At 42.9% G+C, this 144,179-nt stretch overlaps 1 protein-coding gene across 2 annotated transcripts; it reads right to left on the bottom strand.

The window, feature by feature from the left end:
* Nucleotides 1–42,705: 42,705 nt before the first annotated feature.
* On the bottom strand, nt 42,706–97,423 carry DCUN1D4 (defective in cullin neddylation 1 domain containing 4). 2 transcript variants are annotated; one of them, XM_056557917.1, is made up of 11 exons: nt 97,270–97,423; nt 67,501–67,571; nt 67,125–67,164; nt 64,795–64,909; nt 63,394–63,485; nt 56,698–56,768; nt 51,335–51,426; nt 50,112–50,220; nt 48,353–48,457; nt 46,012–46,114; nt 42,706–43,322 (listed from the first exon to the last, which is right to left on the bottom strand). In XM_056557917.1, the coding sequence occupies exons 1-11, from the start codon at nt 97,394–97,396 to the stop codon at nt 43,267–43,269; spliced, it is 981 nt and encodes a 326-aa protein (XP_056413892.1). In that variant the 5' UTR covers nt 97,397–97,423; the 3' UTR covers nt 42,706–43,266. The 2 variants fall into 2 exon arrangements, with proteins under 2 accessions (XP_056413892.1, XP_056413900.1); XM_056557925.1 differs by having other exon boundaries at nt 97,360–97,378.
* Nucleotides 97,424–144,179: the final 46,756 nt, after the last annotated feature.

Raw genomic sequence — 144,179 nt, 5'->3', positions numbered from 1 at the left:
TCAGTTTTTCATCTAAAACCTGAAACGGGAACCGTATTACAAAAATGTGGTGTGAATGCAGCCTTAGAGTGCATTCACATCACAGTTTGTGTATACGGTTTAGGGATATTAAAATAGTGCTAAAACCATATGAAACTGTATACACACATGGTTTTATATGGTTCTCATTGACTACAATACTATAAAAAAAAAAAAAAAACATATACTGTAAATATACGGTTTTGAAACAGTTGACAAAACCATTACAATTTGTTTGTGTCTTGTTTGGCAAAAAAAAAATGACTGGACCGTAATTGTGCCAAATCGTACAAAACCGTTCACTTCTTAGTATGGTTTTTCAATGCAAGTCTATGTATACAGAAACAAATACTGCTCGATACAGTTTTATAATAGAAAACATTATACAGTTGCATATACATAAATTGTGGGGTGAATGCACCCTAACACTTCTGCCCAAACCTCTACACATCTATGCTTACTTCTGGTTCTGACAAAACCACACTCCTTGTGGATGAATCCCCCCAGGGATAACACTGACTGAAGACCCCCTTATGATTATAAACCTTAAAGGGGTTATCCAGGAAAAAACTTTTTTTTATATATATCAACTGGCTCCAGAAAGTTAAACAGATTTGTAAATCACTTCTATTAAAAAATCTTAATCCTTTCAGTACTTATGAGCTTCTGAAGTTAAGGTTGTTCTGTTCAGTTTAGAAGAGGTTTGCTATGGGGATTTGCTTCTAAACTGGGCGGTTCCCGAGACACGTGTCATCAGAGAGCACTTAGACAGAAAAGAACAACCTTAACTTCAGAAGCTGAAAGGATTAAGATTTTTTAATAGAAGTAATTTGCAAATCTGTTTAACTTTCTGGAGCCAGTTGATATATATATATATATATATAAAAAAGTTTTTTTCCTGGATAACCCCTTTAACCTTTATTGTATTAATTAAAAATAGTTATAGTGCTCAATGGCCACTAGATGGCAGTGGTGTATTAAAATTACGACTACTGTGTTCAATAATGTCCCAGCAATGAAAATTCTTTGTGTCTGAATTACAGACTACTATATAATAGAATGCTGGATGATTTTTCATATACTGTCTCTCTCACAGACTAGTATTGCCAGCAGTCTATTTATATTTTAGAACAATGACACAGTGTCAAGCTAAAAGTGCTAAAAAGGAGGATAAGCACTTTTATATCGACACTGTGACATTGTTCTAAAATATAAATAGACTGCTGGCAATACTAGTCTGTGAGAGAGACAGTATATGAAAAATCATCCAGCATTCTATTAAATAGTAGTCTGTATTAGGCTGCATGCACACCACGTTTTTGCTATATAGTTCCCGTATACGGTTTCAAGTTAAAAACCATACGGAACCGTATAGAAAACCGTATGCATTGACTTAACATTGTAAACCGTATGTCAAACACATCATCCGGTTTAGTCTGTTTTGCGTCTTATACCCGTACCCAAAACCGTAGTCCACCACGTTTTTTTGGTTCGGGTAAAAAAACGTATACATTTTTTTTTTGTATGTGCGTACAGTTCCATGCGGTTTTCACCATACGGTTTTTGACCTTGCACAGTTTTTTGTCTTGGAATTTCAATCAAACAAGTGAAACTTTATTCAAAATGGAGTGAAAAGTTAAAAACTTATACGTTTTTTTCTTAAAAAACTGATGCAACCGGACATCATTTTTCAAACTGTATACGGTTTTTAACCATATACGGGATGAAATTTGTACACACATTTTGATACAGTTTAGTCCAGTTTTGAGGAATCCGTTTTTCATCAAAAACCTGATACGGGAACTGTATTGCAAAAACGTGGTGTGAATGCAGCCCAATACAGACTACTATATACAGACACAAAGAATTTTCATTTCCGGAACATTAATAAACACAGTAGTGGTCATTTTAATACACCACTGCCATCTAGTGGCCATTGAGCACTATAACTATTTTTAATTAATAAAATAAAGGTTACGTTTTAAATTCATAAGGGGGTCTTTAGTCAGGGTTATCCCTGAGGGGATTCATCCCCAAGGAGTGTGGTTTTGTTGGTAGTTGGCCCTGGGACCCCCTGGGGACATTTTGGTATGTATGATATCCTTTTGGTTCTAAACATTCAGGATAAAACTTGGTTGTTCAGAAGAATGTATGGGTCAACCGTATAGCCTTTTAATAAAAGGCACAGGAAAATATTTGTCACAACATATCCCAGCGTCATATCTGGTTAAAAAAAAGTCATGTCATTGGGGGACATGTATCATTATTTGTGTATGGTAGAAGCAGTTTACCCCTTTTCCCGAATTCTAATTTATGTGCAGAAGCGCTAAATTTATCAATCAAGCGCAATGAGCTTCATAAATTGCGGGTAAATATAGAAATCTCCTCAATCCACTCTTTGGAAAATAGAATCGATGATTTAGATCATCTTGCTACGTTAAGTCCAAGATGGCTTATATTTGCGCAAAAAAGCAGCTCTTGCGGCAACATTTTTGGTGTAAAGGTAAAGTATGCAGTTAATAAATCCATGCGTACTATAGATGTCACTCCAAGGTACCCTGATTCAGCCACATCTGGAGGACATGCTCTACCAAAACGTGCGCAAAAAAAATGCGCAATAAAAGGGCTTGCGCAAAATTTTGCGGAAAAAAATACACACAAAACAGGGGTAAAATCTTTGATACATGTCCCCCACTGAGTGCAAGGCACATGCCAGTACTTGTGTATGTCTACAAGATATGGATGATATGTGACAATATCCATAACAGCAGATAATACCCATTTCTCTAACAACTTCTCACTATGAAATTGTGGGGAGGTCACACCCTATCTTTAGAAAAAAACCTTTTTTTCATTTTCCTAATATTCTTCATTTAAAAAAAAATAGTGCTATAGATGTGAAAAAAATGGTTTAAAAAATAAAAAAACAGCCATTAGTGGTCTGTCTCTATAATTTTTCAAACGAATCCTGGTATTCACGTCCTTTTGGTCCTAACAACAAGATATTTGGACCTGGGGGAGTAGTTATCTCCCTGCTGCACCTCGGAGATCCAAAAAGCTTTTGCATTTGATCAGTATTTCAATACACACAGACAAGCAATACAAGGTATTTAACATATAAAATAATGCACATTATTATGCATAGAAGGCTTGGGGGGACATTACTACACTGACTTGAGCATTTTATTCATTTTTTCTTAATAATGACAGTAACGCTTTACCAGAACCATGTACTAGCTTTAAAAACAGAAACCTTACTTTTTCCTTAGATTGATGTATTGGCACTTTCATAATCGCTAAATATACACAGCTACTTCAAGGATTAAAAGGGTACTCCGCCCCTAGACATCTTATCCCCTATCCAAAGGATAGCAGATAAGATGTCTGATCGCGGGCGGTCCAGTCGCTGGGACCCCGCGCGATCTCTGGGCTGGCACAGTGGCATTCTGAACAAGTAGGCTTGAAGCTTCCAATTTCGTGATGTCATGCCACGCCCCCTCCATTCATGTCTATCGGAGGGGGCGTGACCGGTAGTATACAGCCGTCATGCCTCCTCCCATAGACATTAATTGGGGTGGTGTGACAGCTGTGGTCGTCCATCAAAGAAAAAGAAATGGGCTCAGCTGTAATCATTTGAATTGGGTGCCACCAAGTAAGTCAATTGTATATCAGATTGAAAAAACTAGGAAAAGTAGACACACTAAACAACGGTGCACACCAAAAATTACAAAAAGTAGATATTACAAAAAATCATTATTAAAAATACATAGGCTAGACATACATTTATAAACACTTACCACAGATAGAGCTTGCAAAAAAAAAATAATAATAATAATTAAAAAGAAAGAAACCCTGACTGAAATCCCAATATATATACACAGAATGAATAAATACAGTATGCTTGTGGACAAAAAAGTGCTTCATTTCAAATGAATCAGATCAATATTGCAATATCCCATATATGATGTAACTTAATAAAGATAATCCATAGCATAAAAGCAGTATATACAAAACCCCCACTATAATGGAAATAGGACCAGATCCGAAAGCATAGATATATATAAATACCGGGCAGACGCCCCCCTAAACCCCGCGCGTTCTGTCGCCTGTGGACAACTTCCTCAGGGGTGCTATGGTCGTCCGTCATCCGGCACGGAGCAGAGTTCGCTCCATTCCCTGAATGACTGGGGTGCCAGCCTGGAGATCGTATAGGATGTATAGGGGCGGAGTACCTCTTTAAGGATGATGCCTGAACAACATTACCATTAAGGTGCATAAGTGATATAGAAGGGAATGGAAAAGAGGACAAAAACATCACAAAAATGACTGATATTTTATTAGATGTTTGTCAGGCATAATTAATCTAATATAAAAGATGAGCCTTTTAAAGTCAATAATGTATGTTATTTATTTGAATTTTTCAGGTTTTAAGGCTTAGTAACAATGCATTGGTCAGCATTACTCCGCTGGTCTTTCTGTACGGTCACATTTTGAGGGCGGACATTGATTTATCCTACAATCGCTGGGCTTGTGACTGTAGGATTCTGCCTTTGAAGCAATTATTTACATCTCTGCCTGTGGGGATTAAGAAGGAGTGGAATATCACATGCAATACACCTTCTTCAAGGGCCGGAGTTCATCTGTTTTCCATAGACCATATTAATGGATCCTGTAAATTACCTGCGGACAAAGATATCTACGCAAGAAAGATTGTAGTTAGAAAAAGGGAAAATACACATTTGCCTTGTAACCTCACAAACAAAACAGGTATGTATTTAAAATGACATTACGTTACATAAAATTGTATGCCATTTATACAATGGTATTTATTGCGTATAAAACAATAGTAATATGAATTGATATATCATCCTGTTATACTGTATATTCCTATCTGCATAAATATTGGTATAATGTATGGGACATTTTTCTGGAAAAATCTCTGGTTAACCAGGCATTTCCTTTGCAGTGGCCACGCAGTATCACATGGTAGACACTTAGATAAATGGCAATTAATGTAGAGCAAGGATGGCTCTAACATGTGAGGGTTGGTTCGCTGATCTGGCTCATAGAGGGGGGTTTCCAAGAGACAGACAACCCTCTCTGATGGTCATATGTAGAGATGAGCGAAGTTACAGTAATTCGATTCGTCACAAACTTCTCGGCTCGGCAGTTGATGACTTTATCCTGCATAAATTAGTTCAGCTTTCAAGTGCTCCGGTGGGCTGGAGACTCTTTCCTAGGACCGTATCCACCTTTTCCAGCCCACCGGAGCACCACCTGAAAGCTGAACTAATTTATGCAGGAGAAAGTCATTAACTGCCTCTTTAGTCATTTGCATACGAACATACGAACAGGGTTGTTTTTATTTTTCCACTGACAAAGTTGTATTAGACCTTTTTTTTTTTTTTTTGCAGGACAAGTTGTACTTTTCATTTGGCGTACTTTATTTGGTATTGGGCAAATTTGTGGGCAATGATTTTTTCAGAGTTCACGGTAAATCTGACATATTATATCGGTCAGTACGATTCCAATGATAGGGTTTTTTTTTTTACTTTTTTTATTTTAAAAATGGAAAAAGGGGGGGGTGATTAAATTTTTTATTTAGATGGCTTACATAGATTACTATAATGCTATTGCATTACATTGATCTATGCTATCTGTGCCTGATTACTAAGAGCTGCCAAAGGCAGCCTTCAGCAATCACAGAGCCAGGGAAGCCCGATGAGCAGAGGTAAGGCCTCAGGCTTCCCTAGCCACCCATTGTCGCAGGGGGCCGATGGGACGACTAGACACCAGGGAATAGCAGCATTTAATGTTTAAATGCCGTGATCTGTATAGATTACGGTATTCAGCCAGTTAAATGACAGACATCACAGTGATCTCCGATGTCCTCATTACCAGCAGATGTCAGCTGCTGATAGCAGTGGGCATCTCCCGGTTGTGACGCAGAACCTGAGGGTCCGCATCATGTCCACTCACCTGACCCATGAGGTACATGTATGTCATGGGTCTGGAAGGGCTTAAGTAACATTTTTGCTCACTTCTAAATGCTAAGATTAAGAGGAGAATGAGTAGTGTATTATATAAAATACTAGTCAAGCATGTCACAGGTAATTGAAAGAAAAGGCTCCTCAATGTCCTAAAAGTAAAATTGTGTGATAGACATTATTTATGTGCTTTTGTTTTGCAGGACTTAAGAAAGCATTTTGGTGGACACCACAAGGTATCATCTCAGGAGAACCCTCAGTATCAAGCCACTACATTGACACAATGAATAACTTAATACTAACAGAGCCTGACCGTTCACATGATGGCCTGTATATCTGCATTGATGACATAGAAAGGATTGCGTATCAGGTATATATCCAGATAGATGCAGGAAAAATGTTAATAAGGAGGCCACGTGATACCCAACTACTGAATGCCAGAATACGAACAGATGACGACTTTGCACGAGCAGTTGCCCTCTCTGTAGTCATCACTTTTTTCTGTGCCTTTTTACTCGGTGTATTCCTTAGACCTTGCTTGGAATGGCTTTGGAGGAAGCTATGCAAATCCAAAGACTCAAAAAAGAAGACCTCAACTGAGGAATATGACAATGAAGGGTTTTCTGAGGAAAATGTATCCAGGAGAGACACTTCAAATGGTCAAGGAAGTGGTTTACCAGTTCATGTGTCTAAAGACAACTCTTCTAGTGAAACAGATTTTGAAGAACAAAACAGTTCTAAATATGAGAACATCACATATAATGAAAGAGAAATCTACTATAAAGAAGAGCACTGTAATCTGGATACTCAGGTCCCTACACATAGTGAATTTGTGGAGGACAAAAGTAAAAATGCATATATTACAGGGAATTCACACTCAACCAAGAGAGTAACATGGGCAAGCAATGTCCAGAATAGTCCTAAAGTTAACCTTAAACATCTAATTTCATTGTTAAAACCTATTAATATCATAGTACCAGAAACCCAAATTGAGAATACAGATTATCATGATCAAAGCATCACTGAGAGGAAACTAGAACATGGTTATTTGGATACTGTTATTCCCAAGAAGAATAGAGGAAGTTTTTCAGACAGCACTATATCTGACGAATTAGAGTTTTGGGATGCAGATGATCTGCTTTCAGATGAAGATATTATAGTAAAAAATGTGTCTACACAGCAAGTAGGATCTACAAGTAATGGACATGTTATTCATACAGTAAACCTCCGACATGTCATGTCTTTATTGAAACCTATTAACTTTATTGTTCCAGGAGCTACAAATCCTGAAACGGTTGCAAACCATCATGAAGGTCTCACAGATAGTTCTTATCAGTTCAAAGACATTCCCCAAGACTTATATGAGAGTAGTTTGTCCGATGATGGGTCAAGTAGCTCTGTTGAAGATCACAGCTCAGAAGAAGATTCTACACCCAAAGAAAATGATAGCCCTAAAGTCAATATTAAACATGTGATGTCTCTGGTGAAACCTATTAATATAGTCATTCCAGAGTTTACACATTGTGACATAGTGAAGAGTCCTAAACAGAAGCAATTTTTTCCTATTGTTTTACCAAGTTATCCTGAATACACCATGGAATATAATGAAAATCAAGACATTAAAGTATCTGAAGCTTCTCAGAATCTGCCTACTAAGGATACTATAAGCAAAAAGCCATTTTATGAAAGTAGCTCATCTGACTATGAGAATGATTATTCAAATTCCTCCATTATACCCAATACAAATAGAGAAGTTAAGCAGACATTTTATGACAGCAGTTCATCTGAGGATGGATCAGCAGATAAAAGAAGCATAAAAGATTCTGTTTTACTTACAACAAAACAAGAAACATGGAGAACAAAAGCGACTGATATTTCTACAGTAAACCTCAAAGAAATAATGACATTAATAAAACCTATTAATATCATAGTTCCAGGACCTTCAATAGGTGATCTAGTTAACATAACTGCACATAAGCCATTTGACCCAAGTAGTGTATCTAGATATCCTCAGCATGAAATGGAAGCAATAGATAATATGCATTACCAAGATGACAAGGATGAGGATTCAGCTGGTTCATCATATCATAGCAGTTCATCAGATGATGGCTCCATTGATTTTGACGATAGTTTTAATGAGGTAGTTACATTGAATTCTGCTATGCTCTTAACAATGCAAGCATCACAGAAAACCAACGCTGATGCTAGCCCAACAGTAAACCTTCAACAAGTCATTTCTCTACTCAAACCTATAAACATTGTAGCTCCAAAGTCTCCAGTGAGTGACTTTGAAAGAAATATTTTACAGGGAACCTTTTACCAATCTGTAATACCAAGTCAACCAGAAAGAATGGAAGAAAGAGATAATCCTTACAATCATTATCCAGATATGAACCAATCATCCATTAGACCAACATACATGGAAGGTAATAAAACATCTTCTGACAGCAGTTCTTCAGAAGATGAATCAAAAAAGGATGAGAAGCATCACCGTTCAGATACAGGAAATATAATTCCTCCTCTTTTGCTTCCAAAACAAGGAATATGGCCAAAAGAGGAAATTATTACTACAGTGAACCTTAAACATGTTATGTCTCTTGTAAAACCTATTAATATTACAATTCCTGAACCTACTGTTAGGGTTCCAGAAAAGACACCTTCACTAATACACTTTATCCCAACCAGTGTACCAAGATATCCAGAGCACAGAAAAGATGGTAATCTGCATTATTATGACAGCAGTTCATCAGATGATGGGTTAGAATTTGACTACAATGACAGTTCAGATGAGGAGGTTAAAATGTATCCAGGTCCACCTCTAATAAAGCCAACATCATGGACAAACAACACTGATGCTTGGCCCACAGTAAACCTTCAGCAAAGCATTGCTCTTATAAAACCCATTAATATAATAGCTCCAACGATGGAAAACTTTATGGAAGACAGAGATAGTCTTCTTTACCAACCTCAAGAACTTGGAGTTCAGTCATCTGATCTAATAAATGAACACAGGCTTGAATCATCCACAAGATCAACAAATGATATGGAAGGTAAGCAGTCATCTTCTGACAGCAGTTCATCCGAGGAAGAGGAGGATCGCAGTTCAGATGAAAGGAGTCATCCTGTTTGGATTACAACACAAGAAACTTGGTCAAAGCAACAAAATGACAGCTCTACAGTGAACCTTAAACATGTAATGTCTCTTATAAAACCTATCAATATCACATTCCCAGAACCTACAAAGATTGATATAGTAAAGAGTCCTTTACAAGCACAGTTTTTCCCAGGAAGTATATCTAGATATCCAGAGCCAAGTATGGAATATCTGTATTATGAGCAAGATATGAAATTATCCGAAGAACCAGAAAACAAGCCATACAATGAAGACCAGAGGTCCAATAAAAGTCCTACTCCCCCCATAAGTCATGGAGAAGGAAAGAATACATTTTATGACAGCAGCTCCTCAGATGATACTGTAGAGGCCAGTTCAGATGAAGAGGTTAAAATGATTCCTGATTTTCTGCCAACAAAGCCAGCATCATGGACAAGCACAAGTGATGCTAGGCCAACCGTGAACCTTCATGAAGTCATGTCTCTCCTAAAACCTATTAGCATTAAAGCACCAAACTTTGACAACAGAATAGAAGAAAGAGATAATCTTCTTAAACATCCTCAAGAATTTGGAGATGAGTCACTAGATCCCAAATATGAACACAGTTTTCTATCATCCACAAGACCAACAAATGATATGGAAGGTAAGCAGTCATTGTCTGACAGTAGTTCATCAGAGGAGGATGAGGAGGATTACAGTTCAGATGAGGGAAGTACAATTTCTTCTGTTTTGCTTACAAAACAAGAAACATTGGAAACACAAGAAAACGTTATCCCAACAGTGAATCTTAAACACCTAATGTCTCTACTAAAACCTATTGATATCACATTCCAAGAATCTACCAAGATTCATCTAGTGAAGATTCCTTCACAAACACAGATTTTACCTGGCAGTATATCTGAATATCAAGAGCCAAGAATGGAAGACACAGACACAATGTATTACTATCCAAATATGAACCTACCTGGAGAACCAGAAAATAAGCCATACAATAAAGACTATAGCTCAGATGAAAGTCTTACTCTCCCCATAAATGGAGAGGAAAAGAAGACATCTTATGATAGCAGTTCATCTGATGATACTATAGAGGCCAGTTCAGATGAGGATGTTACAGTGAATTCTGGCTTGTTTGTAACAAGGCAGCCATCATGGACAAACAAAGGAAATGAAATTCTTAAAGTAAATCTTCGACAATTCATTTCTCTGTTAAAACCCATAAACATCATTGCTCCAAACTATACAGTAACTCAACCAGTTGGAAGTCCTTCACAAGAACAGTTTTTCCAACCTGGTAGTATTAACTATGAAGATCCTTTACCATCCCCTCTACTCAGAAATGATAGTAAAAGTAAGCAGACTTATTATAACAGCAGTTCATCAGAAGAAGATTCAAAGGATGACCACACATCAGAAGAAAGTATCAAGAATTCTGATTTATTTATACCAAACCAGACCATGTGGGCACCCAATGAAAATACAAGCCCAACTGTGAACTTTAGACATTCAATGTCTCTAGTAAGACCTATTAGTATCATAGTCCCAGAATACTCTACAAGTGAGATATTCACAAACCCTTCAAACAAGCAGTTTTTTCAAAGTGTTATACCAAGACAACAAGAATACGAAATTGAAGCTATCCAACCTAGACCAATCGATCAATCACATGGTGCAAGCAATGGAACCCCTAAAACCCTTTCCAGTCCAGCAGAATATAAGGAAAGTATGCACAAATTGTATGACAGCAGCTCATCAGATGATGAATCAGAGAAGGATCATAGCTTAGATGAAGGAGGAGCAATGTATTCTTATTTGCCTACACCAAACCCAGCAACATGGACAAGTAAGAATGTTGAGAGGCCTTCAGTTAACCTTAAACAGGTAATGTCCTTGCTAAAACCAATTCATATTGTATTACCAGAGCCAGCGACTGATCTGAAGATATACTATCCGCATGGTCATCAGTATAGTGAACAGTATGGAGGAATTCAAAATCAATCAAAAGCAAATTATGAAAAATATTATTCTGATATTCTCACCAGAGCCACAACTCATAAAGGGTATAAAGAGATACTTTATGACAGCAGTTCATCTGATAATTGTTCAGATAAGGAAGGAGAAAAATGTTCAGATGAGGATCGTAGGATAAATTCTGATTTACTTGTAACAATGAATGATACAGGGGCAAGCACAGAAAACATCAGTCCAAATGTGGACCTCAAATCACTAATGTCCCTGGTGAATCCGATTAACATCAAAGCACCCGATAGCACAGTGACTGAAGCACTAAGACGTTTTAAGGAAAAGTATAATGTCCAAGTACGTGAGTATCAAACAGTAAACAAGCTACAGAATACGACATTGAAAGATCCTTCGATAGAGAAATTAAACACTTCCAAGACAATCGTAGACGAGATATCCAAGCCTTTTGTCTATGAGATAGATCAGGCTTCAGATGACAGCAAAGAAAATACAAAGCTGTTGACATGGGAATATGAGACAAATTCTAACCCTAAAGTGAACCTTAAACATAACATGTCTCTTCTAAAACCTATTAATATCATAACCCCAGATTCCACTTCCACAGTGGACATGAAGAGTCCTGCACAGAAATATATTTTTAACACGTATCAGACAGAAGATAGAATAGAAAATACAGACACATACTATCCCTACCAAAGACATCAAGACAACAGATTTTATACAGACAATTCTAGCAAAAAAAAACATAAGGCAAGTTTAAAAGGCCTCAACAGTTCTAACCCAGAAGTAGCCGATACATTCTACCACAGGTCTTCTGAGGATGAGTCAAGTGAGATGTCATACAAAGGTAATATAATAAATGCCGCTCTTCTTACACCAAACCAGGAAACTTCAGAAAACAGTAATAACACAAGCCCCAAACTTAATCTCAGACATGCAATATCACTATTAAAACCCATTAACATTGTCGTTCCAGACTCTACATTGACTGATACAGTAGAGAATCCTGCAAAAGTATTACTAGGAGATCGACTGTCACATAATACTATTTCTGAATATTACACAGACACCATCAATGATAGTTCATCAGATGAAGGTTCATTCTTTAGCTTCAGTCAATCCAACTCATTATCAGATGACTCTGAGAGGATTGATATTGCCAGAGATGATGCGGTTGGCCTCATGGATATTCGGTCAAGTAAGAGAAAAAAAGAAATGCACAGAGGTAAGACTTCATTACCAAGAGAAGAAAATGGTAATGCATCACCTGGTACAAGAAAAGGTGGGAAACACAGAACAGTTAACCTCAATCTAAACGTGGCCCAAAGAGATGAAGACCTTAAAGACTTTGCAGGTGGTGTATATAAACCAAATAAAGCTAAAGATGTTCTTCATTGGTTAAACACTAAAACAAGTGATGAACTAAACAACGAATTTCCAACCCAAAAAAACCTTCCGACGCAAACATCTGAGCAAGAACGTGTTTTTGACCTGAACGCACATGAAAGGACTATCATTAAAAAAGTGACCATGACCATGTCAAAGTATGAATTTCAGGCATCTGGGAACAAGACTTATCTCATACCTGATTTTGGTGAAACAAATACTGATGCAGATTTACTAGATTTGGACAAAAATGACTCATTACCTCAACTGGATGGTAAAATAGAGAAGGTGGTTTCATCCACAGTGGACCATTCTATGCCAAAGCATCAAGGGAGTTACTTTACAAATAGGAAGAAGGTTTTTCATGCATTTTCTGAATCCTTGAACAATTAACAAATCAAGTTATCAAATCTAAAAAGATGTAATATTAGATTTTATTTCATATGTAGATTGTAAAGTAACAAATAATATTCTCCATTATTAGTATGGTTGCCCAGGTGAGATAAAACATAAAATAAAAAATGGATGCAGAATGGGTAAAAATATGTAATCAAAAAAATAGTACTCACCTCATGGTCTGTGTTTATAAAACTAATTTAGAATATTCTTAAAGGGGTATTCCAGGCAAAACCTTTTTTTTATATATATCAACTGGCTCCGGAAAGTTAAACAGATTTGTAAATTACTTCTATTAAAAAAAATCATAATCCTTCCAATAGTTATTAGCTTCTGAAGTTTTCTGTCTAACTGCTCAATGATGATGTCACGTCCCGGGAGCTGTGCATGATGGGAGAATATCCCCATAGGAACTGCACAGCTCCCGGGACGTGAGTCATCAGAGAGCAGTTAGACAGAAAACAACAACTCAACTTCAGAAGCTAATAACTATTGGAAGGATTAAGATTTTTTAATAGAAGTAATTTACAAATCTGTTTAACTTTCCAGAGCCAGTTGATATATAAAAAAAAGTTTTGGCCTGGAATACCCCTTTAATATTCACAATTTTAGTCGCTTAGTATACATAAAGCAGCTCGGCATGGTCAAATCTATGAGGTTATTATTAAGTAAATTACATCCAAATAAATGTATGCATGAGCCCAAGCATATATATCATAGAGAGAGGCTATGCAGCAGGTTTGCGTTTCTTTGCTGTTATTTTTTGAGAAATGTGACCCAACTTGGTTGTTTTTATGCTCTTTGCTACTGGCCAAAACATGTGAAGAATTCCCCTCTGTTGAAGAACTGTATTGTCAGCAAACAAAACTGGCCTCAAGGTCATGAAAAATCAATGGTGTACAATCAGACGTGAAATACGATCAGACGTGATAATTGTCGTAAATTCTTGCATTTGTCATCAATACACTTTACAGCGCTTTACTTTTAAGTTTATACATATAAACATACAAAAACAAATTGTAGCAAATAAGGATAAAAAATAAAAAATCTGCAGCTGCAATGGGTTTTTGTAGGTTATATATGTGGTAGTTGCGTGTACAGATTTATTTTAAGTACAACTAGCCAGGATAGAATACATAAGTACTTGTATGTGTAATTATTTACATGCATGGTACCTTATGCATGTTCGGGGTATCTCGGTATAGCGGTAGGTTAATGTATATCAATTACCCACATTGGGTCCATTGACTGAATTTGGTACATTTCTGAGCATGTAAGTGTACCTCAGGTATGTCCTACAAATATAACTGTATACGTTCAGAAATGCTGACGTATATCCTGAACGTAAGGCCAAACCCTTTTACACATAAAAATAAAGCAACATCGCATCTGATTTAAAAAAAAAAAGTTTGTAATCCTACAAAGTGAATGTAGAAGCCCTATATATTTAAAATATATTTGAGTCCACCACTGGCAATCCTGTTAAGGACTTACAAGATTTACATAAGAATATTTAGGGAATATCTGTATGTACTAAACAACCAAAGATCAAACTGAGGGTGTATTCACACTACGTTTGGGCAAGATGGTTGTCAGATTCCGGCTGCCCGCAAGGGAACTTAAAAACTGCCCGCTGCTGTATCCCTGTCAGACCCGCGCTGCACTCCATTCATTTGAATGAGCCTAACAGATTTAGATTCCGGTCAGCTCATTTTTTTTTAACTGTATTCGGTTTTGTTGCCAGACTAAAAACCGCAGTCTGCCCTGGTTTTTAGTCTGGCAATAAAACTACTATGGTTTAAAAATGAGACAACTGGGGTCACTATCTGACTCTGTTCTAGCAGCACAATAATGTGGATTAGCATGAAGTACCCCCATAGGGAGGGCCCTTTTGGCTGACAGAATTCTAAATTCGCTCACCAGAGAGCTGTGTCCTTTGAGAATCAAAAGTTCAAAAAATAATGCAAGCTTCAGTACTGCAATAGAATTCTATACAAACAGCATGAGACTTCATTCTGCCGCGGATCCTCAGGTCAACGAACTCCAGCTTATGTTGTAGTACGCAGCCTGAAGACACCACCCAGCCGCCAATGTCAAGTTTTTTTGGGTCACAATTATGCCACATCTTAAAATGTTGTGTCTCCTGCATCTCCTTCAGTGGGCCTGTCTAGCATTTCATCAGTCTGGGCGCCTCCTCTTTTTTCGACTAATAGCATCTGGACACATCCCATGTTACTTTGTGGCGTGGACATGATCACTCACTGAGGGAGTGGCATATTTCCCTGACCCGAAGCAACCCATGAGATGCATACGGACACTGAGGGAGGCGGAAGCCATAGTGGCCATATGGGTATATAAGCGAGGAGTACACAGAATATTACCCTCTGGGGAAGACACAAAAACATGCGTTTGAGGTCTCAGCACATCACTGGTCTCTTGCAATATGGGTGAAGTGATGGATCTATGTGATCATCTACCTCAGTACTTATGTAAGAGACAGTTTGTAGCACTATGGTTGTTATTTCCCAGTGGGAGTGACTTGATTAGTATCTCTCTATATACATCACATGAGGAAGCATCTACTGGTGTATGTATTTTATATTATATGTAATTTTGCCACTGTGCCTTATATATTTCATTGTGCTGATATACCGGATATATGGTTACTTGTTGTTTGTAAACTAGATTTTAATAAAGATATACCTTTTTATAACATTTCAGTGGTTGTCTGATCACTTAATCCTCCTATATATAATCTGTTTTGCAGTCTCTCCACATAGTTATGGCATTGAATTGATGATGATGTCTACAAATATATAGAATGATGCTTAATGACAGGTTGAGGCATAGGTATATATGTGAAGTAGAACTTTTTGTTAGAATTAGACCTAGAGTGTGCCCCCATTTTGAGTATAACAGAGAGCCCACTAGATTCTAAGAGGGGCTGGTTGTGCTGATCATCGTGTTGTGTCTGAGATAAGTGCCCACTTTTGCTCGTAAGGGATTCATTGATCAAAATTGTGTTTGACAAAGTTCTGTACCTGGGAAAATCCTTAACAATACCCTCAACTTGTCCAAGTTAGGAAGTCGGCAAGCATTGAATTTTATTCAACCCATGTGCAAGCATTCTTGTTGGAATTACACCTGACTGCAGCTGAGAGCCCAATAGATTCTACCAGGGGTTTGGTTTATATCCAGGTTGTCATGTTAAGCAAATCAGCCAGAAAATCGTCTGTCAAGACAGAAAAAAACATAGGATGGGAGGGTCCCCGACAACAATGTATGGGGGAGGTTAATTAATGTTAAATTAAGGGGATTCTGACAGCAGAGTCACCCACACTAACCTGAATATACAGGTAGATAATACAGGTGACCCTATTTCTAACACTTTTTACACCACAAAAATTGGTGCAGTCATTCAGGAGATGTGTGTCAGGTTGCTAATGAGTTAATTCCTTGTTTTGCATAATGGAGATGGCCAAAGCAGTTTGAGCAACACTTTCTCTGGCCGCTCCAACTGATGTCCCTTCCCCTGTCAGGCAGTGAGAATAAAAAAACAATGATTATTCATGACAGGGGTGGTCACATCGGCCCGGGTGGGCGGAGGAAGCATTACTCATACTGCGGTGGCCGCCTCCAATTCACAGAACAAGGAATTACATATCAACAACAGAAAATATCTCCTGAACGGCTGCACTGATTTTTGCTCGGTAAGCAGTGTTAGACACAGGGTCATATACACTATCTACCAGTATATTGCCCCTTAAGGACTCAGCGTTTTCCAGTTTTTGCATTTTTGTTTTTGTCTCCTTACCTTTTAAAAATCATAACCCTTTCAGTTTTCCACCTAAAAATCCATATTATGGCTTATTTTTTGCGCCACCAATTCTACTTTGCAGTGACAATAGTCATTTTACCCAAAAATCCATGGCGAAATGGAAAAAAAATCATTGAAGAAATTGTAACTTTTGGGGGCTTCTGTTTCTACGCAGTGCATTTTTTTGTAAAAATTACCCCTTCTCTTTATTCTGTAGGTCCATACGATTAAAATGATACCCTACTTACATAGGTTTGATTTTGTCGTACTTCTGGAAAAATCATAACTACATGCAGGAAAATTTATATGTTTAAAAATGTCCTCTTCTGACCCCTATAACTTTTTAATTTTTTCCGCGTACAGGGCGGTTTAAGGGCTAATTTTTTGCGCTGTAATCTGAAGTTTTTAATCGGTAGCATTTTTGTTTTGATCTGACTTTTTGATTGCTTTTTATTCATTTTTTTATAGTATAAAAAGTGACCAAAATATGCTATTTTGGACTTTGGAATTTTTTTTACGTGTAAACTATATATTTTATAGTTCGGACATTTACCAACGCGGCGATACCACATATCTTTATTTTTATGTACAATGTTTGTTTTTTTTTATGGGGAAAGGGGGGTGATTCAAACTTTTATTAGGGAAGGGGTTAAATCACATTTATTAACACTTTTTTTTAACTTTTTTTTTTGCAGAGTTATAGCTCCCATAGGGGGCTATAACACTGCACACACTGGTCTTTAACACTGATCACTGGCATGTATTAACATGCCATTGATCAGTGTAATCGGCGCTTGACTGCTCCTGCCTGGATCTCAGGCACTGAGCAGTCATTTGCCGATCGGACACCGAGGAGGCAGGTAGGGATCCTCCTGGTGTCCTGTAAGCTGTTCAGGATGCCGCAATTTCATTGTGGTGGTCCCGAACGGCCCGACTGAACTGCCGGGATACTTTCAGTTTCACTTCAGACGCAGTGGTCAACTTTGATCGTCACGTCTGAAGGGTTAATACAGGGCATCACCGCAATCGGTGATGTCCTGTATTATCCGCGGGTCCTGGCTGTTGATGGCCGCCAGGACGACCCGATATGACGCGGGGTCACCGCATGACCCCGCGTTATATCGCGGGAGGCGACACAGGACATCAATATACGTCCTGCGTCCTGCGTCGTAAAGTTAGTGTACATGAGCCTGCTGTCAGATTCCCTTTAATTTAAAATTAATCTGTCCTACTAGTTCACATGGCCAGAATTACCCCACTCTTGTGCTGTTAGTTAGCATGTAAGGGAGGCAAGTGTTAAAGTTCCTAGTAGCTCAACCACTGGGAAAATGAAGCATTGCACAGTACCCAATAAAATCAATGGGCTGACCACGTAATGTCCTATAGAGCAAGCAATGAGCATTGCAGCTGCTCTGGCTAATAGATTAGCGTCCTGAATTAGGGATTTGATTTTCTAAACTAGACAATTTAGGGTATGTTCACACCTGCAAGATCTACAGAGATTTCCCCGCTGTGGGTTTGAGTAGTGGCAGATATTCCACAGCAGAGAATCTGCAGCAGACTTCACTAATCTATGTAATCTGCTGCGCATTTCTCCGGAGAACCGCCATGGCTCAAACCTGTAGCAGAAAACACGCTGTAGAAATTAAGTGTGAACATAGCCTCAAAGTGCTGTACAGCAAAAACAAGTTAAATACCAAACCTAAATTTAATTAGTGATCTGTCAGTTCATTCTACTGTTCTACGTTCTGAGTGTTCCAATTCCCTGATAAAGTCTGATATAAAATAGTCCAGAGTCTTGTTCCAGGCTTCTTGTTCGGAAAGCAGTATGATTTTTACAAGACGAAATTAATCGATGGCCGATTCATTAGATTAGGGTTTGGTAAATATTTCTGTGGATTCACTCAACTCTACTAATGTATAGGGCCTGGATTACAGAGTAGGGCCCACATGGGATGTGCCCCCCCCCCCCCCCCCCCCTTTGCGCCCAGGTTCATTTTGGTTGGAATGGTTTAACATTATTAATAAAGTTTGGTTAATCTTTCTAGTTCTTTTTCAGATGCAGCTGTTGCCGGGCAGATTCTAAGCAACATCTGGAAGATGCGGTTGCTGGGCAGATTATCCCATGCCACAAATATTGGTATTACCTGATTGGTGTTTGAATTTATGTGTAGACCCACTGTTATATATTCCACAGCTGGAGGAAGCGGCCTTGCCAGCACTTAGGAGCAGCTGCTGCATGGGTTAATCCCCCTCCTGTGAGGGGGGGGGGGGTGGAGCAAGGTGTATCAACTGTTGCTGCTAATATTACTTTCCCTCTGAATGTGGTTAATCAGCCTTTGCACAGGGCTGAGCATACTGGTTTAATTAATAATTAGTTTTCTACGGTTAACTCTTTACAGTTTGGGGAGCAAAGGGTTAATAATGATGTTGTGGTTGGTCCTTCTGTTACTTCTCAGCTTCTAAAGCCTGTTCCTGAAGTGTGTTTTAAGGAAGCATTGACTTGTGACATGTCACCATTGGGTTTTCATTTAGCTCCCAGTGTCAAGGATAACATTTGGAAAGGGCAATATATTGATATTTTTACTCTATTACCCTCTGTTAAGGAACTGGTTAGATCTGATAAAAAAAGAAGAGAAGGAGGAAGAGCGTAAGCGGTCTCCCCTTCCTCGCTCTTTTTATAACTGGTTGCTATACCCAGACTGTCTGAAAGCTGAGTTTTTAATTGACGGGTTTCACCCATGGTTTTTATGTTCCTACTTTCAAAGGTGAGGGTTGTAGTTGGGTTGAGAATTTAGCTTCAGTTCGCATGGACAAGCAGGTGGTGAGGGACAAAATACAGAAGGAGATTGTAGAGGGCATATGGGGCCTTTCCCTTCCCCTTCTTTTACTAATTTCCATTTGTCACCTTTGGGCTTAGTACCTAAGAAAGAGCCAGGTGAGTTCCGCCTCATTCATCACCTTTCCTAAGGATGGGGCGTTGAATGATGAGGTTGACACAAAATGTATTTGCAGTTGAATACACCTCTTTTGATTCGGCATTGGCTATCATCCAGTAGGTGGGTTCTGGGGGCCTTTCTGGCAAAGGCTGATATCAAATCCACTTTCCGGTTGCTAACTGTGTGTGAATCAGGTTACAATGCTTTGGGCTTTCAATTTGAGGGGTCCTTTTATTTTGATAAAGCTTTACCTATGGGGTTTTCTCTTTCCTGTTTCTATTTTGAATCCTTTTCTACCTTTCTTGAGTGGGTTGTTTTTTTGTGTCCGTCAGGTGAAGTACTGCATTATTTAGATGATTTTTTGTTTATAGCCCAGGAGTGCTTCTACTTGTTTTGAGCTGCTGAGTCCATTTACTAATATGGCTGATCAGTTGGTGTTCCTTTAGCTAAGGATAAGACTGTTTTGCCATGTCAATGTTTGGAGTTTTTGGGCATTAATATTGATACTATTGATATGTGCTGTTCTTTGCCCAAAGAAAAAGTGGATTCTATGCTTCAGCTTATTTCCAGTATGTTAGGGAGGAAAAAAAAGTGCAGTTGAAAGAGTTAGAGTTTACTTGGAATGTTTGCCTTTGCAGCTAAGGTTATCCCCATGGGGAGAGTGTTGTGTAAACGCCTGTATATGGCCACCAGGGGGCTTAAATCCCCCAGGTGCCATATCCGTTTGGAGCGCCATTTGAAAGAAGATCTGTTATTGTGGTCAAAATTTTTGTTGTTTTTTAACCCCTTAACCCCTTAAGGACCCAGCCATTTTACACCTTAGGACCCGGCCATTTTTTGCACATCTGACCACTGTCATTTTAAACATTAATAACTCTGGAATGCTTTTAGTTATCATTCTGATTCCGAGATTGTTTTTTCGTGACATTTTCTACTTTAACTTAGTGGTAAAAATTTTTGGTAACTTGCATCCTTTCTTGGTGAAAAATCCCAAAATTTGATGAAAAATTTGAAAATTTTGCATTTTTCTAACTTTGAAGCTCTCTGCTTGTAATGAAAATGGATATTCCAAATATTATTTTATTTTATTCACATATACAATATGTCAACTTTATATTTGCATCATAAAATAGACGAGTTTTTACTTTTGGAAGACATCAGAGGGCTTCAAAGTTCAGCAGCAATTTTCCAATTTTTCACAAAATTTCCAAAATCACAATTTTTCAGGGACCAGTTCAGGTTTGAAGTGTATTTGAAGGGTCTTCATCTTACAAATACCCCACAAATGACCCCATTATAAAAACTGCACCCCCCAAAGTATTCAAAATGACATTCAGTCAGCATTTTAACCCTTTATGTGTTTCACAGGAATAGCAGCAAAGTGAAGGAGAAAATTCACAGTCTTCATTTTTTTACACTCGCATGTTCTTTGAGACCTAATTTTTGGAATTTTTACAAGGGGTAAAAGGAGAAAATGTATACTTATATTTGTAGCCCAATTTCTCTCGAGTAAGCACATACCTCATATGTCTATGTAAAGTGTTCGGCGGGTGCAGTAGAGGGCTCAGAAGGGAAGGAGCGACAAGGGGATTTTGGAGCGTACGTTTTTCTGAAATGGTTTTTGGGGGGCATGTTGCATTTAGGAAGCCCCTATGGTGCCAGAACAGGAAAAAAAAAACACATGGCATACCATTTTGAAAACTAAAGGAATAAAGTGAGCCTTAATACCCCACAGGTGTTTCACGACTTTTGCATATGTAAAAAAAAATTCAAAAAATTTCAATAAAATGTGTGTTTCCCCCCAAATTTCAAATTTTTGCAAGGGTTAATAGCAGAAAATACCCCCCAAAATTTGTAACCCCATCTCTTATGAGTATGGAGGTACCCCATAAGTTGACATGAAGTGCACTATGGGCGAACTACAATGCTCAGAAGAGAAGGAGTCATATTTGGCTTTTTGAGAGCAAATTTTGCTCGGGGGCATGTCGCATTTAGGAAGCCCCTATGGTGCCAGGACAGCAAAATATACCCACATGCCATACCATTTTGGAAACTAGACCCCTTGAGGAACGTAACAAGGAATAAAGTGAGCCTTAATATCCCACAGGGGTTTCACGACTTTTGCATACGTAAAAAAAAAAAAAATTTTTCACTAAAATGTGTGTTTCCCCCCCAAATTTCACATTTTTGCAAGGGTTAATAGCAGAAAATACCCCCCAAAATTTGTAACCCCATCTCTTCCGAGTATGGAGGTACCCCATAAGTTGACCTGAAGCGCACTACGGGCGAACTACAATGCTCAGAAGAGGAGTCATATTTGGCTTTTTGAGAGCAAATTTTGCTTGGGGGGCTTGTCGCATTTAGGAAGCCCCAATGGTGCCAGAACAGCAAAATAACCCCCACATGGTATACCATTTTGGAAACTAGACCCCTTGAGGAACGTAACAAGGGGTACAGTGAGCATTTACCTCCCACTGGTGTCTGTCAGATCTTTGGAACAGTGGGCTGTACAAATTTTTTTATTTGCGCAGCCCACTGTTCCAAAGATCTGTCAGACACCAGTGGGGTGTAAATTCTCACTGCACCCCTCATTACATTCCGTGAGGGGTGTAGTTTCCGAAATGGGGTCACATGTGTTTTTTTTTTTTTTTTTGCGTTTGTCAAAACCGCTGTAACAATCAGCCACCCCTGTGCAAATCACCTCAAATGTACATGGTGCACTCTCCCTTCTGAGCCTTGTTGTGCGCCCCCAGAGCACTTTGCGCCCACATATGGGGTATCTCCGTAGTCGGGTGAAGTTGCATTACAAATTTTGGGGGGCTTTTTTCCCTTTAACCTCTTGTCAAAATGAAAGTATAGGGCAACACCAGCATGTTAGTGTAAAAAATTTATTTTTTTACACTAACATGCTGATGTAGACCCCAACTTCACCTTTTCATAAGGGGTGAAAGGAGAAAAAGCCCCCCAAAATTTGTAAGGCAATTTCTTCCGAGTACGGCGATACCCCATATGTGACTCTAAACTGTTGCCTTGAAATACGACAGGGCTCCAAAGTGAGAGCGCCTTGCGCATTTGAAGCCTGAATTAGGGATTTGCATAGGGGTGGACATAGGGGTATTCTACGCCAGTGATTCCCAAACAGGGTGCCTCCAGCTGTTACAAAACTCCCAGCATGCTTGGACAGTCAACGGCTGTCCGGCAATACTGGGAGTTGTTGTTTTGCAACAGCTGAAGGCTCCATTTTGAAAACAGTGGCGTACCAGACGTTTTTCATTTTTATTGGGGAGGGGGGCTGTGTAGGGGTATGTGTATATGTAGTGTTTTTTACTTTTTATTTTATTTTGTGTTAGTGTAGTGTAGTGTTTTTAGGGTACAGTCACACAGGCAGGGGGGGTTACAGCGATTTTCCCGCTGCGAGTTTGAGCTGCCGCGCAAAATTTGCTGCATTGCAAACTTGCAGCCTGATACTCACTGTAAGCCCCTGCCCATGTGAATGTACCCTGTACATTCACAGGGGGGGGGGACCTCCAGCTGTTGCAAAACTACAACTCCCAGCATGCACAGTCTATCAGTGCATGCTGGTAGTTATAGTTTTGCAACAGCTGGAGGCACACGGGTTGGGAAACACTGAGTTAGGAAACAGACAATGTTTCCCAACCAGTGTGCCTCCTGTTGTTGCAAAACCACAACTCTCAAACATTCTCAGGCATGCTGGGAGTAGTAGTTCGGCAACATCTTTAGAGCCAGATGTTGCCGAACTACAACTCCCAGCATGCTTGGAGTTGTAGTTTGCAACATCTGGAGGACTACAGTTTGTAGACCACTAATACAGTGGTTCCCAATCTGTGCCCTTCCAGATGTTGCAAAACTACAACTCCCAGTATGCCAAAACTGTCCAGGCATGCTGGGAGTTGTAGTTCTGCAACATCTGAAGGGCCAGATGTTACAGAACTACAACTCCCAGCATGCCTGGACAGTAAGGGCATGCTGAGAATGTGTAGTTTTGCAACATCTGGAAGGGCACAGTGGTCTCCAAACTGTGGACTTCCAGATGTTGCAAAACTGCAACTCCCAGCATGCCCAGATGCCAAGGGCTGTCTGGGCATGCTGGGAGTTGTAGTATATAGGGTCCCAATACAGCAATGCATGTCGCTTTACGGCGACGTGCATTGCTGTAAAGGGCCCGACCGCGGCTGAAAATCTACTCACCTGTCGCCGCCGCCATCTTCCTCGCCGGCATCCGGGTCTTCAGGGATGAGGTAAGTACCGGGGCCGGTCCCCAGCACTCCCCCGTCCCCCGCCGCGTCCTCTGGTCTTCCTCCCGTCCTCTCCGGACTTCCAGGAGCCGGGCAGGATGGGAGGAAGTAACCGCCCCCCCCCCCCTGCGATTGGTCGGTTAACTAACCGACGGATCGCAGGGGATCGGAGGAGGGGGCAGGCTTGCCACCTCGCTCCTATACTCCAGCATGGTCCTGGCTGTCTGTGACAGCCGGGATCATGCGAAATTACCGGGCGGTCGGGTCCCAGAGACCCGATCAGCCCGGTATCGCCGCAGATCGCAAGGGCGATTTCCCTTGCGATTTGCGGCGATCGCCGACATGGGGGGCCTACATGGCCTCCCTCGGCGTTTGCCCTGGATCCCTGCGGAAGGATTTCAGCAGGGATCCGCTTCCGATCTCCGCCGGGTGAGCGGCGGAGACCAGGAAAATACATGACGTATGCATACGTCATGGGTCCTTAAGACCCAGGGTGTGATGACGTATGCATACGTCATGGGTCTTGAAGAGGTTAAGGACTGGGGTTTTTTCCGTTTTTGCATTTTCGTTTTTTGCTCCTTGCCTTTAAAAAATCATAACTCTTTAAATTTTGCACCTAAAAATCCATATGATTGCTTATTTTTGCGCCACCAATTCTACTTTGTAATGACGTCAGTCATTTTGCCCAAAAATCTACGGTGAAACGGAAAAAAAAATCATTGTGCGACAAAATTGAAAAAAATAACGCCGTTTTGTAACTTTTGGGTGCTTCCGTTTCTATGTATTAAATTTTTTGGTAAAAATGACACCTTATCTTTATTCTGTAGGTCCATACGATTAAAATGATACCCTACTTATATAGGTTTGATTTTGTCGCACTTCTGGAAAAAATCATAACTATATGCAGGAAAATTAATACGTTTAAAATTGTCATCTTCTGACCCCTATAACTTTTTTATTTTTCCGTATATGGGGCGGTATGAGGGCTCATTTTTTGCGCCGTGATCTTAAGTTTTTAACGGTACCATTTTTGCATTGATAGGACTTATTGATATTTTTAAATGATATAAAAAGTGACCAAAAATGCACTATTTTGGACTTTGGAATTTTTTTGCGCGTACGCCATTGACCGAGTGGTTTAATTAACGATATATTTTTATAATTCGGACATTTCCGCACGCGGTGATACCATATATGTTTATTTTTATTTACACTGTGTTTTTTTTTTTTATGGGAAAAGGGGGGTGATTCAAACTTTTAATAGGGGAGGGGTTAAATGATCTTTATTCACTTTTTTTTTCCACTTTTTTTTTGCAGTGTTATAGGTCCCATAGGGACCTATAACACTGCACACACTGATCTTTATCATTGATCACTGGTTTCTCATAGGAAACCAGTGATCGATGATTCTGCCGCTTGACTGCTCATGCCTGGATCTCAGGCACTGAGCAGTCATTCGGCGATCGGACAGCGAGGAGGCAGGTAGGGACCCTCCCGCTGTCCTATAAGCTGTTCGGGATGCCGCGGCTATCCCGAACAGCCCACTGAGCTAACCGGCAGTTTTTACTTTAACTTTTAGCCGCGTGGCTCAGCTCTGAGCATGCGGCTAAAGGGTTAATAGCGGGTTAATAGCGCGGGTTATTAGCGGCGGGTCCCGGCTTCACTATGACGCCGGGCCCGCCGTGATATGATGCGGGGTTACCGTGTAACCCCGCGTTATATCACGGGAGCAGAACCCAGGACGTACCGGGACGTCCTTGGTCCTTAAGGGGTTAATGGTGCTTCTATTTGGCAGGAGGATTTCGGTTCTTTGGGCTTATTTATGGATTCTGCGGGTTCTTTAGGTTTTGGGGCATATTTCCACACTGGTGTGCTGAACCTTGGCTGGTGGTTGTTTCCAGTCCTGGTTTCTTTAGTCATTTGGGATTCTCATTTTTCTAATAAACGTATGTTGGTTCATACTGATAATAGAGGTGTCGTTTTTGCTGTCAATTGCTTATCTTCTAAATATGTTCCGGTTATCAAACTTCTTCGCCATTTAGTATTAATTTGTTTGAAATGTAATATTTGGTTGAAAGCTGTTCACATTACTGGTGTTTCTAACTCTGTTGCTGATGCCTTGTCTTGTGCTCAGTTCCACAGGTTTTTCCTGTTGGCCCCAGAGGCAGATCAGGTGGGTTGTCCTTGCCCCTCCCATTTGTGGGACTTGGTGATGGATTAGTGCAGAGGTGTTTACAGCAGTCCGTGTCTGCCAAGACTTGGCAATCTTACTGTAAGTCTTGGGCATCCTGGTGTGAATTTTGCTCGGAGGAGGGCGTTACACTTCAGATGTTGATATTTCTTTGCGGTTTTTGTCTAAATTGGTTGTCCAGAGGTTTATCTTTTAGTTCTGTTTCTAACATGCTAGCTGGGATATTGTTTTTTTCAAAAATGGTTGAGTGTGCATCCTATTAATTCGTCCTTTCTGGTCAAACAGCTGATGAAAGGCTATCGAATGTCATCCGCCAGGAAGGATGTTAGGATCCAGGTTGATTTTAGCTTGGTGCGGGGGATATTGGCTGCTCTGTATGTGTTGACTCTTACGAGACTCTTCTTTTTCAGTCTATTTTTTCTATAGCTTTCTTTAGAGTGTTTAGGGTGGGTGAGATAACATCACCAAGGAAGTCTCCTCCTTCCCCGCTGTTATTCTATGATGTTTTGGTGCTTCCAGCAGGTTTGAAGTTTGTCATACTTTTCCAAAACTGATCCGTTAGGTAGAGGTCAGTCTGTTTTTATCAACCGCTTGTCTCAATGTTTTTTCTGTCCTGTGGCCCTGGTGGAGCAGTACCTTTCTATCCACCCTTCTGGTTTTCCTTCTTTCTTTATACATCTTTCTGGTCTTCCTGTTACTACCTTCCAATTTTATTTTATTTTACCTAAATGTAAGTTGTTGGGTTTGGGGGTCACAAAAAATAAGTCCTCATTCCTTTCGTATCGGTGCTGCTACTGAAGCGGTATTGGCAGGATTAGATTAGAAAACTATTTGTTCTTTGGGTAGATGGTCTTTTGACCATTTTAAAATTTAGGTTCGCCCCGACTTATTATTAAAACGTTGATGTGTTGTTTTACATGTGCTCCGAAGATTGTCTGGATCATCGGACACTCTTTTATACACTGGGCCCGTCAGAGGGCCCTGGTGAGGCCTTATTCACTAAATTTGGGTTTGGATCCGGAGTTGTTTTGTATTTTTTGGGGTGGGTCTAGGGGCCTAGTGTGGTCTCAACTTCAGGCGTTTTGTTTTGCTAGAATGGCCATTGTCCAGCCCCAGACATTTTGATTATTCATTTGGGAGGTAACGACATTGGCTTTGTTTCGAGAGTTTAAAGCATTATTTCTGACTTTCCAGGTGTCTTTTCCCAAGTGTATTCTGTGTTTTTCGGAAAATATTCCTAGGCTGCACTGGTCTTCTCTCCAGCTCCGATTCATGGACCGCATTAGGAAGCGTCTGAAACGGGGGATGCAGAAGTTTTTACCATCTCTGGGTGGGTTTTCCTTCAGTCACCTGGAGCTGGAGGGATTTTGTCCGGGTTTGTTCCGTGCCGACGGGGTGCACCTCAGTAAAATAGGTCAGGATATTTTTAATATGGGGCTTCAAGATATTATTGAGAAGGCTGAGGCTGTTAGGGGTCATGTCTCAGTGCCTTAGGCATGCTGTGGCAGTCACCCAGCTAATGCTTGGTGGACAATTCTTCTTCTCTGGTGGTTTATTTATTTTATTCAGTGATTAAAGGTTATTTTGGTTTTAATGTTTTTTCTGATTGGTTTAAAATCAGTGGTTATAAATACTTAATAAAGACCGTGGCCATTTTATTCCAACTTTGGTGTCTGTGTGTTTTATTTATTATAGTTTTATGGGGCGCTTGGTGGGTGGGCTTACATTCCCATGTATAGGGTCTGGATTACAGAGTAGGGCCCACATGGGATGTGCCCACCCCCCTTTGCGCCCAGGTTCATTTTGGATGGAATGGTTTAACATTATTAATAAAGTAGCTGTTGCCGGGCAGATTCCAAGCAACATCTGGAAGATGCGGTTGCTGGGTAGATTATCCCATGCCACAAATATTGGTATTACCTGATTGGTGTATGAATTTATGTGTGAACCCACTGTTATATATTCCACAGCTGGAGGAAGTGGGGTTCATTCTTCTCCACATCAGCCCACAGTTCAGCTCTCCATCCCCCCCTCCCCCCGAATTTTTTATTTTCATGCCACGGTCTTTGTTGAAGTATGGCAGTCACCCCATTAATGCTGGGCGGACAATTATTCTTCTCTGGTGGTTTATTTATTTTATTCAGTTATTAAAGGTTATTTTGTTTTATGGTTTTTCTGATTGGTTTAAAAAACAATGGTTATAAATACTTAAAGACCGTGGCCATTTTATTCCAACTTTGGTGTCTGTGTTTTATTTATTATAGTTTTATGGGGCGCTTGGTGGGTGGGCTTACATTCCTATGATGAAACTCAGGAAGGGAGGAGGGATTATGCCGGCACTGCTGCTGTTCGGTTTACAGCTGTAGGACTATGGGGCCAAGCCGCGCTTGTCAGCGGTAACTCCACTACACACTATCCCAGCTGGGGGTGCTCAGTCTATACAGGTGATGACAAGGTAACAACTTAGAACAAAAGAAAGTAGACGGCACTCACCAGGAATCTGGAAGCCTTATTTCTTCATATTCGTAGTCACGGGCAGGTCAGGGGGTCAGCGGTGGGCAGGGGGTGTGTCCGGAATGTTTCGTGCAATTGACGGACTTCCTCAGCCAACGCTGACATCCTCTTCCCCACCAGTGCTTTTATACACCAGTGAGCAAGTTGTCATAGCAACATAACTCTGATAAAATCAATACAAAAGTGAAACCATTAAAAACAATGAATGATAAAAAGCATTGATCTACAGGAACTGACTTAAATCGTATCGGTCATTCAGACCCAAAGGACCGAGGGCGCCCAGTTGGAGTATCCAGCGGGCTTCCCTCTGCATTGGAGAACTCCAATATGAATAGTACAGTAGCTTCAGCTATACGGAGAGCATGGTACATTATTCTAGCCGATCCAGATTTAAGTGACAGAGCTAGTGAGGGACCTCTTATCATCCATAGAAAAAATCCTACATTCGGTGATAAATTGAAATCGGCCGCACGCCACAAAGTAGAAAGTAGGAATTGGTTAAGCACACTTACCCCTTATTATGGGAATCACCCATGTGGCAGCTGCTCACTGTGCCGCCACCACATAAGCGGTAGAAACATCAAAGTAGGTGGTCAGGTGTGCACGGTGAGGCAGCTAATCACATGTCGGACCACTTTTGTGGTCTATGTTTTATTCTGTCCGTGTGACCGCTTCTATGTGGGCAAGACCATCCGCCAGCTCAGGATTCGGATTTGTGAACACCTCTACTCCTTGAGAACTGGCAAGGGTGTGCCAAGATGGATTGCCCACATGGAGGAGGCACATGGTTCAGACTGTAAAGGTGTGCGATTTGCTGGTCTTGAGAGAGTTAAGGTGCCAGAGTTTGGGGGAGACCGACATAATCTCCTATTGCAGAGAGAAGCCCGCTGGATACTCCAACTGGGCGCCCTCGGTCCTTTGGGTCTGAATGACCGATACGATTTAAGTCCTTTCCTGTAGATCAATGCTTTTTATCATTCATTGTTTTTAATGGTTTCACTTTTGTATTGATTTTATTAGAGTTGTTATGTTGCTATGACAACTTGCTCACTGGTGTATAAAAGCACTGGCGGGGAAGAGGATGTCAGCGTTGGCTGAGGAAGTGCGTCATATGCACGAAACGTGCCGGACATGCCCCCTGCCCACCACTGACCCCCTGACCTGCCCATGACTCCGAATATGAAGAAAGATTCCTGGTGAGTGCTGTCTACTTTCTTCTGTTCTACGTTGTAACATTCCCATGATCCATAGCATGTAAACCCCAGTATGCTACATTTGTATTTGAAAGGTCAGGAGTTAATGGCTTTTGCATACAAACCACACAAGAACAGAATTCACAAATATAGTTTATTTGTGGGCACAATGGAACAGTTTTGGAAACAGAACAAAAGCTGCCAATATGTCAGACAGCAAAACAGTATTTGAGTCACATGGTCCATCATGTATACTCAATGAAGGATACTCAACACAGAAGCATGGGACTGGTTTCTACAGTAACAATGTAGCAGCTTTGGAAAAACTGGTTATATAGAATTATAAAAATCAACCAACATTTTGGTTCCATTTCAGACAGCTTTGCAGGTAGAAAAAAAAATGCCATATTTACACCGGAAACACATTCTGTTATAAGGCTAAAGTACTTCTAAGGCGTGTGAGGGTATTGTAGCAGCTATTGGGATAACAAGGATAGGGAGGGAGTCAGGGTAATCTTCAAATGGTTATTTATTTATAAAGTGTTCTTTTAACACAGTAACCGACTGCAACAAAGAGCATGCAAGACAAGTAATATACCCTGTAAAAAAGGCCTGAATGAAATTTAAATGTGAAGATGTATATGCTATTGGGCCACTGCCACTAAAACGGTATAAGTAGTTGTCACCCGATGTCTGTTACTTATCACAGACAAAGAGAACTCGAACAGATAATTCACATAAGAGTATAACGTTTCACTTCAACACAAGGGGAAAGGACCAATTCGACCAAGTTTCTCACTCCATACTGTCTCTCTCTCTAGTGTTTTATGGAGCAGCAGTGTACATGCTCAACCTTTGCTCCATGCAACTCAACACCACAAGCTGATTGGGGTTCCTGACCTAATGATTGTCCAATGCCAGTGATCTAACATTTACTGCCTATGTACTCGGAGAACCTAGCAGAAAGTGAGGACACTAGGAAAGCACTCTCCTCAACATATAGATGAAACTTTGGTCCCTGATATGTACTGAAAAAGACACTGATGACTGTGTAACAATATACTGTAGTTATTGGGTGTACACTTTAGACAGAGGCTGTTGAGGTAGCTGCACCTGCACCAGTCGATCCAGTAAGGTATTTACTAAAGTAATATATTTGCTCCAGTGTTCAGGCATGCAGGCTTGTATGCAGACACACTAAAGATAAAGTCTAACAGCTTAAGGTCTTGATGTCTGGACAAGAGCTGAAATTGTTGACAGGAGACCCCGTAGAAGTTGTGCCAATGTAACAAGTTCTCATACAGTACAGCTTGAATGAAAAGACACTATGAGTGTTAACCGTAGTAAACAGGCAGGGCAATGGCAACCATACATTTTTTTGATAACCTAAAGCTGGTCAAAAATATTAAGTAAATGCTGGCCAGAAACCAGACTGGTCCCTGATGGAAGGCAGAAGAGGGATCTGCTGGGTTGTATCTCTCTTCTGATATGAACAAGTTTGACCAACAGTAAGGGTAAGTTCACACTACGAAATTTCCGTCAGAAATTCCGATGCAGCAAAATCCGAATGCTGGTAATGGGATTCCGCTGCACAGTGCATACTACGGAATTTTAGATTTTCAGTTGCTGAAATTCAACCTCAAAAAGAATCAACTTGGTCAGTCTTTAGGTGGAATTTGCGCCGAAGACATTGCTGTCTATGAGGATGGCAATGTCTGCATGGCACAGAACCAAGTTATTCAGTCGGCAATTCAGTGATTCAGAGCCTCCGGCGCTTTGTAAATGTGACCCTAGTCTAAGGGTATGTGCACACAATGTATAAATCTTTATGGAATCTGCAGCGGAAACACAAGGCATTTCATCTGATTTCTGCTGTGCATTTGCAGCGTGTTTAACTGTAGATTCACCTAAGGTTTTGGATGCGGGTTAGCCCTATTCAATGAGGCTAACATACCTCAAGGCTACATGGCATGGAATTTGCATGTATTCCATGCCAAAAAAGTAACACCACTTTTTCTTTTTTTTAGCAACGCAATATTTGCATGGTATGAAAGTATTGTAAACTTAAGAAACCTCTTAGAAAAGGGTTGCAGGGCAACATCTACTGTAGTTTACCCATCACAAGGACATTGGTAGACGCCGTAAGATGACAAGTATCTGAAGAGACACACAATAGACCAGAGAGACAAGGCTCAGTCACATATACATTCAGCAACACCAAAAAATTAGAGAAAAGGTAAAAAACATGTTTTTTTTGTTAATAATCAGATGTCACTATACTTTAAAAACTAGTCATGTCTATTATTTCCATTATACACCTTAGGAATATATAACTAATAAAAAAAATCTTCCTATAAAGTGAAGGGAGCAGCACCACACCTACTGTCAATACAAGAAAATATGTACGTGAACATGGAAACAAAGTACAGTTGTTGCATCTCAGATGGAGATAAAGGCTGTCTATATGAAGGAGATATGTCCACATACATGTGCTTTGGACATATCCCATTCATAGATCTCACCGATAACTGGTATTACAATGAGATGAGTTGTTGACAGCCATACTGAGAATTTTAGAGAATAGAAATCTAGGGATTTGATGGACTTAACACTACCAGGCATTCTCAGAACATTTCCTTAATTCAAAACCAGGTTCAAACATTTGCCAAAAAACCCAATGTACAGAAATACACTAAATATTAGGGATTGTCCGATATTGCTTTTTTAGAGCCGATACCGATAACCTGTGAACTTTCAGGCCGATAACTTATACCGATATTCCCCCCTTGTAGACAGCAGGGCCCATCCCCTTGTAGACAGCAGCCCCCCTACTCCTCTTGTAGACAGCTCACCTGCGGCTGTCCTTGGGTGTTGCCGCTCCGCTGTCCCGTCCTCCTGATCGCATCATGGCGTCCTATGGAGGAGCATGTGACATACACGTCATTGTTTCCTCCGTAGCGTTAAGCTGGGCGCAGGGGAGGAGGAGTAACAAGTGTGTCACATGCTCCTCCATAGGACGCCATAGTGCGATCGGGAGAACGGGACAGCGGAGCTGGGCCGCACAGCAGCCTGCATCGGGGGCGCACGCGCTGGACACATCGGCAAGGTTAGATGCCGATACCTTAAAAAATCGTGAATATCGGCCGATAATATCGGCCAATCCAATAATCGGTCGATCCCTAATAAATATAGCAATGAGATCACTATGGGGGAGATTTATCAAAACCTGGGCAAAGTAAAAGTTGCTCAGTTGCCCATAGCAACCAATCAGATCGCTTCTTTCATTTTCCAGAGGCCTTGTTAAAAATAAAAGCAGCAAGCTGATTGGTTGCTATGGGCAACTGGGACACGTTTCCTCTGGACATGTTTTGATAAATCTCCCCCTGTGTTTGTAGAGGTGATTGTTAATCAGTGTAATAACAACCTGGTAGTGAGCAAAAATGACAGTAATAAATACTTGTACATATAAGTTACATCAATTATGATGGTTTTGTCAGACAAGTAAAAAAAAAATCCAAAAATAGACACCATTCTTCCAAAGTAGACTTTATGAGAATAGATCGTTCTGACCCAAATTGCTGGGTCAGTATATGGTTAGTCATCCATACTTTGTTTTATGCTAGCAACTTCCTTTCTGAAAGGTTATACAGTTTTCCAAAATTCCGAGCAGATCTCCAGTATCTTAGACTGGAAGTACCATTTTGTTCTGCATTTTTACATGCAAGACACATTCCAATTCTGTGTTCTGTACGTTACATGCAAAACACATACAAATAAGAAGGCGGAAATCTGTGCGTCCACTTTGTTCAATAAACTGCGCCAATATCTTGTATTGGCCATTAAAAGATGCACAGAAAGTATTCAGACCACAGTATTTAGATTTGTCCATAAAATGTGTGGGAACACTGGGCCTGCTTGAGTGTTGTTACAGTCACTCCTTTCGGTGGAAACTTTTTTTTTTTCTTTTTTTCTTCAAGATCAACCGGTGCCAGAAAGTTAAACAGATTTGTAAATTTCTTCTATTAAAAAAGCTTAATCTTTCCAGTACTTATCAGCTGCTGTATGCTCCACAGGAAGTTGAGTTCTTTTCAGTCTGACCACAGTGCTCTTTGCTGACAACTCTGTCCATGTCAGGAACTGTCCAGAGCAGGAGCAAATCCCCATAGCAAAGCTCTCCTGCTCCGAAAAGTTCCTAACATGGACAGAGGTGTCAGCAGAGAGCACTGTGGTCAGACGGAAAAGAACTCAACTTAGTCTGGAGCATACAGCAGCTGATAAGTACTGGATGGATTAGGATTTTTTAATAGATATAACTTTCTGGCACCAGTTGATTTGAAAAAAAAACAAAAAAACATTTTTGTTTTCTACTGGAGTACCCCCTAAGGTCCTTTTACATGGGTCGATGGCTGCAAAACAACAAGCGCCGATCACTGGCTCAATGAATTGCAAGTCAAGCTACATGAATGATTGTTGGATCATTCACATGGCCCTTTAATTTCATCATCAGCCATACATCCCCATTTACACAAGTGATGTGCAGCCGACAATAATGAAGTATTATGCCAGCCGGCAAATAAGCATTTTCTCGTTGGCTGATCACTGGCCTGTTTACAGATTATCAGAAACAAGCATTCCTATGAACATTCATTAAGCTAATAATCGGCCTGTGTAAAATCATCTGGTTCTGGTAAATCAGATTTTTTTTTCTATATTAGATTACTGTACAGTGCTTTGCATAAAAACTATATAGGCCTCTCAGAATAAGTATAGACTAGAGCTTTGGACACTCTGTGGTTAAAGAGGTTGCTGAAAGACTGCTGGATGGAAATAGACTATTATAATAATGTTCTTTTGTTCTACGTTATATATAGATTGCAGCTGTGTGTACAATAGAAAGTGAATTTAGGCTTAAAATCAATATGACTTCAACATTGAGAATCTGACAAGTACATTGCCCTACAGAAAATGCAAAGACAATGACATTTCTTACAGTTTCCTTTCCAGTGTATCGCATACCCAACACCTCCAGGAGGACAAAATACATTACACTCTTCATACAAGCAGAAAATATACCATTTAAGTATGTAATGTAGCAAGGAAGATGGGAGTTATCTGCCCTAGTCTTACATGTGTGATCCCTGCTGACCGCCTGTCAGGTGCTCAAAGGGCTTCATGGTGATGGTGGGAAACAAGGTTGGGACTCTGGCCAGAAGCTTCTGCTGCATTACACCTTTCCACCCCTCCCATTGTCACTTAAAGCCCTATGAATTTCTTTTATGACACGTGGCCAGCAACATCATTGGAGACATCCTTTAAAGGCGTACTCCACCCCTAGACATCTTATCCCCTATCCAAAGAATAAGATGTCTGATCATGTGGGGGTCTCGCTGCTGGGACACCCTCCCCCCAGGCTTCATGCCACACCCCCTTTATTCAAAGGGAGGGGGCGTAAAGGCCAGTACACATCCATCACGCCCCCTCCCATAGACATGAACGGGAGGAGTGACGGCTGTGGTCACTTGTTATCTGGCACAGAGCAGAGTTTGTTCTGTGCACCGGATGACTGGGGTTCAGTGCTGAGATAAGATGTTTAGGGGCAGAATACCCCTTTATTTCAATTTTAAACTACACAACATCCATATAACCAGTAAAACAGTATTATGCTAGGTTCACACAGTATATTTTGAGGCTCAGATTTTCAAGCAATTTTTTTAATTGCTTTTTGGAGCATTACCTTTTTTATGGCACATTTTACATAAATCAAAAAACGCATCACAAACCATGTGTACGATGGCTGTATAATGTCCAAAACAAATTACCATGAACGATTACATCTGCAAAATAAAACATATACATGTGAGCCATCAAGTGTTTTCCCACTTGTGTGTGTGAATATAGGAATAAACCTACCGTATATACTCGAGTATAAGCCATCCCGAATATAAGCAGAGGCCCCTAATTTCACCCCAAAAACCCAGGAAAAGTTATTGACTCGACTATAAGCCTAGGGTGGGAAATACATCATCCCCCCCTGTCATCACCCCCCCATTCATCATCACCGCCTGTCAATCCCTTCACCTTAGTCATCATCCAGACCCCCCTTTTGTTTTCTACTCACCTCCCCTTGGTGGGAAGGAAGGGTGAGCCGGTCCGGGCCATCCATCTTTTGACATCTATGCTGCATGGACCTTCCGTTGGGGAGGGTTAGTCGTTCCGGGCTGTACATTGTCACAAGGAGGCCCTCTTCTCCGCTCCGGCCTAGTGACGCTGCCTTGACGCCACCGCGCAGGGACGTCACGGACGTCTGCTGCGCACGGACGTCCCTGCGCGTCGTCGTCAAGGCAACGTCACTAGTCCGGGGCCGGCCCAGAGAAGAGGGCCTCCCGGTGAAGATGGACAGCCCGGAACAACTAACCTTCCACACCGGATGGTCCCTGCACCATAGGAGGTCGAATATGGACGGCCCGGACCAGCTCACCCTTCCTTCCCACCGAGGGGAGGTGAGTAGAATACAAAATGGGGGTCTGGATGATGACGAAGGCCGCAGTGGTCTTCAACCTGCGGACTTCCAGATGTTTCAAAACTACAACTCCCTGGTGGTAGCCGATGGCTGTCCGGGCATGCTGGGAGTTGTAGTTTTGCAACATCTGGAGGTCCGCAGGTTGAAGACCACTGAGAAGGTATTGATAGGCGGAGATGGACGGCCGGGACCATCCCCTTACAGCTAAAGCCAGAAAAGTTTTTTTGTTCATTTGAGTATAAGCCGAGGGGGGCGTTTTCAGCATGAAAAATCGTGCTGAAAAACTCGGCTTATACTCGAGTATATACGGTATGTATTTTGCGGTTTTCATCCTGTCTAGACTGCAGAAATAATGAAACTATGAAAGTCTCTGTGTAAACAGTTATAATGGGATTTAACTTGTGGCTTTACACTTTTGCTTTAGTCTTAAAAGTGTTACTATCATTTAGAAAAACTAAAAAAAACTTTTGACTTGTCATGCAGACCGGTCAAAACTTTTGACCGGCCGGGGTCCTGGTGCTTAGACTACAACGGATCTCTAGATACAGCAAGGTGATGCAAACAGTAAATGAAAAGGACCTTTCAGTACAGTGCTTCATGCCAAAGCTTGGCGCACAATCCTTTGCAAATGATGGGCTCCATAGAATATAATGAAGCTCATCTACTGTAATGAGTGCCAAGCCAAGGAGTGAAGCGCACTAATGCGTATTTCACTTGGCTGTGTCTAAAAATCATAGGGGTTTTAGAACCAAGACCTTAACCAATCAAAACCTTTGACATGTCTGCATGGCTTGTCAAAAGTTTTTTTTTCACTTTAAAAGGTAACATGGCATTAGTTCAAACAGCATGAAACACTGACAGGCTCCCTTACCAGATGAAAAATGTTTAGATGTTACAGTCGCAGCATCTAAATAGTTAAATGATAGACATTGGAGGGATCTCCAATGTCAGTCATTATAGGCAGGAGTCAGCTGCAGATAGGAGACGAAATCTGCAAGCTCCCAAGCATGAGCTGTACTCTCTCTTAAATGGACATCATGGGTTGGTCCAGGTCTTGTGACTAAAATCGGTATAACATATGTATATATGTTAGATGAATGGGACAGATATACATGCTTGATGGTAATACTGTACAATGCTGACCTGTTGTCTCCATACTTTAGCCGTTTTGAATTGTCAGGAGTGAATCAGACATTGCTTTTCTGGGTAATTTATCATGAACAGAGGAAATACTTTATATGCATTTTATACTGTTTATTACTTAACTATTCAAATAAATTTAAAGTTTTCAACGCACCACCTACAGTGTGAAATACGGACGAGTCACCACATCAGAACCCTGGATATTTCTTGAACAAGAGGCAGTGTTGGTGGGAGAAAAGGTGTTAGGGGGGAACCTTTGGTATAATGTTATACTGGACCAGTTGTGCACATACCCATAATGGCCCAGATGTATTAATCTGACTGGTTTTGCCCATGGCGACCAATCACAGTTAAGCTTTCATTTTACCAGAGCTCATTGTTTTAGGCAAGCCATATAGCTTGGATTTCAGGCAGATTGAAAAATCTAGGCCAGTATCGTGACCCACAGAGTTTACAAATTGTGCATTTAATATTCAGCCTATCAAAGTAACAATGATACAGTAAAATCCAGTTTAGACTGTTAGCCATGGCACACACTGCCATCCACAACCTGTCCCATCCAAATGTCTCTGACCTTTTCTCCTAACACCATCCCACAGGTAATCTCAGACACTCAAGAACGTTGCTTGCACTTTGCCCTTGTCCACACTTCATACAACCATTTCAAAAGACTTCTCCAATGCTTCCAAACACACTGGAATTTGCTACCACAACGTACCCGGCTCTCACCCAACATCAAGTCCTTCAAAATCAACCTGAAAACCCATCTCTTCAGGATAACCCTGCTAACACTGTATTGGTCCTATGGATGGCTGCTTCCTTACCTGCTCACAGCTGGCCTCACCTATTGTTTCCCTCCCCTTGTAGATTAGATGTCATTTATCGTGTTTGTGTTCTGTATTTTTACTCTTATATGTACAACACACTAAAACCAAGGGCACTATAAAAGTAAAATCATTTTACTGTTCCACCTGAGAGCTGCACATTTAAAAAGGTAAATCTGAAACGTACAATGCTACATCCACAACCTACAACCATTTCCCAACATTCTGGCCATTTAACAAAAGTAATCAATGTTATTTCTTAGATATCTAAAAAGGATCATTCTTCAAATGGCCAGCTACATTTATTGCCTTCGATATTACGTTTTTGTTGGGTGCCTCTGGCTAAACATGCTCAGCGAGTACTGACAATTTTTCATTGTCTTCAACTATTCCTCTATATGTCCTATGAGTGAAGTGTCTAGCAGTCAAAATGCAAGATGGAATTACATTTTTATTTAGCCACAAGTTTTCTTATGTCTTTGGTTAGCTATAAAGATTTCTCATATTCCTAATGAACCAGAGACTCAGTAAATGGTTAACATGACTGCCTTAGACCTTATTCACATCAAGTTGTACAGCTACCTATGTATAACTCTAATAAAAGATTGCAACATATGTCTCTCAAACTCCTAGTCCCATAAGGCCAGGTTCACATGGCAAAATGTTAGCACAGAAACTCTCCGTGCGGTCAATCTGCAGGCGCCGGTGTGACATGTCGGCACTAGGAACGCACAGGAATGTGTTCCGTGCGGAGTCTGCAGAAAGAATGGACACATGCGGAGATCAGAATTTCTGGCGCGAAGATAACACTGTGTGCAAAGGGCAGCAGAATCCCTTTCAACTCAATGGGACTTTGCTGCTGTGGAATCTCCGTACAGAATTCCAATGTGGAATTTCACACGGAATTTCTGCCATGTGAACATAGCCTAAATAGTCTAACCTACCTTTACATGGAGTTGTGCAGTCTACACTATTTCATACTGAGAAAAAAAATGGAAAAAAACAGGCAGATACAAACCTGACAGGCCAAACACACACACTTTTGTCTCACTTTGTGTATATGCTGAGAACTGTTCCTAGCTTATACACCAAGAGAAGGGCCATCATGTGATGTGAACAGGGCCCTTATCTGTATGTGAGCAACAAAAGTACTTTATAATTTGTTACAAAAGACACAAATTGTACAAATCAAACAAACATACTAATTCCTCTTATCCAAAGGTCTACAGATTCAGTGTCACTTTGTGCCTCAGTAGCAAAGTGCACAGTGCAATAATGCATTAAAGGGTTATCCAGGAATAGAAAACCAGAGCTAATTTCTTCCAAAAAAAACAACTTTGTTCTTTTCTCTTTAAAGGGGTACTCCGGTGAAAACCTTTTTTTTTATTTTTTTTTTAAATCAACTGGTGCCAGAAAGTTAAACAGATTTGTAAATTACTTCTATTAAAAAATCTTAATCCTTCCTGTACTTATTAGCTGCTGAATACTACAGCGGAAATTATTTTCTTTTTGAAACACAGAACTGTCTGCTGACATCACGAGCACAGTGCTCTCTACTGACATCTCTGTCCATTTTAGGTACTGTCCAGAACAGCATATGTTTGCTATGGGGATTTTCTTTTACTCCGGACAGTTCCTAAAATGGACAGAGATGTCAGCAGAGAGCACTGTGGTCATGATGTCAGCAGACAGCTCTGTGTTTCAAATGGAAAAGAATTTCCACTGTAGTATTCAGCAGCTAATAAGTACAGGAAGGATTAAGATTTTTTAATAGAAGTAATTTACAAATCTGTTTAACTTTCTGGCACCAGTTAATTTAAAAAAAAAAAAAAAAAAAAAAAAAAAAAAGTTTTCACCGGAGTACCCCTTTAACCCCTTAAGGACTCAGCCCATTTTGGCCTTAAGGACTCAGACAATTTCATTTTTACGTTTTCATTTTTTCCTCCTCGCCTTCTAAAAATCATAACTCTTTTATATTTTCATCCACAGACTAGTATGAGGGCTTGTTTTTTGCGCGACCAGTTGTCCTTTGTAATGACATCACTCATTATATCATAAAATGTATGGCGCAACCAAAAAACACTATTTTTGTGGGGAAATTAAAACGAAAAACGCAATTTTGCTAATTTTGGAAGGTTTTGTTTTCACGCCGTACAATTTCTGGTAAAAATGACATGTGTTCTTTATTCTGAGGGTCAATACGATTAAAATGATACCCATTATTATATACTTTTATATTATTGTTGCGCTTAAAAAAAAATCACAAACTTTTTAACCAAATTAGTACGTTTATAATCCCTTTATTTTGATGACCTATAACTTTTTTATTTTTCCGTATAAGCGGCGGTATGGGGGCTCATTTTTTGCGCCATGATCTGTACTTTTTTTTTATACCACATTTGTATATAAAAAACTTTTAATACATTTTTTATAATTTTTTTTTTAATAAAATGTATTAAAAAAGTAGGAATTTTGGACTTTTTTAATTTTTTTTCGTTCACGCCGTTCACCGTACGGGATCATTAACATTTTATTTTAATAGTTGGGACATTTACGCACGCGGCGATACCAAATATGTCTATAAAAAATGTTTTTTACGCTTTTTGGGGGTAAAATAGGAAAAAACGGACGTTTTACTTTTTTATTGGGGGAGGGGATTTTTCACTTTTTTTTTACTTTTACATTTTTTTACATTTTTTTTTACACTTGAATAGTCCCCATAGGGGACTATTCATAGCAATACCATGATTGCTAATACTGATCTGTTCTATGTATAGGACATAGAACAGATCAGTATTATCGGTCATCTCCTGCTCTGGTCTGCTCGATCACAGACCAGAGCAGGAGACGCCGGGAGCCGCACGGAGGAAGGTGAGGGGACCTCCGTGCGGCGTTATGAATGATCGGATCCCCGCAGCAGCGCTGCGGGCGATCCGATCGTTCATTTTAATCGCGAACTCCCGCAGATGCCGGGATCTGTATTGATCCCGGCACCTGAGGGGTTAATGGCGGACGCCCGCGAGATCGCGGGCGTCGGCCATTGCCGGCGGGTCCCTGGCTGCGATCAGCAGCCGGGATCAGCCGCGCATGACACGGGCATCGCTCCGATGCCCGCGGTTATGCTTAGGACGTAAATGTACGTCCTGGTGCGTTAAGTACCACCTCACCAGGACGTACATTTACGTCCTGCGTCCTTAAGGGGTTAATGGAACGACGCTATAATACCACACAAACTGCTGTTTTTTAAACAAATACGCTCTGTTTTTCTAATCCTGGATTAACCCTTTAAGATGTTTAATTGGAAAAAAAATGAAAACTTGCAAGTTACAAAGCATTAACAAAAACAAGAAATGACAATTATAAATCCTTCATTTATTCTCATCTCTCAAGCTGTTGTCTTTTAAAACCAAAACCTTTGGATGTCATAAAGAGGGTCCCCCCCCCCCCCCCCCCCGATACTACATTTCATTACATTGCAGAGGCCAAGCAATGGCAGCTGCATTTCCCCCTTTCAATGGCTGATAACCAAGGGATTCTGATGCCAGGCACAAAAAGTTATTGAGGGGAATTTATCATCAAAATTGGTGTTGGTGAACTCTTTTGTGTGGTGTAATTTGTATGTGTGCCAAATTTATTAAATGGTCCCACAACATGTGAGAAATATGGTGCTAGTGTGTTTTCTTAATACTGTACATATTTAAAAAAAAAAAAAAAAGTGTACAACAAAAACATCTAGAGCTGCTGAAAAGTTGCAAATTTTTATGCAACAGTCGTGAAAAATTTTGCGACTTTTCTACACCAAAAAGGCGCTAAACCTCTTGATCAGTTTCCCCTATTGTCTTTATGCAACATTTTGTCAATAACCACTCATACAGGGGTTATCAATGCAGCTTTTTACAGAATATGTGCCCAGTTAATGCAGCAAGACATTCCTTGCCTCATTCAGTCTCACTTATAAACTTTAAAGGGGTACTCCGGCCCCAAGACATCTTATCCCCTATCCAAAGGATAGGGGATAAGATGTCTGATCTCGGGGGTCCCCCGCAATCTAGCATGCAGCACCCTCCTGCAAGCACTGCAGGAAGCGCTGGAGGCTCTCACTGTTATGCCTCCCGACCACGAGGACGGAGCATTGTGACGTCACGACTCCACCCTGTGTGATGTCATGCCCCGCCCCCTCAATGCAAGTCTATGGGAGGGGGCGTGACTGCCGTCACGCCACCTCCCATAGACTTGTATTGAGGGGGCGGGGCATGAAGTCACACTGGGGCGGAGTTGTGACGTCACGATACTTCGTCCCCGTGGTCGGGAGGCATAACAGTGAGAGCCTCCAGCGCTTCCTGCAGTGCTTACTGTTGGGTGCTGCCTGCTAGATTGCGGGGGTCCCAAGCGGCAGGACATCTTATTCCCTATGCATTGGATAGGGGATATGATGTCTTGGGGCCGGAGTACCCCTTTAACTATATTTATTATTTGATTTAACAACTTGAAAGAAGAGGGAAATTCAAGGACTTCTTCATACTGTGGATTACTAGAGAAACAGAAATTGATCATGTCAGGTATTCCTCACAACTAAACTAAGATTTATTTTAACATTTTTTTTTCCTTGCGGAAAACAGAAGAAAGTAAAAAGTAACCAATATGAGAGAATGTTATTTGTACAACGCATGTGAGCAACCAAAAATGTTTAAGATAAGCATTTATGTACAGGCATATACAAAAAATGAACAGCAATATACACAGTATCACAGTGAGGACATTGGCGTATTCACCAATCTGTAGTGTAAATACGAAATGCAAAGCAGCCTGTAAAGAGAACAGTGCTACACATAAAGCCAGGCCTGTCAAACAGCTAACACACCGGGGGCCCCGGCGGGAGGGATATACTGTGCAAATAAGCAACATGCATTTGATACAAACAGCAATTTATGGCTAATGGTCGATGCAAGTGTGTTAACAATGACTCTTCAGCTGCAATGCATAGTGGATGTTATGCCATCTGCTTTTCCTTATACCATTCCACAAACTCATCCAACAATACTGGCCCTGTGGGGAAAAGAAGAGTAGATTAAAATCTATACAGTGATCCCTCAACTTACAATGGCCTCAACATACAATAGTTTCAACATACAATGGTCTTTTCTGGACTTGAAACCAGACTCAACATACAATGCTATGGAATCTGCAAAACATGCCAATGGCTGGAAGAACCGACCAACCAGAATGGATATTTAACTGGTAAAACCCCTGTATTACTGAAGCGTATGCACTGACTGGTGTCTGGCAGTGCCCTCTACAGTACAGGGAGGTATTACATGTTCTGTACTCTTTACCTGTGCCAGAGTTAGTTGCTCCTTTGGACACCAAGGGCGACTCCATGTTTTTTTTTTTTTTTTTTAGGACATTGCGTGTTCTGTACAGGACCCTGAAAAGCGCCTTTCCTCTACATAGACCAGTGTTTCCCAAAGAGGGTGCCTCCAGCTGTTGCAAAACTACAACTCCCAGCATGCCCGGACAGCCGAAGGCTGTCCGGGCATGCTGGGAGTTGTAGTTTTGCAACAGCTGGAGGCACCCTCTTTGGGAAACACTGAAATAGACAGTGATTTACAGTCCCCAGCAGATCTTTCTTACTTTTATATGTAAGGACTTGCTTTATCTATATTAGTTATCTACTTATTTTTCTTTAATCCTCACTTTTTCATTTTTTTGGATGACATTTTGGGGCTTCAGAGACAATTACCAGGTTTCCATAGAGTTATGGTCTCAACATACAATGGTTTCAACATAAAATGGTCGTCCTGGAACCGATTAATATTGTAACTTGAGGGAACACTGTATTAACCCTGAAGGCTTTTGGACAGGTAAACCTGATTATTGCTCTATGGATATCATTTGTTGCAGATTATGAACTAATTCACTAAAAATTCTCAAGCCACTGACTCCCCTACTTTATTTTTCCGCATATGGGGTGGTATGAGGGCTCATTTTTTGCGCCGTGATCTGAAGTTTTTAGCAGTACCATTTTTGCATTGATAGGACTTTTTGATCGATTTTTATTCATTTTTTTCATGATATAAAAAGTTACCAAAAATACACTATTTTGGACTTTGGAATTTTTTTGCGCGTACGCCATTGACCGCACGGTTTAATTAATATTTATAATTAATTTTTATGATTCGGACATTTCCGCACGCGGCGATACCACATATGTTTTTTTTTTTTTTATGGGAAAAGGGGGGTGATTCAAACTTATAATAGGGTAGGAGTTAAATGATCTTTATTAACTTTTTTTTGCAGTTATATAGCTCCCATAGGGACCTATAACACTGCGCACACTGATCTTTTACATTGATCACTGGTTTCTCATAAGAAACCAGTGATCGATGATTCTGCCGCTTGACTGCTCATGCCTGGATCTCAGGCACTGAGTAGTCATTTACGATCGGACAGCGAGGAGGCAGGTAGGGGCCCTCCTGCTGTCTTGTAAGCTGTTCGGGATGCCGCGTCTATACCGATAAGCTCCCTGAGCTAACCGGCATGGCTTCACTTTCATTTTAGACGCGGCGTTCAACTTTGAACGCCGCGTCTAAAGGGTTAATAGCGCGCGGCACCGCGATCATTGCCACAACGGCCGGGCCCGACCCGCTATGACACGGGGCCACGTGTTATAGATCGGGAGCGGACTCAGGATGTACAGGTACGCCCTGGGTCCTTAACTCGTTAAAATTGTCATCTTCTGACCCCTATAACTTAATTTTTCCGTGTACAGGGCGGTATGGCCAATTTTTTGTGCCTTGATCTGAAGTTTTTATTGGTACCATTTTTGTATTGATCGGACCTTTTGATCACTTTTTATTCATTTTTTCATTATATAAAAAGTGACCAAAAATACGCTATTTTGGACTTTGGAATTTTTTCTATTGCGCGTACGCCATTGACTGTGCGTTTTAATTAATGATATATTTTTATAGTTCGGACATTTACGCACCCAGCGATACCACATATGTTTATTTTAATGGTTACATATTTTTTATATGGAAGTTGGGAAAAGGGGGGTGATTTTAACTTTTAATAAGGAAGGGTTTAAAGGGTGTGTTTTTATTTATTTATTTTTACACTTTTTGTCCGAGTCATTAGATTCCCAATCATTAGATTCCTCATACAAATCAATGTGGTTTCATAGAACCACATTGATCTGTGTGCTCTGCGCTCGATTGATAAAGTCTGGTCCTGCGTGCGATCCACCCCACTGGACCACCAGGGAGTGTTTAAATGTCCCTTTAGATGCCAGGTTAATAGCAGGCTACAGCAATCACCGTATGTTGGCTATTAACGCCGGCCCCCAGCAATACAAGAATCACCTGGGGGCCGGCCGGTATGATGCAGACTCGAGTCGGGAGCCCGCGTCATACAACGGTTGCCTTCTCATTCATGAGCCGGCTCGTCCTTAGATGGCAACCGGTTAAGTGATAATGGCCCAGATTTATCAAACTGTGTGATAGAAAAAGTGGAGTGATTTTCCAACAGCAACCAATCACAGTTCAGCTTTCACTTTACCAGAGCTCGTTGGCTGAGCTGTGATTGGTCGCTGTGGGAAAATCACTCTATTTTTTCTCTCACACAGTTTGATAAATCTGGGCAAATATCTATAAAGGCAAAAAGGATTTTACAGAACCGCAATAGTTGATATTAGGAGGAAACTAAAAGGTTATTAACAACATAGGAATTTACTTACAAGCTCCGTCCTCGTCGTAATTGCTGAGGTCCAGGTTTATTGTGCGGCTGAACTCTAGAACATTGCACCATTGGTCCTTGTTTATAACTTTGTATTTTGACTGCTGCAAAGACAGATCAATCATTCATTAATTCAGTGTATGACACTGCATGGGCACCAGGAATGCTTCCATGTACATTAGGTCCCTTCTATCTATCTATCTAAAACTTAATGTGTGTATATATGTCTGTATGTTCCAGCATCACTTCCAAACGGCTAAACATATTTATTTACCTGAAACTTGGTACACGTTATTAAAGGATAACTGTCAGCATGCTCCCCTGTTTTAACCAGCAGTACTGGCTGGTAGTGCGGTGGGCACTGATAAGTTTGATGCCTACCGTGTCTGGATCCGCCCCACCATAATCTTCTATTTTCGGTATATTCTAATTAGGTGCTAACTTGCACCGGCTGGGCTAATTGGCACTCTGAGGTCAGCTTTTTTTGGCTGCAGCGCCGCCCAGCACTTCAATATTCCTCCCCTCTCTCTTCATTACAGAGCGGGGAGAAGAGGGAGAGGTGGAGGGAGGGAAGGAATATTGATGAGCTGGGTGGTGCTGCGGCCAAAAACGCTGATGTCAGAGTGCCAGTTAGCCCAGCCGGTGCAAGTTAGCACCTAATTAGCATATACCCAAAATAGAAGATTACGGCCGAACGGCGGAATGGATCCGGGCACGGTAGGCATCAAACTGATCAGCGTCCCCAGCACTACCAGCCAGTACCGCTGGTTAGTGTGGGGGGAGCAAGCTGACAGTTTTCCTTTAATATGTCAACTAAAAATATTGGATAAGTAAATTAACCCTTACACAACCCATACACAAGTCCCATTCAAGTCTATGGAAAATATATGTTACTGCATAACTTCCAAATGGCTGGAGATATTTCAATAAGTCTTGGTCACATGTTTCTTATATGTCAAATAAAAATATAGGAAAGTTACTTTAACCCTAACCTACCCCCATTTTGTTTAAAGTCCCATACAAGTCTATGGGATATGTATGTTCCAGCATAACTTCCGTACGGCTGAAGATATATTGATAATACTTGGTCACGTTACTTATATGTCAAATAAAAAGATATAATCCTTAATTTAACCCTAATCTACCCTCTTACACGAAGGATGGGGTTTTTGTTTTAAGTCATTACAAGTATATAGGACTTCAGGTATATAAGGTCGGGATATAATGTTGGGATATGAGGAGGGGTTATGGGGGCGGGATATGAGGTCAGGATATGAGGTTGGGAAATGAGGATGAGATATGAGGACAAGATATAAGGACGGGATAGGAGGACGAGATAGGAGGAAAATATATGGGGATGGAATAAGAGGTTGGGATATGAGGTCAGGATGGGATATGAGGACAACTACTTCCTCCTTTGTTGCTTTTCCTCCCTAACAAGGATTAGGTAGGAAAAAACCAGGTAACGCCGGGTACTAATAAATCTGTGTGATAAGAATCTGGTCAGTGTTAGCACTCAATGACTAGATTCACCAACACTACTACCTACCACTACCAGAGTCTATATATAAATGCATTTTATGGTGGTGCAGCTTTACAACACTATGGGGGAGATTTAGCAAAACCTGTGTAAAGAAAGAGTGGTGCAGTTGCCCATGGCAACCAGATTGCTTCTTATTTTTCACAGGCCTTTTTAAAAATGAAAGACGGGGTCTAATTGGTTGCTAAGGGCAACTGCACCACTCTTTCTTTACACAGGTTTTGATAAATCTTCTATATATTTCAATAGTAAGAAAATTCCTAACCACCTTTCTCCCATTCCATGTTCTATGTAGTAATATCAGATTTTACTGTAAAGTCCTATAAGTCAGTGAGAACTTTACTCCAGAACACTGTGTTCCATAGAACTCCATCGATCTGTGCTAATTTGGTTGAGCCTGGTCCAGACAGGCTCAATGAAATGCAGATCTATGGACGGGCAGGAAGGTGAGGCAAGGCCTACGGCTACCTCTACAGTAGATCACCCCCTCCCTGCGATCGTGCTGCCGGGGGCGATCCACCCCACTGGACCACCAGAGGTTCATTAGAGGTCCCTTTAGAAGTCGCTGTCCGCTCTGACAGCGGCGATCTAAAGGGTTAATAGCTGTCAGCTATTAGTGGCGGCCCTCAGCTTCAGAAATCAGCTGAGGGCTGCCTGGCATGACCCGAGCCCGCGCCATACACCGTTAACGGCACAATGACGTGTATACAAGTCATTGGTCGTTAACAGGTTAAGGATCCAAGGTAACCAAGCCTTACAGCATTTTGTAACTGACAATAGATTGTGAAATGTAGCATCGTACCTCTAGAAACTGATTAAACACTGGAAACAGGGGCCATGTTTTTCCTAATAAGAGTCCTAACATACATTTTGCTGTATTCATATCTAGGCTCCGTTGATCTTTTTCCTGGAACATAACATTACAAAAATATGAGAAAAGGAGGCAAGAAATAAGGAAGCAACCTTAAAAAGTACAATAGTTAATACAGCATTACCAGTCATCTTACTATGAAATGGGTTGAGAACACTAGGATAAAATCTGTATGTGGCTATCAATAAAACATCAGTGTATGTTTATCAAGAGGGACCCTATCAAAAGGCTATCCAGGCTTTAAGGCTATGTTCACACAATGGAATGTCCGCACAGAGAATCTGACCGCAATGTCTCATAGACTGCTATTCATTCCAAGCGGACTCCACACAAACAATGAACAGGGACATCTGAATTTCCGTGCCGGAAACATCTGGCACAGAAATTCTGCCATGTGCACAGCACAGTAGAATGCCGATGAATTCAACAGGACTTTCCGGCAGAGGAATTTCCATGTGGACATTCCAAGCGGAATTCGGCACTATAATTTTGAGGTGTGAACATGTCTGACTCCTGGCAACCCCACGGATCAGTTGTTTGAGGGTGCACTGTGGCCACTTTATATTTTATAGAATTTATACCTGCAGCGTGGTTTCATTCATCTAAAAAAGCTGCAATACCTAGCACAGCTGCTATGAAAAGTATAGCTTGTGCAAATACAAAGTAAGTACTGTAAAATTCGCCTAAGCGAGTTGAACCCCCATCAATCTAATATTGATCACCTATCCTGAGAACAGGCCATCAATTTTAAATCCTGGATAAACTTACACTACATTCTCACCATGGAGCACCTGGTTTTGGCATTATGTTAAAATCCAGTGTTTGGGTTGGGCAGGATCACCACAAGCTTGCCTTGTATGCTGATGATTTACTCCTTTCCTCCCCTGAAATGTCCTTGTCTTCTATTCTGTTTTGCCATTTTGGGGTTCTGAGTAATTGTAAAAGGAATCTATCGAATTCAGAGGGTTTAAAATGTTTCTCTTTCTACCTCCAGCCTTCATGCGGTTAGAACCAATTTCCCATTTCAATGGCGAGAGGAGAGGATATCTTTAATCCCAGGCTCTCTGGCACAAGTAAAAAAAAAAAGGGGGGGGGGGGGGGGGCTCTTAAGGCACTTGTAGACAGCAGGTCACATGATTATACTACACCATTGGAAGAAAACGCCTTTCATGGTTGGTGGGGCTAATGAATATTATGCACATGGGGTTTCTTTTGTGCATTCCATATGTGGCTTACTAGACAGGGTTTTGTGCCATTTTTATGTTTTTGCCTATGTCTATGACTTTTACATGTTGTATGCGATTTTTCTTTGGATTCATGCTGATGACATGTATTTTCTACTGGTGTTTTTTAATACCTGTAAGTCCAACATTTATTGACCTGGTACCAGATCAGTCAAAGAAAAGTATGTACAACTCAAATTATATTATAAATATATCTCTGTCTATATACACACACACATATATATAAATAAATATATATACACACACACATATTATATATATATATATATATATATATATATATATATATATATATATATATATATATATATATATATATATACACACACACATTTATTAATTTGAGGAATTTCCTGCTTCAGCTTAGTCTGGTCTTGTGTAATTCTACATCATATTGCAGGTCTGCACATCTCTGATATGACCTGTCTAATAAAAAAGTTACTTACCCGTGCAAAATCAAAAGCATATCTATAAATAAGTTTAAAATTAGCTGGCTCATTTAATAAAGATCTCAAGTAATCCAAAGTATTCCTAAGTTTCTCAGTGGCGTCACATCTGAAAAAGAATGCACAGTCTTTGAACTTTGTCTGTTGAAATGTGAGGCAGCTTCATACAAACAGTTACAGTGTAAGGACCTGGTTTGGGATACTCAACACAAGTGCAGCAAAACAAGCTAGATTATATATATAAAAAAAAAAAAAAAAAAAAACGCACCTAGGAAGTAGTATTTATGATCTGTCTATTAAAATATCCAATGGGTTATGGTCCTGTAAGGAAATGCAACTCTAAAATCCATGTAATGCATGACCACCATGGAAAAAACAAAAGGCAGCAAATCAAACAGATCCTACAACAATAGTAACCTTTTGGCTGTATGTTGCGAGTGTACATCTGAAAGTATACGGCTAGGTTTCCACACAGATTTTTTTTTCTCGTTTTTTATTTTTTATTTGTAAAAACTGCCACTGCAGTTTTTGAGCCAAAGCCAGAAGTTTATACAAAAGGAATGGAAAATATAAAAAAGGAAGGACTTACACTTCTTTTTCCTACCAGAACCACTTCTGACTTTGGCTCAAAAACTGCAGTGGCAGTCTTCCAAGACACCAGAAAAAAAAGGCCTGTGTGGAAACCTAACCTTAAAGGAGTACTCCGCTGCTCAGTGTTTGGAACAAACTGTTCTGAACGCTGGAGCCGGGAGCTCATAATGTCATACCCCCGCCCCCTCATGATGCCAGGCCCTGCCCCCTCAATGCAAGTCTATGGGAGGGGGCGTGACAGCTGTAGACTCGCATTGAGGGGGCGGAGTGTGACGTCATGAGGGGGCAGGGCTATGAAGTCACAAGCTCCTGGCTCCAGTGTTCGGAACAGTTTTCTCTAAGCGCTGAGCAGCCAAGTACCCCTTTAAACAGACAAAATGAAGAAGACCATGTTTGGACTATAAAAATAAAATGGTACCCAATATACTGTAAATCCTGTGTATTTATAAGGAGAGCATGTTCGGGAAAGGATAGGGTAAAGCGAGTAGGGGTGGGGAGAGAGAACATAGAATTTATATACCAAGTAAGTTGTGCAAAACTATCGCAATAATCATCAGGCCAGTGACCGGTAACCACAGAGTAATAGTAAAAAATAAAGGATTCTGACAGCTTAAGAGTATGCATGCACTTACTGTAGGGAGGTCATTCCTTTTAACCATTCTTGTAATGTAAAGTATCCCATATTCTGTGCATCCAGTTTCCAAGCTAGAACAAGCATAACTACCTGTGGGGGAGTTGAAGATTACAATTGTAAGCTGTCATTTGTCTAAATTTCTATATATTTTTTTTAAACTCTGCACTCAAAATGCCTGAACTGGGCGCTGTTTCTATCCATTAGAAGACAAAACTTCTTGCTCTGTCTCCACAGGACCCGTCTCCAGCACAAGACTATGTGCCATACAATCACACAACACTGGGTTCTCGTGCTGGAGATAGGTGCTGTGGAGACAGAGCAGGAAGTTTTGTGTCCTACTGTATTAGCACCAATATAGTGAGGGGCTACATAAATAATAGACCTGATTAAGAGGTCTTGTGGCTCTGAACCTATCCTAAAAAAGGAACCACTACAAAAAGCGGTCCAAAAGTAAAATCAATTATATTTTATTAAAGTATATAGAAACCAATACAAACATTGGAAAAAGTTAAAAAACAAAAATGGCGTGGACACAGACAAAAAGGTGGGGGACTGGAGAGAGGAGGGAAAATATGTAATAAGCAGCATAGGTCCAGTGCAAATCCAGCAATAAAGTGCTAACACACAAAAAAATGTATATACACAGTCCATATAAATAGAGATATACAGGTACGTGCTTGTTGATGTAAAGTGCAAATGTGTCTAGCAGCAACATCCGAAGAGAGAATGTATAACAGCACAAGTGTGCAAACATACAATGGTAGACCAAAAAGGTGCGTTAGCAACGTGAGTGCTGCAAATGCAGACAAGTTAAAAGGTAAGTTAGAGCACGAGATTAAAGACAGCCATAAAAGGCCGTGGAGCGGACCTGCTAATGAATAAAGATAAGAGGTAGGAGCCTCCCTATGAGTTCCCCAGTCACCCACCACACCCCTGACGCGTTTCGACCGAACGGGGCTTTGTCCAGGAGTCAGTGGGCTCTCGTGCTGGAGATCGGTGCTGTGAAGACAGAGCAGGAAGCTTTGTCTCCTACTGTATTAGTTATATACAGTGGGATGCATGGAAAACTGTGCCCACTCAAGGATTTCAGTGCCAAATTTACATGTCTTAAAATTTACATTATAATGAGGAAAACTTTAAAGGGGTACTCCAGTGGAAAACATTATTTATTTTTTATTTTTTAAATCAACTTAAGTTAAACAGATTTATAAATTACTTCTATTAAAAAAAATCTTCACCCTTCCAGTACTGTATGCTACAAAAGGAAATTATTTTCTTTTTTAATTTCTTTTTTGTCTTGTCCTCAGTGCTCTCTGCTGACACCTGATGCCTGTATCAGGAACTGTCCAGAGCAGAAGAAAATCCTCATTGCAAACCTATCCTGCTCTGGACAGTTCCTGACACGAACAGAGGTGTCAGCAGAGAGCACTGTGGACAAGACAAAAAAGAAATAAAAAAAGAAAAGAATTTCCTTTTGTAGCATACAGTTGCTAAAAAGTGCTGGATGGGTAAAGACTTTAATAGAAGTCATTTACAAATCTGTTTAACTTTTGGGCACCAGTTGATTTAAAAAAAAAAGTTTTCCACCGGAGTACCTTGGGGACAGAGGGTTTTCCTGTTTTTTGCACTTTTGTTTTTCCTCCTTACCTTTCAATTTTGCACCTAAAAATCCATATGATGGCTTATTTTTTTGCGCCACCAATTCTATTTTGTAATGACATCAGTCATTTTACCCAAAAACTACGGCGAAACGGAATAAAAAAATAATTGTGCGACAAAATTGAAGAAAAAATGCCATTTTGCTAATTTTGGGGGCTTCCATTTCTACGCAGTACATTTTTCGGTAAAAATTACACCTTCTCTTTATTCTCTAAATCCATATGATTAAAATGATATCCTACTTATATAGGTTTGATTTTGTCGTACTTCTGGAAAAAATCATAACTACATCCACGAAAATGTATACGTTTAAATTCTCATCTTCAGACCCCTATAACTTTTTAATTTTTCCGCGTATGGGGCAGTATGAGGGCTATTTTTTTGCGCTGTGATCTGGAGTTTTTTGTGGTACCATTTATGTATTGATCGGACTTTTTGATCACTTTTTATTCATTTTTTCATTATATAAAAAGTGACCAAAAATACGCTATTTTGGACTTTGGAATTTGTTTGCGCGTATGCCGTTGAGAGTGCGGATTAATTAATTAACAAAATATTTTTATAATTCGGACATTTCCGCACGCGACGATACCACTTATGTTTATTTTTATTTACATTTTTTTTTGGGGGGGAAAAAGGGGGCGATTCAAACTTTTATTAGGGAAGGGGCTAAATGATCTTTATTCACTTTTTTTCACTTTTCTTTTTGCAGTGTTATAGCTCCCATAGGGACCTATAACACTGCACACACTGATCTTTTACATTGATCAATGGTTTCTCATAGGAAACCATTGATCAATGATTCTGCCGCTTGACTGCTCATGCCTGGATCTCAGGCACTGAGCAGTCATTCGGAGATCGGACAGCGAGGAGGAAGGTAGGGGCCCTCCTGTTGTCCTGTAAGCTGTTCAAGATGCCGTAATTTAATTGCGGAAATCCCGAACAGCCTCCTGACATAACCAGCAATGTCTAACTTACACTTTAGACACAGCGTTCAACTTTGAATGCCGCATCTAAAGGGTTAATAGTGCGCAGCACCGCAATCAGTGCTGCGCGCTATTAGCCACGGGTCCCGGCTGTTGTTAGAGGCCGGACCCGACCCGCTATGACGCAGGGCCACGCCGTGGCCCCGAGTTATAGAAGGGGACTGGATGGAGGGCGTATAGGTCCCCAACAGGTTAAACATATAGAAGAGCTCTATAATAAAGCTATTGTTTTCTGGTATCACCCATTGCTGCATTAAGGCTGCTTTCACACTATAAAAATACCTCTGTTATAAAAACCCTGGAAGTCGGCCGTTAAACGGCCATTAGAAAATACCATTATAGTCTATGGGATTTTTCTAATAGCCGTTTTAACCCGTTATCGCCCGTTATTAATAACGGACGTTATTTTGTGAGGAGCGAATGAAAGGAAGAAATAGTGCATGCAGTATTTCTCCCGTTACCATCGCCCCTCACAAAATAACGGCCGTTATTAATAACGTGCGATAACAAGTTAAAACAGCTATTAGAAAAATCCCATAGACTATAATGGGATTTTCTAACGGCTGTTTAACGGCTGATTTTCAAGATTTTTATGACGGATGTTCATGACAGATGAATTTTTATAGTGTGAAAAGGGGCCTAATAAAACACAACAGAGAACACAGACCCCATAAGGCTGCTTTCACACTATAAAATTAATCCGTTTTAAAGATCCGTTTGATGCTCCATTATGAAAACCCTGAAAATCGTCCATTAAACGTCCGTTAGAAAATCACATTATAGTCTATGGGATTTTTACATTATCCGTTTTAGTCCGTTATTAATAACGGACGTTATTTTGTGACGGAAGATAGTAACGGGAGAAATAGTGCATGCAGTATTTCTTCCGTTCATTCTCCTGTCACAAAATAACGTCCGTTATTAATAACTGACTATAACGGATTAAAACCGATAATGTAAAAATCCCAGAGACTAGAATGGGATTTTCTAACGGACGTTTAATGCCGATTTTCAGGGTTTTCATAACGGAAGATCAAACGGATCTTTAGAACTGATTAATTTTAGAGTGTGAAAGCAGCCTAACAGGAATAGTAGACAGTTTATTTTGTAAATAAAGATATTTACAAGCACAATATATTTTATTTTAACCTGTTAAGGACGAAGGGCATCTTAGGGCTAGCACTGTCTGATAGGACAGGAGAGAACACAGAGGAGTGCTAGCCCACCCTCACTTACTGGACTTTGCCCATGTCTGTGCTTCAGCTTGGACAAAGCCATGATTTTATAAGCCATGATTTCTATAAAAAGGAAATAAAATGTTCTTATGAAGCATATTGGAAAGGCTTTATACCAAGATGTACAACATTTAAAAAGTTTTTTTTATCTGACAGTGCCCATTTAAGGCCAAAATGGGCTTGGTCCTTAAGGGGTTAACATAAGTAAATAAAGATTATGTTTGTTAAAGAGGACCTGTGTCTACACCACAAAAAAAAAAAACAACGAGATTGCATTATCATTAAGCTTAGCTTTAATCATAAGCTTAGGGTTCCCTGCTCACACACCCTTTTACAGTTTCTTCAAACATTTCCAGTTCCTGAGATATGAGGTCTTCTAGTTTGTCTAACAATTTAGTGAATCAATCAGATAAGCTTGGACATAAATGTACTATTGGGAGTAAGTATCAGGTAATGGATGCGATTACACAGTCAAGGGGTGTGTATTAGTCTATCAAGCAGCTTTTACTACCACTACTATTCCACAGATTAGTCAGGAAACCCCGCCCCCCCCATTCCCACACACACACACACACACACACACACACATACAAAGAAACAACCTATAGATATAAACCACCCAGACCCCTTGTAAAAAAAAAAAAATTTCTAAAATAAATAAATAAAATTGTTAATAATTTTTTTTTTTTTAAAAGGGTAAATATATAATTATTGGCACTTGGAAGCAAGCAAGCAAATGCGGTGTACAGCAGCGTTGGGTTACTGTACAGTACATTATACAACTCCATGCAAACTGCGTTATCTTGCGCTGGGGCACTGGAATGTTGTGCAACATCTCAGTGCCACATGTTGGCACTGGCTACCTCTGTACTTGAAAAGGCCCCCCATATACATACTTCTAATGTCTGAATGGCGAGGTTCAGAGGGCTGCTTCGAGTCCCTGTTGCTCTGCCCCGTCTAGATCTGCTGTATATCAACCACAGGACGCATGCAGTTAGCACTCAGAAGATGGGAGGCGTGGGCCACAGGGCTAATTTTTGTTATAGCTTTTGTCCTATGCCCTTTGTATTAAATTTTGCTTTTGTTTAGTTTTTAATATTGAAAAAAACGTACATGACAAAAACTATAATGAACATTAATATTGGTGCAGCAAGCGTGACAGAAACCGCTGACGGCCAATTCATTTTCTGTTCTCAGCAGCATCACAGCAAGCTCAGGAGAACAGAGTTGGAAAGCTTTTCTCCTGACCAGTCTGGTCCCAGGGCTAGTTTGTGAGGCTCCAGGGTCCTGACTGGTTCCCTCTAAGACAAGAAAAATGTATCTTGAACCACTAATTTTATCTTGAAATATTTCCTCCAGAAGGAGAGTGCTCCTCTGTGTATACATAAACCCATTTCGAAATTTTATTTATTTACATATATTTTTTTTCATAAAAAAATTAAATTAAATTAAAAAAATAAAATATATATAATAATCCTTACATTTTCAGGTTCTACACCAATATCCTCACAGAACTTTTCCATGCCTTCAGGGCCTACAATGTCATCAGTTCCTGTAAGGAGAACAAACCATTTTATTACCCGTGCCTATGTCACAAATGTTCAACCCCTTAAGGACCCAGCCCATTTTCACCTTAAGGACCCGAGCATTTTTTGCATATCTGACCACTGTCACGTTAAGCATTAAAAGGGTTATCCACCATAAGGTGATTTTAGTACGTACCTTGCAGGCAGTAATGGACATGCTTAGGAAGGGTCTGCGCTTGTCTTGGGGCTAAATGGCTATGTTATGAGATTACCAAAACACTATGGCTAGCTTTTTGTAAACTTGTATTTCCTGTTTGACTTATGTTTTTTTTTTTTTTTACAACAAATCCCACAATGCCATTTTCCTCCCTTCCACACATCAGCCACCTCACACATTGAAACAAAAGACCTGTGGTTTTCAATCAGGGTGCCTGTTACATTACAGCTGTTACATTAGTTGCAGATTGATCCCTCCACCCATTGAAGCAGACAGGCTCCCTGTCATCAGCTAACTTGTGAGTCGGGTCTCGGCCGCATTGCAAGCTGGGAAAAATCCGAGACAACAGTCACTTTGTATGCTGGTAAAAATAAATAGTGGGGTGAAAATCACAGAAGAATTGTGAGAAAACCGTCACACACAGGTACAGACACTATATTATGAACTACACTAACTTTACAGCCCCTGTAACGTAGTCAAATAAAAAAAAATCCTGGAATACCCCTTTAATAACTCTGGGATGCTTTTACATACGAATTTGATTCAGAGATTGTTTTTTCGTGACATATTCTACTTTAACATAGTGGTACATTTTTGCTGATATTTGCATCATTTCTTGGTGAAAAATGCAAAAATGTCATGAAAAACTTGAAAATGTTATATTTTATTAACTTTGAAACTCTCTGGTTGTAAGGGAAAAAAAAGACATTCCAAATAAATTATATATTGATTCACATATACAATATGTCTACTTTAGGTTTTCATCATAAAGTTGACATTTGGAAGACAGAGGGCTTCAAAGTTCAGCAGCAATTTTCCAATTTTTTTACAAAATTTTCAAAATCGGAATTTTTCAGGGAACAGTTCAGTTTTGAAGTGGATTTGAGGGGTTAGAAATACATCATAAAAGACCCCATTATAAAAACTGCACCCCTCAAAGTATTCACAATGACATTCAGTAAGTGTGTTAACCCTTTAGGTGTTTCACAGGAATAGCAGCAAAGTGAAGGAGAAAATTAAAAATCTAAATTTTTTACACTCGCATGTTCTTGTAGACCCAGTTTTTGAATTTTTACAAGGGGTAATAGGAGAAAAAGCCCCTACAAACTTTGTAACCCAATTTCTCTTGAGTAAGAAAATACCTCATATGTGTATGTTAAAAGTGTTCAGTGGGCACAGTAGAGGGTTCAGAAGGGAAGGAGCAACAATGGGATTTTGGAGAGTGAGTGTTGCTGAAATGGTTTTTGGGGGGCATGTCACATTTAGGAAGCCCCTATGGCGCCATAACAGCAAAAAATAAAAATACTATTTTGGAAATACTATTTGGGAAACTACACCCCTCAAGGCACATAACAAGGGGTCCAGTGAGCCTTAACACCCCACAGGTGTTTGACTACTTTTCGTTAAAGTCGGATGTGTAAATGAAAATTATTTTTTTTTCATTGAAGCACAGTTTTTTCCCCAAAATTACCATTTTTACAAAGGGTAATGGGAGAAAATGCCCCCCAAATTTGTAACCCCATTTCTTCTGAGTATGGAAATACCCCATATGTGGACATCAAGTGCTCTGCTGGCGCACTACAATGCTCTGAAGAGAGAAGAGAGAAGAGCTTTTGGAGAGAGAATTTGGTTGGAATAGAAGTTGGGGGCCTTGCGCGTTTACAAAGGGAAAATAGGGGGGGAAAAAGCCTCCCCAAAATTTTTAACCCCATGCCTTCTGCATACCCCATATGTGGATGTAAAGTGCTCTGCTGGCGCACTACAATGCTCAGAATAGAAGGAGCGCCATTGGGCTTTTGGAGAGAAAATTTGTCCGGAATTGAAGGCCACGTGTGTTTACAAAGCCCCCATAGTGCCAGAACAATGTGACTACCCCCCACACACATGTGACTACACCCCTCACAGAATTTAATAAGGGGTGCAGTGAGCATTTACACCCCACTGGCATTGACAGATCTTTGAAACAGTGGACTGTGCAAATGAAAAATTATGTTTTTCATTTTCACGGACCACTGTTCCAAAAATCTGTCAAACGCCAGTGGGGTGTAAATGCTCACTGCACCCCTTATTAAATTCTGTGAGGGGTGTAGTTTCCAAAATAGGGTCACATGTGGGTACTTATTTTTTTGGGTTTATGTCAGAACCGCTGTAAAATCAGCCACCCCTGTGCAAATCCCCAATTTAGGCCTCAAATGTGCATAGTGTGCTCTCACTCCTGAGCCTTGTTGTGCGTCCTCAGAGCATTTTACGCCCACATATGGGGTATTTCCGTACTCGGGAGAAATTTTGTTACAAATTTTGGGGGTCTTTTTTCCCTTTACCTCTTGTGGTAAAAGTATGGGGCAACACCAGCATGTTAGTGTAAATTTTTTGATTTTTTTACACTAACAGGCTGGTGTAGCCCCCAACATTTCCTTTTCGTAAGGGGTAAAAGGAGAAAAAGCCCCCCCAAGATTTGTAACTCAATTGCTCCCGAGTACGGAAATACCCCATTATGTGATCTTAAACTGTTTCGTTGAAATGCGACAGGGCTCCGAAGTGAAACAGCACCATGCGCATTTGAGGACTAAAATAGGGGTTGCATAGGGGTGAACATAGGGGTATTCTAGGGCAGTGATTCCCAAACAGGGTGCCTCCAGCTGATGCTAAACTCCCAGCATGCCTGGACAGTCAGTGGCTGTCCAGAAATGCTGGGAGTTGTTGTTTTGCAACAGCTGGAGGCTCTGTTTTGAAAACACTGCCGTATGATACGTTTTTCATTTTTATTGGGGGGGGGGGACAGTTTAAGGGAGTGTATATGTAGTGTTTTACCCTTTAATATGTGTAAGTGTAGTGTAGTGTAGTGTTTATAGGGTACATTCACACTGGCAGGTTTGCGGTGGGTGGGTAGGGGGGGGGGACCTTCAGCTGTTGCAAAACTACAACTCCCAGCATGCACTGACAGACCGTGCATGGCTGGGAGTTGTACTTTTGCAACAGCTGGAGGCACACTGGTTGGAAAACCTTCAGTTAGGTTCTGTTACCCAACTCAGTATTTTCCAACCAGTGTGCCTCCAGCTGTTGCAAAACTACAACTCCCAGCATGTAATGATCGCCAAAGGGCATGCTGGGAGATGTAGTTATGCAACAGCTGGAGGTACGCAACTACAACTACCAGCATGGAGAGACAGACGTTTGCTGTTCGTGCATGCTGGGAGTTGTAGTTTTTGCAAGATTTAGAGGACAACGGTTACGAAACCCCCGCACAGTGATCTCCAAACTGTGGCCCTACAGATGTTGCAAAACTACAAATGCCAGCATGCCCAGACAGCAAACTACTGTGTGGGAAAGCTGGGAGTTGTAGTTTTACAAAATCTAGAGGGCCACAGTTTAGAGACCACTGTATAGTGGTTTCCAAACTGTAGCCCTCCAGATGTTGCTAGGCAACGACTCACGGGCTTCCGTAGTCTGCACCAGGAGCCGCACCTCATTGCCGTCCGCTGATCGCTGCTGGTCACAGCACAGTTCCCCGTTCTGCCTGGACTACCGTGGGTGGGCAGAGTGGGGGAACAGAACTTTAACCCCCCTGCCCCCGATCTGCTATTGGTCGGTCGATTCTGACTGACCAATAGCAGGGATAGGAGGGGTGGCACCCCTGCCACCTCCCACTCCTATCCCTTCAGGGGATTGTGGGTGTCTTGGACAGCCCCAATCCCCCTTATTTTTCGGGTCACTGGAGACCCGTAATAGCCGCAGATCGCCGGTTTGCACAGGGTGACTGCTGAATGATTTCAGTAGGCATGCCAGTCTGGTCCCAGCCCGGTGAGCGGCGGGGGCTGGAATTCCCACGGCCGTCCAGGTACGCCCTAGGTCCTTAAGTATATGATTGTAATGACCTTTTAGACTTGAGGTACTATAAACTGATTGACCAAATACAAACTGACTTTCTCATTGAGGTCAAGGGGTAATATCTACAGCATAAACTGAATTTCAATGTGCACAGCAGGTCAATTTCCATGCAGGTTCCAGACGGAGTTTATCATTCATTTACCCATATATTTCCTGCTACTCCAACGCCACCGCCATTCTGGTGTTCTCCACAAGGCCTGCAGCGATAAATTCACATACATTGTTCATCATGAATCAGAGAGGCATATCTATATCATTGAAGAGTCTGTCCCAAATTAGGTCATCTTACTTTGGTGGGATAGTTCACACTATTTGGTCAAAGGTTATTCTAAGAAACTCCATTTTTAAACATATAGCAATACTGCAATTTAGGAGTCATATTATACATATCTTAGCATTAGCAGTGTGCTGCTGTAAATTTCTTGTTTGCTTAAGTTTTTTATGTGGCACTGCAGCCAATTGTTAGCTTCGGTGGTCATGTGACAGACAGCATTAGGAAAGTTCAGACCCTTTGCCCTTTTTCACATGGTTATGTTGAGGCTTTGTGCCACGTCGTCCAGCTGAGAGATCTGTACATTTCTCTGCATAGACCTTATTGCAAAGCGCAATGCCGTCCATTTCCCCCGCTAACAACAATCACAGCGGGTCTCAGGAGAAAGTCACAGTGCGATCAACTTTTGACATAAAGGAAACGCCAAATATCATATCCGGTGTGCAAATGGGAACTTCCAGAAAGTCAACCATCAATGCAGCCTCCACCAATTTGGGCTTAAAGGAGTAGTCCAGTCCAGGGGATACGTTTCAGATCGCGCGCGCGGGGGGGGGGGGGGTTCCGACCGCTGGGGCCCCCCGCGATCTCCTGTATGGCGCCTGGCAGCCGGCAGGAATGGGGCGTGCTGACCACTGCACGAAGCGGCGGCTGACATACACCCTCAAAATAGTGCTATGGCAGAACTGGAGACTGCCGAAGGCAGGCTGCCGGGGCCCCATACAGGAGATCGTGGGGGGCACAAGAGGTCAGACCCCCCGCAATCTGAAACTTATCCCCTATCCTTAGGATAGGGGATACGGTTTTCAGGTCTGGACTACTCCTTTAATGTAAGAGTGGGCAAAAAGAAGCTTCTCCTCAGTAAGAGACACATGAAGGCTGCCTGGATTTTGGTTGGGTGGGGGGGGGGGGGGGGGGAAAGAGAAACAAACCCACATTCCGAGAAAACAAGATTGTCAGGACTGATTAAACCAAGATTAAATGTATTAGTCTCAATTTTAAGTGTCTGAAGGAAACCAGGCCCTGCTCATCACCTGCCCAATACCATCCCTACAGTGAAGCATGGTGGTAACAGTATAATGCTGTGGGGTGTTTTCCTGCAGCTGGGACAGGAAACTGGTCAATGTTGAGGATAAGATGCATGGAGCAGAGATTCTTAGTGAAAACCTGATCCAGAGTGTTCTGGACTCCAGAATTGGAGAAAGATTTACCTTCCAACAGGACAATGGCCCATATTTATCAATTTGTCTGATAAAAAAAAAAAGCAGAGGGACAACTCTGTAAATGTCCTTGAGTGGCCCAGCCAGAACAAGGACTTGAAACCAGCAAAATATCTCTGGAGAGACCTGAAAATTGCTTCCAATAGCAGTCCTCATTCAATCTGACAGAGCCCGAGAGGATCTGAAGAAGAACGTCAGAAAATCCCCAAATCCAGATGTGCAAACCTTGTGACATCATACCGGAGAAGACTGGAGGATGCCCTTCAAATAAAGTACTAAATGGTCTGAAGATTTAGGTCAAAGCAATATTTTAGCTTTTCATATTTAATACATTTACAGAAGTATCCACAATTCATCTCATTATGGGGTATTGCATTGTACATGCAAGAAAAGACTGCTGAGGCCAATGAGTGATGAACAATGTATGTGAGATCGCTGCAGGCTTGGTGGACAACACCAGAGTGGCAGCAGTGCTGGAATTACAGAATAAAGGTTTTGGTATTTTTTTCAGTTTTATGCTAATCCCAACTCTTAGGTATTTTTTTTTTGTTTTTTTTTTAATAATCTCAACAACCCCTTTAATGGCTTTGTGATTTTCTGGTAAATCACAGTTATTCCAAGTAACAACAACTATTCCCTATCTATAGGGTAGGAAATGAGTGTTAGATCACAGGGGTCCAACCTGCGATATCAAGAACGGGGCTCCGAGTCTTTGTTTTTGTCTATGGAGCTGTATAAATTACCAAGCACTGTACTTGGCTATTTCCAGTGGCTCTATAGAGAACGGAGCAGCGGCTCAGCTCAATTTAGAACAAAGTCTCAGGGTCTGTTCTCAGGATTATACGGGGTTCGCCACAGCCATTTCTCAGATGTTTGGTGGACACTGTGTTGGACCATACCACAGGTTTTTGTGTCTAATTTTGGTCAGTAGTTTTACCAAAACAAAAAGTGGAACCCACACAGTATAATTACAGATGAGGGTCCAGAAAATGCTCCTGTGACCCAATAGAATCATTTCCCCGTCAACTGTATGGTTGTATTAAACATCAGGACCATACCTGCATATTCATAAAACCATTCAAGGCACCTCTTGCTTGAAAAAGCTTCCTCCTCTGCTCTTATTCTGGAGTGGTCATATTTCTTGTACATTCTTAAAGACAAAGCATAGAGGCAGATTACAACAAAGTTTGGGGTGGTATTATTTATAAGTATGTCTGTCAATTTAACCACTTACTGTCCACACACATTTCTACTGCTGCGAAGGCCCACTTACAGCCGTAACAACAAATACCCCCCACATGAACTGTGCAACGTCTTTAAACTGAATTCAATGAGAAAAAAAATATGGAAGTAAAATAGGTGTATTTTGAGGCATAACATGGCAGCTTTTTCTTCAAAATTTCACCACAAAATAGGTGTGTAAACATAGCCTTAGAGGTGCTAAACGCAGGTAGTTCATTCCCCACTTGTTCCTTATATAATTATAAAGGCACTTTGCTATTTACTTGCTGTTAAAATTCTCAACCTTTTTGAGGGAGATTTATGAAAACCTTTCCAGAGGAAAAGTTACTGAGTTGCCCATAGCAACCAATCAGATCGCTTCTTTCATTTTTGACAAGGCCTCTGAAAAATGAAAGAAGCGATCTGATTAGTTGCTATGGGCAACTCAGCAACTTCTCCTCTAGACAGGTTTTGATAAATCTCTCCCTATAAGTTTTTAATGTGATTGGAAAAACAGCCACTAGGTGGTTCTGTTCTGATCCCTGCACAAGTCAAACAGTTAGTTTGGTCTCTTCCTGGCCTGGCAGCAGACCAAACTCAGGAAGTGTGTGCGGGGCATGGCAAGGCACAGCTCTCCCAGGCTTCAGTGACATTGTCCCTGCTGAGGAACACCCACTTCCTCCTGCCAGGAGCTCACACAATGTGAGCAAGGGGAAAGATATTATACAGAGCTTTTTAAAGTTTGGAAAAAATTTAAGGGCAGGAGGGGTGTTAGGAGTAGTTAGGGTATATAATCTGAGTTAGCTTAGAAAATATGGTTTGATGACAGGTACTTTTTAAAAGACAAAGGCTGAGTAAGCAGAAATGGTTGGGGATATATAAAAAAATAAATAAATATATATATATATAATAATAATAATCAGGGAAATTACAAACTTCACTAGTTCTTAAATTATACCTAACTTTTCTGACAACTTTTGGACATGTCATAGAGATATGTCAGCAGTTGTGATCGGTCAGGGTCCAGCTGCTAAGAGCCCCCACTGATTGCTAGAATGAAGGGACAGAAGCAATCACCTGAGTTCTGTGCCCTTTGGTTTCTACTCAGCTTTTCTCAGAAAGCCTAGCGTTCTGTGTACGGACATGAGACCTTCACTCAGTTCGTTCTCCCTGCTCGACTTTCTAAACAGTCAGTGCTAGAATTGTTTCAATCAATAATATGGCTGCTGATCTCCTACCCATCGTGTCTACTTTTCTTAGCCAACAGGTCATCACCAGCAGCAGGTCTCCTCTTTTTTCGTGGGGGCATGGTTTTAGTAAAGCAGTCTGAGGTACTGCAGGAACGCAGACTCCCTGAAAAGAAATAAGGAACCTTCAAATAGGAAATCATTTCTGTAGATCACTGTACTACACATTTATAGCACAGATAACATATAAATAAAAAAATACCAGGTCTCAGCTGTCAAAGATTTGCCCTTTAAGATCATACGTATCCTTTGAGGGCTTTCAGGCCCGTCCAGCAAGTCAAGTCACGATACCTCTACGTTTTATTTTTTGACAAAGCATGCAATAAATCTTTTAATATTCCTATATGACAGTAAGATATATGTAGTGATACTGTAAGGCTAAGACTCTATCCACACTACCATTATGGTGGGTTATGTCAGGTTTTCTGTTGCTTGTAGATAACAAGAAGAGAGTCAACAAGATTTGTTACACACAATGCATCCATTACAACGGTCACATGGTAAATAGTGTATTAGTGTGAACAGAGCCCAGCATTACCAATATATTATTAGAATTCTGTAGAAGCTCATCTTTAATGCGTAATTGTTATAAACCTGCATGATTTTGTTAGATTAACAAGATGATATTAGTGCTCTCACTCTAGTTATTGAGTTATTAAGAGTCTCTATTCATGGTACACAGCCATTTCTAATTTTCTCAGGGGTGGGATCAGAGGAGGTCTGTTTTCCAGTAGTATACACACAGTTACTTTATTTTCCTTAGTTGTCTGGCAAACCACAGTAAAACACAATGACTTCTCCTTACTGCTATGCCATAACATGGCGCTGGTGAAAGTACACTGGACTGAGCAGGCAGCACTGTGCTAGAAGATAATTTAGAGTACACTGCTCTAGATAGCATGTTTGGGGAGAAAGGGATTCTACAAAGCCAATGCATCAAGGTGCATCAATGCATCAAGCAGAAATGAAAAACAGCAGAAAGGCAAGTAAGGGGTTACACTAAGCACTAAACTGTTGATGCTGCTGAGGTTTTTTGATTTACCTTTCAGGGACAGTGTAGACCTCTCTATAGGACAGAGATAGGCTCACAGATTGCAGGTACACAGCCCAGGCTTAAAGTATACCTGTCATTAATACTTCTGCTATAATGTAGATAATACTATTATATGTATATTTGTAATATACATAGATTAAACAATTTGTATTTTTTCGGGTGAAAAAATGCTGTCTTTGCAGCTATTTCCTGTGTGTCTATATGAGGAGTCCAAATACAAGTGATGGCAGGACATGCAGGGCTCTGTGCAGGCTCCTGACTTTTCAATTATCCTGATGTGTAAGCCAGAAGCATGTCACAGAGCCTCAGTGCACATAGCCCCGCTTGTCCTCCGTGTACAGAGCCCCGCTTGTCCTCAGTGTACAGAGCCCCGCTTGTCCTCAGTGTACAGAGCCCCGCTTGTCCTCAGTGTACAGAGCCCCGCTTGTCCTCAGTGTACAGAGCCCCGCTTGTCCTCAGTGTACAGAGCCCCGCTTGTCCTCAGTGTACAGAGCCCCGCTTGTCCTCAGTGTACAGAGCCCCGCTTGTCCTCAGTGTACAGAGCCCCGCTTGTCCTCAGTGTACAGAGCCCCGCTTGTCCTCAGTGTACAGAGCCCCGCTTGTCCTCAGTGTACAGAGCCCCGCTTGTCCTCAGTGTACAGAGCCCCGCTTGTCCTCAGTGTACAGAGCCCCGCTTGTCCTCAGTGTACAGAGCCCCGCTTGTCCTCAGTGTACAGAGCCCCGCTTGTCCTCAGTGTACAGAGCCCCGCTTGTCCTCAGTGTACAGAGTCCTGCTTGTATACACACACTTCCTGTATTTGGACTCCTCACAGAGACACACAGACAATAGCTGTAGGGACAAAATATACAATTTTTTTTAACCAATGTATATTACAAATATACATATAAAAGGTATTATGTATATTGTATAAGACATTTTTGTTTATGACAGGTACACTTTAATCTCTCTCTTGTGCACATAGTATTAAATACGCCCTACCCTCCATCTCCTATGTTCCATCTTGGCCTCACTGTTACGAGAGATGGACATAGCCTAACAATGGGAAGTGGACAGCAGAGAGACATCTACTGGCCAAGACTAGTAAGGCTTTTCTGGGTTAAAGGGTATGATTTTTTATTATTATAATTATTTTTTTTAATGAAGGGATTTACAGATATGTTAACAATCACACAGCCTATTAACCGTAGAAAAACGGTATGAACCAGTGACTATTTAATTATAGAGTGAAAAACAAAGAAAAGAACATTTGGGGAGGGGGGAGTCTACCTGTCTGGTGATCGTCTTGACCCACGTCTTCTGTCAAATTCTGCAAATTGGATATAAGAATGTCACCTGTTATTATACATTACACAGACTTGAATATCTACACGAGATCCCTTAAAATGTGATATGTAATATTTATCCTTTTCTTAAGGGATCAAAGGGGTAAGAACATTGTAGTGCAGACTTCAAATGTATTCAATGATGTGATTATATCAACCAGACAGACAGTCATAAGTAGTCTGTTTATATAACCTCGCAATCTCTACGAATGTATAAATGCATGCACTCTACAGGTACATGGAATCTCATAATTTGCTTCCAGACAACAAACTACATGTAACTATTCCACAATATGTTTATGCCAACATCGTGTTCTCACCAGCCGGTTGAGTGTGTGGTATATCTTGTGAATATTTGCCAGTGTTGATAGATGAGAGTTCAGTTGAAAATCTGTGTAATGAAATAGAAAAACAAAAATTACACAAGATGTCAATGTTTTTTTTAGATTAAAGAGAATCTGTCATCTTGACATCATGCTCAGAGCTGTAGACATGGGCTGACAGCCGAAAGAGAGAAAACAAATGATACCTGTCGTTAAGCTGATGGTTGTTTGCAAAGTTATAAAATGATGTTTTTCTTATAAAAAGGTCTAAAGTCTGAACGGCCAGGCTGAGCTGCAGCTTTCAGGCCTCCTCCCTCCACCACCCCTCTGTGCTTAGCATCCAGCACTGAGCTCTGTACATCAATCACGCAGGGCAGGCAGGGGTGGTTGGAGACGTGCATATTGCAGCTCAGTCTGGATGCAGCATGATTTGTTGATATAGCTCTGAGCAGCTCAGAAAACCTCACAGGAAATGTAAAGTCCAGACAAATTAATGATGTCATGTGCGCAATTTGGTGCAAATTGTTCCATAATGTTACATTCACATCAGAATTCCAGAGCTCCAATACAGAGTCAATATAACAGAATCATTATTACTTTATTAACCCCTGGCAGTCAGATGACATGACATTACATGCCAGCCACACGTATAAGTGGCATCTAGTTAAAGAGGTTATCCAGAAATAGAAAAAAAAACTGCAATTTTTTTTCAAAAACAGTTCCACGTCTGTCTCCAGGTTGGGTATGGTTTTACAACTTGGCTCCATTCACTTCAAATGGAACTGAGCTGAACCACATCCAACCTAGAGACAGACTGGGATCAGTTTTTGAAAGAAAGTAGCTCTGTTTTTCTATTCCTGGATAACCCCTTTAAATGGGCAATGCCATTAAAACTAATTTTTGCTATTGCATTCTTTACGGTAAATAAAAAAATCTAATGTACTTTGTTTAAAAAAATAATAATTACGTTTTCAATGATTTGTGTTAAAAAAAAGCTGCCACTAGGTGTCTCCCTACTTGTCCAGACTCTTACACAGACTTTGGACTCCTGCTGGCCTAGCAGAAGTCCAAAATCAGGAAATGCAGTCTGGAGTGCTGAAGGGGGTGTGTGCAGCCTTAGCCAATCATAGCTCACACTGAACTGCTCTGGGCTGTGTGTAGCAGAGTGAGGGAGGAAGTTCTCCCCTGTATGGCTTGCTGGGGAATGCCCCTTCCCAGTCTGTGAATCTGACTGAGCAGAAAATACAGAGCAATATCAAGGTAGAAAACTAAACATTTTTTATAAAAATAAAGGCATGATGGGGGCAGTGAACTGGGAGGCTTATTAAATTTAACAAGATCATGACAGGTACTCTTTAAGTTACACAGGCACAAGATGTCCACTCAGACAGGGTCATTACTTAAGGGGTACTCCGGTACTAAACATCTTATCCCCTATCAAAAGGATAGGGGATAAGATGTTAGATCTCAAGGATCCCGCCGCTGGGGACCCCCACAATCTCTCCTGCAGCACCCCAGTTTTTCAGCTGCACAGAGCGAGGATAGGGGATAAGAGGTTTGGCGCCAGAGTACCCCTTGAAAGCACATGTACACAGTTCACACTGAAAATAAGCTTTTTCTCTGACAATTTTTTTTTACAACAGCTGCCTAAAGGAATAAGAAGGATTTATAAATAAAGCATAGAAAATATTCTCTTGTGTGCATGAATAATAACTAGTTCATGAAAACAAATAGATCACACAGTTAGATCACATCGCTTCTAAGTCATGATCAAAAGTTGCAGTCAACTGTAACCTGAAGGGCAACTTCACTGTATCTTCTGCTGCAGATTTGCGAGTGGAAAAGCCATAGTTCAGTGCAGTATTTGGGCCAGCTCACTCTACGATTCAGCAATATGGGTGCCGGATCCAGTTAAGGGAGCCAATACCGGGCACTCCCGTATCCCAGCCAGACCCAGCCCGTATGTAATGCATTTCAATGAGTCAACCAGAGTAAACACTGACTCTGTTCGGCTCATTTTTGCCCCGTATAAGGTTCTCTAACCGGACCTAAAACCGTGGTATACCACAGTTTTAGGTCCTGTCAGAAAACCGTATACGGGGCAAAAATCAGCCAACCGGAGTCAGCGTTTGACTACGGTTGGCTTACTGAAATGAATGGGGTTCGGGCCGGATCCTGCTGGGATAGGGGAGCACCCGATTTTTGCTCCCCCCAACTGGATCCGGTACACTACAAACGTAGTGTGAACCTAGCCTTAGGCTACATTCGCATCACGATTATGCCATACTGTTTTGCCATACTGATTTTGCTTTTATCCCTCAAAAACTGACAAAACTGTATGCAATCCTTTGTTCAATAAGGTTTCCGTTAAAGGGGTATTCCAGGAAAAAACTTTATATATAATCTCAACTGGCTCCAGAAAGTGAAACAGATTTGAAAATTACTTCTATTAAAAAATCTTAATCCTTTCAGTACTTATTAGGGGTCTGAATCGACAAGAATTTGGCGATTCGATTCGAATCGCGATACCAGTGTGGCGATTCGATATATCCAGATATATCGCGATACCGTCTAGGTGACGATACATCGCGATATATCCCGATTCTGTCTAAAAAACAATGTCTTTTACACTTTTATTAAAACTTTATTTTTATTTGATTTTTTTTTATACACTTTATTAGTCTTTTAGGAATCATTAGATTTCTCAGACAGATAAATAGATTTCTATTGAACTCCATTTATCTGCGATCCATTGATAGAGCCTGGTCCAGCCAGGCTCTATCAATGACAGAGCCACGGAGAGCAGGGAAGCAGAGGTAAGCCCTCCGGCTACCTCCACAGTGGATCGCCCACCCGCGATCGCGCTGCGGGGGGGCAGTCTAGCCCACCAGGAAGCATACACATGTCCCTTTAGACGCCGCTGTCAGCTTTGACAGCGGCGATCTAAAGGGTTAATAGCCAGCCGCGGCATTCGCCGCATGCTGGCTATTAGCGGCGGCCCCCGGCTACTGAGAACAGCCGGGGGCTGCAGAGTATGGAGCGGGCACGAGTCGGGAGCCCCCTCCATACACAATGCAGAGCACCGCATGCTGGATATTAGCGGCGGTGATGCATCAGCGGCCCCCGGCTACTGAAATCAGCCGGGGGTCGCAGAGTATGGAGCGGGCACGAGTCGGAGCCAGCTCCGTACACCCAGAGCGCCGCCGCGGCAGATCCGGCTGACAAAATGTGGAACTTGTATCTCCTGATGCCAGAGACATTTTTTTCCGGGGATCAGGAGATACAAATTCCACATCCCTAAAAGAATCGATTCAAAAATATTTTGAATCGATTCAGTATCGGCAAGTGAAAAATCGCGATAATCGCGGGAATCGATTTTTTCTTACATCCCTAGTACTTCTAGTAGCTTCTGAAGTTAAGGTTGTTCTTTTCTGTCTAAATCCTCTCTGATGACACTGGTGATAGATTTCCTTTAAGATGAACTGGTGCCAGAAAGTTAAAACAGATTTGTAAATTACTTCTATTTAAAATTCTTAATTCTTCCTACTTATCAGTTGCTATATAATACAGAGGAGAGGTTTTTCTTTTTGCTCTCTGCTGTCAATGTCAGGAACTGTCCAGAGCAGCAGCAAATCCCAATAGAAAACCTATGCTGCTCTGGACAGTTCCTGACATTGACAGAGGTGTCAGCATAGAGCACTGTGGTCAGACAAAAATGAAACCAAAAAAGAAAAGAACTTCCTCTGTAGTATACAGCAGCTGATAAGTACTGGAAGGATTAAGATTTATAAATTGAAGTAATTTACAAATCTGTTCAACTTTTTGGCAGCAATTGATTAAAAAAAAAAAAGCATATTGTTTTCCACCGGAGTACCCCTTTAACCTGAGGGTTTTTCGGTTTTTGCACTTTCGTTTTTTCCCCCTAACCTTTTAAAAATTATAACCCTTTCAATTTTGCACCTAAAAATCCATATGATGGCTTAATTTTTGTGCTACCAATTCTACTTTGCAGTGACATCAGTCATTTTACCCAAAAATCAACAGCAAAACAGAAAAAGAAATATCATTGTGCGACGAAATTGAAGAAAAAACGCCATTTTGTAACTTTTGGGGGCTTCCGTTTCTATGCAGTAATTTTTTAAGTAAAAATGACATCTGACCTTTATTCTGTAGGTCCATACGATTAAAATGATACCCTACTTATATATCGGTTTGATTTTGTCGTACTTGTGGAAAAAACCATAACTACATGCACGGAAATTTATACGTTTAAAATTATCATCTTCTGACCCCTATAACTTTTTTTTATTTTTCTGCATATGGGGCGGTATGAAGGCTCATTTTTTGTGCCGTGATCTGACGTTTTTAGCGGTACCATTTTTGTATTGATCTGATTTTTTGATCGCTTTTTATTCATGATGTAAAAAGCAACCAAAAATACGTTATTTTGGACTTTGGAATTTTTTTGCGGGTACGCCATTGATCGTGCGGTTTAATTAATGATATATTTTTATTGTTCGGACATTTGCGCACACGGCGATACCACATATGTTTATATTTTTATTTACATGGTGTTTTTTTATGGGAAATGGGGGGGTGATTTGAACTTTTATTAAAGAAAGAGTTAAATCACATTTATTAACTTTTTTTATTTATTTTTTTTTTACCCTTTTTTTTTGCAGTGTTATAGCTCCCATAGGGACCTATAACACTGCACACACTGATTGCCAACACTGTTCACTGTAAAGCCATAGCTTTGCAGTGATCAGTGTTATTGGCTGTCGATTGCTCAAGCCTGCATCTCAGGCTTGGAGCAATCAATCGCCGAAGGGACACACCGGAGGCAGGTAAGAGGACCTCCGCTCGTGTCCCAGCTGTTCGGGACACCGCATTTTCACTGCGGTGGTCCCGATCAGCCCCACTGAGCAGCCGGGCAGCTTTCACTCTCGTTTTAGACGCAGCGTTCAACTTTGAACGCCGCTTCTAAAGGGTTAATAGCGCGCGGCACCGAAATGGCTGCCGCGCGCTATTAGCCACCGGGACCAACCCGATATGTCGCAGGAGCCGGCCAAGGACGTAAACATACGTCCTTTGGCGGTATTTCCTTTAACCCCTTAACGACCGATCGTGCAGGTGACACTGATGACAACGGTACTCACCTTGTCTTGTTCCGTGGCGGGGATCTCCGTTAATCTTGTCTGTTAGCTCCAGTACCGACAGCCGGCTTGGGGCATGGGCGGAGCTTAGTGGCGTCACCACAGATGCTCCCTGCTGGGTCCCGCTGTTAGAGAACAGCAGCGGTGATGTCCGTAATCTCCACCCATGCCCAAAGCCGGGTGCCTGGAGCAGATCTAATGGAGGAGTTTACCGAAGATCCCAGCCAAGGACCAGGACAAGGTGAGTACCGTTGTCATCAGTATCACCTGCACTCTGTCCGTACCGACAGGTTAGTGCAGGTGACAACTGTGATAGATTTCCTTTAAGGAGTACTCCGGTTTAGAAAAAAAATGGGTCTGATCACAGGGGGTTGCGACTGTTGGGACCCCTGCGATCTCCTGCATAGTGCCCTGGCCCTCTCTGCGCACAGAGCGCATGATTCTCTATGGGAGAGCAAACAATACATGAGTACAGTGCCGTAAAGGAGAACATGGGAAGGGGGGTTCCAGCGGTCAGAGCCCCCACGAACAGACAGACACTTTTCCCCTTTGGAAGTCAAAATCTGCAATGAAATGCATTGTTGTGGATTTCCCTTCAGAAACACTGCAGATCTGCAGCAAACTCATTGGGGCAATGCGGGGTATTTATCAAAGGATTTATGTGTTTTTTTTTCACGTAACTTTGGCGCAATACTTTGGCGCAGTGTCTTTTTGCGCCAAAGTTTGGCGCATCTTCTCCACTGCCATTTTTACAACTTTCTCAAAATCACACGGTCCTGTGTGTGATTTTAACTTTAGCCAGTAATTCATCATTTGCGCCAATCAATCTTTGGGACAATTTTGGCGCAAATCCCGTTTTTTTTTTTTTTTGGCGCAAATCCCCAAGAAATTTTGCACATGGAAAACACACTTAGCAATGTCAGAAAATGTAAAGGCGTCAAAATACATTAAAAAAAAATTTTTTGTGAAAGCAGCGGCGCCTCCAGGGCTGCTCAATACTATCCTGCGACATCGTTGTCTCTGAGGAACCTTCACCTTCCGTTGAGCCAGCATTGGACATGGCCACACAGGTTCAGGAAAGGTAAGCACTAAAGCAGTGGTCTCCAACCTGCGGACCTTCAGATGTTGCAAAACTACAACTCCCAGCATGCCCGGACAGCCAACGGCTGTCCGGGCATGCTGTAAATTGTAGTTTTGCAACATCTGGAGGTCCACAGGTTGGAGACCACTGCACTAAAGTAAAAAAAAAAAAATACCCAAGATGAAAATAAAATCCATTTCACAAGGTGGCTATAAACCCCACAAAAGAAAATAACTCATGTCGCTTGCATAAACTGCAGGAGGGACTCCGAAATGGCTGCTCTACAGGGTAAAATACGCGTCCTCTGTGGGGGTAAGTTCTGTGTAAAAGGCGCTGTGAACAGCTGATTTCAACATTTGAGCCAAAATTACTAACAACTTGCACCAAATGATAAATTTGGTGCATGTCCACGAAAACCAAAGTGAAAGAAAAAAAAAAGGGTAAAAAGTGTCAACAGGCAAAATTGATAAATACCCCCCAATGGGTTACGAGATGTTTTACACACCGGTCTTTCTGCTACCATTGGATTTTTTAAGAGGCGCACACTACTGCAGCTGCTGCCCCTGTGCTGGATGTACAAATTTATCAGCCTCCAAAAAACGAATCCCTTTTGTGATCAGTGTGAAGTAACTAAACCACCCAAAATTATAACACTACCACCAGACATAAATGTATCACATAAATCTTTATTGAAAATAACCAAATATAAAACAACATTTAATAGACATAAATAGGCACCAAAAATCAGTTCATACAGGAAAACAGAGCAGAGGAAGGCAATGTAAATCACATAAATAATTAACAGCTTAGTCTCAATTCATATACAGTGACCCCCCCCCCCCCCGACTTTCGATGGCCCCAACATAAGATCATTTCAACATAAGATGGCATCACACGTTGAAGGAAGCATCAACATACAATGTTTTTGTATGTCAGGGCTTCAGCTGCCACCGGATAGCCGTTTAATGTGCCCCGTGTGCCCCTGTGAGTGTCACTCATCTGTCCCCGCTGCTCTGGACCGTCCTCTTCATGCCTGTTGCTCTCAGTAGTCATCACGTCACCGCGCACGCCGTCCCGTCATCCAATAGGTGCGGCGTGCGCGGCGACGAGATAACAGGGCAGTGGTGACACGTGAGTATAACTTAGTCTATTATTATTGCACGGATCCCTCAACATTCGATAAATTCAAGTAACGATGGTTCATTTGGAACTAATCATCATCGTATCTTGAGGGATCACGGTATATCTAAGTACATCAATAAAGTGCATAGTGCAGTCAAAGAAAGGAAAACTTAGAAAGGAGACAGAGCTTAAAGGGGTATTCCAGGAAGAAAATTTTTTTTATTTTTTTTTTATCAACTGGCTCCAGAAAGTTAAACAGATTTGAAAATTACTTCTATTAAAATAAATCTTAATCTTTCCAATAATTATCAGCTGCTGAAGTGGAGTTGTTCTTTTCTGTCTGGCAACAGTGCTCTCTGCTGACATCTCTGCTTGTCTCGAGAACTGCACAGAAAAGAAGAGGTTTACTATGGGGATTTGCTTCTACTCTGGACAGTTCCCTAGAAAGGTGTCATCAGAGAGCACTTAGACAGAAAAGAACAACTCAACTTCAGCAGCTCATAAGTACTGAAAGGATTAAGATTCTTCTTTAATAGAAGTAATTTACAAATCTGTTTAACTTTCTGAAGCCAGATATATATATAAAAAGTTTTTTCCTGGATAACACAGAAAAGTCCAAGCAAAATACCAAACAAGCATGTCTTACCCCCATCTGCTCAACATGAGGCGCGCTCTGTTTTCCAGTATGAACTGATTTTTGGTGCCTATTTATATGTCTATTAAATGTTTTATATATGGTTATTTTCAATAAAGAATTATGTGATGAATTTATATTTGGTGGTAGTGTTCTAATTTGAAGTAGAAATGTATGTAATGTCGAGCTAGCATAGATTTCGGCTATAGTTTATATCAGATATTGGCATTAACTATAGTAAATTTGATGTACGGTGCAGGACATACCGCCTTGTAAAGTTTCTGGCCACGTTCACATGTCAGAATTTCGGTGCCCGGTTCCGCATTGGAATTCTGCACGGAGATTCCGCAGAAGCAGAGTCTTGTTAAATTCTACGGGATTCTGCTGCTCTGTGCACACAGCGGAATTTCCGTGCCAGATGTTTCCGACACGGAAATTCCATTTTCCCAAGTCCGTGCAAAGAATGGACACATTCATTTTTTGTGCAGAGTCCGCAGGGAATGCAAAGCAGTCTATAAGACAGGGCATTTTTGTGTGGTCTTAGCTCTGGCATATTATGCCGATGCCCACAGTTTGCGGAATGTCCGCACGGGGATTCTCCAGGCAGAAGTTCAGCCGTGTGAACATAAATCAGCTGAAAAGAATCACATTTTTGGAGCTTTTTGGAAAAGTTTGTTTATGCCAAGCAAATTTTTTTTTTCTCCGTAAAAATAGATCAAAAGCAATCCGGTGTCTCTTTTACTTTTTTTTTTTTTTTTTTTTCTCTGATACTGGTTAATTCTCCAGCTGCAAAAAAACTGTTTCATTGCTCAAAAAGAAAGACCCCAAATACTGTGTGAACATAGCCTAAGGGGATATTTACACCTTTTTTTTTTTAACAAAAACATGTGCATGTACCCTGAGGTATGGTCACATGGTAGTTTGTTTAATGTTCACCCAGTAAACTTTCAGTGAGCATTCTGTGGACAGCAGGCACCGGCAGAACGGAAATGGGCCGTCTCCATAGACGACAATGCATTTCCGAACAGATTCATCAGAAACAACTGGCATTTCTATTCTTCTTGTGGAGGCCGTAATTGGAATTTGCGTAACATGTTGCCGTGTTCACAGTGCAGCAGAATCCCATTGAAAAACAACTGAATTTCTAAGCTGAATTTTTTTGCCATATTCTACTTGGAAATTCCGCCGTGTCCAAGGGTGCTTACATACACACACACAGGATCCTCTGCAGATTTAAAGTTGTAAAATTGCTGATTTTACAAAGAAATTTCATATTTAACAAGGCAATTCTTATGTACTTTTGAGTGCTTTGTAAATACACAATATCTGGTGTGCGTGAATACACCCATAATCTACATATTCCCCGTTATGGTGTGAACTTTCCACTACAGACTTAAAGGGGTACTCTGCCCCTAAACATCTTATACCCTATCCAAAGTAGAGGCGGGACCCCCGCAATCTCACCTGCAGCACCCCCGCTGCACTGAGTGAGGATGCCTCCTCTCAGACTTGCATTGAGGGGGGCGGGGCATGATGTCACGAGGGGATGGAGCCGTGATATCACAATACTCTGTCCTCTGCATTGCCCGTTATCAGAAGGAGTACTCCGGTGCACACTTTTTTCATTTTATCCCGTCCAGGCTACAAAATAAAAGAAAACACACTTTGTCTTACCTGCCAACGAGCCCCCGGAGCTCCGGTACAGGTGTTCGGTCCCCGGAGCTCCGGTACAGGTGTTCGGTCCCCGGGCTGTATTCTTCTTACTTCCTGTTAGCCCGGCACGTCACACGGAGCTTCAGCCTATCACTGGCCGAGGCGGGACATCGCTGCGGCCAGTGATAGGCTGAAGCTCCGTGTGACGTGCCGGGCTAACAGGAAGTAAGAAGAATACAGCCCGGGGACCGAACACCTGTACCGGAGCTCCGGGGACCGAACACCTGTACCGGAGCTCCGGGGGCTCGTTGGCAGGTAAGAGAAAGTGTGTTTTCTTTTATTTTGCAGCCCGGACGGGATAAAATGAAAAAAGTGCGCGCCGGAGTACTCCTTTAAGCTGAGAAATGGGGGAGCTGCAGGAGAGATCGCCGGGGTCCCCAGTGTCGGGACCCCTGTGATCAGATATCTTATCCCCTATCCTTTGGATAGGGGATAAGATGTCTAGGGGCGGAGTACCCCTTTAAATGCTGTTATGCTTTGGATTTTAGGCATAAATTCTGCAACAAACCTGTCCAGTGTGAAAGCACCCAACATCTGGGATGCATTTGCACCAAATTGTGCAGATTTTGATGTGGATTTGTCATTGCAGAGGTGCAGATTATAGACGACTGTGTTACATTTGTCTCAACAACAGTGAATGTGCGCTCTGTTCTGTGTAACATCTGGGGTTGGCGGATTGGATTCTGATCGATATCATGGATACTGATATTATAGCATGTGATGAAAAACGTTTTAGAAGAAATAAAATGCAAGATAACAATCCGCAGAACAACACTGAAAATATACTGTTCACAAAGAAGCTGCTGAAGTTCTGAAAAGCAATGTCACCCTGGCCCAAACTACATTGGGTTAAAAGGGGTACTCCACTGTAAATGTTCCGAACGCTGTTTTCGCACTGTGGGGGGGGGGGGGGGGGGGTTGGGTTGGGTTGTCGGCCACGGCCCTCGTGACCGTTGAGGTCATCAAGTAGTCCCGAGTTAAAGGGGTACGACCGTCACGCCCCCTCCCATAGACAGACTCCCCCAATATCCTTGGTAAAATGAGGGTGCATGTGTGTGCAGGTATACCCTGATAAACTGTTTCTGGCCCCACAGAAGCCGCTGCAGTTCATTGATTTAAAGTGCCCGCATTAACGGCAAGGTAATTGCTGATACCGGTAACTTAGAAAATCGTGAATATCGGCGGATAATATCGGTCAAACCGATAATCGGTCAATCCCTAATGTACTATAACAGCAGACAACCCACTCCAGTGGGTAGTGCAAATATTGTATCGCTGAGTAGTGGAATAACATCCCATGGTCAGATGAACCGAGATCTCTATTGTACCATGCTGATAGAAGTCCGAATTTGACAGAGGCAGAATGAGTCCTACACATGCGGCGGTACCACATATGATTATTTTTTATTACATTATTTTATTTAAAAAAATGGAAAAGGGGGGGTGATTTAAACTTTTAATAGGGAAGGGGTTAATTCTTTTTTTTTTTTTTTTTTTACTCCCAATAGGGGGCCATACCATGAAGTCTTCTGATTGCATATACTGATCAATGCTATGCCATAGCATAGAATTGATCAGTGTTATCAGCGCTTTTCTGCTCTAGCATGCAGATCAGGCTAGGAGCAGTTGATCGCCTATCCAACGAGTAGGAGGCAGATGAGGACCCTCCCATCATTCACTCAGCTGATCGGGACCCGCGATGTCGCCACAGATGTGCCGCTCAGCTCTGACCTACTGGCACCATTAACCCTGCATTTTAGACACCACAATCAAAGTTTAAAGGGTTAATGCCGGACATCGGCCAAACTCTGTGGTGCTCAGCATTAGCCGTGGGTCCTGACTGCCCGTAGCAACCGGGACTCACCGTGTTTAACCCGTTTTCCGCTCATGAGAACAGTTTAAACCTCGTTAAAGGGACTGGTCCTTAAGTCCCAGGACGCGAGGGCATACCTGTACACCCTCGGTCCTGGTGGGGTTAATGAACCTTAGGGTATATATAAGCATTATTGCCAAGTTGATCTGGTCGTGGCATAGGTTTACATTCTGGACAATGTACTATGTCAGAAGAATGGTATAGTCATGGATTGTTTCCATGATCATGACCGTGAGTTTTCTTTGCAGCGCTTGCCTTCACTGTGGTGGGATTGGCTGTACAGAACCTGTCAGTAACACCATCTAATCCTGTCAGTCCTGTAGACACAGCCAATATCTATGGAATCTATGCCACGGTCAAGTGCTGCAGTTCTTAAAGTGTCCTTTGAAAAAACTTTTGATATATCAGAGACATACCTAACGTTTTTATCGGTCAAGGTCTGAGTGTTTAGGCGTGCTCTCCCGACTGGGTGTCTCATGACCTGGAAAGACTGGGATCCAGTCCCAGACAGAGCAGAGAAAACAGTAGCGTGCCTCTCTCCTGGCTCGTTCTCATTATTTGTCAGGTTCTGACTGATAATAGCTTTTCACTTGTCCCTAGGACATGTCAAAAGTTAGATTTTTTTTAAATAGACATGTATGCTTTAAGTCCTAAGGAGGTCCAATATGCTATTAGACATAGGTCTCTAATAAAGTGGTGATTCAGTGTATATGGTACAAACTTTCTGTTATTTCTCATTACTGTAATGACAAAACCAGTGACCGGCTTTAATCACATTAGTACCCCATTAGACAATGGTGGGCTCTTTCAGGCTTAGCATTGGCAATTGCAATTCTGCTTTGCAGCAAGCATTCTTATCCCTAACTGTACCGGGCCACATAGGTGCCACCTGTGTTACAAGTATTCATTTTCAAAATATTCCTACTTAAAGGGGTACTCCGCTGCTCAGAATTTGGAACAAACTGTTCCGAACGCTGGAGCACGGAGCTCGTTACGTCATAGTCCCGCCCCATCATGACGGGGCGAAGCGTGACTATGGGGCGGGGCTAGGATGTCACGAGCTCCATGCGCTGGCTCCAGCGTTCGGAACAGTTTGTTCCAAACGCTGAGCAGCAGAGTGCCACTTTAAAGACAAAAGTGAGCTTGGACACTTTGCTACAATGAAAAATATTAAAAATGCATTTGCTTTGCGTCACATGAAAAAAAAAAAAACTGTAGGGGAATGTGAGCTCGAAAATGCATTGCCACTATTGAGGCAGGGCATTTCCAAGTGTTCCTAATGCTGATGGAATATGCAAATTTACAGGGAGACACAGTGTAAAGACAGATCCACAAAAATGATGACGTGATTTACTGATAATGCACTAGCCTTGGCAAACGGCCACATGTCAGACGCTTTACTTATCTAATAGTTTTGGGATTTTTTCCCCTTATTAATGCTTTTCTTCTTGCATTAGAAGGGGTAAACATAGTTATTGTTAATATGTACTGCGTATTTACTGCCTATCAGGGGGGGGAAGGATGGTCTCTCCTACAGGTCTACAGAGATTAGAGTAGCGGCGATTGGTTGTTTTGTCCAGCGGCGGGAAAAGGAGTTAGATATAAACTAGGGATCGACCGATTATCGGTTTGTCCGATATTATCGGCCGATATTCATGATTTTCTAAGTTATCGGTATCGGCAATTATCTTGCCAATAATGCTGGCGCTATAAATCAATGAACTGCAGTGGCTTTTGCGGGGCCAGAGACCGCTGCCCGTTTCTCTCCCCCTGCCTGTCCTGGGGTCCAGAGTCCAACCACCACCGCTGCCGACTGCCTCCCCCTGCCTATCCTCTGGCCAGAGACCACCGTCGCCGCTGCCCCATTGCCTCCCCGATCCCCGGTTTTAAAATGACCTGTTCCCGAGGTTCCGCGCTACTTCTGGCTCCGGCGGCATCCTGCGCTGTCACTGAGTGTGACGCCGCGTTGAGGACGTCACTCGTCATTGCGCAGCGCACAGTATCAGTGCAGCATGCCACAGAAGCCAGAAGTAGCGCGGACCCCGGGAACAGGCAATTATAAAACTGGGGATGGGGAGACAATGGGGCAGCGGCGGCAGTGGTCTAAGGCCAGAGGATAGGCAGGGGGAGGCAATCGGGCAGCGGCGGTGGTTGGACTCAGGACAGGCAGGGGCAGAGAAGCGGGCAGCGGCGGTCTACGGCCCCGCAAAAGCCGCTGCAGTTCATTGATTTAAAGCGCCCGCTTTAAATCATTGATCTGCAGCGGCTTCTGCGGGGCCAGGAACAGTTTATCAGGGTATACCCGCACACACACAACCTAATTTTACCTAGATTATTTGGGGGGGGGGGGGGGGGATTAAAATGCGCGGAATATCGGTATAAGTTATCAGCTATCGGCCTGAAAGTTCACAGGTATCGGTTCTAAAAAATCAATATCGGTCGATCCCTAATATAAACCACCACCTCTGGGATCTGCTTCCTGTCAGGGTCCATCATTAGAGAGGTGGTCACCCAGCTAAGTTGGGCCGAAAGGTTTCATGATAGCTGTTGGAATTTTTGGAGTTATTTATGACGTTTTATTGGTAATATTTGTTAAATATAATTTATTTAACCTCTACAACACTATATGTATATATATGCTCCTGCTGTCTAGGACATAATGCACTAGGGAATACATGTACGCCCTGGAGAGTTAAAGGAAGTGAGCACAGGAGCTTTGTTTGCTTTGCTGGTGAGTGACGGCTACTTTCAGTAGCTGGACACTCACCGCTAATGACAGGGAGCCACAATCCTGCCGCTACTCGTCATTATTTAATTTAGATACTGATCAATGCGGACACAGCATCTAAAGTATCAAGCTATAGGTGCTGGTAGGCTCAGGGAGCTCATCAGACCCTCGCAATGTGATTGCGGGGGTCCAATGAGCTATAGTAGTGGTGGTCAGTCCCCTTACCTACCTCCACATTGCTGATCCAATGATGCAGCCTGGCTTAGCCAAGCTGTATCAGTGGAATGCCAATCAGACTGTATAATGCTATATAATCTGATGAATGCATATAAAAAAGTCCCCTATGGGGACCTACAGTGTTAAAAAAAAAAAAAAATGTATATGTATGTATATATATATATATATATATATATATATATATATATATATATATATATAAAAGCTCCTTCCTAATCAAAAATAAAATCACCCTTTTCCCAAATTGTCCAAATCATTAATATATATTGTTTATGACCCATCACGATGAACTGCTTTCACATAAAAAAAAAAAAAAAACAATAAAATTCTGATTTGTCACATCATGTATAGGGAAAAAAATATATATAGCAAAAAAAGTGATCCCATTCAAACAAAATGGTACCGATAAATACAGATCATGGCGCAAAGAATGAGCCCTCATACATCCCTATATGTAAAAAAAATAAATAAATAAATAAATAAATAAATAAAATATAGGGGTCAGAAGAGGACAATGTTAAGAATACAGATTTTGGTTGAAGTGCACTGCGTAAAAGCAAAATTTCCCAAAAGTAGCAAGATAGTGGTTCTTTTAAAAAAAAAAATTTGGTAAAATAAAAGCAGTTTAACCACTTAGGGACCCAGGGCGTACAGGTACACCTTCGCTCCCTGGTACTTAACCTGTTAAGGACCCAGGGCGTACCTGTACGTCCTGAGTCCGCTCCCGATCTATAACGCGGGGCCACGGGTCGGGCCCGGCCTCTAACAACGGCCGGAACCCGTGGATAATAGCGCGCGGCATTGATCGCAGTACCGGGCGCTATTAACCCTTTAGAAGCGGCGTTAAAAGTTGAACGTCGCGTCTAAAATGAAAATGAAACCATGCCGGTTAGCTCAGGGAGCTGTTCGGGATAGCCGCGGCGAAATCGCGGCATCCCGAACAGCTTACATGACAGCTGGAGGATCCAAACCTGCCTCCTCGCTGTCCAATCGCCGAATGACTGCTCAGTGCCTGACATCCAGGCATGAGCAGTCAAGCGGCAGAATCATCGATCACTGGTTTCTTATGAGAAACCAGTGATCAATGTAAAAGATCAGTGTGTGCAGTGTTATAGGTCCCTATGGGAGCTATAACACTGCAAAAAAAAAGTAAAAAAAAAAAAATTAATAAAGATCATTTAACCCCTCCCCTATTAAAAGTTTGAATCACCTCCCTTTTCCCCCCAAAAAACTGTATAAATAAAAATATACATATGTGGTATCGCCGCGTGCAGAAATGTCCGAATTATAAAAATATATTGTTAATTAAACCGCACGGTCAATGGCGTACGCGCCAAAAAATTCCAAAGTCCAAAATAGTGCTTTTTGGTCACTTTTTATATAATGAAAAAATGAATCAATAAGTCCTATCAATGCAAAAATTGTACCGCTAAAAACTTCAGATCATCAAAAAATCAGCCCTCATACCGCCCCATACACGGAAAAATAAAAAAAAGTTATAGGGGTCAGAAGATGACAATTTTAAACATATAAATTTTCCTGCATGTAGTTTTGATTTTTTCCAGAAGTACGACAAAATCAAACCTATATAAGTAGGGTATCATTTTAACCGTATGGACCTACAGAATAAAGAGAATGTGTCATTTTTACCGAAAAATTTACTGTGTAGAAACGGAAGCCCCCAAAAGTTACAAAATGGTGTTCATTTTTCTATTTTGTCTCACATGGAGGAAAAAACGAAAATGCAAAAACTGAAAAATCCGTTAAGAACCCAGGGTTTACCTGTACGCCCGTGGGAATTTCGTTCCCCGCCACACACTGGGCGGGGACCAGACCAGGGTGACTGCTGATATCTATCAGCAGGCACTCCGTGCAAATGCCATGTTGGTGAATTCACACCGGCGATTCCGGTCATACGGGTCCCCCCCCCCCCCCCCCTGGAGATACATGGTGATCGGGGGTGTAGAATACACCCTCAATCACCTCCTGTATCTATGGGCAAGTGGCGATTTAGTCACACCCCCCCCCCCCCCAGGACTGCTGCTATTACCGGACCAATAGCAGCCGACAGGGGAGGGGTTAATGTCCCCTTCTTGCAGCTCTGCTAGCCCAATGAGTTCAGTCAGCGGGCAGAGCTGTGAGAAATAGCCAGGTACTCGCCCCACCCCCTCTGCCGAGATCGGAGCCCCTCAGGGCTGAAGAAGGATCCTCTAGTCAGGGTGAGTTTGTATGCAGGGACAGGTGGGAGGTTAAAAATAGAAAAAACCCTGACAGGTCCTCAAGGGTCTGCCGCAGTTTTTTCAGCGTGACCCGGGCCCCATTAGGGGTTCAGGGCACTGCATTTGGCTGCAGCTTTTTTCTGTTTTGCTTTAAAACAGTGTGTGATTTATAATCACACAGTGTTATATATAATAGTTAACACAAAGCACACACTACATACTCCCACTCCCCCCCCCCCGCCCACACACACACACACAGCACCCCCCCCCCTTACCCAAGCCACCACCCCCGCCACCTTAGAAAAAAGGCGATGGCTCGCTGGGCATTTTCGGCGGAGGAGGCATACGCTTTACTTGCCTCCGAATCTGCCAGTGAGGATGAGGAAGATCCTACTTACCTGTGTTCTTCCTCATCCTCCTCATCATCTAGCACTGATGATGTGTCCCCTGTATGTCGGCGGAGATGCTGCCAGGAGAGGTCACCTCCCCCCCTCCCCCCCCCCCATGAAAGTGACCCAGTGGCTGACACTAGTACGAGCATCCATGAAGCTTCTAATAGGAGTCCGACCCCCCAGACAAGCATACCGGAGCCCCCTTTCGGTGAACCTGTCTGGAGACCCCCAGAGGGTTATCAGCCATGGATTCCTGAATTTGTTGGTGACTCAGGAATCCGGATTGACATGAATGGATACTTTTTCAGTGACAGCTTTGTCAATCTAATGTTGGAGCAAATGAACTTGCACGCCCAGCAGTTCCTTGCCCACCACCCTGATTCTTTTTTGGCAAGGTCCAACGAATGGTACGTCATTGATGCAGCTGAAATGAGGAAATTTTGGGGCCTCGTGCTGCATATGGGCCTAGTTAAAAAAAAAAAAAAAAAACAGTGTCAGACAGTACTGGAGCGGGGACATCCTCTACCAGACCCCGAATTACAGTATGGTCATGACACAGAAACAGTTCGAGGCCATTCAAAGTGAGGCCAGTCATCGATCACTTTGGGGCCAAATTTTTGGAGACCTACATACCCTTCAGGGAGCTCTCGGTAGAGGAGTATCTTATCAGTTTTAAGGGGAGACTCATCTTCCACCAGTATATTCCCTCAAAGCGGGCGCGGTATGGCGTGAAACTCTACAAACTCCGGGTACACTTACAAGTTTAGAGTATATGAGGGACGAGATTCCCGTATTGAACCCCCAGAATGTCCCCCCACTCTGAGTGTTAGCGGGAAAATCATTTGGGACCTTGTGCACCCTTTGCTGGATAAGGGTTACCACCTTTACTTTACGTGGACAACTTTTATACCAGCATCCCTCTGTTCACATCCCTTGCCGCCAGGGTGAGTCCCGTGCCCTTACCCATGAAAACCTGTTGCTGGTCAGGTATAAGGATAAGAGGGATGTCCTTATGCTGACCACAATTCATGGTAACGGCAGCTCACCTGTCCCTGTGCAGGGTACCCCAACAAAGGTCCTCAAGCCCGATTGTCTTTGGGACTACAATCGATATATGGGGGGGGGAGAGTTGATCTCTCTGATCAAATCCTCAAGCCATACAACGCCATGTGCAAAACATGGGTATGGTACAAAAAAAGTTTTGGTACAGGTTGCCATGTACAACTCTTTTGTACTGTCCCAGCATGCTGGCAACACAGGGACATACCTTCAGTTCCAAGAAGAAGTCCTAAAGGCCCTGATCTTTGGCGACTGGGAAAGAGCAGGCCGGAGTTCCCAAGGAATTGAAGTTATAGGTGCCAGGATGCAGTGTGTGTCACAAGAGGGGGATTCGGAAGGACACCACCACTCAATGTGACCCTTGCACCTGGCCTCTGCATTAAAAACTGCTTCAGGGAGTATCACACTTCCATGCAGTACTAAATTTTCCCTTTTCATTTTAATTTCCCATAATTTGACCCCAATGTACCAAGTCCAGAGTACATTCCAAGTTTTAACCCCATAAACCACTAAATTGCCCAAAAAAAAGGTTTCATTAAAAAAAAAAAAAAAAAAAAAATAATAAATAAATGATAAGACCTCTAGGGGTATTTTTTCAAAAAATGGGTCATGGGTCACTGCGTCACTATCATCGGGGACTTTTTTTTAATGTTGCCTCAAATGCGCAGCGCTCTCTCTCCACCTGAGCGGTGTGCACATTTGAGGCAATAGGTTAGGGATGGTCATACACATCACGTTCCCAGAATGATGATTCAAAGCATAGGGTTTGAGGTGGGCATATTTTTTAGTTTTGGCTATCCTCTGGGTCATCATTCTGGAAACATAACCTGTTTTATGATTTTATGTCCCACTGTGCCCCATTTTAGTAATTTACCCCATGTAACGCTCCTTGAGGGGGGGGGTCCTGCTGTTCTGGCTCCATAGGCAGCTATGTAGAAGCTCAAGGCCCCTGACTGCGCTCCTGCTCTTCCGTGACCAGTGTGCACCCGCAGAGCTGTTTACGCCCAGAGGTATGTCCTTACTCCAAAGAAATGTACTTACAAATTTATGGTGACATTTTCTCCTGTTACCACTTGTGAAAGTGAAAAATTTGGGGTAACCCCAACATTTTAGTGTAAAAAAAAAAATAAAATCTAATTTTTCCTTTTCACATCTCACTTTAATGAACATTTATCAAACACCTGTGGGGTGTTAAGGATCACTATACCCCTTGTTACTTTCCTTAAGGAGTGTAGTTTCCAAAATAGTATGCCATGTGGAGGGTTTTTTGCTGTTCTGGCACCATAGGAGCTTCCTAAATGTAACATGCCCCCAAAAACCATTTCAGGAAAAAACCCAATCCAAAATCCCACTGTCGCTCCTTCCCTTCCGAGCCTTGTAGTGCACCCACAGAGCACTTGACATACACATGAGGTATTACTTTACTCAAGAAAAATTGAGTTACAAATGTATGGAAGATTTCTCTCCTTTTACCCTTTGTAAAAATTCAAAAACTGGGTCTACAAGAACATGCGAGTAAAAAATTAAGACTGAATTTTCTCCTTCAATTTTCTGCTATTCATGTGAAACACCTAAAGGGTTAAACTTTTTGAATGTCATTTTGAATACTTTGGGGGGTGCAGTTTTTTTATAATGGGGTAATTCTAATATGAAGGCCCTTCAAATCCATTTCAAATCTGAACTGGTTCCTGAAAAATTTCGATTTCAAAATTTTTGGCAAAAAATTTTTTGGAAAAAATTTTTGGGAAAATTGCTGCTATACTTTGAAGCCCTCTGAGGTCTTCCAAAAGTAAAAACATGTCAACTTCATGATGCAAATATAAAGTAGACATATTGTATATGTGAATCAATATATCATTTATTTGGAATATCCATTTTCCTTATAAGCAGAGAGCTTCAAAAGTAAAAAATGCTACAGTGCCATTGGTTACAAACTTCTTGATAATGTTGCGCACTTTGGACAAAGGCAAATCTAGATCTCTGGAGATGGACTTGTAACCTTGAGATTGTTGATGTTTTTCCACAATTTTGGTTCTCAAGTCCTCAGACAGTTCTCTTCTCCTTCTGTTGTCCATGCTTAGTGTGGCACACACTAAGAGCTGGGCGGTATGACCAAGAATGTGTATCACAGTATTTTTGTAACTTATGGCGGTGCCACGGTATACAACGGTATTTCTTCCCCCCCCCCCTCTAAATCATGTCACCCGCGAGTGCTGTTCTGCTTCCACCCCCCCCCCCCCCCGCCCAATTAATTATCAGCCCAGCACTGCGCTGTCCCCATCGGGGAACTAATCACATTTTTGTCCTGCAGGATATGAATTTTTCACCATACTGCAATACCAGTTGGGCCCCTCCCCCTCGGGAATTAATGAATTATCAACCCAGTGCTGCGCTGTCCCAACATTGGGGAACTAATCATATGTGACCTGCGAGCGCTGTTCTGCTTCTCCCCTCCACCACGCTGCGCTGTCCCCATCGGGGAACTAATCACGTCACCCGCAAGCGCTGCCTTCCTCGTCCTCCTGTTTGTTGTGGGCCGCCAGCGCTGAAACTCTGTACTGTACACTGTATCCCTATGCCCGGGCTGCAAAAGAAGCAAAATAAAAACTAACTCACCTCCCGTTGGTCCGGTACCGGCCTCACCTGCTTCCTGGGGACGGGAACATCAGAGAGCCGTCAGCTTATCAGCGGCCGCAGCGATGTTCCGCCTCAGCCAGTGATAGGTTGAGCGCACTGTCATGTAAGAAGGCGGCTTCTTAGGTTGAGCGCACTGTCATGTAAGAAGCCGCCTTCTTACATGACAGTGCGATCAACCTATCAGCGGCCGAGGCGGAACATCGCTGCGGCCGGTGATAGGCTGATGGCTATCCAATGGGGGAAAGTGAGTTAAAGTTTATTTTGTTTATCTTTTGCAGCCCGGGCATAGCGGGATACAGCATTCAGTACAGAGTTCCAGCATCAGCGGCCCGCAACAAACAGGATGACGAGGAAGGCAGCGCTTGACATGTGATTAGTTCCCCGATGGGGACAGCGCAACGCTGGGCTGATAATTTGGGGGGAGGGGTCACATATGATTAGTTCCCCGATGTGGGGACAGCACAGCAATGGGTTGATAATTCATTAATTCCCGAGGGGGAGGGGCACAACCGGTATTGCAGTATGGGGAAAAATTCATATCGTGCAGGACAAAAATTGCAGTATTTTAGAGTTTAAAGAAGCATCACATGCTTGAAACAATCTTATTTTCCCACAATTTTGGAAGGGTGCCAATAATTTTTTCCAGCTCATTTTTGGAGTTTGGTGTCACATTATGTCCAATTTGATTTTTTTTTCTTCCTTTTTTGATTTAGTTCCAATACACACAAAGGGGGGGGGGAATTTATCATTATGTGTCTATCGTAGACACAGTTCTACCCCTTTACACTTCTTGTCTATTGTACACTCTTGCTCAGAATTTACTAAGGCTGTGCACGTCCTTTGATAAATCTTGTGCAAATATAGACATGCCCGCCCCCCCCCCCCCCCTCGCTCTACCATACACTCCTACTCTACCTCACAGGAAAAGTGGACGTAGGGATTTTTGTTCTATTGCTTTGAGGTCGGATTCCATTGTGACTGTCCCAGCTTTTTCCTGCATTTTGTCAGTTTTTCTTGTATTTTTTTTTTTTTTTTGCATTTTTACTGGTGTGTGGAAACCCAAAAATGTACTAAACTTTTTTTTTCTTTGAAATTTAGATACGTGAATGCGGAGGACTATGTCAGATTTTGTGGATTGCGATGAACAGCGTTTTTTTTTTTTTAAAATGTCAATAAAAGGGTTAACAAGGGCTGTGGGGGAGTGTTCTTTTAACCCCTTAACGACGCAGGACGTATATTTACGTCCTGCGCCGGCTCCCGCGATATGAAGCGGGATCGCGCCGCGATCCCGCATCATATCGCGTTGGTCCCGGCGCTCATCAACGGCCGGGACCCGCGGCTAATACCACACATCGCCAATCGCGGCGATGTGCGGTATTAACCCTTTAGAAGCGGCGGTCAAAGCTGACCGCCGCTTCTAAAGTGAAACTGAAAGTGACCCGGCTGCTCAGTCGGGCTGTTCGGGACCGCCGCGGTGAAATCGCGGCGTCCTGAACAGCTGATCGGACACCGGGAGGGCCCTTGCCTGCCTCCTCGGTGTCCGATCGGCGAATGACTGCTCCGTGCCTGAAATCCAGGCAGGAGCAGTCAAGCGCCGATAACACTGATCACAGGCGTGTTAATGCACGCCAGTGATCAGCATAGGAGATCAGTGTGTGCAGTGTTATAGGTCCCTATGGGACCTATAACACTGCAAAAAAAATGTAAAGAAAAAGTGTTAATAAAAGGTCATTTAACCCCTTCCCTAATAAAAGTTTGAATCACCCCCCTTTTCCCATAAAAAAAATAAAACAGTGTAAAAAAAAAAATATAAACATATGTGGTATCGCCGCGTGCGTAAATGTCCCAATTATAAAAATATATCATTAATTAAACCGCACGGTCAATGGCGTACGCGCAAAAAAATTCCAAAGTCCAAAAAAGCGTATTTTGGTCACTTTTTATACCATTAAAAAAAATTAATAAAAAGGGATCAAAAAGTCCGATCAAAACAAAAATCATACCGATAAAAACTTCAGATCACGGCGCAAAAAATTAGTCCTGTACGTGGAAAAATAAAAAAGTTATAGGGGTCAGAAGATGACATTTTTAAACGTATACATTTTCCTGCATGTAGTTATGATTTTTTCAAGAAGTGCAACAAAATCAAACCTATATAAGTAGGGTATCATTTTAACCGTATGGACCTACAGAATAATGATAAGGTGTTATTTTTACCGAAATATGCACCGCGTAGAAACGGAAGCCCCTAAAAGTTACAAAATGGCGTTTTTTTTTTCGATTTTGTCGCACAATGATTTTTTTTTCCGTTTCGCCGTGCATTTTTGGGTAAAATGACTAATGTCACTGCAAAGTAGAATTGGCGACGCAAAAAATAAGCCATAATATGGATTTTTAGGTGGAAAATTGAAAGGGTTATGATTTTTAAAAGGTAAGGAGGAAAAAACGAAAGTGCAAAAACGGAAAAACCCTGAGTCCTTAAGGGGTTAAATAAAACATTTTTTCAATGTGTTGTGTTTTTTTGTAATAGAATTTTCAGGCTTAGTAGTGGAAGGCGTCTTGTAGACATAATCTATTACTAGGCCGGGGCTTAGCGTTAGCCCCCAAAACAGCTAGCACTAACCCCCAATTATTACCCAGGTACCCACCACCACAGAGGTTCCGGGAAGAGCCGGTACCAACAGGCCCGGAGCGTCAAAAATGGCGCTCTTGGGCCTAGGCGGTAACAGGCTGGCGTTATTTAGGCTGGGGAGGGCCAGTAACAATGGTCTTCACCCACCCTGCTAACATCAGGCTTTTGCTGCTTGGTTGGTATCTGGCTGATACTGATACTTTTATTCATAAAAAAAAATAAAAAAAAATATGCAAAGGGTTCCCCCTATGTTCAGTATCAGCCAGATACCAACCAAGCACCAACAGCCTGACGTTACCAGGGTGGGCGAGGACCATTGTTACTGGCCCTCCCCAGCCTAAATAACGCCCGCCTGTTACCGCCTAGGCCCAAGAGCGCCATTTTTGATGCTCCGGGCCTGTTGGTACTGGCTCTTCCTGGCACCCCTGTGGCGGTGGGTACCAGGGTAATAATTTGAGGTTAGCGCTAGCTGATTTTTGGGCTAACGCTAAGGCTAGATTCAGACTACGGAATCTCCGGGCAGAAAATTTCCACTCGGAGATTCCGAGTGCTGCCAGCGCTGACTAAATCAGTCGGCGCTAGGACCGTGCAGACACTGCAGTCTCCAATAGACTGCAATGTGTTCCGCCCCGATTTCCGCCTGAAGAAAGAGCAATGCCATTCTTCAGGCTGAAATTTCCATTCACAAATTCTGAAGTGTGAATTTGTGAACGGAAACCCATTCACTACACTATACATTTTAGCAAGCGGAATTTCCGCCTGCAATTTCAAAGCGGAATTGCAGGCGGAAATTCCGTAGTCTGAACCTAGCCTAAGTCCTGGCTTAGTAATGGATTCTGTCTATAAGACGGCTTCCACTCCTAACCCTGAAAATTCAATTATAAAAAAACAAGCCACATTGAAAAAAAAAATTTATTTAAAAAAAAAAAATTAAAAAAAACACTCCCACAGCCCTCATTAACCATTTTATTGAATAAAAAAATAAATAAACGCTGGTCATCGTTCCAGTCCACCGAATCTGACGTAGTCCTCCGTATTCACGTATTTGAAATGAGAAGAAAAGAAAAAACAAGAAATATGGGTTAGTTTTTTTTTGCTCTTCCCACGGGGAGAGCGCACATAATGCAGTGTGTTCCTTAACAGGGAGCCTCCAATTGTTGCTCAACTACAACTCCCATCATGTGGGCTGTAGTTAACCAACAGCTGGAGCCTCCCTGTTTGGGAACACACTGCCAGAAAGGCTCTGTTTCCATTATGCAAAATGCATAATGTGAAAAGATCTGTCCCTCTGCCCTTGGACTACTACTCCTATCATGGGACAGAGTCTGTCCCATGATGTGAGTAGTTGTTGTACCGCAGAGCTGCTGAGGGATGGCACTTGCACATCCCCCGGCTGCGGGACTTTTAGGACTACTACTCCCATCATGGACAGACTCTGTCCATGATGGGAGTTGTAGTCCAGGGGCTGAGGTGCAGATCGCATCGGGTCATTCTGCAGAGACCCGCTGCGATCCGCATTTAAGTTAACAAGCCAGCGGTACATGTGGCTACATCGCGCTGCCCGCCGACTTGTATATACACTGTAATAATTCATAATCCCCACCGCCGGGAGAGGGAAGCTCTGATTGGTCAATAGCTATTCTCCAATCAGAGCTCCCGTCGGGGATTATGAATTATGACAGCTGTATATAGGAGCAGTCGGGGAGCGAGATGTAGACGCATGTAAGGCCGGTAATCTAGTTTATAAATGCGGATCGCAACAGATCTCCAGAGAATGATCTGATGCGATCTGCATTTAAGTTAAAAAGCCAGCGGTACATGCAGCTACACTGCGCTGCCCGCGGGCTCCTATATACAATGACATAATTCATAATCTCCGCCTGAACACGGGAGCTCTGATTGTAGAATAGTTATTGACCAATCAGAGCTCCCCTCTCCCGGCAGCGGGGATTATAAATTATTACAGTGTATATAGAAGTCGGCGGGCAGTGCATTGTAGACGTATGTACCGCCGGCTTGTAATCTTCATAAATGCGGATCACAGCGGGTCTCTGCAGAATGACCCGGTGCGATCTGCACCTCAGCCCCTGGACTATAACTCCCATCATGGGCAGAGTCTGTCCATGATGGGAGTAGTAGTCCTAAAAGTCCGGCATCCGGGGGATGTGCTAGTGCCATCCCTCAGCAGCGCTGCAGTACTACAACTACTCCCATCATGGGACAGACTGTCCCATGATAGGAGTAGTCCAAGGGCAGATCAATGCAGTTCACTTCTCCTGCGATCCGCATTTATTAACTATACAAGCCGACGGTACATGCGGCTAAACTGCGCTGCCGTGGGCTCCTATATACAGTTCTTATAATTCATAATCCCCGCCGAGAGACGGGAGCTCTGATTGAAGAATAGCTATTGACCAATCAGAGCTCCCGTATTCCGGCGGTGGGGATTATGAATTATATAACAGTGTATACAGGAGCGGCGTGCAGCGCAGTGTAGCCGCATGTACCGCCGACTTTTACAGTTAATAAATGCGGATCGCAGCGGGTCTCCGGATAATGATCTGCTGCGATTTGCATCTCAACCCCTGGACTACAACTCCCATCATGGGCAGAGTCTGTCAATGATGGGAGTTGCAGTCCTTACTGTGTGAAAATAGACACTTTGGTATGTGTCCTCCGAGGTGGTGTATATTTGCGCAAAAAAATGAGACTTGGGTTCTTTTTGTGTGTCCCAAAAAAAAAAACGCAGTTAGTAAATCGATGTCTACAGGCAAAATGGCTCTACTGTACGATGCCCCATTGCCTCCCCCGACCCTCTGCCCACATGCCGCCGCAGCCCCATTGCCTCCCCCCATCCTCTGCCCACATGCCGCTGCCCCATCGCCTCCCCCCATCCCCGGTGTTATAATTACCTGTTCCCGGGGGGTCCGCGATCCTTCTGGCTCCTGCGCTGTCACTGTGCGCACTGACGGTGATGTCACGTCGGGGACATCACTCGTCACTGCACAGCACACAGCAATAGCGCAGGAGCCAGAAGGATTGCGGACCCCCCGGGAACAGGTAATTATAACACCGGTGATGGGGGAGGCAAAGAGGCAGCGTCAGCGATGGTCGTCTCTGGCCGGGGCATTATCAGCAAGGTAATTGCCGATACCGATTATGTCCAAAATCACGATTATCGGCCAAACCGATAATCGGTCGATCCCTACTCAGCACCCCCACCTATTAACTAATAGAACTGACCTGGGCACACTGGCATTGGCTTCTTTATAGTTTACCACACATGGCACCATGCATGTTGTAGTGGCTGTGCCTGGTACTGCACCTCACTCTAAATGAGGTAAAAGAATGAGCTGTAATACCAGATGCCACCACTACAAATGTACAGCACTGTACATGTAAACAAAGATGCCGAATTCCTCTACAGTTTGACAATCTCCCTTAAATCAACTGAACAGCGTGGGGGCTGATAGTGGGAATTCACTGATTTGATATTAATGGTTTTCCAGGAAAATCCACTAGTTCGGGGTACTCCGGAGGGAAAAAAAAAATGTTTTCCAATTAACTGGTGCCAGAAAGTTAAACAGATTTGTAAATTACTTCTATTTAAAAAATATTAAGCCTTCCAGTACTTATGAGCTGCTGTATGCTCGAGGAAGTTGTGTAGTTCTTTCCAGTCTGACCACAGCGCTTTGCTGCCACCTCTGTACGTGTCAGAAACTGTCCAGAGCAGGAGAAAATGCACATAGCAAACCTCTGCTGCTCTGGACAGTTCCTGATATGGGCAAAAGGTGGCAGCAAAGAGCAATGTGGACAGACTGGAAAGAACTACACAGCTTAGCCGTATAGGGGAACCGTATTTAATGTATGTCTATGAGCCGACCGGAGTGAACCGCAGCCGACCGGTCGACCACGTTTTTGCCTGCGGTCGGGAAACCGCATACGGCCGAAAACGCAGCCAACCGGAGGCTGCGGTTCACTCCGGTCGGCTCACAGACACGCATTAAATATGGTTCCCCTATACGGCTGAGTGCGGGCGCCGCGATTAAGCCCCGCCCCCAGCCGTATACGGGAACCGTAAGTACAAAACGTGGTGTGAACCCAGCCTAAGATGTATGAATGCGGGCATCCCGCTGCTGGGGACCCCCAAAATCTGTAATTACGCACCCACTTTTGTGAGCTCTCCGCAGCGCTGGAGGCGCCAAGTGTGAAGCCTGACAACCACGGGGCCGGAGTATTGTGATGTCACGACTCCGCCCATGTGTGACGTCACGCTACGCCCCCTCAATGCAATTCTATGGGAGGGTAGTGCGGAGAGCTCACAAAGGTGGGTGCGTAATGACAAATTGTAGCGGAAAGAACTACACAATTTTTTTTTTTTTTAATTTTATTTTTTTTTAAATAGAAGTAATTTGAGCTCTCCACACACGCCCTCCCATATGCTTGCATTGAGGGGGCTTGGTGTGATGTCACATGGGGGCGGAGTCGTGACATCACGATACTCCGGCCCCGTGGTCGTCATGCTTCACACTCTGAGCCTCCTGTGCCGTGGAGAGCTCACAAAGGTGGGTGCATAGTAACAGATTTTGGGGGTCCCCTGTGATCATACACCTTATCCCCTATCCTTTGGATAGGGGATAAGATGTATTAGGGCCGGCGTACCCCTTTAATGCCAATACTTCTGAATGGCATTTCACCATATAATGCATTGTGGTAGACTTGGGTGAAGAAGGTGCCAGCAGCTAAAAGGGCAGTGTTTCCCAACCAGGGAGCTCCCAGCTGTTGCAAAATGACAGCTCCCATCCATCATGCTTTCACACGACAGGAGTTGCAGTTTTGCAACACTGATCTACAGTATAAAAAAGTCAGTGTTTCCCAACCAGGGTGCCTCCAGCTGTTGCAAAACTACAACTCCCAGTATTCCGGGAGAGCCAAAGGCTGACGGGGCATGCTGGGATTTCTAGCTTTGCAAAAGATATAGGATGACTGGACATCTTGTCACTTGCAAATTCAGGGGGGGTATATTCAGGAACCCACTACAGATGCCTCTCACCACCTCGATGTTGAATCCACAGGCTGCTACTGGTTGACTGTGTGACCGTGACCATGTCGTCAAGGGTAGAGGGGCCAAGAACCGGAGAGTTTGACAAGAGAAGTTTTACATCGGTTGACTCTTTATAAGTATATCACCTCCTACAGCAATGGTCTCCAACCTGCGGACCTCCAGATGTTGCAAAACTACAACTCCCAGCATGCCCGGACAGCCTTTGGCTGTCCGGGCATGCTGGGAGTTGTAGTTTTGCAACATCTGGAGGTCCGCAGGTTGGAGACCACTGTCCTACAGTCACATGCAACACTGATCTATAGTATTAAAAAAAAAAAAAAAAAAAAAACAGTGTTTCCCCAACCAGAGTGCCTCCAGCTGTTGCAAAACTACAGCTTCCCATCCATCATGCTTTCACATGACAGGAGTAGTAGTTTTGCAGCACTTATCTATAGTTTAAAAGCCAGTGTTTCCAAACCAGGGTGCCTCCAGCTGTTGGAAAACTACAACTCGGAGCATGCTGGGAGTTGTTGTTTTGCAACAGCTGGAGGCACTCTGGTTGGGAAACACTGGTCTAAGTAGTGCATGCATGAAATGGTGAAAATTGTAAACTTTTAGTAAAATATCCTACTGCTCTCTAATACCAGTGGATGAGATCGCAGCATGCCATGACACACAATGTGTATAAGACCTGTCATCTGTCAATAGAACAAGTGACAGCTCACAGTACTGCCATGTGCCCCCTCTAGGGGGCGATCGGACCCCTAATAACACCTGACACAATGTCTAAAAGCCGTCTGCGGATCCAACCACCTAGGTGTCCTGACAATGTCAATACCGTCTGCGGTACCTGCGCACAAAGGAAACCAGAAGCAGGCGAGACACTGAACCGTCACTGCCCTGACACTAGACGGCAGCACTGAGCCAGGTCCAGACTACCACAGGCTGTCAGGCTCAGGAGCCGAGCTCACATCCCACAGGGGTGGGGGGAGAAGGAGGTCTGTCTCGGAGAGGGGGGGGAGGGAGCACCAGACGATGATTCCGGCCGCTATTATTACGCAGCAGCCGCTACCTCTTGCACAAAGCTCCCTATTGCCCCAACACTCACAACTAGGGGGCGCCAGCAGCATAACATATGACGCACACAGCCCCCTGTATAGCCGGGGCAGCTCCCACCTTCTCCGGGCTCAGTGTGCAGCGATAACAGGTGGAGCAGAGGAAGCTGAGGCCTGTACTTACTGACAGCATCCGAGTGCATTTTCGTGTGACGCAGACAGCCAGGCACTAGCAGCCCGGTCCCCCCGCTCCAGCTAGTCGACCCGCACTCACTTCTCAGGGCACACGCACTCCGCTCAGACACGCCCATGCCACCGCTGAATGGACGGGAATTTCTCAGGACCCGCCCCCTGATTACAATGATTGGGTCAGGAGGGAGATGGGCGGGGACTGGAGGTTGCGGGTGCTTGGGGTGGGCTTTAAAGCATTAGGGAGGTGGATAGCGGATGACGTCATAATCTAGTTTCTTACCCAGGCCACGCCCATAAATAGACAGGCTGTTATGTGAAAGCCATTGTTTGTGTCCTCAGGGCTGCCTGCCCGTGACGTCATGAGCAGCTAGAGAGCGTCCTGACTGTGTAGGGTTAAGTGGGGGGGACAGGAAGATCATAGTAGGAGGTTGTCACCCACACTGGAGGTGTCTGATTCATGGGGCTCCCCAGCCTATGACAACTATCTTTACAATTTACAACCAATTGTAATAAGGCAAGGGCTACATGGCGCACAACGTGTCACAAAACAGAAAAATGTGACTATTACCGCTAACATATGGCTGTAAAAAAATAAGCCAAATAGAGAAGTTGCAAGTAGGTCGCATGCGGCTTGTACTGAGGTAAATGATGGCAATGTCGCATGGGACTGTGACCAAGAACTGAAAAAAGATGTGTTTTGGTTGACTGTATCATTACATATGCTTTGGTGTCGCAGTGCAACCACACGGACAGTCATTAGATAGTGTGATGTCCCTATACGGGATATGCTCCTACAGTCCTATCAGCTTGAGCCCTCAGGGCTCACCTGCAATGTACCCCTATAATGTAATTAGTTGTATATTATGTATAAAGGACCTTTGATATGGTCACATGGTTGTTAGTCACATGATAATGGTTGTCACATGTTAAAGTCGCATGTTTTGTTAAGTGAGCACCAGGTGACCAGATGACCCGCAGCTAACCTATGGGCTCCTTGCTCAGCCCACCTATATAAGAGGGGGAGGTACTGCAATCTGCCTCTTTGATCATTCATTGACTTGCTGCGGCAGGTGGCACTCCTCGGCCGAGACGAAACTACTGAGTCTCAGTAGGCGACTACGCGGTTCAATTCCGCACTCTTGCTTCTGAACTGGCTTGGAACAACAAGGCCTTGTGTACTACTTTCAAAAAAGGACAGTCTAGTAGAATCAAGGATGCTCTTGCAGCACGAGATCCTACATCTATCTTGAGTGAGCTTATCCATTTTGCCACTGGAATTGATGTGCATTTTGCCGAGAGGCAGGAAAAACTTCGTCTGGAAAGAGAACCTGTCCGTATTCTGCGATTTCCTCATCTGGCACCCGTGTACCAGCATCCACCTCTACCCTCTCCTATGTCTCCTGCAATGCAGGTGGATTGGTCTCGCCTAACACTACAGGAAAGATCCCGTCGACGCAATGAGAATTTATGCCTATATTGTGCCAGTCCGGAGCATTTTCTCAAAGACTTTACTATATGTCTTCAGCATCCAGGAAACGCTCGCACCTAGGACATGCGGGAAAGGTGTCCCTAGGTGTGAATACTACCTCTCCTTGTTTGACCATGCCGGTTCAAATTTATACTCCAACCAAGACATCTTTCTTTGCTTCTGCCTTTTTGGACTCAAGTTCCGCTGGGGATTTCATTGATGCCTCTCTGGTTCATAAACATCTTCTTCCAGTGACTCGACTTGCTAAGCCTATGTACATTTCCTCTGTCAATGGAGAAAACCTGAACTGTATGGTGCTTTTCCGCACAGAACCTCTTGTTATGCAAGTGGGTGTGTTACATAAGGAAAAAATTGAGTTCTATGTGCTTCCGCATTGTACTTCGGAGCTTCTTCTTGGTCATCCTTGGCTTCAACGTCGTCACACTCCACTCCTTGACTGGAGGGCTGGTGAGGTCACCCACTGGGGATTATTTTGCCAAAAACACTGTCTTCAGCCTACCCTGCCTAAGTCTATCAATACGCCTTTTTCTATGCCAGGATTGCCTCTTATCAAGACTACTCTGATGTATTCAGTGAAAAGCAGGCTGAAATTCTTCCACCACATCGTCCCTATGACTGTCCTATTGACTTACAGCCCAGCCAGGGACTTCGCCTCCACGGGGAAGAATTTATCCTTTCTGTTCCAGAGATGCAAGCCATGGCTAAATATATCCAAGAGAACCTCCAAAAGGGTTTCATCCATAAATCTTCCTCCCCAGCAGGTTTCTTCTTTGTTGGGAAGAAGGATGGTTCTCTTCGTCCTTGTATTGACTACCGGGGACTTAACAAAATTATGATCAAAAATCGCTATCCTTTGCCTTTAATTTCTGAACTTTTTAATCGTCTTTGGGGAGCCAAGATTTTCTCCAAATTGGATCTTCGGGGAGCATACAATCGCATTTGGATTTGTGAAGGAAATGAAGGGAAGACAGCCTTTAACATCCGAGATGGACAGTTTGAATATCTTGTGATGCCATTTGGCCTCTGTAAGCCTCCAGCTGTCTTTCAAGAATTCGCTAATGACATTTTCCATGATTTGCTTTACACGTGTTGGGGTATATCTTCTCATCCAACTTGGAGGATCATCATTCTCATGTCCGGCAGGTTCTCCAGCGCCCCAGGAATTATTGTCTGAATGCCAAGCTTGAGTAGTGCCTATTCGAGAGATCAAGTCTTCCTTTTCTTGGTTACATTGTGTCTGGTCAAGGTCTTCAGATGGATCCTGGCAAGTTGTCTGCAGTTTTGGACTGGCCGAGACCTACTGGCCTACGGGCCATTCAGCGTTTCTTAGGGTTTGCTAATTACTATAGTCAGTTCATTCCTAATTTTTCTTCTGCGGTCGCCCTGATTGTGGCTCTCACAAAAAAAAAAAAAAACTGTAATCCCAAGAATTGGACTCCTGAGGCCGATTAGGCCTTCTGTCTGCCTTCTTTCTGCCTTCTGTCTGCCTTCTGTAGACTAAAACCTGCCTTTGCCTCAGCACCAGTTCTCTCTAGACCTGATCCTGAGAAACCCTTCTATCTGGAGGTAGATGCATCCTCTGTTGGAACTGGCACCATCAAAAATCCTCCAAGGGCAAGACTGTAACCTGTGGCTTCTTCTCCAATACCTTTTTGCCTGCAGAGAGGAATTATTCAATTGGAGATCGGGAACTTCTCACTATTAAGCTCGCATTAGAGGAATGGCGACATCTTTTGGAGGGTTCTCCTCATCCTGTTAACATCTATACGGATCATAAAAATCTCTTATACCTTCAAACTGCTCAGCGCCTGAATCCCCGGCAGGCTAGATGGTCCCTTTTCTTTTCAATGTTCAATTTCTTCATTCATTTCTGTCCTGCAGACAAGAATGTCAGAGTCGATGCCCTTTCTAGATCCTCCGATGTGGTTGGTCTGGACTCCTGACTCTGGTTCTTCGGATATCTCTGAAGTGAAGGAGATTCTGGCTATGAAGTCCGTAGGAGGGAGACGTTAATTTTTAGTAGACTGGAAGGGCTTCAGTCTTGAGGAAAGGTCCTGGGAGCCAGAAGAGAATATTTTGGACCACGACTTGATCCAAAAAAATTTGAGACCCAAAAAGAGGGGGAGACCTAAGGGGGGTACTGTTGTGGCAAGCGCTTCAGCCGGTCACACTGGCCGTGAGTGCTCTCTTCCTCTGTCCTCGGGCCATCACTCACCTCCTCCTTCTGTTTCCTCCGTGTTCTCACACCGCCGGCGCGCGCGTCCCCGCCTCCTAGGGCGCGCACCAGAGCTCTGAGATTTAAAGGGCCAATATGCCCTTAATTAGTGTTTGCACCTGTCCCTTCTCTATAAGTATTTGCACCCCCCTCTACCCCTTGCCGGATCTTTGTGTGCCCCGTGGAAGGCATTGATGCTATGGACTGGCCCGCCCGTTCAGATTGCTTCTTTTATTTTTAAAGAGGCCTGTTAAAAATGAAAGCAGCGATCTGATTAGTTGCTATGGGCGACTGCACCACTCTTCACCTAAACAGGTTTTTATAAACTCCCCCTTTGTGTTTTGCTTATATGCTCCAAATTTATCAACCCCCTGTGTTAGCATGATAAATATGTGGCACATAAGCAAAACTAAAGAAAAAAAACATATTCCTTCAGAATTGCATACACAGGGCTGTATGAGGGCTCTTTTTTGAGCTGTGGTCTGTAGTTTTTTGGGGTACCATTTTTGTATCTGTGAGACTTTATGATCACTTTTTATTCTGTTGTTTTTTTTTCTGGGTTGTGATGTCACCAAAAATCATCAATTTTGGGACTTTTTTTTTTACTTTTACGCCATTTACCGTACAGGACCAATAACATATTTTAATAGTTCGGACATTTCTGCACCAAATATGTTTGTTTTTTTAATTTTTTTTTGTACAATTGCACATTGGGAAAGGGGGCAATTAATTTTATTGGGAAGAGCCTTTTTTAAAAGTTAATTATTAATTTTTCTTTAACCCCTTAAGGACCAAGCCCATTTTAGCCTTTAACCCCTTAAGGACGCAGGACGTAAATGTACGTCCTGGTGCGGTGGTACTTAACACACCAGGACGTATATTTACGTCCTGTACATAACCGCGGGCATCGGAGCGATGCCCGTGTCATGCGCGGCTGATCCCGGCTGCTGATCGCAGCCAGGGACTTGCCGGCAATGGCGGATGCCCGCGATCTCGCGGGCGTCCGCCATTAACCCCTCAGATGCCGGGATCAATACAGATCCCGGCATCTGCGGCAGTACGCGATTTCAATGAATGATCTGATCGCCCGCAGCGCTGCTGCGGGGATCCGATCATTCAGAATGCCGCACGGAGGTCCCCTCACCTGCCTCTGTCCGGCTCCTGGCGTCTTCTGCTCTGGTCTGAGATCGAGCAGACCAGAGCAGAAGATGACCGATAACACTGATCTGTTCTATGTCTTATACATAGAACAGATCAGTATTAGCAATCATGGTATTGCTATGAATAGTCCCCTATGGGGACTATTCAAGTGTAAAAAAAATGTAAAAAAATGTAAAATTAAAAGTAAAAAAAAAGTGAAAAATCCCCTCCCCCAATAAAAAAGTAAAACGTCCGTTTTTTCCTATTTTACCCCCAAAAAGCGTAAAAAATTAATTTAATAGACATATTTGGTATCGCCGCGTGCGTAAATGTCCGAACTATTAAAATAAAATGTTAATGATCCCGTATGGTGAACGGCGTGAATGTAAAAAAAAAAAAAAAAAGTCCAAAATTGCTACTTTTTTAATACATTTTATTAAAAAAAAATATATAAAAAATATATTTTTTATATGCAAATGTGGTATCAAAAAAATTACAGATCATGGTGCAAAAAATGAGCCCTCATACCGCCGCTTATACGGAAAAATGAAAAAGTTATAGGTCATCAAAATAAAGGGATTATAAACGTACTAATTTGGTTAAAAAGTTTGTGATTTTTTTTAAGCACAACAATAATATAAAAGTATGTAATAATGGGTATCATTTTAATCGTATTGACCCTCAGAATAAAGAACACACGTCATTTTTACCGTAAATTGTACGGTGTGAAAACGAAACATTCCAAAATTAGCAAAATTGCGTTTTTCTTTTTAATTTCCCCACAAAAATAGTATTTTTTGGTTGCGCCATACATTTTATGATATAAGGAGTTATGTCATTACAAAGGACAACTGGTCATGCAAAAAACAAGCCCTCATACTAGTCTGGCGATGAAAATATAAAAGAGTTATGATTTTATAAGTTTTAGAAGGCGAGGAGAAAAAAAAGAAAAACGTAAAAATTTTATTGTCTGCGTCCTTAAGGCCAAAATGGGCTGAGTCCTTAAGGGGTTAAGGGGTACTCCGCCCCTAGACATCTTATCCCCTATCCAAGGATAGGGGATAAGATGTCTGATCGCAGGGGTCCTGCTGCTGGGGACCCCCGCAATCTCTCCTGCAGCCTCCCGAGTAATCAGCTCTCCAGAGCTACGTTTGCTCCGTGGCTGATGACTCATGATACATGGACCGGAGGTTGAAGAGGTCATGGCTCCGCCCCTCATTGCATAATGCCCGGCCCCCTAATGCAAGTCTATGGGGGGTCGGGGTGCACCATCACAAGGGGTGGAGCCATGACATCACGAACCGCCGGCCCCTGTCATCAGCCACGTAGCAAACTTAGCTCCAGAGAGCTGATGACATGGGGGACTACAGGAGAGAGGCTGCGATCAGACATCTTATCCCCTATCCTTGGATAGGGGAAAAGATGTCTAGGGACAGAGTACGACTTTAACCTGTTCAGGACGCCTGGCGTATGCATACGCCCTGCATCCTGAGTCCTTAAGGACGTGGGGCGTATGCATACGCCCGTGGGAATTCCGGTCCCCGCCGCTAGCCGGTTGGGGACCGGACCCAAATGCCTGCTGAAATCATTCAGCAGGCATCCCGGCACATCGCCCAGGGGGATCCTGAGACATCCCCCCCCCCCCCCATGTCGGCGATCGCAGAAAATCGCATGTCAATTGAGACATGCGATTTTCTGCTATTCCGGGCTGATCGGGTCTCTGGTGACCGGATCACCCGGAAAATAGCGATGATCGGAGCTGTCAGCCCCGACGATCATCCTGAGGGCTAGGAGTGAGGTTGCAGTGCTGTGATCTCCTCCTATCCCCTGCCATTGGTCAGAACTGATTCTGACCAATGGCAGAGCAGGACAGTGGGTTGCGATGACAACCCCCCATTCTGCCCACCCCTGGATGTCGATGGGAACATGGACAGGAGATGGAGGCCGGTACCTGCAGGAAAGATGCCTGGGGACCCCCCGATCTTCGCTGGAGACTGCTAGATCCTGGGTCAGGTAGGGAAACTACGGTGCCGGGGGGGGGGGGGGGGGGGGGAATTGAAAGTGAAAGTAAAGTGATCTTTACTGTTGCAACCATTAGGAAGGCAAAACTGCAACTCCCAGCATGCCCAGACTCTGGGCATGCTGGGAGTTGTAGTTTTGCAACACTGGAGGGTCACAGTTTGGAGAACACTGTTACAGTGTTGCCCAAACGGTAGCCCTCCAGATGTTGCCAAACTACAACTCTCAGCATGCCTGGACTGCCCAGGCATACTGGGAGTTGTAGTTCTGTAACATCTGTCCCTTCAGATTTAGCAATTTTCATGACATTTTTGAAAATTGCTGCTCTACTTTGAAGCCCTCTAATTTTTTCAAAAAGCAAAAATATGTCCATTTTATGATGCCAACATAAAGTGGACATATTGTATTTGTGAATAAATATAACATTTATTGGGAATATCCATTTTCCTTACAAGTAGAGAGCTTCAAAGTTAGAAAAATGCAACATTTTTAAAATTTTCATGAAATTGTGTGATTTTTCACCAAAAAAGGATGCAAGTAACGCCAAAAATTTACCACCAAAATAAAGTAGAATATGTCACAAAAAAACTATCTCAGAGTCAGAATATTCGGTAAAATCATTTTCGCGTTATTAATTCGTAAAGCGACGGGGGTCAGAATTGCGAAAAAGGGCTCAGTCCTTAAGGTGAAAAAGGGCTGCGTCCTTAAGGGGCAATTTTAATTTTGCATTTTTGTTTTTGCCTCCTCGCCTTCTAAAAATGGTAACTCTTTAATATTTCCACCCACAGACCAATATGAGGGCTTATTTTTTGTGTGATCAATTTTAATTTATAATGACATCACCCATTTCACCATATAATGTATGGCGCAACCAAAAAATATTATTTATGTGGGGAAATTGAAAAGAAAACCGAAACTTGGCAAATTTTGGAAGGTTTTGTTTTCACACTGTACATTTTACATTAAAAATGACATGTTTTCTTTATTCTGTGGGTCAGTACGATTAAAATCCATGTGACAGTCATGGCTGTAAATGTTGGCACCCCTGAAATTTTTCAAGAAAATGAAGTATTTCTCACAGAAAAGGATTGCAGTAATGTTTTGCTATACACATGTTTATTCCCTTTGTGTGCATTGGAACTAAACCAAAAAAGGAAGGGAAAAAAAAAAATCCATTGGTAATCCTCAGATTTCATGATGCCTTGCACACATTCAAGGCACTCAGTGCCATAGGCAGCAAAACAACCCCAAAACATCATTGAACCTCCACTATATTTCACTGTAGGTGTACTGTGTTCCTTTCTTTGTAGTCCTCTGTCAAGGACCGACCAGGGGACAGGGAGAGTAAGCCCTAAACTGACCCTAAAACCACTCTCCCTGCCTACTTGACCATCCATCTTAAACGATCGATTGACAACTGGGTGTCGGTCCCTTCCTGCGCTAAAGTGCAGTGGCGTAAAAACACATAATATACATAGTCGGTCACAGACCAGAACAGAAATAGAAAACTACTAGTCAACCAGATATACCAGACAGAATACAAATACTAACAGGGCAGAATATAAACTCACAAACAGAGCAGAATATTGTGAATTAACAAACAGTTCATAAACCGGATATCAGATAAATGGCAGACATGATAAAATAAACAAGATTAGGCATGATATGAGTATACAGCAGAATCCAGGAGCTGAAGGGGATAAACAGAAGAACTGAGAGCCAAAACACTAAACTGAACAGGTAACATAGAACACTGTTCACAAACAGGTACAAGTACAAAAGACAAAGATCAGATCGACCAAACAGGATATAATTATAGGACACTGTTCACACTGGGACACAGAACATACAAACTGGACTCCCCACTCTACTATAGGAGTAGCCATTAATAATAAAGCCAAATAGGCTACTCAACCATGTGGACAAAATGCTGACCCAGTAAGAGACAGAAATATAATACCCGAAACACTAGACTAGAACCGGATGAGTCTGAATAGACTCCAGAATACCGAGCAAGAACATAACATAAAGAGCACAGGGTACAAGCTAGACTCAGACACCATGTGAACACATACAGAGCAGAACGAACAAACAATCTTAAAACCGACTAATGTAACACAGACTAAAATACAAGGAGCATGCTATATAACCATGGCTAATAACCCAGATAAAAAGACAAGATAAACAATAGGTAAATGCTCAAGCAGACATAGTCAGAATATAGCGCAAACAGACATAGTAGTATTGCACTGAAGAACCAGCACCGGAATGCAGGAGAACTCTGGCTAAATAACTCCACCCGAGTTCTCATTCGTTCAGAGCATTAACTATTCCCTATCCAGGTGGAATAGCAAACTGCTCTTAACAAACTAGTGTGTGAATACACACCTAAACAGAAAAATACAAAAACAAATAAACGCACATTACATCCTCATTCAGTTTTCGGTAAACAGTAGAATGATGTGTTTTACAAAAAAGCTCTATCTTGGTCTCATCTGTCCACAAGACATTTACCCAGAAGGATTTTGGCTTACTCAAGTTCATTTTGGCAAAATGTAGTCTTGCTTATTTATGTCTCTGTGTCAGCAGCGGGGTCCTCCTGAGTCTCCTGCCATAGTGTTTCATTTCATTTAAATGTTGACGGATAGTTCACACTGACAATGATGCTCCCTGAGCCTGCAGTTCCAAGTATCTTTGGAACTTGTTTGGGGCTGCTTATCCACCATCCGGACTATCCTGCATTGACACCTTTCATAAATTTTTCTCTTCCGTTCATGCCCAAGGATATTAGCTACAGTGCCATGGGTTGCAAACTTCTTTATAATGTTGCGCACTGTGGACAAAGGCAAATATAGATCTCTGGAGATGGACTTGTAACCTTTAGATTGTTGATATTTTTCCACAATTTTGGTTCTCAAGTCCTCAGACAGTTCTCTTTCTGTTGTCCATGCTTAGTGTGGCACACACAGACACACAATGCAAATACTAAGTGAACCTCTCTCCTCTTTATCTGCTTTCAGGTGTGATTTTTATATTGCCCACACCTGTTACTTGCCGCAGGTGAGTTTAAAGGAGCATCACATGCTTGAAACAATCTTATTTATCCACAAATTTGAAAGGGTGCCAATAATTTTGTCCAGTTCATTTTTGGAGTTTGGTGTGACATTATGTCCAATTTGCATTTTTTTCTCCCTTTCTTGGTTTATTTCCAATAAACACAAAGGGAATAAACATGTGTATAGGAAAACATATGTTCCTGCAATCCTTTTCTGTGAGAAATACTTCATTTTCTTGAAAAATTTCAGGGGTGCCAACATTTACGGCCATGACTGTATATGTTTTTCTATAATTGTAATGTTAAAAAAAATCTCAAACTTTTTTATGTTTAAAATTGCCCTACTTTGACCACCTATAACTTAAAAAGCTGCAATTTTGGACTTTTTTTTTACGTTTACGCCATTCACCATACGGGATGATTAATATTATATTTTGATAGTTCGGATATTTACGCATGCAGCGATACCAAATAAATTTATTTTTACTTTTATTGAGAGTAAAATGGGGAAAAAGGGCGATTTAAATTTTTATTGGGGGAGGGGATTTTTAAAGGGTACCTCTCATCAAAAAAACTTTTGATATATTATAGATTAATGTATGCAGAATAACTTCACAATTGCATGTTATTAAAAAATATGCTTCTTTCTATTTAATTTTCCACTTTGAAGAAATGACCACTAGGGGTCTCCCTACCAGTCCTGTCAGCAAGCATTTCAGACTCATGCTGGAGTCCTAAACACTACTAGCTGCCAGTCTGCTTTGTTCACAAAGGAGAACACTCAGAGCTGCCAGCCTGCTTTGTTCACAGCATGTTTGGCTGTGAACAAAGCAGGCTGGCAGGTCTGAGTGTTTAGGACTCCAGCATGAGTCAGAAATGCTTGCTGACAGGACTGATCGGGAAAAATACAATAGAAAGAAGCATATTTTTCATTAACATGCTATTGGAAAGTTATTCAACATTCATTAATCTAAAATATATCAAAAGTTTATTTGATGAGCGGTACCCTTTAAAATTTATTAAGTTTTTCCCCCCACATTTTTTTACTTTTTTCACTCTTTTCATGTCCCCATAGGGGACTATTTATAGCAATAATTTGATTGCTAATACTGTTCCTGATCGGTGTTATCGGCTATCATTTGCTCTGGTCTGCTCGATCTCAGACCAGAGTGGAAGACCCCTGGAGACGGCCGAAGGCAGGTAAGGGGACGTCCGGCCACCATCACGGCGGGGGATCCGATAATCCATTTAAACGCCCGCATTACTGCAGATGCCGTGATCTGTATTGATCACAACATCTGAGGGGTTAATGGCGGACATCGCCAGGAACTGCCATGCATGATGCGAGAACCGGTCTGACGTAAATGTATGACATGGTGTGTTAAGTGCCACCGCATCATGATGTACATTTACATCAATTGTCGTTAGGGGTTAAACACCAATGCTTTTTTTGAAGTCAGGGGCAGGAGGAGTTCAGCCATGAGAGCCGGGCCCCATTCATGACAACTCCCCCCGTTTTTTTTGTCACCTTTTATTACAAGCAATATTGAGTCAATACCTGGTAAAATCACCTTTTGCTGCAATTACAGCTATGAGTCTTTTGGATTGTGTCTCTGCCAGCAAATCTAGAGATGGAAATTTTTGGCAAAAAAGCTACAGCTCAGTCAGAATGGATGTAGACGACAGGAATTTTCAAGTTTTACTGGAGATTCTTATTGGATTCAGGTCTCGGCTTTCTGTGGGCCATTTTTGGATATTAACATGCTTTGATCTATACCATTAGATTGTAGCTCTGGCTGTATGTTTGGAATCATTGGGGGGGGGGGGGGGGGGAATTTATCATGGTGTGTGGGATGTACATGTTCTTTTACCCTGCTTTCCTTGCAATGTATTTTATGTGGCTGGGACTAATTTATGAAAAGGTCATACATTTTATGAAGAAGCATCAACGATAATGACGATAGGAAATATTGCAAGTAGTGTTGCTCGCGAATATTCGCAATGCGAATTTTATTCGCGAATATCGCATATTCGCGAATTCGAGAATATTCACGAATATAGCGCTATATATTCGTAATTACGAATATTAGTTTTTCTTGGTTTTTTTTTCACAGTACACATCACAGTGATCATCCCTCTCTGCTTCCAGCTTGTGTGGTGTAAAGAAAGCTCTAATACTACTGTGTGAGACTGGTGTACGAAATTTCGCATATGCGAAAATTTGCATATGCTATTTTCGCATATGTGAATTTTCGCTTATGCAAATTTTTGTATATGCTTATTTTTGCATATGGTAATTTTCGCATATGCGAATTTTCGTATATGCGAAAATAAAACGAGAATATTACGAATATGCGAATATTCGCGAATATATGACGAATATTCGTCGATATATTCGCGAATTCGAATATGGCCTATGCCGCTCAACACTAATTGCAAGGTATAGAATTTTTTTTATTGTGTGGTCAGACTTGGTGTGACTTAGTTCCTAAATGTGAACCACTGAGCACATGACATATTACAAATTATAAATCAATGACCCAAAAAAAACATTAAAGAAAATCCTATGTTACACATAAATGTAGTGGTGTGTAAAAATTGTTCTATGTGAAAAGTCCCAAAGAAATCATAGCTCAGCTTGCTGCAACTTTTTTTAGGGACAATTTTACACATGGTAAAGACCATGTTATAAGTCCCCAATTGTCCAGCTGAAATATGAACCTCTGTCCCAGTATCAAGTCTTTTGAAGACTTTGTCAGATTTTCTTTAACCCCTTAAAGGGGTACACCGGTGGAAAACTTAATTTTTTTTTAAATCAACTGGTGCCAGAAAGTTAAACAGATTTGTAAATTACTTCTATTAAAATATCTTAATCCTTCCAGTACTTATTAGTTGCTGAATACTACAGAGGAAATTATTTTTCTTTTTGGAACACAGAGCTCTCTGCTGACATCATGAGCACAGTGCTCTCTGCTGACATCTCTGTCCATTTTAACAACTGTCCAGAGTAAGAGATAATATATGCAAACATACGCTGCTCTGGACAGTTCCTAAAATGGACAGAGATGTCAGCAGAGAGCACAGTGATCGTGATATCAGCAGAGAGCACTGTGTTTCAAAAAGAAAATAATTTCCTCTGTAGTATTCAGCAGCTAATAAGTACTGGAAGGATTGACATTTTTTAATAAAAGTAATTTGCAAATCTGTTTAACTTTCTGGCACCAGTTGACTTAAAAAAAAATAAAAAAAGTTTTCCACCGGAGTACCCCTGGACCAAGGCCATTTTGACCTTAAGGACCAGAGCATTTTTTGCACATCTGACCACTGTCACTTTAAGCATTAATAACTCTGGGATGCTTTTACTTATGAATTTGATTCCAAGATTGTTTTTTCATGACATATTCTACTTTATCATAGTTCATAGTGGTAAATTTTTGTCGATACTTGCATCATTTTTTGGTGAAAAATTCCCAAATTTCATTAAAAAAATTTGAAAATTAAGCATTTTTCAAAATTTGAAGCTCTCTGCTTGTGAAGAAAATAGACATTCCAAATGAATTATATATTGATTCACATATACAATATATCTACTTTATGTTTGCATCATAAAGTGGACATGTTTTTACTTTTGGAAGACATCAGAGGGCTTCAAAGTAGAGCAGCAATTTTCCAATTTTTCACACCATTTTCAAAATCGGAATTTGGCTTTTTTAAAGCAAATTTTGCTGAAATGGTTTTTGGGGGTTCATGTCACATTTAGGAAGCCCCTGTGGTTCCATAACAGCAAAAACAAAACACATGGCATACTATTTTGGAAACTACACCCCTCAAGGCAAGTAACAAGGAGTACAGTGATCCTTAAAACCCCCCAGGTGTTTGACAACTTTTTGTTAAAGTTGGATGTGTAAATTTATTTATTTTTTTCACTTAAATGCCTTTTTTTCCCCTCAAATTTACCCTTTTTTTTTTTACAAGAGGTCATAGGAGAAAAAGCCCCCCAAAATTTGTAAGTCCATTTCTTCTGAGTATGGAAATACCCCATGTGTGGATGTAAAGTGCTCTTCGGGCGAACTACAATGCTCAGAAGAGAAGGAGCACCATTGAGCTTTTGGAGAGAGAATTTGTTTGGAATGGAAGTCGGGGGCCATGTGCGTTTACAAAGCCCCCATGCTACCAGAACAGTGGACCCCCCACATGTCACCCCATTTTGGAGACTACATCCCTCGTGGATTGTAATAAGGGGTGCAGTGAGCATTTACACCCCACTGGCGTTTGACAGACGTTTGGAACAGTGGGCTGTGCAAATGAAAAATAAAATTTTTCATTTTCACAGACCACTGTTTCAAAAAATCTGTCAGACACCTGTGGGGCGTAAATGTTCACTGTACCCCTTATTACATTACATGAGGGGTGTAGTTTTCAAAATGGGGTCACATGTGTGTGTGGGGGAGGGGGGTTTCCACCGTTCTGGTACAATGGGGGCTTTGTAAACGCACATGGCCTTCAATTCGTGTAAAATTTTCTCTCCAAAAGCTCAATGGCACTCCTTCTCTTCTGAGCCCTGTAGTGTGCCTGCAGAGCACTTTATATCCACATATGGGATATTTCCTTACTTCTTAGAAGAAATGGTGTTACAAATTTTGTGATAAAACCAGCATTTTAGTAAAAAATAAATAAAAAATGTTTTATTTTCACGTCTAAATTTAACAAAAATTCTTTAAACACCTGTGGGTAGTTAAGGCTCACTATATCCCTTCTTACATTTCTTAAGGGGTGTAGTCTCCAAAATGGGGTCACATGTTTGTTTTTTGTGTTTATGTCAGAACCGCTGTAACGATTATCCACCGCTGTGCAAATCACCTCAAATGTACATGGCTTTCTCACTCCTGAGTCTTGTTGTGCACCCGCAGAGCATTTTACATCCACATATGGGGTATTTCCGTACTCAGGAGAAGTTGCGTTTTCGGGGTCTTTTGTTTCCTTTTACCTCTTGTGAAAATTAAAATTAAAAGTAAAAAATAAAGTTTTTTAACAATAACATGTCCACAGATACCAATCACAGTGATCGCTGACCAGGACCATTCACAGATTGTCCTGGGGTGGATTGCAGAAGTTGTCTCCCGCCGGCAACAGCGGGACTTCTGCCTGTTAACCCATGCAATGCCGCGCATCGCCGGGTTCACTGAATGACTTATATAAATGGCAGGATGCGCAAACTACCTGCATAACCCGATGTTTATATAAGTCATTCTGCAGGAACGGGTTAATGATTGCCCTGTATTTAGCTCCATATTTCAGTTCATTCTGACCAGTTTCCCTCTACCTGCTGAAGAGACGCATTCCCAAAGCATGATGCTACCACCACCATGTTTCACTGTGGGGATGGTGTGCTCACGGTTATAAGCAGTGTTGGGTTTCTGCCACTCATAGCATTTTGCCATAAAGGCCAAAAAGTTTAACTATAGTCTCATCTGACCAGAGCACCTTCTGTTGTGTCTCCCAAATGGCTCATGGCAAACTCTAAACAGGATTTCATGTGGCTCACGTTCAACAACAGCTTACTTCTTGCCACTCTTCTATAAAAGCCAGACTAGTGGAGTACATGATTAACAGTTGGTCTTGGACAGATTCTCTCACCTCAGCTGTTGATCTTTGCAGTTACTCCAGAGTTACCATGGGCCTCTTGGTTGCTTCTCTGATTAATTTTCTTCTTGTCCAGCTTATCAGTTTGAGTGAACGGCCTTGCCTTGGTAGGTTTGTGGTTGTGCCATATTCTTTCCATTTTCTGATGATGGCTTTTACGGTGCTAACCTTGCTTTGTATTTTTCCACATCCCCTAGCTGTTTGGTAAGCTCCTTGGTTTTCATGCTGCTGTTTGTTTAGTGATGCTCTCTAACAAACTCTGAGGCCTTCACAAAACAAAACAGGTGTATTTGTACTGAAATTAAATTGCAGACAAGTGGACTTCATTTACTAACTATGTGACTAGCAAATGTGACTTGTGAAGGCAATTGGTCGCACCAGATCTATGTTAAGTTTCACAGTAAATGGATTGAATACATATGCACTCAACACTTTTCAGATTTTTATTAGTAAATTATTTTTAAACCCATGTAATATTTCTCCCCCACTTCCAAATGTGAACAATTGTTGGTCCCTAACAAAATCTTTATTATATCATCCGAAGAACAACCTGTACAGCACAGACATAACTCCAACACTTTCAGATCACCAAGTACCATTAATCATAGCATAAACATACATTAAAATAATAACATTTTTACAATACCCATTAGGGTCACATGATCAGTGGCATCATGGAACACCAAGAAACAAGTCAGAAAAAATTAACTGGATTCTAATTAATATCTATACAACCATAACAAGAAGTGTTAAAAACAGCATGGATGCTGCTATAAAGCATATGTCTAAATGCTGATAAAGTGCATCTGTCACCTCCATACAAGGTACAGAATTGCAGGCACCATCACTTAGGGCATTAGGAGATGTAAGAAAAGGTACTTTTGCTTACTTTGCCTGCAGTTTGTTATCTTATATTCACACTGTCTGGTAATACCGGCAACAGTCAGAGGGGCCAGCAGACTCTCACAGCAGCACGCCTCCGCGTAGTTGGTGGGTGACAATTGTGGTATTTAAGAGGAACAGTGACAGGAATGGCTCTTGTCTTCCGGCCAATTGTCAATGCGGGGCCGGCGGCCGCACAGAGGTAACCGGGGCATCCTTGTGTCCCGAAAAGATTTTTCGGGACACAGGGATGTCCTTAATAGTGATGGGGGGGGAAATTGCCCTATCGCTACAGAACGGACCAGCACGGCTCTGCTCAGGGCCCCAAGCAATTGCTTGGTTTGTCTGTCCTGTAGCGACGGGCCTGCTGACATGTCGGGCTTTTCAGAGCTGAAATTCACTACGTTTTCTGTGGAAATGTTAGAAAAAATGTCGGGAACACGCCCCTTTTCTGTGGCTACACCTCCTTTCCCCGGCAGGGAAGCCCCTCCCCCCCACCCCTCCCAGGGTCCTCTAAGTAAAATGGAGATTTGCTTGGCTTTTTTGAAAATTTTGGCGCAAATTCCGGAGCAGACACAATTTGTGGCGCAATGTGACTTATTTTGGTACACAACATAACCAAATAGGTCGGGTTTACAATAGTAAATCAGGGCCACTGTGTCAGTTTTACCATAAAGTGCACTGCATAAAATGAAAAAGCCCCACACACGTACAAAGCCAGAATTTAGAGGCATACAGAGGTACAGTAGGCCTTAGTAATGTAATGTATTAACAAGGGTACTTGAATTTTTATGAAGAAATATTAGGTGCTTGGACTGCAGAATGGTGCATAAATGTAGATCTTCTCTTTCCATATTTAAAACAAACATATGCTGTTCATTCTTTTCCAAATGCTGTTTCTGTGACTATTCTTTCTGAGGTTTTAATAAAAAAAGGAATCTTTGGGTTTACATTGGCTCTTAATGTGTAGTACTGTGTGCCCTTTCCTGGTCTAAATTCCTGACCACAGTCAGCATACATTATTAGTCCTAAGCTGGGTACAAATGAAATCGTGAAGCTTGCAGCCTAGTTGTGGAATGTTTCTGCCTGACTGGAGCCAGAGCGCCGCGGAAATTAATTCCAATTAGTATCATCTGAAGTTCAAACCAATTAATAACATTGCTCCGATGTGGTGTCTTTATTACCAAAGGGTAATCTTAGGTGTAATAACACTAACAGAGAGTGGAAAATAACCTCTTAGTAATAAAATGTCACATAAACCGGTACAAGAGCAGTGGAATATGCAGATGCCTCTATAGGGAGCTTACTGCATACAGGTTTATACAGTAAGTACTGAGCTAAATCTGTGTTATTCAAAACTGTATGCAGTAAGCTCCCCCTAGAGGTGACCATATGCAACAGAACTGGATAATTGAAATGGTTACACTCATTTAAAGGAGAAATGCGGCAAAAAACGTTTAACTCTCCCTGTGCTGCAAAAGCAAAACAATAAAAAAAACTTTAAACTTTAACTCACCTTCCTACGTTCCCCGTTGCGTCGGTATCGGCGTCCCGTTCCTCCAGTGATGCTGGGCTCCCTGCTTCTTAGGCTCGTAATGTCAAACTGCAGTCAGCGTATCGCTGATCGCAGCGATATCCCGCCTCTGCCGGTGATAGGATGAGCGCACTGTCATGTAAGGAGCTCTGGCTAGTTCAGCCTATCACCGGCCGAGGAGAGACATCGCTGACTGCACTGTGACATTCCGAGGATAAGAAGCAGGGAGCCAAGCAGCGCCGGAGGAATGGGACGCCGATACCGGCGCAACAGGGGGAACATAGGAAGGTTAGTTAAAGTTTGCTTTTTTAGTTTTTGCAGCATGGACACAGTGTGGGTATGTTCACACCACAGATATGTAGCTGAATCTCCGCTCGCAGCACTGCGCCGTCACCATTGAGGGCTATGCAGTGCTCGCGGACTTCCACGCAAAGGACGAACATGTTCTTTCTTTGCACGGAACAATTTAAGCAGCGGAATTGTCCGCTGCTGAAATTCCGTAGTATGAACGGGTCTCGCTGAAGACCCATTCACACTGATGCCAATGTTCACTGTGCGGAATTCCGCAGTGTGAACATACTCTGAGAGTTAAAAGTTTTTTGCCGCATTTCTCGTTTAAAGTAACTTGCAGGATAAACTGTCCTGTGTGTGTTTACATGTGAGGAAACAATATTTATGGTCATTATATACCGTAACTTGTATATGGCAAATTTACCAATTTTTGCATCTTCATTTCTAATTTATATTGTCCCTGTACTCATTGTACCCTAAACCGCCACCATTTCAGTACAGCCAGTAACTGATATTAATTCCCCCAAGAATCTATTATAAGTTAAAATAAAACATTGCAATATAAGACCATGTAACTGGTTCTGAACCCCAAAATTGCGACTCCAACTCATACTGGCATAGGAGAAGAGGAGTACAACAGAACATCCCAGACGTGCATGCCTATTGCCTGGATCTTCAAGTTACAATTACCCAGAAATGCCCATTGTTAGTTGAAAATTTGGTAACGTGAGGCTGCTTTAAGGATCACCGTATAAAGAAATTATAGACTATATTATCTCAAATGTATCATGAACATGTGGTTTTCATTTCTTATGATGTCATATTGTAATACCTGCCTGACTTCAAGATATATCGCTTTGCACCATCCTTATACACCCAGAGGATTAGTGACAAATTCAAGCAGTGAATGGACTCTAACTCCCCTTGATATACCTTCCATGTATCAAACCATAGGACCCCCCACGCCTCCAATCACACGTTACCTTGGCAAAACATCCCCTTCATCTTTGACACAATTCTTTGACACAAAAAATGTCTTATCTAGACATGACAGCCCTTTAAAGGGGTACTCCATTGCTCAGCATTTGGAACAAACTGTTCTGAACACTGGGGTTGGGGTCGGGAGCTTATGAAGTCATAGCCCGGCCCCCTCATGACGTCACACCCGCCCCGCCCCCTCAATGCAAGTCTATGGGAGGGGGCGTGACATCTGGCTCCAGTGCAAGTCTATGTGAGGGGAGCATGACAGCGCCGGCTCCAGTGTTCGGAACAGTTAGTTCCAAACGCTGAGAAGCGGAGTACCCCTTTAACACCCCTTTTCTCCAATCCTACATTTCCACCTGGTTTACACAAGGAAAGTTTATTGGGACGACTGAAATTTCATGTCCCTCTAGTCAAAACATTGGGGGAGATCAAAACCTGTCCAGAGGAAAAGTTGCTAAATTGCCCATAGCAACTAATTTGGGATTTTCCTAGTGGTATGACGGAAAATATAGATTTTATGAAGACAGGAGGTGAGTATCAAATGCATATTCCTTCTTTATTAAAACTTACTGGCAGAAAAAAATGCAATGTAACTTCAACAGTAAAGAAAAAACTAGGATGCAGGTCACCTAGCAACCTGACCGCACCCTTCCATCATTCCCACCAATCCCATCCAACTTGCTCCATATAAAACCGACTGTAGCTCCACCTTCCTCCTCTTTCTTGAAGCGAACAATCCATGGAATAGAATCCTGCACAACGAAACCAGCATCCGGAACCAACAGCTTCGAGGAACCAACAACTTCGACCGACATCAACAAGACCCGGTCAGCTCCAACCAAAGGAACAAAACTTCCCGATTCCAACAGTAGAACCGAACTTCCAGTGAAGCTTCAGATCAGCAAACTCCAACACGTCTTGACGTAGATTTCAATAACCTGGAAGAAAACAAAACATATACCATAATAGGGACGGGTAACAGGGAGGGATGATACTCGCCTCCTGTCTTCATAAAATCTATATTTTCCGTCATACCACTAGGAAAATCCCAAATTTTATATCAGACAGGAGGTTCGTATCAAATGCAAGTTCAAAGTACATCAAAACCACCTTACAAAACAGACATTGATACATGATGCTCTGGTCTAAAATAAAACGTTCGGAAAGTTTCCTCCGACGACCAATCCACCGCCTTCAACAGCTCAGACAAAGAGCCTCCCGTCTGTGCCACCTTAGTGGCCATGGCGCTCCGTGAAGAATGAGCATTAAAAAGAGAGATATCCACCCCAGCCAATTCCATAACACACTTCACCCACCGAGATAAAGTCTGAGAGGAAACCGGCAGATGGGGTGACCGAAACGAAATCAACAACTACGAAAACTCTGGAGAGCGTAACTCCCCAGTCCTCAGTTCATAAGCCTTGAGACACCTAACCACGCACAATTTGGTGTGCGCTGGAAAACTTGGGTAAAAAACAACACGCAAATTCGTTTTTGTACACCTAGCTATGGTAAACTGAACCCCTTGAGGGGTAAATTGTCTTCTGGAGATGTCCAGGGCCCGGACATCCGAGACACGCTTGATCGACACCAAGCACAACAACATAGTAAGCTTGTAGGATAACATTTTTAGAGACAGAACTTCATTGTCGTCCCAATCTGAGAACATACGCAACACTATCGAAACATCCCACGTAGATTGATACCGCGAAACCGGAGGCCGTTTAAACCTGACACCCCTTAGCAAGCGACAAACCAACGGGTGGCGATCAATCGACACCCTGTCAATCGGAACGTGTTGCGCTGAAATCGCAGATCTGTACACGTTGATGGTCCGATATGCTTTACCCTCATCAAATGCTTGGGATAGGAAATTAATCACCCCGGACACAGGGGCATGAATGGGATCCATTTGCCGCTGTGCGCACCAATGAACCCAAAATCCCCAGGCTGATCGGTAAGCCAACCTGGTACCTGGGGCCCATGCATCTTGAATGAGGTCCCTAGCTGACTGTGATAAACCTCCACCAAAGATTGATGCCCCGATATCTTCCACGCCGCCAGAGGCAACTGATCCATCAACACCAGCGGGTGTAATTCCCCGGCCGGACCCGTCAGAATCGACGGCAACTGTGGGCAAATCCTCGGATGATCTATGGTCATTCCCAGGACCTGAGGGAACCACGGCTGGGTCGGCCACCATGGAGTGACAAGGACCAACGTCGACTTCTGTGAGTCCACTTGCCATAACACTCTGGGGATCATGGCGAATGGGGGAAACGCATACAGCGTCCCCTGAGGCCAGACCTGTAGGAACGCATCCGTCGCCATGGCTTCCGGATCCGGCCTCCAACTGAAAAACTTGGGCAGTTGGCGATTGAGCCGAGATTCAAATAAATCCAGGCCAAGGGGACCCCATAAGGCCTGGATAGCCCGAGAAACTACCGGATGTAAAGTCCAGTCGCTTCCGTCCACCAGGTGTCTGGAATTCCAATCCGCAACTGAATTGGAAACGCCCGGTAGATATTCCGCCTGAAGAAGAATATTCCTCTCCAGGCAGAAAAACCACAGGTCTTTCGCCAGATCCGACAGCCATCGAGACCTGGTGCCCCCCAAACGGTTGACATATTGGATGGGGGAGATATTGTCCATGCGTAATAGTACGCAACAATCTCTCCGTAGGGGCACAAAACTTTTCAGAGCGAACGTCCCCGCGAGCAACTCCAGGCAGTTGATATGCAACTGCGCCTCGACCTGGGACCACTTGCCCCCCGTGGTGGATGATCCGCATCGGGCACCCCAACCGTCGAGACTGGCGTCCGACTCTATAATGAAGTCTGGTCTGGAATTGAAGATTGTCCTCCCATTCCAGTCCTGCACATGTCGGAGCCACCACCATAATTCCTCCCGCGCTTCCCGCGACAGAGGGACCAGGGCCGCGTACGTCAGACCGTCTGAAAAGTGAGCGTTCTTCAACCTCTGTAGCGCCCGGTACTGAAGCGGTGCTGGAAAAATCGCTTGCACCGAAGCTGACAACAGGCCCACAATACGAGCTACCGCACGCAAGGTCACCGTCTGCTTGCGTAACAGACTCCGTATTTCCTTGCGGATCACCGCAAGTTTCTTGTTGGGCAGACTCAAGGTCGCCAACCTCGTATCCACCACAAAGCCCAAGAACTCCATGTCCTGAGCCGGAACCAAGACAGATTTTTTCTTGTTGATGAGAAAACCCAGCTCCCCCAGCAGGGATGTGGTCCATTCCACATGTAACCAAGCTTGAGCGTACGAGTGAGCCATGATCAGTATATCGTCTAGATAAATGATCAATCTCACCCCTCGGCTCCGAAGACAAGCCATGACAGGTTTCAAAAGCTTTGTGAAACACCACGGGGCGGAGGACAGACCGAACGGGAGACAGGAAAGGTTGAGAAGACCGATGAATCGGTACCGTGAGGTACGCGTCCTTCAGGTCGATTTTTGCTAACCAATCTCCCGGGAGTAACAAATCCCTGAGAAGATGAAGCCCTCCATCTTGAAGTGGCGATACCGGACGTATTCGTTTAGGTCCCTTAAATTTATTACTGGCCGATGGCCACCGTCTTTCTTCTTTACCAAGAAGATACTGCTGAGGAAACCCGGTGATGACAATTCTACCGGATGTATGGCCCGTTTGAGGAAGAGATCTTCGATCTCCGAGTGAACTAATAACCTGTCTGCTTTCGAAAAATGGAGAGACCTCGGAATCCGCCGTTGAACCGGCGCGGACACGAACTCTATGTCGTAACCCGAAATAACCTGAAGGACCCAAGGATCCACCGTAATCCGGGACCAAGCGTGGGTAAAAAAACGAAGTCTGCCCCCCACCGGTATATGTGGTAAGAGAACGTAGTGCCGACCCACCTGTACTCCTGCCTCTCGGGAATCCTCGGGCACCTCTAGACCTCCAGGGCCGTCCTCTGGGCGGAAAGAATGGCGTGGGGGTAGCCGCTGCCGTAACCATCTGGAATTGTGCCCTGTCCTGGACATATTGTCCCGTACCTCTATGGTAGGGTCGAAAGTAAGGTCCTCGGCCGGAAGGGCGACCCCTGCCCCTTCCAGCCTTACCGAAAACCTTGTTCCCAAGGTTCTTCTTCAGGGAATTTTGGGCCTTATCAAGGTTAGAAAACAAGCCGACAAACTTATTGATGTTCTTTATCAGGGAATCCCCGAATAACAGTCCTTCTGCAGAAGGACCCAGCTCCTCCGTCGCTAGGTGCGAGAGTTGAGGATCCAATCTCATCAATATGGACACAGCCGAATTTGCGTTACCCAAGAGACAAGCGGCTCGCACCGCCCACCCTTTAAGGGTAGTCGCATCGACCGGCTCGCCAGAGGCGACAGCCCCTTCAGCCATGTTAAGGATCTTGGTGATAGGACCCAGGAGATCCAACAATTTATCTTGGACCGACTTAAAAGAACGGTCAATCCCTTTTTTCGGGTTTTTGCCCGACTTCACCATGTACTTGACCAATATGGGGTCTAATTCTGGTGTAACGGCCACTTGATTGGCCACTGAGGGACGTGGGCACTCCGCCCGAAGTTTGTTCCGGCTACTTTTGCCCATCGGCTTACGGAGCCAAGACTCCAAATATTTTAGGGGTCCACTCCGGGTCAAAGAACGGTACGCCCTGGGAATCTAGTATAGCGTTGGGCGATACTATCCCCCCATTAGATGGGTCATGGAGAACAGGACCTTCCCCTTCGAATTCATCCTCCTCATCCGCATCCGAGTCAACAGACTCTGGCCACTCAGACTCCGCCTCTGAATCCATCTCCGAATCATCCACGAAGGTGTTGGGCTTAACCCGTTTAGCGGCCCTAGCGGATTTTTGAACAAAACCATCCTCCTTGGTCAAGGGCCTTTTTCCCTGAATCTGAGTGTCACTCATAGGTGCAGGGATGGCCTGGCTATGTTTACTATCTCCCGCCACCGGAGAGGTCTGAAAGTCTGAAATGTGATTTCTCTTCCGGTCAGACTTGCCAGGTCTTTTGGAGCTAGAAGCCCCTGCATCAACCACCTCCAAATTAGGAATGGTAGGTGGCGGAACACTCCCTTCACGGCGAGCATTAAGCATCGCCACAGAAACGGAGTTGGTAATAACATCATTCAGTGAAGACATGACCGATGTCAAAGCCGACTGAATTGACTGATTAACCAAGGCATGGATCTGATCTGCAGACATAGGATCACTATGCTGCCTTTGATTGGGGTCCTCTTCCAGGGACACTGCATTCCTGTTCTCAGACATAGCAACCAAAGTAGATAAAATACTGTCGAAAGGGACTGTACCAGGGGCTGTGGAGAGGAAAGAAAACAGGACTTTAATAAAGGTGACCTTTTAAAATGAATACAATATAAAAATCAAATTGAGGCTGGGCTAGACACCCTGCAGAGAGAGTGAGAGATAAACCTCCGCTCTCCCACAGGACCCGGCCGCCGAGAGCGCTATCAGCGTTCTACAGCCTAACACTCAACGAGGAGGGGGGCGTGGTTAGCTCCCGTCCTCAGTCTCGCGTGAGTCGCACAGCCAGCGCACAAGATTCGAGCGCTCAGGCCGAGCAGAAGGGCGGGCCCAAACGACAACCTCCTGACGTCACCGGATAATGGCGGTGAGTACACGGGACCCCGAGACCCAGGAAATATCGCAGGGGGGGGGGGATGGAAAGCGGAGCGAGGTGCGGGACGATTACCAACAAGGCCCGCACGTCGCTACACTAGACCCCAGGGAAAAAACAAGAGGACAAAATACCAATTATACAAAAGAAGCCCCGGCGTATACAGTACCAACGCAGGGGAACAGAAAAGATAACAAAAATAACGCTTAAAGTCAGAGGGGAAACCGAGGCCCCGCTGACAGCAAATACAGAGGTATAAACCACAAAAGCAATGCAGGATACTTATCTGTACTACACCAGCTAGTGAGCAGAAAGAAAGAGGAGGAAGGTGGAGCTACAGTCGGTTTTATATGGAGCAAGTTGGATGGGATAGGTGGGAATGATGGAAGGGTGCGTTCAGGTTGCTAGGTGACCTGCATCCTAGTTTTTTCTTTACTGTTGAAGTTACATTGCATTTCTTTCTGCTAGTGAGTTTTAATAAAGAAGGAATATGCATTTGATACGAGCCTCCTGTCTGATATAAAATTAGATCTCTTCTTTCATTTGTGAAAAAGCCTCTGAAAAATTTAAGAAACAATCCGATTGGTTGCTTTGGGCAACTCAGCAACTTTTCCTCTGGACAGATTTTGATAAATCTCCCCCATCGTGTCAAAACTTGTGTGAAATGTCAGGGAAGAGCTGTGCTCATTACTATCCATCCCTACTCACTTAAAGGGGTACTCCGGCACCAAGACATCTTATCCCCTATCCAAAGATCTTCCACGCCGGACCCCGTCAGAATCAGCCCCCGGAGTGTGCTCGCTCCGGGTCTGATTACTGGCGATCACGGTCCCCTCAATGCAAGCCTATGCAGGGGGCGTGACAGCTGTAGAGGATAAGATGTCTTAGCGCCGGAGTACCCCTTTAAAAGCTTTAAAAAAAAAAAAAAAGAGCTTTTTGTTGACCACACCACCAACTCACTTTATCTCCTTGACCTATAATTTCTGGACACAGCATATAGGCAGTGCAGATTGTTAAAGTGTACCTGTTAGATTCTACAGAAAAGAAAAAAAATTATTATATGTTACTCAGTACCTAATCCTGACCATGTACATCATTTTTCTACCTCTATCACCTATATTTATTATTTAAAAAAATCCCTCTTTTCATTAGCTCACAGGGGAGGGGGCGTGTCCCTTTCTTGTGGTGGTGGGAGGGGATTGGTGTGTGGTGGGAGGGGGCGTATCCCTCACTTGTGGTGGAGGGCGGTGATTGGTCTGTCTGCTCATGTAGCCTTGTCCACGAGTCATCTCTTGTACATGACTCATGGACAAGCTGATGCTGCTGCAGGACTGGTTAGTGTCCCCGTAGGTATGCGGACCCCTAGTGGTGAGATTTTCAGGAGCCATTTTTTTATTAAATATTAAAAAAAAAACAAATTAAACAACCAAATTACAAAAGGTCTTTAATTTTCATCAGTAATAACATATAAAAAGTTTTTGAATCTGAGCGTGCCCATTTAAAGCCTGGAAACTGGAACTCACAAAGGGAATCCATGGTCCAAGTGATAAAAGTCCTTTCTTTTCACACACATACAATCAAAAACCTGCTCTACAGAGGGGAAAAATACTAAATTCATACTAGATGGTACAAGTATCCAACACACCTGCATCACATTTTTTTCTGTCCTGAATAGCTTTTGGTGCTGTGGAACTGAGGAACGTGAATCCACGTGAATATTCATTGAGTCTTCAGTCTAACGTCTTCATGACCTGAGAGACTTTGATCACATGAGCGCTCTGCTCTGACTTCCCAGTATAGCAAGGCAGCGGCGCCTGTGATCATATAGTTCATATTTATTGTTCTTGTTTCAGGTTGTGTGTTCAGTGTCCTGGAAAGATTAGTACTTTAAAATAAATTATAATATCCTATGATAGAAGTGAGTTTCTCTAGAATTTCTAAGTTCTGTAATTTGTAATTCATCCAGCAGGTGGTGCTATTCTATCTGTTTTACATGTTCTCTGTTGTCCCTGTTCAGAGAGGTTTTTGGTAAACATGACCTCTGCTTTACGGTCAGTTCACTCATCCTTATTTTGGCTGCAGATTTTGCTGCCCATTGAAACTCGGGCATGGTATAAATGTTTTAAGAAAATAAAGCCACCAAATCTCCAAAGAAAGGTATGCCTGCTATATGCTTGTTAAACCGTATGATATAGAAGCTTTGTAGCACGATACAGTCGATTGAGGTTGTGCATAGGTTACAAGCCGACTTGGACCCACTAAGTGTATGGGCATCCACTTGGCAAATGAATGTGCTTTAATGTTGCTAAATGTAAAATTATACATCTGGGTACAAAAAACCTGTATATATTATGTGTCTCGGGTGGAGTAAAACTGGCAGAGAAAGATCTGGGTATACTTGTAGATCACAGACTACAGAACAGCATGCAATGTCAGGAAGATGCTTCTTTTTTTAATCAGATCCTTTTTATTAAAAGTTTTTTGTTTTCACAACAGAAACGAACAAACAAACAGAGGCACAATGTATATGGCAGCCAGACATATCATCTCAATGTAATGCAAATAACAGGGGTGCAACAGCGTCCAGTCATGAGAGACATAAATGCATGAGAGACATTGGGGGAGATTTATCAAAGGATTTAGACTGGTTTTTCTTGTCTAAATTTGTCGCACAGAAAGTCGCAGTCTAAATATGTGCGACTTTTCTGCGACTTTTGCTCTAGAGGATTTTTAGAACATAATGCATTGAAAAATGCATTGGTGCTGAATTTATCAAAAGCGACTTTTCAGCGACAAGTCGCATAGGCTGAAAGTACGCCGAAATGTCAGACCATGCTGGAGCAGGTTTAAATATAGACTAAAGCATAGATCATGCAGTCTGTGCACAGAATTTATCAAGAGCTGTGCGCCATTTGATAAATTAGGCGCACAATAGACCAGCCAAACATATATAGTTTGGTCTATATTGATGCGGGACATAGACAACTTTGATAAATATCCCCCATTGTGCATAAAACAGACATGGAGAATGTAAAATAGAATACATTAAAACAAAAATAAAACACTCGAACAGTAACCATGTGTGAGAAGTCTCGTAAATTGGCATCCAGCTAGATAATAACATTGGTTTTCTAATGTTATTATCTAGCTATCCAGTGGGTTGTAAATGCTCACTTTATGCCTTGTTACGTTCCTCAAGGGGTCTAGTTTCCAAAATGGTATACCATGAGGGGTTATTTTGCTGTCCTGGCACCATAGGGGCTTCCTAAATGCGACATGCCCCCGAGCAAAATTTGCTCTCAAAAAGCCAAATATGACTCCTTCTCTTCTGAGTATTGTAGTTCGCCCGTAGTGCACTTCAGGTCAACTTATGGGGTACCTCCATACTCAGAAGAGATGGGGTTACAAATTTTGGGGGGTATTTTCTGCTATTAACCCTTGCAAAAATGTGAAATTTGGGGGGAAAGACATTTTAGTGAAAAAAATTATATATTTTTTTACATATACAAAAGTCGTGAAACACCTGTGGGGTATTAAGGCTCACTGTTACGCCGAGCGCTCCGGGTCCCTGCTCCTCCCCGGAGCGCTCGCGGCATTCTCCTCTCTGCAGCACCCCGGTCAGACCCGCTGACCGGGAGCGCTGCACTGACATTCACGACGGGGATGCGATTCGCATAGCGGGACGCGCCCGCTCGCGAATCGCATCGCATCCCAAGCCACTTACCCGTCCCGGTCCCCGGCTGTCACGTTCTGGCGCGCGTGGCTCCGCTCTCTAGGGCGCGCGCACCAGCTCTCTAAGATTTAAAGGGCCAGTGCACCAATGATTGGTGCCTGGCCCAATCAGTCTAATTAGCCTCCACCTGCTCCCTGCTCATATAACCTCACTTCTCCTTCACTGCTGGGCCGGATCTTGTTGCCTTGTGCCAGAGAAAGCGTTTAGTGTATGTCCCAAGCCTGTGTTCCAGACCTTCTGCTGTTGCCCCTGACTACGACCCTTGCTGCCTGCCCTGACCTTCTGCTACGTCCGACCTTGCTCTTGCCTTGTCCTTTTGTACTGCGCCTGTCTCAGCAGTCAGAGAGGTTGAGCCGTTACCGGTGGATAAGACCTGGTTGCTACCGCCGCAGCAAGACCATTCCGCTTTGCGGCGGGCTCTGGTGAATACCAGTAGCAACTTCGAACCGGACCACGCCAATCCCTCTCTGACACAGAGGATCCACCTCCAGCCAGCCGAATCCTAACACTCACTTTATTCCTTGTTACGTTCCTCAAGGGGTCTAGTTTCCAAAATGGTATGCCATGTGGGGGTTATGCTGTTCTGGCACCATAGGGGCTTCCTAAATGCAACATGCCCCCCAAAAACCATTTCAGAAAAACGTACTCTCCAAAATCCCCTTGTCGCTCCCTCACTTCTGAGCCCTCTACTGCGCCCGCCAAACACTTTACATAGACATATGAGGTATGTGCTTACTCGAGAGAAATTGGGCTACAAAAACAACAATCCATTTTCTCCATTTACCCCTTGTAAAAATTCAAAAATTTGGTCTACAAGAACATGTAAAAAATGAAGATTGTGAATTTTCTCCTTCACTTTGCTGCTATTCCTGTGAAACACCTAAAGGGTTAAAATGCTGACTGAATGTAATTTTGAATACTTTGGGGGGTGCAGTTTTTATAATGGGGTCATTTGTGGGGTATTTCTAAGATGAAGACCCTTCAAATCCACTGCAAACCTGAACTGGTCCCTGAAAAATTGTGATTTTGGAAATTTTTTGAAAAATTGGAAAATTGCTGCTGAAATTTGAAGCTCTCTGGTGTCTTCCAAAAGTAAAAATACGTACATTTTATGATGCAAACATAAAGTAGACATATTGTATATGTGAATAAAAAAAAAATATTTGGAATATCCATTTTCCTTACAAGCAAAGAGCTTCAAAGTTAGAAAAATGCTAAATTTTAATTTTTTTCATCAAATTTTGGGATTTTCACCAAGAAAGGATGCAAGTTACCACAACATTTTACCACTATGTTAAAGTAGAATATGTCACGAAAAAACAATCTCGGAATCAGAATGATAACTAAAAGCATTCCAGAGTTATTGATGTTTAAAGTGACAGTGGTCAGATGTGCAAAAAATGGCCGGGTCCTAAGGTGTAAAATGGCTGGGTTCTTAACCCCTTAAGGACATAGGGCGTATCCATACGCCCCCGTTTCCAAGTCCTTAAGGACCGAGGGCGTATGGATACGCCCTGAGCATTTCGGCCCCCACCGCTAGCTGGAGGGGAGCCGGAGCCGGATGCCTGCTGAAATCGTTCAGCAGGCATCCCGGCATATCGCCCAGGGGGGTCATTATGTCCCCCCATGTCGGCGATTGCCGCAGATCGCTGGACAATTCAGTCCAGCGATCTGCGGCGGATTCCGGGTCAATCGGGTCTCCAGTGACCCGATGACCCGGAATTACTGGCTGATCGGGGCTGTCAGAGACGGCCCCGAACAGCCAGAGCCTGCAGGAGTGAGGTGGCACTGGTGCCACCTCACGATCGCCCTGATTCGTCGGCCGGATTACCGGCCGACCAATCAGGGCGCCTGCTGCGGGTGTCCCTCCCGCAACCCGCTCCGCCCCTCTTCCGGAGGACGGGAGCGGGTGCGGGCAGAAGACCCCGGGTGCTGGGGACCCCGATCCCCAGCGTCCCTGTTGGGATCGGGGCCCCAGGAGCGACGGCGGCGGTGAGGAACTGACCTGCAGTGTGGATCGTTGGAGGTGAGTGACAGCCTCCTGCTGTTGCTTAGCAACAGCTCCCAGCATGCAACAAGGGCATGCTGGAAGCTGTAGTTATGCAACAGCAGGAGGCAGACCACCACAACTCCCAGCATGCCCTTATGGGCATGCTGGGACTTGTAGTTTTGCAACAGCTGGAGGCACATTCTTTCTATGGAAAAGTGTACCTTCAGCTGTTGTGTAACTACAACTCCCAGCTTGCACAATCAGCTACAGTGCATGCTGGGAGTTGTAGTGGTGCATCTGGTGGTTGCATAACTACAACTCCCAGCATGCCCGTTGACTGTCGGTGACTGCTGAGAGTTATAGTTTTGCAACAGCTGAAGGCACACTGAGTTAAGTAGTAAACCAGTGTGTCTCCAGCTGTTGCATAACTACAATCCCCAGCCAATGTAGTATGCCTCCGGCTGTTGCATAACTACAAGACCCAGCATGCCCTTCCGCTGTCCGTACATGCTGGGGGTTGTAGCTTTTGCAACAGCTGAAGGCACACTGGTTGCAAAACACTGAGTTTGTTACCAAACTCGGTGTTTCACAACCTGTGTGTCTCCAGCTGTTGCAAAACTACAACTCCCAGCATGCACTGATAGACCGTACATGCTGGGAGTTGTAGTTTTGCAACAGCTGGATGTCCCCCCCCCCCCCCCAATGTGAACGTACAGGGTACACTCACATGGGCGGAGGATTACAGTAAGTATCCGGCTGCAAGTTTGAGCTGCGGCAAATTTTCTGCTGCAGCTCAAGCTGCCAGCGAGAAACTACTGTGAACCCCCGCCTGTGCGACTGTACCCTAAAAACACTACACTAACACAAGATAAAAAGTAAAAAACACTACATATACACATACCCCTACACAGCCCCCCTCCCCTCCCCAATAAAAATGAAAAACGTCTGGTACGCCACTGTTTCCAGAACGGAGCCTCCAGCTGTTGCAAAACAACTACTCCCAGTATTGCCAGATAGCCACTGACTGTCTAGGCATGCTGGGAGTTTTACAACAGCTGGAGGCCCCCTGTTTGGGAGTCCAACCCTATGCAATCCCTAATTTAGGCCTCAAATGCGCATGGCGCTCTCACTTTGGAGCCCTGTCGTATTTCAAGCCAACAGTTTAGGGCCACATATGGGGTATCGCCCTACTCGGGAGAAATTGGGCTTCAAATTTTGGGGGGTATTTTCTGCTATTACCCTTTTTAAAAATGTTAAATTTTGGGGAAAACAAGCATTTTAGGTAAAAAATTTTTTTTTTTTTTACATATACAAAAGTCATGAAACACCTGTGGGATATAAAGATTCACTAAACCCCTTGTTACGTTCCGAGGGGTCTAGTTTCCAAAATGGTATGCCATGTGTTTTTTTTTTTTTTGCTGTCCTGGCACCATAGGGGCTTCCTAAATGCGGCATGCCCCCAGAGCAAAATTTGCTTTCAAAAAGCCAAATGTGACTCCTTCTCTTCTGAGACCTGTAGTGCGCCAGCAGAGCACTTTTCACCCCCATATGGGGTGTTTTCTGAATCGGGAGAAATTGGGCTTCAAATTTTGGGGGGTGTTTTCTGCTATTACCCTTTTTAAAAATGTAAAATTTTGGGGAAACCAAGCATTTTTGGTAAAAAAAAAAAAATTTTTTTTACATATGCAAAAGTCGTGAAACACCTGTGGGGTATTAAGGTTCACTTTACCCCTTGTTACGTTCCCTGAGTGGTCTAGTTTCCAAAATGGTATGCCATGTGTGTTTTTTTGCTGTCCTGGCACCATAGGGGCTTCCTAAAGGTGACATGCCCCCTTCCCTTCTGAGCCCTCTACTGCGCCCGCCGAACACTTAACATAGACATATGAGGTATTTCCTTACTCGAGAGAAATTGGGTTTCAAATACAAGTAAAAATTTTCTCCTTTTTACCCCTTGCAAAAATTCAAAAATTGGGTCTACAAGAACATGCGAGTTTAAAAAATGAAGATTTTGAATTTTCTCCTTCACTTTGCTGCTATTCCTGTGAAACACCTAAAGGGCTAATACACTTACTGAATATAATTTTGAATACTTTGGGGGGTATAGTTTTTATAATGGGGTCTTTTATGGGGTATTTCTAATATGAAGACCCTTCAAATCCACTTCAAACCTGAACTGGTCCATGAAAAATATCGAGTTTGAAAATTTTGTGAAAAATTTCAAAATTGCTGCTGAACTTTGAAGCCCTCTGGTGTCTTCCAAAAGTAAAAACTCATAAATTTTATGATGCAAACATAAAGTAGACATATTGTATATGTTAACCCAAAAAAAAAAAATATTTTGAATATCCATTTTCCTTACAAGCAGAGAGCTTCAAAGTTAGAAAAATGCAAAATTTTCATTTTTTTCATCAAATTTGGGGATTTTTCACCAAGAAAGGATGCAAGTTACCATAAAATTTTACCACTAAGTTAAAGTAGAATATGTCACGAAAAAACAATCTCGGAATCAGAATGATAACTAAAAGCATTCCAGAGTTATTAATGTTTAAAGTGACAGTGGTCAGAATTGCAAAAAACGCTCCGGTCCTTAAGGTGAAAAAGGGCTCGGTCCTTAACCCCTTAAGGACTCAGCCCATTTTGGCCTTAAGGACTCAGACAATTTAATTTTTACGTTTTCATTTTTTCCTCCTTGCCTTCTAAAAATCATAACTCTTTTATATTTTCATCCACAGACTAGTATGAGGGCTTGTTTTTTGCGCGACCAGTTGTCCTTTGTAATGACATAACTCATTAGATCATAAAATGTATGGCGCAACCAAAAAACACTATTTTTGTGGGGAAATGAAAACGAAAAACGCAATTTTGCTAATTTTGGAAGGTTTTGTTTTCACGCCGTACAATTTATGGTAAAAATGACGTGTTCTTTATTCTGAGGGTCAATACGATTAAAATGATACCCATTATTATATACTTTTATATTATTGTTGCGCTTAAAAAAAATCAAACTTTTTTTTTTTTTTTTTTAAACTTTATTTATAAATTTTCATATAACACAAACCAGTACAGTTATGCACCAGTAAAGGAGCAGAACCAACAGAACAACAGTAAGGTCCTCAATATATAAAGTATAAAACAAGGAATGAGAGACCACCAATACAATCATAATCATAATACACATATCATAGTGAGATACATCGTGCATATATAATTAGCTAATCTACGACCCTAATTGAGGTCGAACAACTGTCCGTCCACTGGGACAGAGTAGCTATACGGCTATTAGAAGCCCCACACCTCTTCGCTATCAATCCCTCCAACACGAGGTTACTATGCACCTCCGCCAGAATGGCAGGAAGACCCGGCACCTCAGTCGACTTCCACCTCCGAGCAATGTGAGCCCTCACAACTGTCAGAATATGATATAAAATGGTCATATAATGCGGGGGAACTTGTTCTAGGGACAGGAATAGTAGTGCACTCTCTGGGCCCCATGAGAAGGGGCAATCCACTAGGTTGTCCAACAACTTTTTAATTTCGGTCCAAAGAGGTGCAATTAACGGGCAAGTCCACCACACGTGTAGCAAGGTACCACTTTCCCGGTTACATCGCCAACACACTGGGGAGGTGGTAGGGTATATTTTAGCCAGACGAACCGGCGTGTAGTACCATCGGTATAGGAGCTTCCTAGAAGCCTCGAAATGATTGACACATTTAGAATATTTTTTGTGCATGTCAAAGACAAAGCTCCACTGCTCAGCCGTGAATCCGCGTGCCAGGTCCTCCTCCCATCTGGACTTAAACGTATTGACCATTTCCCCCTCCGTCTCATTCAAAGCTACATAAGCAAGGGAGATACCCCTAGTAAAGGAGTCCCTGCACAGGAAATGATGTTCATACGCAGTGCGGGGCCGAGAGCTATCCCAAGGGAGGGATCTCAAAAAATGTCTAAGCCTCAAATATTTGTAAAAGTCTTTCTGTGATATAGAGAACATGCGTACAATATCAGTGAAAGGCATCAACCCATTAGCATCGCTAATCAATGCCACAGTGAGGATGCCCGCAGCTATCCAGGGCTTAAAATCTATATCTAGAATATAGTCTCCCATAGCAGCTAAAGGGATATCCTTCACTCTAGGTGGACAAAGACTTTTAATTCGCGCCACCTTACTCCACAACCTGATAGCAGCCGCAATAGTAGAGAAAGGAGAAGAGGGAGCAAAGGTAGGGTTAAAGCGCAATGCCCAGAGAAAGTTATTAAAATTAGAAACATTGAGGACAGCAGCTTCAATATCTACCCACAGGGGGGGAGCGTCCTGCCACCACCATTTTTTAAGCTGATCAAGTAGAACAGCGTGATAGTACATTTTAAGGTTCGGCACCCCCATACCCCCCTCATGTACAGGACGATACAATATATTCGCACCAACCCTAGGGTGCTTACCATCCCAAATAAATCGTAAGAGCATTCTCTGTAGTTGTGAGAGGAAGGAGGCGGGCACTATCATCGGCAGGCATCTAAAAAAATATAAAATTTTAGGGAGCAGCATCATCTTAGCAGTGGCAACACGTCCCGCCCATGATACAGGAAGCTTGGAGAAGTTATCAATTTCTTTGGTAAGCAGGGACCGCACAACAGCAAAATTAGAAGCAATTGTCTTATCAGGCAACGCAGTAAGGACTATGCCTAGGTAGGGAATCTGGTCAGTGACCCATTGAAAGGGATATTTAGCTTGTAGTACTCTCTGTTGCTCAGTGGGTATCTGCAATGGTAAGATACACGACTTTGTGGGGTTAATCTTATAAAAGCTAACTCGGCTAAAGGCATCAATAATATCCATAACTGGGCCTAAAGAGCTCAGGGGGTTGGAGAGACTAATGATAACATCGTCGGCAAACAAGCCGATCCTGTGGTCCACTTTACCTATTTGAATGCCCGCAATGTCTGGGGAGTCCCTGATGGATTGAGCAAGCGGCTCCATAACTAAGGTAAATATAAGGGGGGATAGTGGGCACCCCTGTCTTGTACCATTGCTAAGTGAGAAACTATTAGAAAGGGTACCCATCGTGTAAATTCTAGCAGATGGGAGCGTATATAGAGCCATAATGGCGGATTCCAAAGAGTGGGGAAAACCAAACTTACGCAGCACACTCCGCAGATATCCCCAGTGCACTCGATCGAACGCCTTCTCCGCATCAAGGGATAGCAAGAGAGAAGGCGTCCGATCGGAATGCGCTTTTGTGATGATGTCGAGAAAGCGTCTCGTACCATCCACCGTTTGACGACCCCTGACGAAGCCAACCTGGTCCCTGTGAATTAGGTCCGGCAAAACCCTATTCAACCTAGCAGCAAGAGCCAGGGCATACAATTTAATATCACTATTTAGGAGAGAGATTGGTCTGTAATTAAGGGTAGAGTCCAGTGGCTTACCAGGTTTAGGTATGGTAATGACCAGAGCATCCAACATCTCCTTAGGGGGCACACCGTTCTCCTTAATACTGTTAAAGGCTCTGGTCAAAAAGGGAGCTACGGAAGGGCCAAATCGCTTATAGAATTCATTTGTAATACCATCAGGGCCAGGTGACTTCGAGGGCTTGAGGGAACGCACACATTCAAGAATTTCTTCTGTGGAGAAGGGAGAGCAAAGATCAGATGCTTGGTCCGCGGACAGAGAGGGGAGGGACATAGAGGACAGAAAAGAAGAGATAACTGCTTCATCAGGCTGTGGAGTAGCAATGTCATGTTGAAGATTGTATAATTTGCTATAAAAATCTGCAAAACAATTGGCTATACTTTGAGGGTCAGTAACTATAGAACCATCAGATTTAGTAAGGAAGGGGATTCTCCCCTTATCCTGACGTTTTTTAAGTTGTTTAGCCAGTGTAGAGCCAGATCTATTACCCTGCCAATACCATGTCATTTTGAGCCTTCTCAGTGCCATCTCATAGCTGTGTAAAGAGAGGGAGTGTAGGGTAGCGCTAACCTGAGAAATTTCTCCTACTAGTGATGGAGAGTACGAGGTCTTATTGCGCCTATGTAATTCCGCAAGGCGCTGTTGGAGTTCTAGTGTTTTGGTCTGGCGGAGCTTCCTGTCATAGGCTGTTTGGCTAATAAAGTGGCCCCTAATTGTAGCCTTAAACGCACACCAAAGCATGGGGTCCGTGACATCACCAGTATCATTAATGCGGAAGTAGGCATCAACCGCCAACTTGGTCGCTTCAGAGTATTCTGGATTATGGAGTATTAGTGGGTTAAGTCTCCAGATATAGGTCGGGCGGGGGCTATGCGATTCTTTAATGGTTACGCTTATGGGGGAATGGTCCGACCATTCTATGGGCATAATTTGGGCCTCTGAAACCAATGGTAGGAGAGAGTGGGAGGTAAGGGCGTAATCTATTCTGGTGTATATCTTATGCACATGAGAAAAGAAGGTGAAGTCCCTTTCCGTGGGGTGGGATATACGCCAAACATCATATAGGTCATTTTGGGACACACTAGTGAAGAAACCTGTGGGTTCTTTTTTCAAACTGGGCGAAGTAGAATCTACACTAGGCCACATGGTCATATTAAAATCTCCTAGCAGTAGGCAGTGTCCCCTTCTCAAGGACTCCAATTTGCGCAAGAATGCCCTGAGGAAGGTACACTGTTTCGCATTAGGCGCATATAAGGAGCCTAAGGTATATTGAACATTGTTTAGTAAGCACACAATAATTATAAAACGACCTCTATCATCTATCACAGAGTGCTGGACAGTAACCGTCAGGGTGTTCTTAAATGCAATCGCCACTCCTCCCTTCTTGTGAATAGCATGCGCTTGATAGATATGTGGATATCTCTTATTTTGGAGTCTATGGGCATCTAGGGCTAATAGATGGGATTCCTGTATACAGAGGACATCGGCCGCCAGGCGTCTAGCCTCCCTCCACACCAGAGACCTTTTATACGGTGAGTTAAGACCCCGCACATTCATAGACACAACCTTAATAACCATAATTAAAGTATACATCAACGCAAAGCAGAACCATTAGCACAGTAAACTGAAAAGGAGCAGGTGCTCCCGTCGAAGAGGATACATCTACACTTAGCAGCTCGCAGGAGGAGCCTCTCATATCCATTATCAGAGAAAGTAAGTGATGGAGGACCAACAGGACAGAAAACAAGTAAACAGAACGAACAACAAAGAACAAATAAATTGAGCAAGCAGTAGTAAAGACCATGTGGTAGGTCTTAATGGGGGTAGGTAAGTACATTCGACTGCAGTTAGGCCGAATGTTTAAACATTCAGGAAAAGTATCCAGAGCACTAAGAGGATAAGTAACCCAAAGGATGGGGAAGGATACCCCAGTCGCAAGCCAGTGAGACAAGTCGGACAGGCCTGTCTAAAGGCAGAGGAACAGTTCATGTCTTGAGTTTTTTCTTGCGGTGGGAGACAACCTTCCATTCCTCAGCTATCTTTGCAGCATGCGGTATGTCCAGGGATCTCTGAGCAGTCAGATCAACAGGCAAGTTCCATTCCGCACACAGTTGCAAAAGGGCCTCCGGGGAAGAGACCACATGTTTGGACCCCTTATTGGTGATAATCAATTTCACAGGGAATCCCCATTTATAAGGGATCCCTTTTTCTCTGAGAGCTTTAGTCCCTGCACTGAACTCACGTCTCCTGGCTAGAGTGGCAGCAGATAGATCCGTGTAAAGTTGGAGTCCCGAATATCCATCTGGTAGGGAGGGTGAGGAGCGCGCCACCAACATCAATTGCTCCTTAATATGGTAAAAGTGAAGGCGCAGAATCACATCCCTTGGTGTAGCAGCAGGTAGGGTTTTGGGCTTAGGAAGCCTGTGGACTCTGTCCATTAGCAGATCTAGGGTGGAGGCCTGAGGCAGCAACAATGCAAAATAATCCGTTAGGAAGGTGTTGAGGTCCTCCGTTTTCACAGACTCCGGCACCCCTCTCACCCTTAAATTGTTTCGGCGAGACCTGTCCTCCATATCAGCTATCTTAAGTTGAAGAGCGGCAACCTCATCCTCCAGGCCATTAGCTAAGTCCACTACTTCATTATGAGAAGAGGTGAGTTCCGCCATCTTGTTCTCAATGTGCGATGTGCGGTGTCCAAGGGAGGAGATCTCATGCTGTATATTGGACACGGCTGCCTTAATGTCACCCTGAATGGAGGTGTGTAACTCAGCGAGAAGCCCCCTCATAACAGGTTCAGTTAGGGGCGCCGACGGAGAGCTCCCATCAGGGCCTCCTGGGCCTCTAGTATGTAGGGTCCCCGCTCCCAATGGCTTGGAGGAGATCGGGGAAAACGGTACCTGCGGGTCCTGCTGCACCGAAGGCGACCAGCCTGTCAGGAGAATCGGAGGAGTTGAAGGAGAAGCCTCCAGGGCGCAGCCCGTCTGAGAGGATGAAGACGCTGGTGAGGCACTTCCAGTAGCTGGAGACGCTGACCCGCACTGAGCCGCGCCATCTTGTGAGGCCTCTGCAGCAGGAAAGAACGCCGTGAGCTTCAGTGGGCTCTTTTTCCCTCGCCTCCGGGTCATCATCAGGTGCCCCGATAGTTCAGGTACCGGTGGGCACAATTGCCGTAGCGATATGCTCAGGATCAATGCTGTTTAGCCGCTATTAGGCCTGGGCTGCAGCGGAGCACAAGGTTTATGCGACCGCCGCCATGCACTGCAGGACACGCCCCCCCCAAAAATCACAAACTTTTTAACCAAATTAGAACGTTTATAATCCCTTTATTTTGAGGACCTCTAACTTTTTTATTATGGGGTGGTATGGGGGCTCATTTTTTGCACCATGATCTGTACTTTTTTTTTTTTTTTTTTTTTTTTTTTTTATACCACATTTGCATATAAAAAACTTTTAATACATTTTTTATAATTTTTTTTAATAAAATGTATTAAAAAAGTATGAATTTTGGACTTTTTTTTTTTTCGTTCACGCCGTTCACCCTACGGGATCATTAACATTTTATTTTAATAGTTCGGACATTTACGCACGCGGCGATACCAAATGTCTATAAAAAATGTTTTTTACGCTTTTTGGGGGTAAAATAGGAAAAAACGGACGTTTTACTTTTTTATTGGGGGAGGGTATTTTTCACTTTTTTTTACTTTTACATTTTTTAACATTTTTTTTTACACTTGAATAGTCCCCATAGGGGACTATTCATAGCAATACCATGATTGCTAATACTGATCTGTTCTATGTATAGGACATAGAACAGATCAGTGTTTTCGGCGAACTTCTGCTCTGGTCTGCTCGATCACAGACCAGAGCAGGAGACGCCGGGAGCCGCACAGAGGAAGGAGAGGGGACCTCCGTGCGGCGTTATGAATGATCGGATCCCCGCAGCAGTGCTGCGGGCGATCCGATCGTTCATTTAAATCGCGAACTGCCGCAGATGCCGGGATGTGTATTGATCCCGGCACCTGAGGGGTTAATGGCGGACGCCCGCGAGATCGCGGGCGTCGGCCATTGCCGCGGGTCCCTGGCTGCGATCAGCAGCCGGGATCAGCCGCACATGACACGGGCATCGCTCCGATGTCCGCGGTTATGCTTAGGACGTAAATGTACGTCCTGGTGCATTAAGTACCACCTCACCAGGACGTACATTTACGTCCTGCGTCCTTAAGGAGTTAAGGGGTACTCTGGTGGAAAATGTTTTTGTTTTTTTTAATGAACTGGTGCCAGAAAGTTAAACAAATTTGTAAATTACTTCTATTAAAAAATCCTAATCCTTTCAGTACTTTTTAGCAGCTGTTTGAGGAAAATCGTTATTTTTTTTATTTCTTTTTTTGTGTTGTCCACAGTGCTCTCTGCTGACACCTGATGCCCGTATCAGCAACTGTCCAGAGCAGGAGAAAATCCCCATAGCAAACTCCTACTGCTCTGGACAGTTCCTGACACGGACAACGGTGTCAGCAGAGAGCACTGTGGACAACACAAAAGAAATTTTGGGGACCCCTGCAATCTTGCACTCAGCATCCACCTTGGGGAGCTGAATGCTGTGCTGCCAGCCCAGAATCTGCCATGTGACGACCACAGGGCCGGAGTATTGTGACGTCACTCCCCGCCACCACTATGCAAGTATAGGGGAGGGGGCGTGACAGCTGTCATGCTCCCTCCCATAGACTTGTATAGCAGGCCAGAGTATCCCTTTAAGGGATAAGAGGCGTGGAAGGGTACAATAGGGGATGAAAGGATCTGCAGCTCCTCACTATATACCCCTGGCATATAGTGTCTAGTTCTACCTTGGTTTGTGTCACCTTATCTGGCACCAGGAGAATGTATCCCTCATAGGAAAAGATAGCAGACAAGTAGGTATGGCGAACACACTGACATTATTGCATCAAGCATCAGTATAAAAAGGGAATAAGGGCGTATTTACATTGACCAATAAATATGTGGACACATCTAAATGGTGATATCATTGTTTTGATTTTACACACTTCTTCCCAGGGTACACAGCGCCAATTAGCAGATAGTGAAATTCTTTAGCAAGCAACTTTAGTTACAGGAAATGTAACTTATTAGGAACAAGACCTTGAGAAGACTGAGAACGAGAAGAAGGAGATAAGAAAGAAAAATAATAAAACAATAACAAAGGAGAACTCTAGTGCAGCCTTTCACTAACTACAACTCACAGCATGCCCTGATACAACCTTTCACTAACTACAACTCACAGCATGCCCTGATACAACCTTTCACTAACTACAACTCACAGCATGCCCTGATACAACCTTTCAATCCCCTCTTAGAACCATAATTTTTTCAAATAACATGGTTCTATTTCCGAGTGTTCTTATAATGCTGCACGTACGATTTGTAGACTTCCGGAGAGCGTCCTGTGGGAAGGGATTGATACATAGAAAGATCGCTTACACTCTTAGAAAGGATTTTGCAGAAACAGGAGGACGACACACATGGCAATGAAAGCAACAATCAACAGTACTATACCTATCACTATAAACACTTACTATAGTAGGACATGTGTACATTAGGCAGGGAGGGGGGGTGGATAAGCCAGGAAACAACCCTCAAGGATGTGGAGTTATACCATAGAACAGGGATCCTGCCCTCCCAAGTGTTGCCTACTTGCCCCTGAGTGCAGCTAATAGTCAATAAAGTCAATAAGGTTATTGACCATGATGGGAGCGCCAGGCAGCGTTGTTCCCACATGGTTCCAGAACACTTCAAACTTCGCTAGGAGATGGAGGTCAGGGCTGTCTTCCCCCATTATTACCTCTGGTTGGGTCTTCAGGTCAGAGCTGTCTGCTCCCGTTATTACCCCTTTCACTGCTTTCTTCTGGTACAGCTTGATCCTAGTGGCGTGGATCCAGGTAGGGGAATCGTCGGCGAGTACAGCTGTGCGGGTTACTGCTACCACAGAGGTCGGGGCACCGTAGGAAAAGTCTGCCTGGGACTTTTTTCCTCGCAGTGCTTTGACCAGTACTACGTCTCCCACTTCGAAGGGATGAGTTGGTTCCTGTGAAGAAAGAGAAGACTTCAAAGAGATTTTGTTCTCAATTTCTGACCGAGTTTGAATAAGTTGTGTGACATATTGGTTCCTGATTTGGTCTAGGTCACCTTCTAGAGTCACCAAAGGTTTCTTTGCCCAAGGTGTGGGGAAGGGTCTACACATGAGGATTTCAAAGGGGGACAGGCCAATGGTCTTATGTGGGGTCATTCTAATTTCAGCTAATATGATGGGAAGCATTTTATTTATTTATTTATTTTAAATGTTCCCCCTGTTGCTTCCTAGTGGAATTTCAACTCTACCTGAAGGATTTTTTACAAGTTCTTTTTTTGAGTTTAGAGGTGAAAGCTGGACCCTGATCAGACTCGATTACAAGTGGAAAATCACCATCGGGCGGGAATGATGTATTGTGTGCAGTGCAGTATGTGTGCAGTGGTTTTTGCATCTTCTCTTGGTAGGGAATACTTCAGGCCATCTGGAGAACATGTCTACGATGACCAGGGCATATTCTTGTTTCCCTTTGCCTTTTGGCATGTGGGTGTAGTCAATTTGTAGGTGAGTGAAAGGTGTTGTGGGGTACTGCAGGTGTTGGTGTTGTACACGGTGGTGTGTATTGGGGTCGTTCCTGAGACATACGAGACAACGTTTGATGTAGTTGTCTACCAGTTGTTTTGAATTCATGATGTAAAAGTGTTGAGAGAGGAGGGTGTGTGTGGTGGAGATGCTGTTGTGGCCTACTCCGTGGAAATGAGCAATAAAGACTGGGGCACTGTGTTGGGGTATGCATGGTCTCCCCTCTTTGTAGATCAATTCTGTTACAGGATTTTTCTGCAATACCGGATAACACCAATCATATTCCTCTTGTTCCGGGAACAAAGTACTGGAGAGAGAGAAGAAGTTGTGTGTCTTCGAGTGAAGGAGGTGTAAGAACTGGTAACATCAGTGAGGCAGGTTGTTGTGTAGCAGCCAGTTTGGCGGTGTTGTCTGCTAGAGCATTGCCCTTTGAAATGTGATCAGTCCCACGTGTGTGCCCTGCAGTGAATGATGGCTAATTGTGATGGTAGGGTTAGTGCATGTAAGTGATCATTGACAAGGGTGGAGTGGGAGATGGACTTTCCATCTGCTGCGACAAAGCCTCTTTGCCAGATAACTCTGTGGTCCCAAACCACCTGATGGGCATATTTGCTGTCAGTGTAAATGGTGACAGGTTTATTAGCAAAAAGTGTACAGGCTCTTGTGAGGGCGATGAGTCCTGCAGCCTGTGCGGACTTATAGGGGATGGACTGGGCCTTGAGGACAATGTCAGGTAATTGGGCAATAGTATAACGGGCATGGTAAACATGGTCATTGGGGCGGGTGCATGACTTCTGGAGCATCAGGTATGGGCACTGAGGAGAGGTCTGGCCTGGGTGAGGTGTCAGTGTAGATGACTTGCAGGCAGTCATGTATGTCCGGCATTACATCATCATGATTTTTTAGCCCAATTAGTGTGTTGAGTATTGGAGCAGGGCCAGATGTAGGGGAGGCATACACCATTTTCAAGGATGGATTGCTGAGTAGAATTACCTCATATCCAGAGAGCCGTTGTGCTGACATGTGTTGTGTATGTAGGCCTTTAAGAAGAGAGATACCATCATGAGAAGTGTACAAGGTAGTGTCATGTCCTAAAGTAAGGGTGGTAGCTAGTTCAACAATCATAGCACAGGCAGCAAGAGCTTGCAGACATGCCGGCATCCCCTGTATGGAGACGGGCATCACCTTTGAGAATAACCTGGACGGGGATGAAGTTATATGTAATTTGAGTTTACATATGAGGTCTCTTCTCAGGAGGTTTACAGGGCATTCAGGTATTATACGAAAGGAATGGTTAAATGGTCACCCTCGGGACATTGTATATACAGGTACACACATACATACACATATCTCCTTCAAATCTAATGTGATTTTGTTTTTAAATAAGAAGAGGCTGTCATCCTCCCTGTAAACCCCACCGTACTCCTCCCAAACCTCTGTCACCAGTCACCGCCCCTTTGAGGTCTGGATAGAACTCTGGAAAGACAAGGAGCCAGACTCAGTCACCCTTGAACGTCTAGTATCAAACTGTTACTTTACATCAAGAGACATACAAGAAACATGTAACATGTAAACAATACCGATATTTACAACTACTTAACGTACAACACACAGGGCCCACATTCTCACCATGCTCTCTCTAACATTGGGAAAGAAAAAATGATCTCCAATGCGCATTGTGTATAATCTAGTAAACCATTAGCTTGTTTTTTTAATGCCTAAAGTAATATTTATCAATTAAATAGTGATCACTTTTTTATTTATTGTAGATCTTATTTTCTTCTTCTTGGCAAAATTTCTTCTCTTATTATTCCTGTAATATAATCAGACAATCGCGTTTCCTGATACATTTCATTAGTTTTTTGGCATCAACCCAGTGTTACTGTGAAGACAAGAAATCAATGAAATATCATCAAAAAGTTCAATTTAATACCATGTGGATTTCTTTATGATTATATTTTTTTTTATACCAATCTAAAGAAGAATCCATTACAACACAAACAGCTTCACAGGGAAAACATTCACTGGTCATTTGCTTTACACTCCTGACTCATTAATACACCTCACACATATACAACATACTTTATGTCGTAAGAACCATCCTATAAACGCCATCATATGACTACATACACAGGGCTTTCCTAGCGATTTACCACATCACTGCATTCCATAGCACTGAACACTCATCTTCACTTCCCTTATTCCAACAGTTCCAGCTCTGCTCATCCTACATTCCTCACGCTTCTTCACATGCTTTTCCCTTCACAAATCACCTGCTTTTCCACCAAAACGTTGAGTCTCTTTTTCTGACAAGAATCTTTCTAATCCTATCAAGCAATTTACAACAATCTACTCATACCACTTGCACACACTGGACCCAAAACACCAATTTCCTCAACATAATGCACACAGCCATTTGTCCACTCAAACTACTATATCTAAACACACTAAAGAACATTTAGGAGATAATGAGGCAATTAATCCTACTCAACCACACAGACACAGTTTTTGGAATTTCTCATCATCAAGTAATAGTGCAACTCACACAGGCTACATAAACTTTACATGTCTCTTAAACCTCAGGAGGAGGCAAACTAGATTTGGAGGGAATGGTGCCCATTGTCTGTGATATTTACTAATTATAACTCCTACCGGATGGCTGTACTAAACCGTGAAGGCTCCAACAATTCCAGTCAATGATTAAGGAGGACGTCTAGGTCCCTTAGATAAATATCACAGAGGATGGAGGGTTGTTTATAGACTGTCCGTCACTGTCTTTCACCTATCTCCGTGTCATGGAGTTGCCTCTAGCCGGAGGGGTGGGGCGTCTTACGGATGTCTTAACAACTTACAATAAATATACAAACGAACTTATGAAATATCACTGAGCCCCTCTCGTACACTTACCACCCGAGAGAGATTCTCAGACAAACAAATATTCTTAATACTTCTAAAAAGAGTTTGAAGGGTACAACAAACCAAGGTCCTGAACAAAATTGGGTCTCCTAGAACCTGTTAAGTATATTATATACTATCCTAGGTTCAATTTAACCCTTGCGTGTATCCCTGATACACAAACAGTTAACCTTAGATGTACTCCGGGCACACTAAATAGTTAACGTTAGTGCGTGTCCCTGACACACGACACGCTGTGTTTCCCTGAAACAGGTCATTGTGCATCCCTGATGCACAATACATTTACAGGAACGAGATTTTGGACAGAGCCCTTAGTCAAAGCAAAAAAGTCGATCTTACCGGACTGTTAGGGGTTAACCTTCTCGATCCCGGAGCGAGCACCCAGCTGAAAGGATCTGCAACTCCTCACTATATACCCCTGGCATATAGTGTCTAGTTCTACCTTGGTTTGTGTCACCTTATCTGGCACCAGGAGAGTGTATCCCTCATAGGAAAAGATAACAGACAAGTAGGTATGGCAAACACACTGACTATTGCAGAACGTCCTTGGTCCTTAAGGGGTTAAAGGGGTACTCCGGTGGAAAATGTTTTTTTTTTTTTTATGAACTGGTGCCAGAAAGTTAAACAGATTTGTAAATTACTTCTATTAAAAAAAATCCTAATCCTTTCAGTACTTTTTAGCAGCTGTTTGCTACAGAGGAAAATCGTTATTTTTTTAATTTCTTTTTTGTGTTGTCCACAGTGCTCTCTGCTGACACCTGATGCCCGTATCGGCAACTGTCCAGAGCAGGAGAAAATCCCTATAACAAACTCCTACTGCTCTGGACAGTTCCTGACACGGACAACGGTGTCAGCAGAGAGCACTGTGGACAACACAATACATTTTGGGGACGCCCGCAATCTTGCACTCAGCATCCACCTTGGGGAGCTGCATGCTGTGCTGCCAGCCCAGAATCTGCCATGTGACGACCACAGGGCCGGAGTATTGTGACGTCACTCCCCGCCCCCACTATGCAAGTATAGGGGAGGGGGCATGACGGCTGTCATGCTCCCTCCCATAGACTTGTATAGCAGGCCAGAGTATCCCTTTAAGGGCTAAGAGGCGTGGGAGGGTACAATAGGGGATGAAAGGATCTGCAGCTCCTCACTATATACCCCTGGCATATAGTGTCTAGTTCTACCTTGGTTTGTGTCACCTTATCTGGCACCAGGAGAGTGTATCCCTCATAGGAAAAGATAGCAGACAAGTAGGTATGGCGAACACACTGACATTATTGCATCAAGCATCAGTATAAAAAGGGAATA

Source organism: Hyla sarda, chromosome 1, assembly GCF_029499605.1.
Source record: "Hyla sarda isolate aHylSar1 chromosome 1, aHylSar1.hap1, whole genome shotgun sequence".
Lineage (NCBI taxonomy): Eukaryota > Metazoa > Chordata > Amphibia > Anura > Hylidae > Hyla > Hyla sarda.
The sequence above is the reverse complement of the archived record's forward strand: the minus strand, read 5'-3'. Positions and strand labels throughout refer to the sequence as shown.

Coding starts and splice junctions, on each gene's coding strand:
- DCUN1D4 (XM_056557917.1), bottom strand. CDS start 97,396: ATGGGCGTGTCTGAGCGGAGTGCGTGTGCCCTGAGAAGTGAGTGCGGG. Junction 67,572..97,269: donor AATGCACTCGGATGCTGTCA/GTAAGTACAGGC, acceptor TTCATTACACAG/ATTTTCAACTGAACTCTCAT. Junction 67,165..67,500: donor ACCACACACTCAACCGGCTG/GTGAGAACACGA, acceptor TCCAATTTGCAG/AATTTGACAGAAGACGTGGG.